This window comes from Rousettus aegyptiacus, unplaced genomic scaffold (assembly GCF_014176215.1).
Source record: "Rousettus aegyptiacus isolate mRouAeg1 unplaced genomic scaffold, mRouAeg1.p scaffold_m13_p_7, whole genome shotgun sequence".
Taxonomy (NCBI): domain Eukaryota; kingdom Metazoa; phylum Chordata; class Mammalia; order Chiroptera; family Pteropodidae; genus Rousettus; species Rousettus aegyptiacus.
The window spans coordinates 111,899,923-112,034,500 of record NW_023416310.1 but is presented as its reverse complement, the minus strand read 5'-3'; the positions used below and the strand labels follow the sequence as shown (position 1 = coordinate 112,034,500).

General features: G+C 45.2%; 2 protein-coding genes across 4 annotated transcripts; both read right to left on the bottom strand.

The window, feature by feature from the left end:
* Positions 1 to 30,644: 30,644 nt before the first annotated feature.
* On the bottom strand, positions 30,645 to 65,748 carry ZNF496 (zinc finger protein 496). Of its 3 annotated transcripts, none has more exons than XM_036224494.1 (10): positions 65,567 to 65,748; positions 65,175 to 65,382; positions 63,762 to 63,877; positions 63,011 to 63,554; positions 62,459 to 62,639; positions 59,866 to 59,942; positions 38,986 to 39,118; positions 38,514 to 38,618; positions 37,471 to 37,584; positions 30,645 to 32,947 (listed from the first exon to the last, which is right to left on the bottom strand). In XM_036224494.1, the coding sequence occupies exons 4-10, from the start codon at positions 63,398 to 63,400 to the stop codon at positions 32,208 to 32,210; spliced, it is 1,740 nt and encodes a 579-aa protein (XP_036080387.1). In that variant the 5' UTR covers positions 63,401 to 63,554; positions 63,762 to 63,877; positions 65,175 to 65,382; positions 65,567 to 65,748; the 3' UTR covers positions 30,645 to 32,207. The 3 variants fall into 3 exon arrangements, with proteins under 3 accessions (XP_036080387.1, XP_036080386.1, XP_036080388.1); XM_036224493.1 differs by having other exon boundaries at positions 63,011 to 63,437; positions 65,567 to 65,747; XM_036224495.1 differs by having other exon boundaries at positions 63,011 to 63,437; positions 65,175 to 65,347; positions 65,567 to 65,747.
* Positions 63,491 to 102,991, bottom strand: LOC107500352 (40S ribosomal protein S12-like). The gene is given in 5 exon segments (XM_036225082.1): positions 63,491 to 63,554; positions 63,963 to 64,013; positions 65,175 to 65,347; positions 102,619 to 102,718; positions 102,720 to 102,991. Coding segments are annotated over 5 exon segments (660 nt in total).
* Positions 102,992 to 134,578: the final 31,587 nt, after the last annotated feature.

The following is a 134,578-nucleotide window of genomic DNA, read 5'->3' as shown; positions in this document are numbered from 1 at the left end:
TTTTCAGTAGTGGCCGCATAAGGAAAGAATACTTCTCTCTTGCTAATTCAAAAAGCATTGTCTCTCAAAACAAACAGAATTCTTTACCATCGTGAAACCTAGCCATTTTGGATTTCAAATAATATCTTTTCTAATCGTTTTCCACAAATAATATATAGGTATGCTATCAATGGGAAAGGTTTCTAAAAACACACACTTACAAAGAATAAGCAGTAAAATCCACTTCCTGTCCTATCTCACCAGCTCAGAGTTGTGTGTTCAGGGGTAGCTGCCACAGAGACAACATTACATTATATCAAGAGATGTATGACATCAGCATGAGTCGTTGGTCGTGGTGTTAACCTTCTCCACTTAAAGTAGTGTTATCCAGAATTTTCTTTGTTTTAAAGGTACATTTTTTTTCTTTACACACTACATTTTAAGAAGCAAATCTCTATATCCAGTATGTAGTCACTGGAGTAAGGGCTTAAGCTTCACTTTCGGAAAATGATTATCTACAGATTTATTAGTTGGAATTCTGTGAGAAAATTTTGTCCTTTTCCCCCATTTATTTATTAAACTATTTATCTTTATCAGTATGACTTCATGTATGTGGATTTTTAACTTGGTGTTATAATTCATCACCATGTTACTTATTCTCTGTATAAATACCTAGGAGTAGGGTTGCTGGTTTTTATGGCAAGTCTGTATTTTACTCCATAAGAAACTGTACAGTTGCCTTTGAAAGTGGCTATACCATTTCACATTCTCATCCTGGCCCACACTGGGTGCTGTCAGTTTCTTGTGTTTTAGCCATTTAACAGACTTGCAGTGCTCTGCTATGGGATTTAAACTGAATTGTGTTATTCAAACTACTAGTAGGTGTGATCTTTTCATTGCTTGTAGGCAGTTTCAGATCAAATCTTTTGTCTTACATATGTTCTAATTACTGACAATTCAGAGTTTTCTGTATATTTTGCACACTTTTTAATCAGCTATATGTTTTGCAAATATATTTTCACATTTTATGACTTGTAATTTTATCCTTTTAATCATGACCTTTTAAAAACGTAGAAGGACACTCCAGGTGAAAGTTCTGCAAACACCATTGTCCTCTGATTCTTGTGGCGCCAACCTCAACATCTTGCCTACATCTGACTTGTTTATGGCCCGCAGTTTGGTGTGTCTTTTTAATCCAAAAAAAAAAAAAAAAAAAAAAACCCGGAAATGAAACAGCTAGAGGAAACCTTCCCCAACACCAAAACCAATGGCGAATGGAAGAGAAACAAGCTTTACAAAGGTTGGGAAACAACATGAGATGATTGAATTGTGCATTCTGCTTGAGAGCGCGAAGGCTGGGGCAGCGACGGGAGAGGACCGGAAAGTGGAACTGTGACGGAAGAGCACGTACAGGGCGCCCGGCCCCAGGCGTTGGCCTCGCCCCGCTGACGCGGGCCTAGTCGGAGGAAGCCTGGGAGCGCTGCGGAGGCAAACGGATCGTCCTCAGTCATTTACCAGGGTCTTCCATCAAAGCACGTGCCCGCCTTATCCCAATTTTTACGGCGAAACCTATGATTATGGTAGCTTCACAGTGAGGCTTGATGGCCGCCATGGGCATCCCGTGGGGTGTCTACGCGGGGAGGAGGAGGTGTGGACAGAAGGCCCCATGACCTGACAGCATTGGATGCCTCTGGCTGGAAAAGGTTGCGATGGGGTGAGCCCTCGCGAGGAAAACCATCCCCTCAGCACCCCATACAAGGTGGCCTCCCAGGTGGCAGCTTTAGGAATCTTCCTGTTCCTCCACCGCCACCTGGAGGACACCCAACGGCCTGTGACAGAATAGGGACCGCCGGAGACCGTTATAATGGCATGGTCGATTACAGTACGGTGAAGCTCGGGACTCAGCAGTTGACACATGGAGCCCTTCGGAATGGCAGATGACTGTGAATTACAGAGTGGCTCCGATAGGATTGTCCCTATGCAGGCAGCCGTCGCTCATGTGGTCATCTTGTGGAGGTGCTATCACAAGTAACTACTCCCAAAGATTTAGCTGGACCTGTTTTGGGCAAAGGTGGTCAATGGATTGAACACATTCGTCCTAAGTCGGGAGCTTGCATCAAAATTCATGATCATCGGGTCGTTACAGTGACAGGAACACAGAACCAGATACAGAGCTCGCAGTGCTTGCTGCAGAACAGTGCGAAGCAGAATGCAGGTGTTGAAGGATGCTAAGACAAGCTACTTTTTCTTTTTTATAGAGTGAGGCAATATTCTGGAAAGTTTCTTTAAGACTAGGGAAGAATTGATGGAGTCCTGCACTTATTATTTTTTTTCTTCTGTTTAAACAGCTGACATTCTTCTGCTTCAAAGGTGTTCTGCGTTTGAGGTGTAGTGAAATCTACACCAGATGTGATTAGTTCCTTACAAAGGGGGTTGGGGTCCGTGTAAAAACAACCTTGAAATTGTGAAACAGCAGCAGAGTGAGTAAGCTTAAGTATTTGTTCGTTGGTGGTAGTTAAAAAGGAAAGTCTCCCTGTGTAATTACTGTGAACAGTCTGCTTTGTGGTCAGTGTTACATTTGGGGTGGAGAGGGACAGGGAGCAAAATAACAACAGTCCATACACCCCTGGTGCCTATTCAGAGTGGTGTGCAGAATGTAATGCTCTTTTGTAAGAAACGTTTTATAATTTTTAAAACAAATTTAGTGAACCTAAAAAATGTTTTAGAAATATAATTCAAATATCATAAAATTCACCTAATAACATGTACGATGCAATGGTTTTAGTGTATTCCAAGTTGTACAACCATCATCACAGTCTAACATTAGAACAGTTTGCTCGTGCAAAAAGAAACTGTATACCGAGTAATAGTCAAACTCTTCCCTTTTCTCCATCACTGATCCACTTTCTGTTTCTATATGTTTGCCAAATCCATAAAATTTATATAAATGAAATCCTACAATATGTGACCTTTTGTAACTTGCTTCTTTCACTTAACATCATGTTTTCAAGGTTCATGTATGTCGTAACATGAATCAGTACTTCATTATTTGTTATTGCTAAATGTTTCATTGTATAGATATACCACAGTTTGTTTACACATTTCTCATTATATGGGTACTTGGTTTTCTCTTTTTATCCTGTCTGTTATTTTATTATCTAATTTTTTTATTATTAAATTTATCAGGGTGACATTGGCTGTTAAAATTACGTTTCAAGTGTACAGTTCAATAATACATAATATGTATATTGCATTGGGTGTTCACTACCCAAAGTTTCCTTCCGTCACCACATATTTGACTCCCTTTACCCTTATCTACTTCCCCCGGCCCCTCTTCCCTCTGGTACCCACTAAACTGTAATCTGTGTGTATGAATCCCTGTCTTGTTCAATTATTGCTTTCAGTTTTATATCCTACATATGACTGAAATCATAGAGTTCTCAACTTTTTTTGTTTGACGTACTTTGCATAGCATGACAATCTCAAAGATCATCCATGTTGTTGCAAATGGCAGTATTTCATCTTTTCTTGTAGCTAAGTAATATTACATTGTATATATGTACCACCTTTTGTCTATTACAAATAATGTTGCTATGACAACCATGGGCAAGTTTTTGTATGGATATATATTTTTATTTATCTTGGATACATAAATAAAAGAGAAATTGCTGGATCAAAGAGTAACTCTATGTTTAACATTTGAGAGTGACACACAATTTTTCAAAGTGACCACACCATTTCACAGTCCCTTGTCAAAGATTAATTGACCTTATATGCATGGGTTTATTTCTGGGCTCTCAATCTGTACTATTGGACTGTGTGCCTATTTGTATTCCAATACCATGCTGTTTTGATCACTATATAGTTTGAAACAAAAAAGTGTGATGCTTCTAGCTTTGTTCTTTTTTGATCAAGGTTACTTTAGCTACTCATAGTTCTTTGTTATTTCAAAGTTTACTATAGTTTTTTCTTTTTATTTCTGTGAAAATAACATTGAAATTTTGATAGGAATTACATTGAATCTGTGGGTTGCTTTGGGTCACACGAACATTTTAACAATATTGATTCTTCCAGTTTAAAAACATGGGATACCTTTGCATTTATTACTGTCTACTTCAATTCCTTTCATAAATGTCTCATAGTTTCAGTGTACATATCTTTCAACTTCTTGTTTAAATTCATTCTTATGTGTTTTAATGTTTTGATGCAATTGTAAATGGAATTGCTTTCTTAATTTCTCTTTCAGAATGTTAATTGTCAATGTACAGAAATGCAACTAATTTTCGTAGATGGATTTTGTATCCTGTCACTATACTGAATTCATTTATTAGTTTCAACATTTTTTGGTGGAATCTTTAGGATTCTAATATACAAGATAATTTTATCTGCAAACAAAGACAAATTTACTTCTTCCTCTGGTTTGGATGACATTTTATTCTCATGGCTGATTGATCTGACTAGGTTGTTTAGTACTACGTTGAATAGGAGTAGTGAGAGTGATCACCCTTATCTTGTTTCTGATCCAAGAGGAAAAATTTTCAGCCTTCACTGTTGAGTATAAACATTAGCTATGGATTTGTCATATATGGCCTTCATTATGTTGAAATATATCCCTTCTTCATCCAATTTGTTGAGAGTTTTTATAATGAAAAAGTTTTAAATTTTATCAAATACTTTTTCTGCATCTACTGTGGTGATTATATGATGTTTATCCTTCTTTCCGTTAATGTGGTGTGCCACATCTTTTTTATATTTGTATTTTTTAATTATAGTTGGTACACAATATTGCATTAGTTTCAGCTATACAACATGGTGATTAGACATTTATTTAACTTATGAAGTGATCATACTGATAAATCCAGTACCCATCTGACACCGTACCTAGTTATTACAGTGCTACTGCTGTACTCTATATCCTCATGACTGGTATGTAACCACCAAATTCTATGTCTTCATTCCCCTCCCCCTTCACATATTCTCTACCCCTAAATATGACAACAATTAAAATGCTCTCTGTACCTATGAGCTTGTTTCTGTGGTTTGTTTGTTTATCCTATTCCCTAGATTTTACATATTCTCTTTCTGACTTACTCCACTCAGCATAATATCCTCTAAGTCCATCCATGTTTAAGCAGCTAAAAATATTTCATTCTTTTTAAAGCCTGAGTAATATTCCATTCTATGTATGTGCCACCTCTTTACCCAGTCATCCACTGATGGACACCCACGTTGCCTCCATAACTAGGCTAGAGTAAATAATGATGCAATTAACATATGAATTCACATGTCCCTTCAAAGTTGTATTTTGGGTTACTTTAGATGAATACCCAGAAGTTGGATTACTGGGTCCTTCTTTGTCTCTTGTTATAGCCTTCATTTTAAAGTCTATTTTGACTGGTATAGGTATTGCTGCTACTCCAGCTTTTTGTTTGTTTGTTTCCATTTTTGTGAAATGCCTTTTTCATCAATTTACTCTGTCTGTATGTATCTTTTGATCTGAAGTGAGTCTCTTGTAGGCAGCATATTTCAGAGTCTTGTTTTCTTTTCATTCAGCAACAATTTCTTTTGATTGGTGCTTTGAATCCATTTACAGTTAAAGTAATTGTTCATAGATATATAGTTATTACCATTTTATTATTCATTTTTTAATCTTTTTTTTTTCTGTTTCCTTCTTCTTAAAGATGTCCCTCTAACATTTCCTGTAATACTGGCTTAGTGGTGATAAACTCTAACTTTTCGGCTTCTGAAAAGCTCTTTATCTGCCCTTTAATTCTAAATGATAGCTTTGCTGGGTATAGTAATTCTGGTTGCAGGTCCTTGCTTTTCATTACTTTGAATGTTTTCTGGCAATCTCTTCTGGCCTGCAAAGTTTCTGTTGAGAAATCAGCTGACAGTCTTATGGGAGCTCCCTTGTAGATAACTAATTGCTATTCTCTTGCTGCTTTTAGGATTCGCTGTTTGTCTTTAACCTTTGATATTTTAATGATAGTGTGCCTTGGTGTGGGCCTCTTTGGATTCATCTTATATGAGACTCTGTGCTTTTTGGGCTTGTGTGTCTAGTTCCTTCACGAGATTAGGGAAGTTTTCAGTCGTTATTTCTTGAAATAGGTTTTCAATTTCTTGCTCTTTCTCCTCCTGGTATTCCTATGATGCAAATATTGGTGTGCTCGAAGTTGTCCCATAAGCCCATTAAACTATTCTCATTTTGGGGGAGATTCTTTTTCCTTGTTGCTGTTCTGATTGGGTGTTTTCTGCTACCTTATCTTCTAAATCGCTGATTCAATCCTCTGTTTCATAATCTACTGTTAATTCCTCCTAATGTGTTCTTCATTTCAGTTCTTGTATTCTTCATTTCCAATTGGTACTTTTTTTTTTATTGTTTTCTATTCCATTTTTAGGTTTTCTATCTCTTTGTTAAAGTTTTCACAGAGGTCCTCTACTCTTCCCCTAAGTTCATGGAACAGCCTCATAACTAGTGTGTTATAACTTCGTAACTTGCCTTCATTTTGTTGGGTTCTTTTTTTGGAGATTTGTTCTGTTCCTTCATTTGGGACATTGCTGAAGCCAGCCGGCTGAGATCGAACAATACCTGAAAGAGGGGAGTGAAGCCTAAGAAAAGAAAGAAGACACAAAAGAACTTTCGGAAGGGCATACAGTCACTGCTGCAGCCTCGAGTTTATTTAGCATAACCTTTATATATCTTTATGAATACCTTAGCAAAGCACAACATACATACTAAAATAATGCTTGACAATTACATATGATCATACACATCCTTGTCTCCATGGTTGTAAAACATTCTGTTACCTTAAAAGGTGAGTTTACAAGGCTCACCAAAGTAACTCAACTTCTTGTTTCCTAGAACCATTGTTTAAGAAAACTCAGTAGCCATGTTATGGCTTCTAGCTACGTGGCTTTTTCAGTGCCTCATAATGGCTTCCATCATGTCTCAAAATGGCTCCCGACAGGACATGTGTCTTTGTCTCCCCATTATGGCAGCCTTTCTGTGTTTGTTTCTGTGTATTAAGTAGAGCTACTATGTGTCCTGGTCTTGGTAGAGTGGTTTTATGTAGTGGGTGTCCTGTAGGGCCCAGTGGCATAATTTTCCCTGGTCACCTGAGCCGGGTGTTCCAGGTATGTTTCTTATTTGTGTTGTTGTGCCCTCCTGTTATAGTTGATCCTTGATTGCTGTTTGCCCATCAGTGGGAGGACTTGGCCCCCAGGCTAATTTGTTGTGATGACTGGCCGTGAGACTACAGTAGAGGAGCTGTTGTGCAGGGGCTGACCCTAGAGAGCAGGATTTACTTTAGTGGAGCCCTTGTCCTTGCCCTGTCTGCCCTTTGGGGGTGTCATTCTCAAACGTGCCCCTGGATGGTGCTCCAGCTCAGAACAAAGACGCCCACTGCAAGTGCAAGCCGGGGCCTTCTAGGAAGAGCCCTACCATAGGCTGAGTTTAGCTGCAGCCTGTGCTCTGCCTGGGGTCACCTGGCATGAGCCATCAAGCAATTTATAGATGGCTGCCACTCACATTGAGTTTTAAAGTGCCTCGAGAGGCCAATCTACAAACTGACTCTGGCCGCTACTTGTGGCCAGGTTGGGGGCTGCTTAGCCAGAGGTATGGGTCATGCTAAGGCCAGATACTGCTTGTTTAGGTTTTGCGAACCTTTGAGAGATATTAAGAAAATCTTCACCATGAGCCAAGATAGGCTGTTTGTATGGAAAATTCACTGTAAGCAGCTTGGATAGGTCTGCATGTTGGGAGGGGTGATTCTCAGAGAATCACCAGGGTGAGGCAACCAGTGTTAGCTTCATTAGTGGAGACTAAGATATAGTGCCTGCTGGATCTGCAAGCTGAGCACGAAGGGCTTAACAAGGGAATAATGGCCTCTGCCAGTACTTCTGTCTGGAAGAAAGCTGCCCCTCCAGCCTTTGCCCTGCATCCAGACAACATAGTTCCTCCCTGTGTGTCCCTGGCGTCTTCTAAGCAGCAGCCCCAGGGCTGGATCTCAGAGCAAGTGAGTCTATAAGTAAGTGAGTAGATACATGGGCCTTTAAGAGGAATGTCTGTGATTCAGACCTTCATCTCAGCGGCAATCTTTGCTGGTTTTCACAGCCAGAAGTTGTGAGGACTTCTCTTTCTGGCACTGGAGATACTGGTGTGGTGATGGAGATACTGATGTGATGCTGGTACCCCTCATTCCTCCAGGGGGAACTCCATAGACAAGATATCTCTCTGGTTCTCAACCACCACACTTTAGTATGACCAGCCTGTTCTGCTTCTCCATCCCTCCTACCAGTCTTGAGGTGATCTCTTCTGTGTGCTCCTAGTTGTAGGACTCTCTATCTAGACTTCAGGCAACTCTCAATGATGGCTGTTCTGTAGTTTAGCTGTAATTTAGATGTGGTTGTGAGAGGAGGCAAGCACAGCGTTGCCTACTTTGCCAGCTTGACGGAACCTGGTGCCACACCTCGACCTTGATGTTCACGTGTTTTAGCATTCTTGCGTTGGAGGGTTACACCCCACTTGACTATGGCACATGATCCATTTAATGTGTTGTTGAATTCAGTTTCTTAGTATATTGTTGTAGATTTGTGGATTTGTTTCTATCAAGAATATTGGTCTGTAATTTTATTTCCTGTAGCGTCTTTATCTGGTTTTGCAGCAGGATAATTATTGGCCTTGTGAAATTAGTCTTCAATTTTGTGGAAGAGTTTCAGGTGGACTGATATTAATTCTTCTTTAAATGTTTCATAAGTTCACTGGCAAAACCATGTAGTTATGGGTTTTTATTTGGTGTGAGGTTTTTGATTGCCGATTTGATTCCATGGTCACTATTGTTCTGTTTCTTCATGCCTGAGTCTTGGGAAGTTGTATGTCTCCAGGAATTTACCCTATACTTCTAGGGTATCTAGTTTGTTGGTGTATAGTTATTTATAGTAGTCCATAATGTGTCTGTCTATTTTTGTACTATAATTTGTAATATCTCCTTTTTTGTAATTTTATTTATTTGATTCATTTCTATTTTGTTCCTACTTAGTCTACCTTTTAGTTGTCAATATTGTTTATCGTTTCAAAAAAACCAACTCTTAGTTTGTTTATCCTTTCTATGTCTTTCTATTCCTTGTTTTATTCATTTCTGCTCTAATCTTTATTATTTTTTTATTCTAAACAGTAAAAAAGCTGTTTGTTCTTGCTATTTTGATTCCTTGAGGTGTAAAGTTACAGTGTTTACTTGATCATGGTGTATGATATTTTTAACATATTACGGAATTCGGTTTGCTAAAATTTTGTTGAGGATTTTTGCATCAATGTTCATCAGGGATATTAACCTATAGGTTTTTTTTGTGTTGCCTTTGTCTAGTTTTGGAATCAGGGTAATGATGTTCTCATACAACAAGTTAAGGAGACTTCCTTCTTCTTGAATTTTTTTGGAATAGTTTAAGTAGAATAGATGTTGATTCTTCTTTGAATGTTTGGTAAAATTCATCTCCAAAGCCATCCAATGCAGGCCTTTTGTTTTGGGGGAGTTTTTAATTACTGATTCAGTTTTGTTGGTTGTAAGCAGTCGGTTCAGATTTTCTGTTTCTTCTCAACACAGTCTTGGGAGATTATATGTTGTAGAAATGTATCTATTTCTTTTCAGATTGTCCAATTTGTTGGCATATAGTTGTTTGTAGTACTTTTTAATAATCCTTTGTATTTCTGTGGAGTCAGTTGTCACTTCTCTTCTTTCATTTCTCATTTTATTTACTTGGGTCCTCTCTACTTTTTTCTTGAGTCTGGTTGAAGGTTTATCAATTTAATTTACCCCTTCAAAGAATCAGCTTTTGGTTTCATTGATTTTTTTGTGTTTTTTTTTCTAGACTCTATTTCATTTATTTCCACTCTGATCTTTATTATTTCATTTCTTCTATTCGCTTCAGGCTTTGTTCGCTGTTCTTTTTCTAATTCTTTTAAGTGTAAAATTAAATTGTTTATTTGAGACTTTTCTTGTTTCTTGAGGTAGGCCTACTGGTATGAATCTCCCTCTTAGGACTGCTTTCACTGTGTCTCATAGGTTTTGAGTCATTGTGTTTTCATTTTCATTTATTTCAAGGTATTTTTTTTTATCTCTTCCTTAATCTCATTAATAACCCATTCACTGTTTAGTAGCATATTATTTAGCCTCCATGTGTTTGTGTATTTTCCAGGGTTTTTTTTTTTTTTTGTGGTTGACTTTTAGTTTCACACCATTGTGATCAGAGAAGACAGCTGATATGATTTCAATCTTAAATTTATGGAGACCTGTCTTGTGGCCTAACATGCGATCTATTCTGAAATATGTTCCATGTGCACTTGAGAAGAATGTATATGCTGCTGCTTTGGGGGGGAATACTCTGAAAATAACAATTAAATCCATTTGTCCATGAAAGTGAGACTATTCACTGAGAGCTTCTGAATCTTGGAGGGATCAGATAGGGAAAAAAGGTAAATATTTCCAGATAGCCCATTAAAGTATAATTTACAAAACTGCTTGTGAGTCATAGATAGCTTAAAGGAAAGGTTTCTTTATATCTTGGGGGGGGGCAGCAATATTTTAAATCAAAATTATAATAATTGTCAATTGATTAGTTCCACATAAATAATTTTTACTGATCTTGATCCTTTGTTAGAATTTTTAGAAAGCCACCAGTTTCTCCATTAGGTTCTACAAATTCTTCCCCCATTCAGTGATGTGATTTGAACTTATTAGAAACTTGTATTCTAGAGTGCTGGTTAGACTCTTTTCCATGAATTTCTCTGGAACATTAAAAGCATCAGGGTAAAACAATACCTGTCTATAAATAATAAAGGACTTAAAGTGGTCATTATTAAAGACCTGATGAAAGTATAACGGAACTGACAAGGAAATTTATTTATTTTTATAACGTGACATTTTAAGATAAAAACTGGGATCATGACTGATAACATTTACTAGGTCATATCAGTTTTTAAAGTATATATATAATCTACAGAACATTTATATTAATAATGTACTGATACAGTATAGCCTAAGAAAGTTTGTCATCATTTATTTGGCAACGCTTCCCATGTAATTTAACATACCAAATAAGCTTAATTAGTTTAATATCTTCTAACTCTTTTGAGGTATTCCAGGGGCCCTTTGAAAATCTCAATTGTTTTCAGGTCAAAAAGATTTAACTTAGAGGAAGTTTATCAAAAGTAACAGAGGTTTGGACATTTGACTACATAAGATCCTAGATTACTACAAAATAATATTTATTCATTTAACCAAAGTGACAGAAAAATTCCAAAGGCAAATATGAATAGTTACATAGCTCCCAAAAGCCTTGGTTCTTTTAATATCAAGAAAACTCAACTTTTCTGTGTAATCAAAGATCTGATAAAAACAAAACACAGAATCTTTGATTCTTAGGCAGATTAAAGGCAAAAGACTTTATCTTTTTAATGAAAAGGAAAACTGAATTCTAATTGCGCAACAGTGTACTTTTGACATTAAAACTCATTTTTAAATAAATCCAGTCAATCTTAGCAAGCTTGACCATGCATAAAATTCATTTCCAAAGATCTCTTTTTTATAAATATGCTCTAACTTCTTTCATTTGTTTCCGCTTTCTCATAACAAGTTTTTAGGACAAATGTACATTTTTGCCCTTAGTAAAATTATCTCCACATCTCACATACTTTTTACTCAAAATTGCATGCCACTTTCCCTGTAAATAGAGCTCTTATTATTTCTGTTAACTTTAACCATATATATTAATTAGAATTCCCAAACCAAAAAAATTTTCATTTCTAAGTAATTAAACCTGTATTTTACATTAGCATTTTGTGGATTGGCAGACATGTAAATACTTTTTATAATTTTTAGAAATGCGTATTTTCGTAGAAAATTTATTAGCATCACATAAACCATGTTTACTAATACTTTAGTTTTTCCTGGAATAAGAAATCAAAAGTAGACAGACCTATGTTTATTTTCTTATTTGGAAATGATCTAGATAGTCAATAAATTTTTATCATTTAATTTAACTTAGCAAAATTCTAATGTTTCAAGTTACTGAAAAAGATTTTGGAATCTATTTTTAAGTATGTATGCCATAAAACATCATCATTGCACCTAAAAACTTTTATTCCATTTACATCTATCAGAATGATTTGTTCTCAACAATTCTGTTTATATTATTCATAAAACTTTATTAAACATTAGACAAAGTCAATTATTATCCCAGGCTATTTTCTTGCTTAAAATTTTTGCAATAGAGAGAACATAAACTTATTTGACTAATAAGCCTAAGTAGAATTAAAGTTGTTTATCTGCTCCATAAACGTCTCCTCCTGGTAATCCACATTTAGAAAAAGAAAGGACTCTCCTCACTCTTACTTCTCATCAGACCTACAGACAGAGAGGCAGGAGGTTAGTGTGGTGAGGATGCTGACCTTGTGCTAGTCTTGTGGGATGCCCCGGGACCTCCCAGCTGCAGCAGTTTCCAGCCCCAGATTCTCCCTGCTGGCTTGCCAACACTGTGGGGAGGGAAGGATCTATCCCCTCACCCCTCTTGAGTTCTTGTGACGGGACTAATAATAACAGAATTGACACAAGACAGATGAACAGAAAAAAAGCAAATTTTTAATTGTGTGCACAGAGTTCCCGTAGAAATGGAACTTAAGAAGTGACCAAGGCAGACAGCTTTTTATGTTTTTAGACAAAGAAACAATATATGTGTGAGACTTTGAAAGAACAAAGAAACTTAGATTTGGGTGCTTGGTCAGTAAGGAATCCCAGCAGAAGTGGGCCTTGGGGTGCTAAGTTAGAGGGGTCCCAAGTTTTGTTGATGCAAGCCTTCAGTCCTGGGACCCTGTCTTGGATGTGAGGATGTCTCATTTCCTCCTGGTACAGGTAGGGTACCTCTCACTTGGGGGATTCACGCTCTCAATGAGACAGAAGTGGCTCAGAGTGCCCCTTTTGCACTGGCTGCTCTTCAAGTAACTGCCATTTAAAATAATCACTACAACGTCGTGGCACAGCCTGCCCTGAGTGCCGGCAGTAAGGGAGACTTTGTTCCAGGGGGCTAGCACAGTAAGGTTGGTGAGGAGGAGCTGCCACAGCGGGGTTCTGTAGTGGAAAAGAGACTGGCTCAACTCTGAATCCAACAAGGAGGAGGAGTTTACAGCCACAGAGCGGGCTGGGGTCAGCAGATGGAAAATCACCAAGTGGAAGCATCTGGATTCGGGGGTTCTGGCTAAACCAACCTCCCAAGGTTCTTGCTGGAGCAGGGCAGGGTGATCAGAGTTACCTGGAGGGCAGCAGGCATGAGAAACCAAATCGATAGTAGATGTGATCAAGCATCTCAAGAGGAGGGATTTGGTTAAAGTGGCTTATCTGGATTCTTGCTAAGATTGGACGATGCAGAGATGAGCATAGTCCAAAAAAGTGCTCAGAAGAACATAAGTAGAGTTTAATTGAGGAGAGAATATTTGTCATGAGGCAGGACAGTTAGATCAGTTAATTAGAGCTATTTATTAAACACCTACTCTATGCAGGTGCTGCAGGTGTTATAAAAGTAAGTGACAGAAACTTGGAGCTCTTAAGGAACAAAATTTAACTGAGAAATTTCTGAAGATCTTACGGGCCTTATTCAGCAATTCATGGATCAAGCAGCCTCCAACTAACCAGCTAGAAAGTAGCTGTACAACATGAAAGCCTCCTATAGACAGAAGGGAATGGGGACAGGGGAATCACACAGGCAGAGTGGGTAGGGTACTAAAAGTTGCTTTTCTTTAGGGAACAGTAGGGCGTTCTCGTACCTATGCCTCACTGGTGCCTGCCAGGCCATTCTGACTGTCTGGGTTAAGATTCCATTCCTGAGAGCTAAAACTGAAGTTACGTTCAGCCTTGGTTTGGTGCCTCCATTAGAGCCTGGTGTCCTGTCTTGAACAGACCCTACAACCATCCCAGCATGAAGGCAAACAGCGAGGATTCAAAATGGGTGTTCGACAATCACTCCCCAGACTCAGGCCTGTTTTGTTCTGTAGACACAGCACTTCTGATTCTTCGTTTATTCATGGAACACATTTGTAATACTGCCATTTCCAGTACCAAAATCTGGGCTTAGGTAGATGAGACTTTATTCAAAAGGATTATTACAAGAGGTAGGGCAGTGGACTGCAGCAATAAGACAAACACTCGGATAGGAGAACTGCCAGCAGCTCACCACAGGGAAGACTGAACAAAGTCCAGGAAGGATGGGTAGGCTGGGGAGGCAGGGGGACAGGGTGGCATAGTGGATAGCTGATCAGAGGTTACACTGAGCCAGCGAGGCTTCTGCTGGCTCAGGTGGAGGGTGTGTCCAAATTCCAGGCAAGAAAGAATTTTAAGCAAACCTCGATTCATAAGCATTTTGTTCTGCATGATCGTTAGGGACAAGCATCCCAGCTGACCGCTTATGGGACAAAGAATAGGGATGGGAAGGTACACATCTGGCCTCATCTTAGGTAATGTTAACCTAAAAATAAAAGGCCAGAGCAGAGGCGATGAGAATTTACTTGAGGCACCAACTCAGGCAGAAACCCACAGAAGTCAGGTTAGGAAACAAAGACATTTATGAGAAGGGACAGGGAATAGTTATGACAGCAGAAGACAGAGACTTCTGTAGGTTCAGAGAAGCTAACACAATGATACAAATTTAATCTTCAGTCGTCAGAATGTCTACCTTCTTGTTATCCCAGCAAACATTCGCAGGGACACAGGGTTGCTTTAGGCACTGCCCAAAGGTTATTTTGCCAAGTTTTAACATTCCAAAGTTTTGAGCAGTAAGATGCGCAATGCATTTCCTCTGAGATGGCAGCTCCAACTTCATTTTAAAGTGTCCCCGTTTATATCATTTTCCACAGTAAACAAAGGAGCAGCCATCGCTCTTCTCTAAGTCAATGAGGAAGCATTCTTCACCAGTAGCTCTTTCCAGAACATAGAGGGTGGCAGGATTCCTTTAACCCTTAATCACAGGCTGAGTGAAGATTCAAAGTGCTCTACTAGAACACCTAATATTTTTCTTTTTAAAAATTTGAATCAAGTTATTTAAAGAAAGCTTTGTATCACTAGTGCTAAAAGACAACTAGTATCATTTACCATAAAAAAAGAAGGCCTAAAAGAAAACAAAACAATATTATTAAATTTCAGATAATTTTTTCCATCTAAAACTGAGTTTGTTTTTATTAAATAATGTAATATTACAAAGTGTCATAGAAGTGATAAAGTTTTCTTGTAATTAAGGGAGGTTTTCTGTGTAACATAATCAGAAGGATTAATTTTTTTGAAAAGGAATAACTTCACTGTATAAGTCGATGGCTTTAATGCTATCTGCATTTGCCACCTGAAGGTGTCTTATCTGTCCACAGAGATATTCATTGCCTGCTTTGAAAATCCCAAATGATGTAGTGCTGGTGAAAATTTTTCATATTAATTTTTTTAGTAAAATTAATTTTTTAGAAGTTTTTAAAGTTAACATATGTTTAAATTATAGATAACATATAATATTTTTAGTTTCAGATGTAAATTAGAGTGATTAGATATGTATATACCTTATAATCACCCAGATAAGTCTACAACCCACCTGACACCATGCAGTTATTACTATATTTCTACATTGTACTTTATATCCCCATGACTGTTTTCTAACTGCCAATTTGTACTTCTTCTTCCCTTCACCTTTCTCACCTAGATTTCCAATGCCCCTTCCATTTGGCGACCATCAAAATGTTCTCCATATTTATGAATCTGTTTCTGTTTGGTTTCTTCATTTATATTGTTTTTCAGATTCCACATACAAGTGAAATTGTATAGTATTTGCCTTTCTCTGTCTGACTTAATTCACTTAGCATAATACCCTCTAGTTCCATCCATGTTGTCACAAATGACAAGATGTCATTTTCTATGGCTGAATAATATTCCATTGTATATATATATACCACCACTTCTTCATTCAATCACCTATTTATGGGCACTTAGGTTGCTTTCATAACTTGGCTATTGTAAATAATACTGCAGTGAAAAAAGGGATGTGCATATCTTTTCAAATTAGTGTTTTGGATTTTTTTGGATAAATGCCCAGAAGTGAAATTGCTGGGTCATAAAGTAATTTTATTTTTAATTTTTTCAGGAACCTCTAAACTGTTTCCATAGTGGTTGCACCAATTCACATTCCCACCAACAGTGTATAAGAATTCCCTTTTTTTCACATTCTCAGCAACACTTGTTGTTTGTCGATTTAATGATGATAGCCATTCTGACAGGTGTGATGTGATGTCTTATTGCAGTTTTAATTCGCATTTCTCTAATGATTAGTGACCTTGAGCATCTTTTCATATATCTGTTGGCCATCTATATGTCTTATTTGGAAAAAAATGTCCATTCAGGTCTTCTGCCCATTCTTTAATTGGGTAGTTTGTTTGTTTGTTTGGTGTTAAGTAGTATGAGTTTCTTAGTTTTTCAATATTAACTCCTTATCGGATGTGTCATTGGTGAATGTCTCCTCACATTCAAGAGGTTTCTTTTCATTTTGTTGATGGTTTTCTTTGCTATGCAAAAGCTTTTAGTTTCACAGAGTCCTAATTGTTATTTTTAATTTTGTTTCCCTTGCCCAAGGAGAAACATCCAAAAATATATTACTAAGAGCCGTGTCAGAGGGTTTACTGCCTATGTTTGTTTCTAGAAGTTTTATGATTTTGGATCTTACATTTAAGTCTTTAACCCACTTTGAGTTTATTCTTGTATATGATGTAAGAAGGTGGTCCAGTTTCATTTTGTTTGCATGTATCTGTCCAGTTTTCCCAACACCATTTGTTGAAGAGACTATCTTTATCCCATTGTATGTTCTTGCTTCCTTTGTCGTAAATTATTTCTGTTATCTCTGTTCTTCTCTATTCATCTATATATTTGTTTTTATGCCAGTACCATGCTGTTTTGATTACTATACCCTTGTAGTATAGTTTGATATCAGGTAGTATGATACCTCCAACTTTGTTCTTCTTTCTCATTGCTTTGGCTATTTGAGGTCTTTTGTGGTTTTATATAAATCTTAAAATTATTTCTTCTATTCTGTGGAAAACGCCATTGGTGTTTTGATGAGGATTACCTTCATTGTAGATTACTTTGGACATTGTAGATTACTTTGGACATTTTAGCAATGTTAATTCTTCCTCTCCAGGAACATGGTTTCTGTTTCCATTTATTTGTATCTTCTTCAATTTCTTTTTTCAATATCTTATAGTTTTCTAAGCACAGGTCTTTCACCTTCTTGGTTAAATTTATTCCCGGGTATTTTATTCTTTTTGATGTAATTGTAAGTGGGATTTTCTTAATTTGTTTTCCTGATAGTTTGTTACTGGTTATAAAAATGCAACCAATTAACCCGAATATTAATTTTGTATCCTGCTACTTTACTGAATTCACTTATTATTTCTAATAGTTTTTTGGTGGAATCTTCAGGGTCTTTTCTGTACATGATCATGTGGTCTGTAAATAATGACAGTGTACATCTTTCTTTCTCGTTTAGATAAATTTTATTCTTTTTCTTGTATGATTGCTGTGGCTAGGATCCCCAATACTATGTAAAGTAATAATAGTGAAAGTGGACAATCTTGTCTTGCTCCTGATCTAAAAAGAAACTTTCAGCTTTCTACAGTTGAGTATGACATTAGCTGTGGATTTGTCATACACATCCTTTGTTATATTGATGTATATTCCCTCTACCCTCACTTTTCTGAGAATTTTTATCATAAATGGATACAGAATTTTGTTAAGTGCTTTTCCTGCATCCATTGATGTGATTGTATGATTATTACCTTTCAGTTTGTTGATGTAGTAATCACATTAATTGATTTCCAGATATCGAACCAAACTTGCATCCCAGGAATTAATCCAACTTGGTCACGGTGTATTTTTAATGCATTCCTGAATTTGTTTTGCTAATATTTGGTGAGGATTTTTGCACCTGTGTTTGGCAGGAATATTGGCCTGTGATTTTTTTTCTTTCTTTCTTTCTTTTTTTTTTTCTGTGATGTCTTCGTCTGTTTTTGGTATCAGGGTAATGCCAGCCTCATAAAATAAGTTCAGGAGCCTTCCCTCTTCTTGAATATTTTGGAATAGTCTGAGAAGGTGGATATTAATTCTTTGAATGTTTAGTGGGATTCATCTAGAACAGTTTGAAATTTACAAAAAAAAATAATAAGCTAATATAGAGAACTCCCATTAAACCTGTCCACAGTTTCTCCTATTATTAACATCTTATGTTAATGTGACACATTTGTTAAAATTAATGAAACAATTTGGATACATTCTTATTAACTAAAGTCTACACTTTATTTAGATTGACTTAGTTTTTCCCCAAAGTCTTCTTTCAGTCCCACAACCCTACCTAGGACCCCACATGACACTTAGTCATCAGTGCGAGCTCGCTGTCTTTTAAATACAGATTTACCTAGGATTCTCCATCCAGGCGTGAACCTTGTGGAAGAATTTATCTACTGAGATGGACTCCCCATAGTCCACTGAGGGCCCAAATTTTATGAATAATCCAAGTCTAGTGGTCCGTTGTTGACAGGGCTCTTCATGTGTTCTGTGCACAGGAAGAACTTCAACCTGAGGTCTCAGCCTCCCAGACCTGAGCCAATCCCTGCTGGGGAGCCCTGGTTTCCTCTTCCACCAACAGGCTGAGACCTGCCCCTTCCAATCAGAACTGCTTATCTCGTTTACATAAAATGGACCTCACTGGGGACCTGTGAGGAAACTTTTGCTGTAAAAGGCAGCATCTCCTTTATCCAATGGACACAACTTAGGTCACTATCTGTGTCTCCTGGGCTGCAGCTCCTTTTGTTCAAATAAATGCTTTTTATTCTTCATTGTAGTCTAAAATTAATTTTGGCTTACACAGGCTCTGTTTATATGATTTTTCCCAGGGCTATCTCATCTACTTGCACTACCTTAATCACAGTGACAAGCATTGGCCCTGCAGCCTGAAGCTCTCTCTGTAGTCCAGCCATTCTTGCTCATGGCTCTTGTGATACTCAGCAAGTCCCACACTGAGCTCACAGTGAATTATTCTTTCCCCTACAAAATGTCACCCTCTCAAGTCAGAACCTGGGAAGTCTTTTCCAGATTCTTTTCCACATATTTCTTGAATTTCTCTACCACTCTGTACCTCTACTGCTGCCATGCAGATCCCAGCCAGTATCTCAGCTGTCCTAGCTTGACAGCCTTGGAACTCACCTTCCCCAAATCTCCAGCACAGCCCCTGGCTCCTGACCCCACTACTCCCTCCCTTGAACTCCACTGCCCTGACCTTAACTCCACTGCTCTCCTCTGAACCCCACTTTTCTCAAATGAACCCCATGGCCCTCCCCTAATCCCACTGCCCTCCCCTAAAACCCACTATCCTCCTTTGATCCCCACTATCCTTTCCTGAATCTCACTGTAGCAGAGGCATTTTTGAAAACACAAACCTGGTCACATCCCATTCTTGCCTAGGTGGGCTCTCAAGGTAAATTCTACGGTCTGGAACCCCTCTGACCTGCTCCCCTCTGTCCTTCCAGCTGTGGAAAGCCCTGTGTCTTCCCTTTATTCTGCTGCCTTTTGCCCCATCCCACGGTTACTTCTCATAGAAGCCTTTCCCGACACTACAGACTAAACACCTCCCTGGTGTGTGGGAGGGAGGGACTCCTGTCCCCCAAGGTCCTGTCAGCCAATCTAATAATCAAGTAGATGAGAGAGAGACAGACCAACAAGAGAAATGACCCAATTTAACACACACATATGGGAGCCCCACACACCTGTGAGCTGGAGGCCCCAGGTGCAGCACAAGGTCAGAGACTCACAGGGGACTTGTTGTCGTACTGGCATTCAAGCTGTGGGTGAGGTAGTGCCAAGGGCTTCAAAGGACACCTTTGGGATGAGAAGAGCAGGGGCTTAGTAACCAGAAGTCTTCCCTGCCCTGCAGACAGGCCAAAAGAGGCAACCTCTGCTTCTCTGTGGCTATAGGCCAGGCCCCTAACGCAAGTTCTTCCAGGGGCTTAACTGGCAGAGCTTCTCTAGAGCCTACAGGGTCTCAGTTGCCTCTAGCCCAAAACAACCCATGTGCCACACAGGCACATCGTGGGGTGACTTGTTCTGAACCCCCACACTGTTATACCCTCTCTGTGTTCCTGGTCCTTGGTGCTCATCACAGCAGTCATTTAAAAAGTGAGTGAGCAGCAGCTGTTCAGCACACTATGAAATGTCCAGATAACCTAGACAAGCTGCTTGACTTGGAATCTTGGGTCAACTGTGTGTCCTCAAGAAAATTCCTTAGCTACTTGGTATCTCATCTGCAAAATGAGGGTGACAATCATGTCCGCATTACAAAACCACCATGAGGTTAAACGAGCTGATGTATCACACGGCGGCAGTTGCCCTCAGATGCAATGCTTGAGTTTCGTCAAGGCCATGGGAAAGTTACCAGCCCCTTTTTCCTGCTCTGGGCTCACCTACCAAAGGGAGGGACATGGTGAGGTTTAGATAAACCCCTGAGGGAGGCACCTGACTTCCTAACATGTGACCTCTGACACAGAGCCGATCACCTCGGAGGCCCAGAGCAGTTGAGGTGACTCCCAGGAAACTGCTCAAGGGCCCGCAGACAGTGCTGACACCAGAATCCTCAGGTGCCTCCTGGGCATCTCCACAGCTTGGCTGGCCTTTCTGGAACACTGAGGGATGTAGGCTGGGGAAAGCGGGGGAGTGGAGAGCAGAGCACCTTCCAGCAATCTGCACCCAGTGCTCCCACGCTCCATCTCATTATCAAGACGAAAGGGGAACTGGGGTACACAGTGCCGAGAATGGGCTTCCTCCCGCCCGCCCCCACCCCACCCAGTACTGAGCTTCTGCTGCAGCCCCGTTGGAATCAACCAGACCCAAAAGCCATGCTTTCATCCCCAGAGAGAGCTGCCCTTCTGAGGACAGAAATTAATGTGCTCCTGTCAGCATGTGGCAGCAGAGCCAAGGAGTCCCAGCCTTGCTCAGGCCCTGACAGCCGTCAAGGTGGCCAAGGAGAGTGGTGAATGAGGACAGCAGCTCTTGAGTGTTTACAGATGAGCGAGTCTCTTTCCCACAGTCAGGCCAGTGTCTTCTTCTTAAAAGCAGTTTTGTCTGTCCTGGATTTGTCCTGACTCCACCCTTGCCAGTTGGAGCCTGACACTCATCCAGAGCTGCAGCCCTGACCTCGGAGAAGGGAGGACTTGAGAGTCCCCAGCACTCCACTCTCCCCAGTGCCCTCGCTGGGGCTCAGGTTCAGGAACTCAGTTGAGGGGTGGGGCACGGAGGCTGTCTGGCTTCAAACAAGGCTGTTTTAGATTTCTCCTTCCCATGTGGTCACAAAGACAGGAAGAAAAAGCAGTCTGCTTTCCTCTACCTCTTAAAATACAGCTCAAAAAATGTCACCTCCATCGAGAAAAACATAGCAAACAAAAATCCTATGTCCCACATTCTAGGATAGCCTTTCTGATGCGGAACCACTGCAACTGTTACATTTGTTCTTCCTCCTAGGGAAGCCAGGGGGAGGGGTGGGGGAAGGAGGGGCTTTGGTGACATGGTCTCCACTGCCACCCTAGCTCCTAGATAGACATAGCTCCTTAAGGCAGTCCACAGGAGAAGTGCTTTGCAGTCTGCTCCTGCAGAATACTGGAAACCCAACAAGCCATGCCTCAGTGTAGGCCCTGGGGGTTGAGACATGCCACCCTAAAACACGCTGCTGTGGCTAAGAACTGTTTCCAGCTAAAGGTATTGGGGTTCCTGAAATCCCTTATCTGCCTAAAAGCAGAGCGTCCCAAAATAATGCACTTGTCACAAGTCCCCTCCCCACTCAGAGTTTTATCAAGCAAGGATGTGGACTGCATCATAGGAAAGGGGATTGGGAGTGGGCACCACAAGGGGAATGACTTTGTCACAGGCTATCGTGCCTCCCATCTACCCTTCAGAGTGTCAGTGTGCTTCCCCTACAAGTCATTCTTCTCCCTGAATCACTCTTCTGCTCCTCCTCACCTCAATAACATGGTGTATTAAGACCCAGATTCTAAACAACAGCTAGAGTCACATTTTTCTGTGAATTTCTACACACAAATGAATAAAAATTTCTTTTTTCTTGCATATTCATCTTTTGTCAGTTTGAGTTGCCAGCCCCAATCACTGCACAGAAGAGGGCAGAGAAAACATTTTTCTCCCCAACAGTGCCTGAAGAGACCATGCACAGAACGAGGCGAAGGTGCAGCAGGAAATGTGGGACTGGGCAGACATGATGAGACAGATGGCCACGAACCTGGAGGCAGGTTCAAGCCCTGGGGGAGGCTGACTGAGCTTGTTGTGGGAAAGGGGACAGGGTCTCCCCTGCAAGCCAGAGAAGTGATCTTACTCTTAGGAAAGATGGTGAGTTTCTGCAAAGGGTTCCTTGTCCCTGTCCTTTTATTCCATTCTAGATGGGCGGTATTATGAAGAACCTTGAAACCAGGACTTATAAGTGAGAGGGTCTTCACTCCCCATGCTGAGTCTTGCTCAGCCCAGGGGAGGTGCACTCACACTCAAAGTGATTCGTCTCACGGCAACAGGTAAGGGGGTGGTGGGAAGCTGGAATCTAATCTCCCAGGTCAGCAGCACATGCGGTTGAGCCTGCAGCTAGCAGATAACCTTGATTCAGAACAGAGCAGGGTCCACGCAGTAGGAGCCAGGCCACTGGGGTGTCCTTCTCAGCTTGCCCCCAGCTTCTTCAGCAGGCAAGCCTGGAAAACTCCCATGCAGAGGGCGTGGGAGGTGAACAGAAGGCTTCAGGTGAGGAGTGGTAGTGGTGGGAACCGGTCTGGGGAAGAGGTGGAGGATAGGAGCTCCTGAGTGCCTACTCTGTGTCAGTCGCTCAAGCGATGAGTCACAGAAGCTGAGAGAGAAGAGGGCAGGTGTTCATTTCAGCTTCTGGGGGGACATGAGACATGGAATGGGGTGGGCGGTCAGGGCCACAGCCTTTGGAGCCTGGAGGCAGGATGCCCACAGAAGCTACCACATCCATCTGTCTACTTTAAGCTGATCAAATGCTGCCCAAAGCACACATGGGGCTATCAGGGGGCCTCCTGGGCTTGTCCAGAGCTCATCTTGGGAAACCAGGGAAGGTCCCACACTCTCTAAGGCACATGGGGCCCCTCTACCAGCCAGGGCGGGGAAACATCAGGGCAGCAGCATCTAGCACCTGGGAAAGCTCATCTCAGCTCTAAGGTCCATCTTCCTGGTCCCATATCTACCCTATCGAAGTTTGAGTGTTCACTGAAAAATTTCATCCTGAGAGCCTTCTATGCATACCACAGAGGTAATAAGGATGCTCCTCTCCCCCTTTTTCTTCCCCAGGCTGGCGGGAGCGGAGGGGAATGGCAGGACCTGGGTATGAGTGGGACTGGTGGTGGCCAGGAGGGTCATTTCCCCTTGGCCAGAGTAGTGTGAGGGCTGTGTGCAGCCCGACCCATGGCCTACACCCGTATGCCTGTGGCTGGCTCTGGTTGACCCTGTCACGATATCACCTAAGACACCCAAGGGACTCTGAGCAGGAGACACAGCAAGAGGCTTGAATTGAGTACTATCTTGACCAGACCCAAGTTTGCTTTCCTGATGAAGAGCCAGGTCTAGGCCTGCTCAGCCGTCAACGTGGCTTGTTTGGGACCCAAATCTTTAACTTACTGAGACTTCTGTTCACCGGATGCCTGAGAAAGTGGGCTTGGGCTTCTGTACACAGACCTGAGGAAACGGTATAACAGTTGATTTTCTGTGTCAATGTGGCTGGCCCATGGTGCCCAGATATTTGGTCAAAGAATTTTTGGATGTTTCTAGATAGGTGTTATTTTAGATAAGATTAATGTTTTTCTGTTTTGTTTTTAATTTAATTTTATTATTAGTTTCAAGTAAACATTACGTAGGTTAGAAATTTGTGTAGTTTATAAAATGATCAACCTGATTGCTTTTTCTCTCCTCTGGCTCTCTACCTAGCCATTACATTAATACTAACTGCATTCCCTATGCTATGCTCCCTATCCCCGTAACCATCTATCAACTACTGATTTGTACTTCTTTAACCCTTTACCCTATTCTCTCAGCCTCCCAACCTCCATCTCCTCTGTCCATCACCAAATTGTCCTCTATATTTATGAGTCTATTTTTGATTAGTTTGTTCTTTTTGTTCCTTAGCTTCTGCCTATAAGTGAAATCATATGGTATTTATCTTTCTCTGTCCAACTTATTTCACTCAGCATAATAACATATAGGTCCACTCATGTCATTACAAATGATAGGATTTTAGTTTTTTAGTGGTTGAGTAATATTCCATTGTATATATGAATCATAACTTCTTTATCCAATTGTCTGTCGATGGGCTCTTAGGATATTTTCATATCTTGGCTACCGGGAATAATGCTACTGTGAATATAAAGGTACAGATACCTTCAAATTGTGTTTTGGATTTCTTTGGATACTCAGAAGTGCTATTGCTAGGTCAAAATGTATATCCATTTTTTTTATTTTTTGAGGAAACTCCAGACTGTTTTCCATAGTAGCTGTACTAATTTGCAATCCCACCAACAGTGCACTAGGGTTCGCTTTTCTCCACATCCTTGCCAATACTTATCGTTCTTAGATTTATTGATAATAGCCATTCTGATAGGTGTCAGACGATATCTCATTGTGGTTTTAATTTGCATTTCTCTGATGATTAGGAACCTTGAGCATCTTCTCATATGTCTATTGGCCATCTGTATGTCCTCTTTGGGGAAATATCTATTCCAGTCTTCTTCCTATTTTTAAATAGGATTGTTTGTATTTTTGTTGTTCAGTCGTATGAGTTCTTTGTATAAGATGAATATTCAAATTAGCAGACTTTGAAGGAAGCAGATTGACCTCCATAAAGTGGGTGGGCCTCATCTAAGCAGTCGAAGCTGCTATGAACGGTTTATGTCCCTCAAAATGCACATGTTGGAACCTCATCCCTACGTGTTAGAGGGTGGGGTCTTTGAAAGGAGATTGGTGCCCTTATAATGGACAGTCCCTTGCTCGAATGGTAATACAACAAAAAGGTGGCTATCTATAAGCTAAAAGTGGGTTCTCCTGGACCTTGGATTTCCCAGCCTCGAGAACTGTAAGAAATACATGCTTCTTCTAAGAAACATTGTTTACTCACCCAGTTGGTGGTATTTTTGTTAGTACCCTAAACTGACCTAAGACAAAGGCTGCAATAAAATGAAGATTTACTTTCCCCTCAAAGAAGGAACCCTGACAGCAGATACCTTCATACTGGTGCTGCAGTGCCCTCCTGGGCTCCCCCAGCCAGTCCAGTCTGTAGATTTTAGACCAGTCAGCCCCCTCAGTCATGTCAGCAAATCCCTGCAATCTATCTCTTTCTGTGTCCAATCACATGCTACAGTGCCATTTCTCTGGAGAATCTTGCTAGGTGTGCCAAAGTTTCTGTCTCTCTTTCCAGTCCCCTGCCACTTTATGCTGCATGCCACGATGCTGAGCCACTGGTGGAACTCTGGCTTTTCCCCTCAGTCATCTATGATCCAGCCAAAATACTAACTGATCTGCCCTGCCTGCAAAGGAAGGCTTCAGGTAACTCACCGCAATCTCTCAGGTTTAACGCTGGATTCTTGACTAAAGAGAGTTATTTCCCGGAGGAGCATCACTCTACCTGGAAATCAGAATGCACAGGGTAGCTTCAATTTGCCAGCCATAGGACATCACCGATCACCTGGCTGGTTTTGATTTGATCCTTCCTTGAAAGAATCAGACTCTTGATAATCTCCATTATGAGTTAAATGCACAAAGACCTATTCTCTGGAGCCTGTGAATGTCAACTTATTTGGAGAAAGGTTCTTGGAGGATGTAATTAAGTTAAGGATTGAGATGTGATCATCAGGAATTGTCTGGGTTGGCCCTAATTCCAGTGATGGGTGTTTATAAAAGATATAAGGGAAGACGAGATGGCCATGTGAAGAAGACAGAGTTTGGAGTGATGCAGCCACAAGCCAAGGGTTGCCTGGTACTAGTAGAAGCTGGTGTAACAAATTGACACAAATTGGGTGACTTAAAACAACAAAAAGCTTTTCTCTCATAGTTCTGAAGGCCAGAGCGAGAAATCAAAGTGTTGAAGGCCCTAGGGACAGATGCTTTCCGCCTCTTCCAGTTTCTGCTGGCTCCAGCCAGCCCAATGCTTGTGGCCACATCACTCCAGTTCCTGCCTCTATCTTCACATGGCCTGCTCCCCTGTGTCTCCTCATCTGTCATATGTCTTCAGCTCATAAGGACACTTGTCATGGGATTTAGGGCTCAGCCAGGGGTCCGGGATGATCTACACAAGACTCTTAACTGGATCACATCAGAGAAGGCTTTTTCTCCAAGCAAGGCCACATTCTCAGGCTCTGGAGGTTAGTGCTTAGACACATCTCTGGGGGAACACAGCTCAACCCATTGTGTGTGACTCCTTCATTACCATCCAATTTCCCAGTGTCTTCTCTCACTATCCCTGGAGCTATATTTTAACCTCGTGTTACATGCAGGTTGTTACTATTAATATCACCTTGCTTATAATAGAAATTTCAAATGGACGTTCTCTCTCCTAAGATTATCTGCTGTAACTTCGGGTTTTCTCCTACAACCGAAGCCTATAAAGCTTTGCTGGGCATGAAGGGAAGGTTTTTATGGTTGCTCCAGGAGCAGGGTGTCCCACTAAGGGCACTCAGGGGCCTGTGGCCCTGGTCTGGGGGTAGTCCTACGTCAATCGGGACCAACACCAGGCAACCAGTCTGGCACAAGTTCACCTTCTGATACTTCCCAAGGGACCAAGAGGCAACCTGCCTTCCTAACCTCTCTCCTGTTCCTGTCATAATCTGCTGTTGGCTAGGAGCCATGCAGAAGGGCTCCTGTCTATCAGGGTTTTGTGGATAAACTGTATGGTGATTAGCAGTGCGGGGAAGCTAGGTCAAGGAGATACAGCTCAGCCTAAGTTATTTCATGTCTTATGAGCCTCTGCACCTGATTTGCTTCACAGTGGGAGGCCAGGAGAGGCTCTGGACTTGCCTCCTCATGGGGAAGGAGCCTGCCTTTCCCCTGACTGTGCTCCTTCGTGAAGAGCTATCTATGCTGCAGCATCGGGAAGATTTCACATGGGAGCAGCAGGGAGGGGGCTCATGGAAAATTGCCCCCATCGCAGCAAACCCCTGGTGAGCGTGGCCTAGTGGAATTTTCTTGCCATGTTTGGGCTTTTTGGAACTGTCATGGTGTCAGACAGGTGACGAGTACAGCCTTAACGGTAATGCTAATTTATTGTAATGATTGTATAATGAAGCAAGGTGACTCCTGGGTCACACCAGCTATCCTTCACAGGCCTATGTCGGGGACTTTTCCTCTCTCCTTTATTTTTCGCTTTAGCAGGAAGTTTTAAACTACAAAACTTCTTCACTACTTCGAAGCTATTGCTCAAGGCTGCTTTTCATTTTAGTGGCTCTGGGGGGAGGGATCCTGATGCCACTCCTACTCATCTCTTAAGTGAAGGCACCCTAGTGGGCTGCGGCCTGCCCTGGAGGGCCACAGCTTAGCTCTGGGGCCAAGTGTGGCAGACGCACAAGACCTCTCTGAAGGAGGCAGGCAAGACCCTAGGCTTGGTCTGGGTCCTGCCACAAAACTTCAAGAACGCTTGGAATTTCCCGAGTGTCAGGAGGGTCTTTGTCATGTTGAGGTGGTGGTTCGGGGGGGCAGTGGAGCCGGTCACCAGAAAGACCATGTGTGCGATGAGAACGTGGGACTTTACACCAGGCCAACCTCTGGGGGCTAGAGGAAAGAAGAGGGGGCTGCAGATGGGGATGAGCATGGGGTACCCTAACAAAGCCCTCATAAGAACTTGAGACAGCTCAGCTCAGCTCCGGTGGTTGCTGGTTGTAGGTGTGGTGGGGGACTGGGAGGGGATGGCTCTGCACAGACCCCCCAGACCTCGCCCAGTGCATCCCTTCCTTTCTGCTGTTCCTCAGTTGCATCCTTTGTCACAAAAGTGAATCATAAGGATAATACTTCCAGTGAGTTACTGGAAGTCATTCTAGTGTATAATCAAATCTGAGGGTCCTTCGAAGCCCCTATGTGGACCCAACCCGGTGGAGGTGTGACTGGTCTGAAGCAAGACCCCTGGTGTAGGCCTTTGCCCTTTACCTGGGGAACCAAATGCCAGCTCAGTTGTCAGTGTCAGGGTGGAGCTGAATGCTGGACATCCAGGTGGTGTCAGCATCAGTGTCAGGCTGTGCTCGGCACCCAGCCAAGCTCATTCCCAAGGCCCTGCTCCATTGGGAGTTGACCATCTCAGGAGGACAGAGGTAACATGGTATCTCATATGGCACACATCATGGTCCCACTGTGTATCAGACACTAAGCTGACCTCAGAGGAACACAGTGAGGTCTCGTCGCTAGTGACCAGCAGTGGAGAGGTGCTGAGACAGGTGCACCAGGCACCTCTACCAGAATAGGGATCTGTGCTCTCTCTCTTCCCTGAGCCCCAGACTGCCCACCTACCAAGCACTCTCTCACAGAACAGAGTGTGTACAAGCCAGACACCAGCAGCAGCTACATGAGACCCCCACACCAGGACCCAATATTGCCTTCTGGAGGCTGGGGCCAAGTACTCCCATCTTGTGTCATCCTTGCTGGAGCACTTGGTTCTACTTCTACAGATTTGGTAGCTGCACACCTGGGCAGTTTTGGCTTCTTGCTCACAGATAGTTAAAGGAAGTTGCTAGTGAAATTTCCGATCATCCAGAATATCCTGAGATCAGCCAAGCCAGAATAGAAAAATGGCCAAGTCTACAACCATGTTACCTTGAACAAGCCCAATCTCAGAAGCTAAACAGGGTTGGGCCTGGTTAGTACTTGGATGGGAGACCACCTAGGAAGACCAGGTGCTGTAGGCATAAAAAACTTTTTAAAATAAGAGGATTGTAAGCTGACAAGGTCCTTGCAATCTGTGGTCAACCAAGGGTTGCCTCGCCTTAAAAAAAAAAAAAAAAGAATGAAAAAGAAAAGAAAAAAAAAAAATGGCCAAAAGGGAGATGCAGATGAACTTGGCCCAGCACTCCCTGCACCCCACACCAAACCGAACAGGTCATCGTTTGCTGACAATGCAAAGTGCTGGTACAATTTCCACATGAGCTTATACTCTTTCCCACTCCAGATCTTCTTCTGGGAAAACTTCAAAATACCCAGAAATCTCACTCTTAATTTACTGTTGGTGGCCAGAGGCAGGCCCATCTCTTTAAAGAGCACACAGACACCTTCAAAGGGGCTCTGATTCAACTTGAGAGAGGTGGGTCGACTTACCGCAACTGCCAGTGGTGTCTGCTCTGGCCTTCAGCATGTTCATGGCAGGTTCCCAGGCCCTCCATATTTTGACAAAACGTAGCAATGGAAGCATCACGGCATCCCTCAGTTACACTGCAAGCAGAAGTGCTCGTGCCTCATCCAATTTTGCCTTTAGCAGAGAGGGGCAACCAATTCATGGGACAGGAGTGACATGACCCAATCTCCAGGCAGGTGTGAACTTGCACTTCTCTTTCATTTGTGCCAGTTGTGACTTAGAAATGGCAAGGGACCTTCCCACCACTGGTCATCTCATGCATTTGGGGAGAGAGGTTGGGGGACTGAGGATACATGGGTGAAGCAGCTGTGGTGTGACCAGGGGTACAACCCACCCCCCGTCCCAGTGTAGAGAAGTAGTGATTTCTTCTCCTCCAGATAGGGATCAGATCAGATCGGGTGACCAGAGCTACCTATCCGAGGCCTTAAGTGTCACAAGGCTGTCTGACACCCAGAGGCCATTTGCAGCATCTTGACACCTTAAGCTCTCGTCAGGACAACTGACCGTCTCTCAGCTGTGCCGCACACACTTTTCACCTAAAGTGGTGTCTAATGTGAACATTGATTCGGTGTGTTTTTGTGGATCTGAGTTTACCATGCTAGTGACTCAAGAACAGGGAGATTCTTCTCAGGTGTGCAGTCTCTCCCACCATGGCAAGGCAGAGACACGGCTCAGCTGCCTGCCCAGGCCCAGGGAGGGAGCAAGTGGTCAGCTGTCATGGTGTATGGAGCCCTCCCCAGGGCAGGTAACCCCACTGGTTGCATCTACACAGATGAACTGGGATTTGAGCTACATCACCCAGAAGGCCTTCCGAACAGAGGGGCCTTATGACCTGATTAGGTGGGTGGCTGGGTGTTTTGGGTCAGTGAACAGGGGGCTTCCCACTGTGTCTGGTAGAGACTCAAGATGCCTGGCCTCCTCCTGGATTTCAATTCCCTTCCATTCCCTTGTGTCTTATTTAGGATTTGACTTTACAGGTAAGACACATCAGGTAAGGAGAACAATGTTCTTCCTTTAGACAAATGTCTGAATGTGTGTTGGGTGGGGGTAGGGGGGTGCTTCCTGTCGCTGGACACTTAGGCGAGCACAGCGGGAGGCACAAATGTGAAACCTGCCTTCTGTTTGTAATTCTCCCCTCCCTTGGACTTGAAGATGTGTTTTTTCCCCTTTTCCTGGTGGATCAATACAAGAGGCAAACTATTTAAAAACAGAGCCCCACCATCTTTCTTGTTCAGGGTTTGACCAGTTTTATTGCATTTACTGCTCCTGAGTGTGTAGCTGCATCTACACAGGTACAGTAATCGGAATTATACAATCTTGTGGCTCTTCCACTGGGTTTGTAGCAGTGGTGTCTCAATGTGACAATGACATAAGTGATGAGGAACCCTGATGTCTGCCAACGTTGCCTGCCAGTGAGACCACAGCTCCCACTGCTGGAGGTTCCACTGCCAACAGTCACCCCCGGTCTGGAGGTCCAAGCCACAAGCTGCAACACTACCGTGGCGAGGACTCCTGGCCTGGAAGCGGCGGCTTGGGTGGGGTGAGGGCAGGCACCCTGTCTGTGTGGATGCATCTGCCAGCTGGGGAGAAAAGCCATGTCCCAAGGCTGCCTGTGGCTACGGGTAGAATGGTGTTCCCTCCCACCAGACCCATGTGCACCCTAATCCCAGGATGTCAGAACACACAGCTCTCCCTAGGTATTCATTCGGTCACTGTAGATGTGACTGGTTGGCTAAGCAGCAGGCTGGGGGCCTGACCCCATGTGGCTGGTATCCCTACAAAAAGGGAGAACTTAGGGACAGACACAACCACAAGGATATCACATGAAGATGAAGGTTGGGGGTGGGGGGGAGGTGACACCTCTACAAGGAAAATCATCAGGTGCCAGCAACCACCAAAAGCTGGGGCAAAGCGCAGACAGATAGCTCCTCTCCACAGGGAATCAATCTGCCCTCGACCATGGACTTTCAGCCTCAGTTCTCAAGGTGTTTTGTTGTTCTGAGCCACTATGTTTTGGGTACTTTTTTGAAGCAGCCCTGATGAATGGGCAGAACCACAGGCTAGGTTAACAGACACACACAGCTTGCCCTCACAGGAGGCTCACTCCCTGACAGAATTCCTCATCCCCAGGCTGAACTCTCAGACCCCACACAACTTAAGTGCCTTTCAAGTGATGACAACTGTGCTCCCAGCCCACATTTAGGTACTAACATCTGGGCAGGGGGTATAACATACTGTTTAAAATGTGGGTATCGCTCTGGGTGAGCTCAGGACCCCTAACAAGCAGCCACCATCACAACTAAAGGGTGTGATACACTTCCCTTCACATGGCTTGCCCATGAAGGTCCGCCTGGTAATTGCAGGTGCTCCTTGGGCCGGAGGGGGTGACAGGAACTGGGACCACCGATGACCACAGGCTTGTTGTGCTCCACCCTATCCCCACCTGCACTGCTGCCTCCCCACCCTGCTCTGCCCAGCACCCCAGCACAGCTCCTGGTCGTCAGAGGCAAGTGCAGTTATCCTGGAACCTCGGAATGGAGTGTGGTAAGTCCGGCAAGCAGCAGATGCCGAGGGGTCATCGCGACCCTCTGCCCGCTCAGGGGAGCCCTGGGCCGGGTTCTCTCCCACTGGAAACAGGGTATTAAAGCTGGTGGCGACAGCCCCTTCCTCTTTCCTGGGCAGAAGAGAGCTCGGTTGGCCACTATCTCATTTCTACCTGAGAGTGCAGGGTTAGGAGAACAAGGTCAGTCCTGGGTCTGTGCTTCTTGCGGGTGGGCCGAGACCTTTCAGTAGGAGTTCAGTGCCTGCTTGGAGCGGCGCTTCATGTGCAGGCGCTGGTGGCGCAGGAGGTCGGAGTTGTGTGAGAAGCTTTTGACGCAGTACCGGCAGCGGAAGGGCCGCCCCTCATCCTTCCTGTGAGCGGTGCTGCGATGCCGGGCCAGGTGTTCGGGCCGCTGGAACACCTTCCTGCAGTCACGGCACTGGACACTCAGACGCGTTCGGCCCTCCGCCAGCAACGCGTCGGGGTCCGGACCCCCACCCGCAGGCCCCGGAGGGCCCTGCTCGCTGTCCCCCAGCGGCAGGTGCACCCGCCTGTGGCAGAGCAGATGCGAATTGAGGCGGAAGCTCTTTCCGCAGGCGCCGCACTGGAAAGGTTTCTGGGCCTCATGGGCCTCCAAGTGCCCGTCCAGGTCCTCGCTGTCACTGAACAGCTCCCCACACACCGAGCACTCGTGCAGCTTCTGCTCCCTGCGGCTGCGCAGGTGGCGGACAAAGTTGACCCTCCAGCGGAAGGCCTTTCCGCAGTTCGGGCACACATAGGACTTCCCAGAGCTTTGCACTCCGCCCCCCACTGGAGCACTCTGTGGCGGGACGGAGAGGCCGTGCTGCGGCTCCACGGGGCTCCGCCGCTCGTCAGTGCAGTAGGGGCCCAGCTGGGAGTCCTCGTCCCCAGAGCTGGACAGGACGATCTCGATGGTCACCTCCTCATCCACGCGGTTAGTGGGGGACGGTGTGTTACCTCTGGCTGTAGGAAAGAAAGCGATATGTAAGTCAGCGGTGCCGCCCAGGCCACAACGCAGCCCCTAGAAACCCCAGGTGGGCTTGATGGACCCCAAATCCATGGTGTCAGAGGGCTACAGTAGGAGGTGGTGGGTCGCCAGGCTGCAAGGCCTGAGGTCCCAGCCTGAAGCCCAGCACACGTGGCACAGCTACCCTTGGGCCATCATTTCTTTAGTTTGAAGTGTGGGACTGGGCCTAAAACGTGGGGGGGCGGGGAAAGGGGGTAGCAACGGGGTTGTTCTGGACTTAATTTCTGCAGGAAAGACTGTTCTGGCAGGTCTGGGAACCTGAGGAGAGGCAGAGCTGGACAGGTAGCAGCAGGGCAGGAAGCCCCAGGAGCCAGAGTGCAGCAGACACAGGCAATGCCAGGGCCCATGGGGTTTCTATCAGAAGACAAGGGTGAGGGGACTGGGGAGCAGGTGAGACCTGAAGATCTGAGATTTTCTGTCTGGCCACACTACACAAAACGAGTATTCTCGAGAGAGCACCAAAGGTGTGGCTGACCACTACATCTGACCAGCATATCAGCAACCAGCAGTGGGGATGGGGTGACCAGGGACAGCCGCAGAGGACAGTCTTGTTGCATTGCCTGGTCCTGTCACCTCCATTGGAGGCTAGTTTTGTTTTAAAAAATCCTATGTGAGCAGAAATGCTGCCAGACTGGACTAAGGACAGATAGGACGTACTTAAGAACAGCGGTCAGATGTCTGGGGTTCCACAGAAGGCCCACAGTGCTTGCTGGCTGCAAACACACATTGTCCTGGGAGGAAAGGAAGGTGACCCTGAAGGCAGCTTAGAGGTGGGCAGCACTGAACCAGGAGGTCAGTATGAAGCCCTCAAGGCCTGTGTGCTTGGAGCTGCTGGGTGTCCGTTACTTACAGCAGGCAGTCCTTCTCCTTAGGGACCTGTTCCTTTTGGAAGGAATGTTGTCCTGTGCCCATCTGACTACTGTTTTGATGCTTGGGGGTCACAGATCCACAGCTGGAGAGGAATGTACCCACAGCTGACTACATTATTTAGCTGAGTTATGGACTTAGGGTTGAAGCTGAACTAGGCTGCAGCACTAGGAGCTATTGGGCAAGGATGAATGTATTCTGCATGTAAGAAAGACATGAATTTGGGGGAGCAGAGGGTGGTTTTAAGGGCTGAATTGCTTTCCCTAAAAATCCATATTATGTTTAAGTCTTAACCCCAAAAACCTCAGAATGTGACTATATTTGGAGTCAGGCTCTTCTAAGAGATAATTAGACTAAAATGAGATCTTTAGGGTGGGCCCTGATCCATCTGGCATCCTTACATAAACATGTAGAGATGGCCTGTGAGTACCGGAGGGGTGGGGTGGGAGTGGGGAGGACACGGCCTTCTATAGGCAAGTGCATCTGGAGGGAAAGCCCACCATGCTGACACCTTGAGCTCAGACTTTCAGCCTCCAGAACTGTGAGAAAATCACTGTAGTACGTATGGGGTAGCATCTCTCAATCAAATAGGCTGAAGCAACCAAAAACAGGTGCAGAGTTCCTGAAAAAGGGGGACTAGACAACCAACAGTGCTGTCATGAGCCAACCCTGCAACACCGAAGGTTGCCTAGTAGACCAGCTAGCTTGCAGCTGTGCCCAGAACATCAGAGGAGCAGGAAAGCCAGGGATTCTCAGTCAGCAGTGGTGAGTACAGAGGGGGTATGGGGTGGGATAGGTCCCACAGTTGGGGAATGGGGAATGGAGCTGTGGGTATGAGTGCTCTTGTGTACATTAAATCATGTAATCCTGCACAACCCCACAAAGCAGCTATGATTTCTGTCTGTTTTACAAGAAAAATAAATTAAAACAGAGAAAGTTGCCCAAGGCTTCAGGGGAACTGAGCCCCATCAGGGGAGTGGGTGCTACCTAGACTGGCAGCAAACTGTTCAGAAGGGCACCCTGTGGGCTGGAGGGGCCAAGCAGATAAGCAGGGAGACAGGAAGGCAGGTATGGAAAAATGGGATGACAAAGCATCGTAGAATGTATACTGATGTTAGGAGGAGGATTTCTTGCAAGACATAAAAGCAAAAAGGAGATGAATAAATGTATTTACATTGCAAAAACATGAAAGAGAAATTTATGTGCTGAAGGGTACAAAATTAAAAAAAAAAAAGATGGAGGAATTATGTGCAAACAAGAGGTCAGGGATTGAGACCTATAACTTTGATTTCATAGCACAGGTGCCCCAGCTGCAAGACAGAGACGCCACGGCACTCATCATGGGCTGACAGCCCATGTCCCCCTCGACAATGTGCATGCCCAAGGCCTCATCCCCAGTGCAGAGGCAGTAGGTAGGGCCTTTGGCAGGTGATCAGGGTAAGATGTGTCTTACAGGTGGGCCCCATGCTGGGAAGGGCATCCTTGAAGAGAAGAGACACCAGAGCCCTCCTAACCCATACAAACTGCCGAGTGCGTATGCAGCGAGAAGGCTACTGCCAGTAAGGGCCTCGCCATCAGACTCTGCCAGCACCCTGGCCTCACCATCCCCACACCTGAGAGGAATTGTCTCTGTCCTGGCTGCCCCACCCACGACTGCTGCTGTGTCGTCAGTGAGGCCGTCTGTCTTGGGAGGTGGTTATGATCACAGCACAGGTCAAATGAAGACCTTGCCCTGGCACTTGGGATAAGGACATATGTAGAGCTTATCCAGTGTGAAGGGGAAAAGGCAAAACCAGAAACAGGTCCAAGCAACAGAAACCACCCGAATCCCAGAGAAAACACAAATGAACACGAAGAGCATCCCTCTCAGTGCAGCGGTGCACACAGGCAGGCACTGATGGGATGGGTGGGGGCATCCTGTGTGAGTCCCCAGGGTAGGGACAGGGACCCCTGACACGCTGTCAGAGTGGGCAGGAACTACCCAAATAGCAAGGCTTGTTCTCCAAAACCCACACCCACTCTGTGTTTGGGCAGCCTGGTGTCCTGCCTTTTCAGAGCAGGTTGTGTCAGAGCCCAGGAGAGGGAGAACATGAGGCGTGTGGTGGAAGGCACAGACCAGAGGCCTGAGTGCACATGAGTGGTGGGCACCGTCACACCCGACAGAGACGGGCACCGAGCCTGGCCCCTCAGGCTTGGGAGAAGCCCTCCTCCTGGGTCTGCTGTTGGTTTATACGTACATGAAATCCCTTTTGTCTACACACGACATGCGGCAAACACAAACGATAGTAAGCCCTGCACGAACCTGGGTACAATTACAACACTACCAGGACACTCTTGCCTCCAAAATATTTGCATCTCAGGTAAAAGAGGTTGTGCATGAGTCAGTCTGCAGAGCTGTGGAAAATCTGTGACAGAGTGGGTTCAAGTAAGAACCAGATATACTATTGTATGCCAACTGGAATTGAAAAAAGAATTTCTTTAATAGAAAAAAAAAAAAAAGAGTGGAGTGGGGGAACTAGACCTGAGTTTGGTGTTTAGAAGAACACCAGAATCCACAGATGCTGAAGATGGCCACATTTTAGTCTTTGCCACTGGAGGTGGTGGCCTTCACCAACATGACTTGGAGTCCAAATGCCGGCTGCCCCATAGGGGCAGGTGGGGCCCTCTGCAGAGTCCCCTGGCTCCCGCATCCCACACCCCTGCTAGCTTCCAGATTTGGGCCAGGACCCTGGCCTCCCATGCTCAGGGAAGAAACATATTCCACATGACTAGCCACACTGGATAGCACCAGCTCCAACCCCCAATGGGGCAGCTAGGAGGGGAAGGTTTCGGACTGAGGCTCAGCTGAGAAAGACCTTGGGAAAGGGGACCAGCACAAGCAGCTGACAACCCATGGGAGCGATGGGTTCAGGAACCTCAGAGTTCAATTCCTCTCCCCACCAGCACACATGTATGAGCACCAGACACACTATCCACACACCACACACACACGTGATCCACCACGGCAGATACTACGTACACACTCACATGTACATGTACACATCACATGCACACATATACACCACACAATGCAACCTGCCACAATACACCCACATGCATGTGCGCACATGCACACATGTGATCTGCCACAGGAGACAGCACACACACATCACACTCACACGTGCAGATGCACATGCACATCACATGCACACACACATAGGATCTGCCACAGCACACACCACAAAGCACATACCCACACACACATGGCTGCACATGGACACTCCATATGCACGCATATACACACAGTCTGCCACAGAACACACTACACATAGCACATACCCACACACCACATGCACATACACACCAGATAGGTGATCTGCCACAGAAGGCACTACACACACACCACATGTACACATACCACACACATGATCACCACGGCAGGCATACTGCACACACATGGCACATATCCACGCCCATGTGCAATGTACACATACAGCACATGCACATGTGATCTGCAACAGCACACACTACACATATACAGCACATATCCACATACACGTGTGGACACGCACACACGACATGCACACCCGCACGCCCTGCAGATCTTCCTCACCTGGACAGGTGCTCTGAGCAAGCACTACCTGCTGACAGGCTTGGGATTCGGGCACCTGCAGCTCATCCCGTTTTCTTCTTTCTTCGACCTGGAATGGCTGGAGACTTGCAAAGTCTTCCCAGGGAAGAAAATGGAAAAGCCAGTTTGTCCTACAGCTGCAGTGCTACTGGGAGGCACCTTAACAGATGCCTGGCCAGGCCAAGGCAGCACCAGGATCCCTCAGGTGTTTGTGGAGCGAATGAATTTTGCAGGCCGCCTGGGCTTTGAAGCCAGTGGAATCCACATAGGTCCCAGCTGTGCCCTGTCAACTTGACTGAATATGTGACTGCCAGGACTATGATCATTTCCACTCCTGTGGGGGACCTCCAGAGGCCCCAGTGCACCTTACAGCGGCCACATACAACAGCCTGCACAGAGCCTGTTGCCCTGGGGGGCCCTGTGTGCTTGCTACAGGTGAGGACAGGGAGCCACAGCTGATGGCTCTGCGTCACCTCTAGGTCGGTCCCAGAGGGGCAGAGCAAAGGTGTGGGGCTGCTGCTGGCACCCTACAAAGCTTTCTCCATGAAGGAGCAGACGTCTCAAGGCATCATAGTGGTTAAAAACTCCAGTTATGGTAACATGGAGAGCCCAGGGAGGGCCAGAAAACGCTGCTGCTGGGCTGTTGGCCAGGCCCTGCAGCCATGCCTGTGTCCTCATACCTGCAGGATATGGTGGGAAGCCTGGATGGGGGGGTCAGCAGAGGGACCATGCCCAGTGCTCCTTCCCCACCTGACCTGTGGACACTATGTGACCTCACCTGTGGAGGCGCCACAGGGTAGTCAGCACAGACCAGGTGCTGCCAACAGCATAGGAGACTGCCACCTGCCATGGTCCCGGGTGAGGAAGTGCAATCCCCACACACAGAGGAGTGAAAACCCCACATCCTTTGTGTGACAAGTCGGGGAGAAGGCAAGCCCCATTCTACCAGGGTCCGCTGTGAGGGAAACTGGAGCCTCTGGAGGTCCCCCGCAGCGAGCCTGCCCTGCTCCCTGGCATCTACTCACCTGTGTAAGAGGCCTGAGCAGCACCCTTCTCCTGGGGGTCCTGCAGTTCTGGGACGCGTGGCTCATTCTCTTCCTGGGAGAGGTCCAGCTGGGCAGCTGGGACATCTGTTTGCAAAAAAGAACACACGGTCCTCACTGAGCTGGAAGGACACCTAACGGGAGATGGCAGTGATAACCATGGAAGGAAGGCGGGTGCCATGGGCTTGGGGCAGCTGTCAGGCCCTGAGGTTAGAGCCAGAAGTGAAGAGGCAACAGAGTTGGAATGACAGAGCTAAGCAGAGGTGGGAACAAGTGATACTTGGTTTTGTATGGGAAGCAACCAGTCAGCCTCAGTTACATGCACAGGGACAGAGGATGGTCCATCTGCTAAGTGTCCTCGGGGCCACTGTGTACAGGTGACTTCCCATCAAGGCTAGGGGTATACAGCAAGGTCAGACATGGGCACCTGGTCTCAGGATGAGGGGAGCCCTACCAGGCGGCAGTGAGACCCCGCAGTCCTCTCCAATGATGAACTCCCCGTAGAAACCAGTCTGGGCGGGGTCTAGAAGGGACCAGTCCTCCTCCGAGAAGCAGAAGATCATGTCTTTGAAAGGGGAAACCCGGTTCTGAAACCACACAACAGGGATACCTCAGTCTGCGAACAAGCTGGGGAAGGGACACTTGTCAACAAGGGGGAGCCAGTAAGGGCGAAGGGCAGAGGGCTGCACCTCAGCCTTCACCTGACAGCTCATTCCTGTCCCCTGTCCCACCTGCTTGTCCCTATCCAAACAGCGACGCCTACCGGGCGGCCGCACATGTGCAGAAATGTGCCTGCCAGCTCGACGTGGCCCCAGGAGGCGGAGGAGAGCGCGCACCGAGATGCCAGGCACTAGGCTTGCCCAGACCATTGATTTCCGGGGTCTGTTGTGCCCATGTGCAATATGAAGTCTGTACGAGCCCCTGCATGGCAGCACTGGTGATCCCAGAGGATGTTATCAACAGATACTGATCACAGATACCAGTTAACAACTGAAGACGAGCTCTGTGCCCACCAGCAGAGTGCTGATTACCTCCAGGGCCTCCTGCCCCGTGCCACCGCCCCTGCTGGAAGGGCCAGGGCTCCACACTGAGGAAGGAGCCCTCCGCAGGCCCCGTGAACGGCTCCTGAGCACAAGGCAGGCTGGGCCCCACACACAAGGTGTTGGAGGCTGGAATGCAGGCGGCTGCACAGCGAGGCCTAGGGACAGATGGTGCAGGGACTTCTCTTACACTTTGAGTCACAGACCATGGGGTATGTCAAGTTTAATTTAAAAAATGATAATATATCCATAAAAATACCAGGAGACCATAAAAACAGAGATGTCCTTTACAAAATGTTAAGTACAGATCTTTGCCAGTTGAAACATGAAGCCAGGGCCTCAAACTTCCTATAATTAACAGATTGACAGTAACAATGTCATTGAAAAATTTACTTTGTAATGATCTGGAACCTTGATTTGATAGAATATCTGGGAGAAGTGAAATATGGAACATAGAGACTAGTCAAGCTGACATTTCTGTTTGCACTTTCTAATCCCAGAACAGAAACACGCGCACATCTCTACTAAGCATGTCACTGCATATGCGTGTCACTGTACATGTATGGTTGTGGAAACTGCAGCATTCTCTAGATATTGGTTTAACAAGGCATATATTTTCTGAAAAGTGACTCAATCACAAAGCATTTAAAACAAAGTTCCACATAACTCATACAGACAACTAGAGAGGAATTCAAAATAAAATTTGGGGGTAAAGGAAACCTGTGTAATATTGTATAACATATGTGTTTAAAGAATATCCTAAACTCATGCCCTCACAGCTGCCTAACTCCCTGGAAGACTGTTGGTCACTTGTCTGAGTGCCCTGGGGGATGGGGACAGGAGTTGGGGGATAAGATTGGGAAAAGAGTTTTCAATGAATGCCCTTGGGTACCCTGGACTCTTCCTCTCCCACATACACACTTTTTAATTTTTCAAATAAAATCAAGAGATGAGAATTAACACGTATGAAAGGTATGGAGCCTTCCAACTGTGTAATTTGCCACGTTAACACTTTGCCCAATTGTCACATTTCTCCCTCACATGTATGGTGGCTGAGCATGTATCCTTATCACCAGACCACAGGGGAGTTGCAGACGCCATGATCTATCACCCCAACATGTGTCCATGTGAATCTTCGAAGAAGAAAGCTATTCTCCCACATCAGCACAACTTCCTACAGCACCATGATTCTCACCCAAGGAGAACTGATTTGGTGCACCCAGAGGACATGTTGCATTGCCTGGAGACATCTGTTTGTCACCACTGGAGATGGGTGCTGGGATACCCAGGCTAGAGGTCAGGAATGCTGCTCCACACCCCACAGTGCCCAGGGCAGTCCCATGGGACAAAGAACTATGCAGCCAAAATGTCACCAGCCAGAGGCTGCTTTACAACACCCAAAACACATACCATCGGCTCAGTAATCTCCTTTAGGGTCTTTTGAATTACGAAATAGTATTACTTTTTCAAGGAAAAAAATTATGAGCAGTTCCACGGGTGACTGTGACATGAAGCTGATTGGGAATTGCTAGGTTAAAGCTTTCTAAGGGGCCTCAGAAATCTTGCTGAATATATATTGTCTTTAAATGTCAATAGTCACATTTACAAAAGAAATTCAATACCCTATGTTTACATGACAACAGTCGTATGCTGGTAGACTCATTTTGTTTTGTTTGGCCTACACCATCTAATCAGGAAAGATAAGATTAAGTGTAAGCTCCCCATGGGTCCTTGGAGACATACGAAGAAAACAGGCCTGGGGAAATGCACATTTCTGGACAATTTGAGAAGAACATAACAGAATCATACCCTGTGACCCAGTAATGCCACTTCCAGGACACTTTCCTAAGGAGGCTGTCAGGGGTGCATGCAGGGTTGTGTAAAGGAATATAAGGCACACTGCTCAGTTGGTCAGTAGGACCCTGTGTGAGTTTCTTCCTGACACTGTTCTCTAGTGTCTGAAGACTTACCCTGTGTGTGAATCATTTGTTTTATTAAAAACTGAAACAAAATATGCTGCACCCACTCTAAGACATAAAAACTGTTACCAGGGCAGTGTTTGCCCAGGTTTTTCTGTGTAAGGGCACAGAAGGTGGGTCATAGGTTTGGCATGTGGTCTCCTCCAGGTTTAGTCCCACCTCTGGTCCTTCCTCCAGGAAGTCTGTAGGCTGGGTCTGGTGTTCACGCTCAGTGCTGGCCCTTTAAACTCCAAGGACATCCGAATGTGGCTTGACTCTCATCTCAGCACTGTTTTGTTTCCAACTGCTGGAAAAGCCTCACAGCCCCACCCACATGAGCAGATGGAGGTCTGGTTTGCCCACTCCAGTAAAGTGTTTCGGTTTTCCCAGCACAAATGCTCCTTGACCTGGATGGTGCTGCACTGTGACGAACCCATCGGAAGTTGAAAATATCCTAGGTCAAAAGGGTATTTGATACCAGCTGCAGGGGATTGGCATGTGGCCTGGGATCCCAGCAGACCGGAGCTGCGTTACCCTGCCCTGCCAGCCCAGCAGAGGGGGTGGTCCCCTGCACGTGGCTGGCCTGGGAGGATCCAAATTCAAAACTGGAAGTCCGGTTTCTATGGAATGTGTATCACTTTCCCACTGTCCTCAGGTGGAAAATCCTGTCACCTGAACCACTGCACATCAAGACCATCACCACTTTGCTGTCACAAGCTGCCCCAACCATGTCCCTGACACACGCAACAGGAGCCCAGGTAGATATGTAGAAGCAGAGCTACTGAGCCCCTGGGGACACATGCTCTCCGATGACGGGGGCACATCCTCACCACAGGGCACACAAACACTGCCCCATAGCAGCTCAAGCCTGACCCACACCGCCCCGCACAGCGGCCAATACCAGGTTCAGCCTGTGGGTCCAGCCCCCAGGGGAGTGGCAGTCACTGCTTTGGATTCTCAGCCATCGGGGTTTCTTCTTCTTGATTTTCTTTGTCCATTTTTCTATTTTCTAATGCATTGCTTTTCCTGTTTTTCAACCAACTTGTTTTAAAATTATAGATATACTTACTTCATTGTTTTAAAAGAAAGGATAACATTATTTTAATTTTAAAATTAAAAAGACTCTAAATATGTTACAATCACTTTACATTGGCATCAATCACCAGTGGTATGGGATAAACTGCAAGAAAATGTTTAACAAATTAGTACGGTTATAATTATGATAAAAGAGCTTCAAAGTCAGAAATGTGGTTTTGGGACAAAAATACATTGACACAAAAGAGAAGAAAAAGTCTAGAAACCAACATAAAAATCTAATCTATAAGAAAAAAACAACCCTAATCAATGGAGAAAGGGAAAGATAATTTTTATCTAATGTATCTGATGTAGTTGGCTGACTAGAAATAAAACTAGATTCTGATCTTTGATCATAACATAAAAGTAAAAACCTTAACGTACCAAAAGGAAAAAAACGGCTTTCAGAGACTAAAAATAAACACATGATATGAAGAATAATGGGCTGAGATTCACGTAAAAATTATAAATACCTCCAATAATGAAACAGCATGAATGCAATTAAAAGACTAATGACAAACTGGGAACAAATGTACACCATTATGAGCAGCAAAGAGAATTTAAAATACAGAGCCCTTATAACACAACTGGAAGAGCCTACCATGCCAATTAAATAAAAAAAGGAACCAAAAAAGTAAACGTTTTAAAACATATGAAAAACTTCATATTCGCCAGTACATTAAAATGCTATTATCGATTATTGTTTTGATGAAGATTCAAAAAGAAAGGTGATGAAATTCAACAATGATCATCTTGTCATCACATGTAAAAATGTGTTAGAAACATTTTAAATATCTTGGCCTAGAAACCAAAATTCCCACAACCCAATCAAAAACTCTGGAATCTTCAGAAAAGCTACCATACTAATTAGTAAAATCAATGAGGTTGTTGGATAGAAGGTTAGTGTGCCAAAATCAACTGCATTTCTGTAAACAAACAACAATTTGAAGCTGAAATACATGTGTATATGTGACCACTTACAACAGTGTCAAAAACCACGGGATTCTTAATGAAAATGTTTGCAAAATATGTGCCCCACTAGAACACTAAAGAACCAACAAAATGAAGGATTTAATATGTCAAGATGTCAATTCACCCCACACTGCTCTGCTGATTCAGTGCTATCCCAAACAAAAACTCCAGGAAGATTCTAAAATTCATATGGACATCCAAAACAGAGGTAGCGAAAAGTATTTTGAAAACTCAAAGACTCACACCACCCAGCTACTAACCTTACTATAAAGTCATAGCGGTACTGGCACAAGGGGTCAAAACACAGCTCAACTGCAGTTGAGCCCAGATGCTCAGACCTGTGTGGACAACTGATTTTTGACAAGGGTGGAATTCAAAGGGAAAAGGAAAATCTTTTCTATGAACCTGGAAAAACCCTACACCTCATACTAATATAAGGAGGAGGCAAGAGAACTAAGTATTAAAGCAAGCTGCATTCAGAAACTGCTCCAGGCTGACCAGCCTTGCAGCCAAGCCAGGAGGACACTTGCAGAAAAAAGATTTCTGCTGGAATTGCTGACAACCCATTCCCCACATCCTGAAAGGAAAACAGGAAAACAGAGTTTTTAAGTGGAGTCCTGTACAAATAAAATCACTCATTCCCTATGGCTAAAACTGGGGGGACTTATGTAGTAAAAGCTGGGAAATGCCAGCAGGCCTTTCACACTACATATTCTTACCTTTTTTCACTGTATGTCCAGGTCAAAGGAAAATGGGTAAATAAGGTCTTTAAAATGAATTGAAGACCTAAAAGTAAAACTACAGCTATAAAACTTTCAGAAGGAAATTCTTTATGACATTGGAATAGACAAAGATTTATTAGGCCACAAAAAGCAAAAATTATAAAAGAAAAAAATTGATAAGTTGTACCTCCCTAAAATTAAAGATGTCCAATCTTTAAAAGACATCATTAAAACAATGAAAAGGCAAGCTGTAGACTGGTAGGGAATATTCTCAATACACACAGCTGACAAAAGACTTCTATCGTTTTTTTTTCTTACGAACACAGTAAGACAAGCAACCCAATAAATAGGGAAAATATCTGGACACCTCACAAACAATGCACAAATGATCCACAGCAGATGAAAATATTCTCAACTTTATAATTTAACAGGAAAATACAAATTAAGATACCCATTCTAATCACTAAAAGATCCTTTTTTTTTTTTTTTTTTAAATGACAATACCAAGTGATGGTCAAGATGTGGAATAATTGGACTCACTGGGAGCAGAAGTGTAGTGGTAAATCACCACAGAAAATGGCCATTTCTCACATAATTGGTCATACATTTACCCTATGACTATCACAACCCTAGACAATTACCTTAGAGAAATGAAAGCATTCATCCACAAAAAGACAAGCATATGAATGTTCACAGATGCTTCATTCACAACAACCAAAAATGGAAGTGACCCGAATATGTACCAACAGGTCAATGGATAAACCAACTATGACACAGACGTACAGTAGAATACTACTACTACTTTGCAATGAATAGGAACAAACTGCTGAGACACAAAGCAGGAATGGTGCATAAATCACTGGGCTATGTAAGGATAGCTTGCCTACCACAAGAAACATGCTGTATGATTCCACTTATAACAACATTCTAGAAAAAGAAGGGTGAGTCTACTGAGACAGAAAGGAGGCTGGTATTGGCCTGGAAAATTTAATGGTGATCAAGATGTTCTGTATCTTGACTGAGGTGATGGTTACATGAATGTAGACACTTGTGAAAAAGTCTACACTTTATACTTAAAATAAGTGTACTATATGCAAATTATAGCTCAAAAATATATTCTAAAAAAATGTAAACACCATTTCAGTGATCATTCTAGCAAAGATTAAAGACAATGTTAATATTAAAAAAAAAGTAATTATAGAACAATTATTCCCAAAGTCTGTATGTCCTATTAAAACCACCTAAGGCCCTTTTGCATACTCAGTGCTGACACACTCCTGTGGGGCATCCCACTTCAATGCCAGTCTGGCAGGGATGTGCCCCAGCCTAGGGCTGTGGCCAAAACGTGTGACCTGAACCTCGCGGTGAGTTAACCTGAGTGCGGTCTAGTCTATGGTTGGCACCACCAGCAGTGATGGGCATGGGCACACCAGGAGCAAGGAGAGACAGACACACGACCCCAGGTGTGTTATTTCAGGCTAAAGTTCCAGAGTGTGATAAGCACACAGGAAATGCCCACTTACAGGCAATGATAGGTTCTTGGAAACTAGGATTTTATGGAAAACGAAATACAAGGAAAGCAATTTGATCAGGGGCTAATTGATAAACTAGACTTAAGTTCCTACAACAAATTTCTGGTCACAAAAACACCAAACTTCTGAATGAAGACCCAAAAACCTGTCACATTAAATACTGACGTAAAGGTGAGCTGTACACACATTTAAGGCTGAGTAAGAACAGACATGAAGTCTGTCTAGCTTGAAGCACAGGAGGGACCCGCTCTGGATTGGGCATCCCCCATTGCAGGGCCACCTGGCCACATGTCCTCATAGGGATGTGGTAGACACAAGCCCCTTCACTACACATCTCTGGGGCTAGGGAACCAGAGTCCCTGGAGAAAACCAGAAGATGTGGGGAGCACATGCGATCCTGCCAGCTGCCCTGGGGTACTGACTCCTTCTCTCTCATCAACATGATAATGAAGGGACATGCAAATACCTTGAGGCCCTGGTGCACTGTAGTTACTAAGCAAGGGTCCGAGCTTTTCGAAAACATGCTCCTAGGTGTGAACAAGAAGATAAAGGGGCTTGAAGGTCCTCCTTCCAGCATGAGGGAGGAAGAATCCCCATCACCAGACACAGGCTAGACTCAGGTCAGCCCGGGCCAGCACAGCAAACTGCTAATAAACTCACTTTCTGCTTGTGTGCACATGCGTCCACCTGCTCACAACTGACTGCCCTGAGGAGCTAGACCCTTTGCCTCTGTCTTGTCGTCTGTCCATGGAGTGGCATTAAATCTCCTGCTGCCCATGTCCCTTTGCCAGAGGTTACAACATCCCCACATGAAACCCACAGCTCTGCATCAAGCTTTGTCTCCTGTGACCCTGTCTCCTGTCAGGTTGGTGTGCAGGGCCCCGGATGCCAGGCCTGAGACTCAAGAGGTTCCTGGCTCTGACAGGCTCTTACTGAGGAAAAGGTGTGATGCCACTGGGGGAAGTGGGGAACTGCTCTGCAGATCCTGGGAAACTCATAGCTTTGCTGTCAAACAGGTATGGATTTTGTCCCTGAGCCTAGGGGCCGCCCGAATCTACCCAGAACTGGACACGGGACAAAGCACAGGGGCCAAAGTGCACAGGGGCATGGATGCAAGGCGGCCCCAAACGCGCGAGTGAGCAGGGTGACCAGTCACCCCTGTTGCTGGCACAGCCACTCGGCGTGACACCTGGGGAGATTTTATGTCACATGGAGAGACACTCACACTGGGGAGAAGCATAGAAACAGGGCCAGTAATCTCCAGCATGACCCCAGGAGGGCACGGCACACTGGCAGAGAACCCAGAAGGCTCCTCACAACATTCGTGGCCCTCTGACCTCACTGGGGATGTAGTGTGCCTTTATTCTCAAATCCTGCCAGTTTTACGAGAATGGATGGGGGAGGCAGACATGTCCATTTAAGTCCAGGTTTCGGAGGGCACATGGAGCCGACACCCCTCTGTGCTTCCTCCAGGAAGCCCACAACAGGACCCACTGAGCAGCGCGGGTGCGGACCCGGGTCATGTGAGCTGCGCTGCAGGGGCTGGGGATGCAGCACAGGTAAACCTAAGAGGGAGCCGCTACCTTGGCCACAGGCCCAGGGGACAGGCGACAAACTGGACAGATGACCACTATAGTACGGCTGGGTGCCCCAGGGCCATCGGGAACCAGCCCTCCACCTGCCGCCATATCAGGCCTGCACATGGGCACCTCTGGGGGCCGAGTGGCTAATGAGTCCCCTCCCCAACGTATGCACGCACGCACACGCGTGCGCACACACACACACACACACGCACACACACACGCATGCCCACAGTAACACCCCCACTCAGGAGCCCTCTTCAGGGACAATAGAGACCACTGTGGGTCTCGAACTGGATGAAAAGACCCACAGATGTCAGATGTAAGAATTGTGTGTGTGACAAACCAAGCAGTGACAAAAATGCTTTGATGAACAATGACAAACACACTGAAAACAAGCAAAGAAGCAGTCAGCCTCACAAAGAAACAGTCTCAGTAGAGAGTACAGAAGATGAGAGATTCCCCGAGCCGTGAGGGCCCAGGACCCCAGCATAGGCACACCTCGTCTCCTCAGGCGGGTGACTCTGCTTCTGCAGGCTGAAGGTTGTGGCAGCCCTGCCTCCAGCAAGCCCAGTGGCATTTGCTCAGTTGTGTCTGCCTCACATTTCGGTGAGTCTCTCAATATTTTAAACATTTTTATTATTATGTGTGCTATGGTGACCTGTGACCAGTAATCTGTTGTAATGGTTTTGGGGCACCACAAACCATGCCCATCAGACGGTGAACATAACCAACAAATACTGGGTGTGTTCTGACTGCTCCATGGACCAACCACCCCCCTTCCCCAACCGTGTCTTGCTCCCTTTCCTCAGACCTCCCTATTCCCTGAGACTCGACAATATTGAAATCAGGCCACTTAATAATCTCGTGATGGTCTCTCAAATGTCCAAGTGAAAGGAAGAATTACATGTCCACTTTAAAATTAAAGCTAGAAATAGTTAAGCTCAGTGAGAAAGGCACATCTGTGGAGAGCTGAAATAAGCCGATCTCTAGGCCTCCTGTAATAGTTAGCCAAGTCGTGAAAATAAAATGAGCATTCTTGAAGGGAATGAAAAGTGCTCCTCCAGGGAACATATGACTCACAGGAAGGTGGAGCAGCCTCTTTGCTGACATAGGAGTTTCAAGGGTCTGGACAGAAGGCAACACCGGACACCACACCCTCTCAAGTCAAAGCCCCATCCAGAGCAAGGCCCCAAATCTCTTCAGTTCTATGAAGACTGAGAGGTGAGGAAGCTGTAGAAGAGAAGTTTAAGGCTAGCAGAGGCTGGTCCCTGAGGTTTAAAGAGAGAAGCTGTCTCCACAACATGAAAGTGCTAGGTGAAGCAGCACATGCTGATAGAGAAGTTGCAGCATGTTATCCAGAAGGTCTAGCTGAGATAATGAATGAAGGTGGCTGCTCTAAACCAGACTATCAATGAAGACAACACAGCCTCTATTGGGAGAAGTTGCCATCTGGGCTCTCATAGCCAGAGAGGAGGAGTCAGTCCCTGGCTTCAAAGCTTCAAGGGACAGGTGGACTCTTGCTAGGGGCTATTGCAGCTGTGACTTTAAGTCAAAGCTAATGCTAATTCACCATTCCCAAAGTCCTAGGACCCATAAGAATTATGCTAAATATGCTCTGCCTGTCCTCTATAATGGAACAACGAAGCCTGGATGATAGCACATCTATTTACGACATGGTTTACCAAATTATTTTAAGCCCACTGTTGAGACCTATTGTGCAGATAAAAAAAATTCCTTTCAAAATATCGCTGCTCACTGACAAGGGACTTGGTCACCCAAGAGCTCTGGTGGAGACAGACAACAAGATGAATGTTGTTCTCATGCTTGCAAACACAACACCCAGAAGTAACTTCGACTTTCATGTCTCATTATTTAAGAAATACATTCTGCAAGGCTATAGTTGCCATAGACAATGATTCCTCTGATTGATCCAGGCAAAGTAAGCTGAGAAATTTCTGGAAAGGATTCCCTAGTCTACATGCCACTGGGAACATTTGTGATTCATGGGAAAAGGCCAAAATATCAACATTAACAAGAGTTTGTAAGAAGGTGATTCCAACCCTCATGGATGACTTTGAGGGGTTAAAGATCAGTGAAGGAAAGTGACTACAGATGTGAAAATAGCAAGAGAACCAGAATTTGAAGTGGAGCCTGAAGCTGTGATTGAACTGCTGCCATCTCATGATCAAACTCTGAAAGATGATGAGTTGCTTCTTACTGACGAGCATGGAAAATGGTTTCATGATATGGAATCAATTACTGGTGAAAATCCTATGAAGACTGTTGAAATGACAACAAAAGATTTCAAATACTACATGAACTATGTTGACAAAGAAATAGCAGGGTCTGGGAAGACTGACTCCAATTTTGAAAGAAGTTCCACTGTAGGTAAAATGCTAACAAACAGCATCACATCCTACAGAGAATCACTTGCAAATAGAAGAGTCAATAAATACAAGAAACCGCTGTTGTCTGATTTTAAAAATTTGTCACATTACATCACATCAAAAAGATTTTTCTGCACAGCAAAGGAAACTATCAACAAAACAAAAGAAACTCTACCAAGAACAAAAGAAACCCTACTGAGAAGATATTCACCAATGATACATCTTATATGGAGTTAATATCCAAAATTATAAAGAATCCAACTCTCCAACTCAACACCAAAAAGACAAACAATTGATTAAAAAATGGGCAGAAACTTGAATCGACATTTCTCCAAAGAGGCCAACAGACAAATGAAAAGATGCTCAAGGTCCCTAATCATCAGAGAAATGCAAATTAAAACCACAATGAGGTATCACCTCACACCTGTCAGAATGGCTATTATCAGTAAATCAACAAATGACAAGTGCTGGCAAGGATGTAGAGAAAAGGAAACCATCACGCACTGTTAGTTAATGGGACTGCGTATTGGAGCAGTCACAATGGAAAATAGTGTGTACGTTCCTTAAAAAATTAAAAATAGAACTATCTTAGGATCCAGCAATTTAACTCTGGGTATTTATCCAAAGAAATCCAAAACATGATTCGAAAAGATATCTGTACCCCTATGTTCACTGCGGCACTAGTTACAATAGCCAAGATATGGAAGCAACCTAAGTGTCCATCAATAGACAACTGGATATATATATATATACACACAAACATATCCATATGTACATGACAGAATATAACTCAGCCATAAAAAAGGATCATATTTGACATGAACCTAGAAGGTATTATGCTAAGTGAAATAAGTGAGACAGAGAAAGATAAATACCATATGACCTCGCTTATATGCAGAATCTAAAAAACAAAAAGACATGAATGAGTAAAACAAAAACAGACTCATAGATACAAAGAACAAACTGATAGTTGCCAGATTGGAGAGGGGAGGCCATGTTTAAAAAGGCAAAGGGGTTAAAAAGCGCAAATTGGTAGTTAAAAAATAGTCATGGGGGTGTGAAGTACTGCACAGGGAATATAGTCAATTAAATTGTAAAACTATGTATGGTGCCAGGTGGGTAATAATTGCAGAATCACTTCATAAATTATGTAAATGTCTAATCGCTATGCTGTACACCTGAAATTAATATAATATTAAATGTCAACTGTAATTGAAAGATAAAAATAAATTTTAAAAAAACTGCCACAGCCACCCCAACTTTTAGCAACCACTGACTTCAAGACCCTCCACCAGCAAAGATTACAATTTGCTGAAGGCTCATGATGGACAGCATTTTCTAGCAATGAGGTTATTTTTAAATTAAGGTAGGTACACATTTTTGACAATGCTATTGCACACTCAATAGACCTCGGGATGGTATCGACATAACTTTCATGTGTACTGGGAAACCAAACACTCTGTGTGCCTGGTTTCATGGTGGTGGTCTGGAACCAAACCCACAGGTCTCCGAAGTTTCCTGTGTTGAAATGAGGAGCCCAGGAGTGTGGTCCATGGCAGAATAGATGGGACAGAGAAAATGACCAGTCGACCTGGAAACAGGAAGAGAAACTGTCCAATGCGAACAAGAGGAAACAGACGAAAACATGCACAGAGTCTCAGGTTCGTGTGGAACTGTAATCAAAGAGTAAACTCTGTATCATCGGATCCTTGAAGGAAAGAGTGGGTGGTGCTGAAAATACCCCTGAAGGAACCATGGCTCAAAACTTCCCAGACTTGGGAAAGAGACATAAAACCACAGGTTCAAGATGCAGAGTAAATCCCAAATAGACAATTCAAAGAAATCCATGCCAAGATGCATCATAATAAATGTCTGCAAACTAAAGACAAAAGAAAAAAATCTTAAAAGCAGCCAGAGAAAAAACACTATCTTCCCTGTAGGAGAAAAGAATATTCAAAGACAGCCGACCTCAGACCCAAAGCCACAGAGGCAGGAAGCACTGTCAGTCCAATCCCACCTCTTGTAAAAACACCCTTCCGGAAGGAAGGGGATGAGACATTTGTGTGTGAATCCAAAACAGTGCCTTTGCCACCAGTAGACTTACCCTAAGGATCGGCTGAAGGAAGCACCCTACACAGAAAGTAATCAAAGGAACGATAGAAGATGGGCTGCTCCACAGGCACATACCCGGGCTGAGGAAAAGAGGCCTGCAGACTCACGGGACACTGGCCTCTCCCTTGAAGCATTTTAATTGGGGCCCTGTCCATCATCAGATTTATTAGCAGAAATGACTTTATAACCTCTTTGAAGGGCAGGCAAATTTCTAATTACTGGACACTGGCTCTTGTCCTCATCCTGCAGTGACCCACCCCCACCCCCGAGCCACAGGCTCCTGAACTCAGCCTTAGCTCTCGTCACACATGCCTCCTTGTGCCTCTCGGTATTGGGACCTCCCATGTGTGGGGTCCCAGATCATGTGTGTTAGGTCTGGTTATCTTCTCTTGTTAATCTGGCTCTTGTATATTTCATTATTAGATCAGCCGGAAAAACCTAGAACAATAGAGAGGAACTTCTCCCTGCCCTCACAGGAAAAGAAGGAACCGTGGACATAAGAAAGGAAGGAAGTGGTAAGCCAAAATGTGGGCAAATACTGCCAGCTCGCCTCCTCCTTCCAAGTTTTCTAGGGAACACTGGCTAGTTCAAGAAGAGACCATAACACTGTGATATGTGCAGGGAGAGGACTTACGCCAACTGTATCCAGAAAGGGAGTGTGTGAAGGTGCACATGTACAATGTGACACTACAATAATCTCTTAAAAAGCTACCAACAAAAATTCTTTGCTTGACCAAACAGTAGTCAGGCTCTATACCATGTTCTGGGCCCATCTGTGCGTTTCCTTGTAAAATCCAAGAACGCTGCTGAGTCAGTGTAGCTGAAGCCCTTGTGCATGATATCTGATCACGCTGGATATCAGATCAGGTTCCTCAACCAGTACCCCCAAGTGACATCTGATCACCCTGGCCTGTCCTCAAGCAGAATCCTGTTAGGTCGTTTTAGCCAGAGCTCACATATCTGGTCGTCCATCCTCCTGGCTGCACAACCCCCCACCCACCATCCAGCACAGAGTTCCTAAAACCCCTGGAATATCCTAAGTGATGAGAGTATTATGCTAATGAGGTAGCTTTGAGCCCCACCTGAGGACTGGTCAGTTGCCAGGAGAGCCAACCAGGTGATTAGAGGGTGGACAGGGGCTGGATGTTGAACAGGTCACCAATGACCAATGTTATAACTAATCACATGTGATAAGCCTTCCATAGAAACCCAAAAGGAGCCAAAAGGATGGGGTTCAGCGAACCTCAAGGTTGGGGAATGCATGGATGTGAAGGGGGTGGTGGGCTCAGAGGACAGGGAAGCCCCTCGCCCCTCCCACATACCTTGCCCTGTGCTTCACTTTCATCTGGCTGTTCCTGAGTCATACTCTCTATAATAAGCTAGTGATCTGCTGAGTAAACTGGCTGCCTGAGTTCTGTGAGCCACTCTAGCAAATAAATTAAATCCGAGGAGGGGTTTGTGGGAATGTGATCTATAGCCGGCCAATCAGAAAAACAGGTGACAAGCCTGGGCTTGTGACTGAGTCTGGATTGGGTAGGTAGGGGCACAGCCTTGCATGACTGAGCCCTCAGCCTGTGGGATCCAGGCTCTCTCTGGGTGGAGGGTGCCAGAACTGAGTTGACTTCTCAGATATCCTGCTGGTCTGAGGTTTTTGTGGGCAGAGGTCCCCCAATATTGGAAACTGGGTCTCAGAACACCCAAAGTTGCCCCTGATGCTTCCTCTTAGTAATTTTCCAGTTTTTCAGAAATTTTTCCAAAATTTGACCCCTACCCTGTCCCTTGGATACAAATTCCCACTTGCCCAGGCTATGTTTGGACTGAAGCCCAACCTTGTCCCCCACTGTACAATCCCACTATGGTGGCCCTGAAAAAAAGTCTGCATTACCATCTTTAAACAGGTGTCATTGAATATTTTTTCTTTAACAATATGAAGAAATATATTTGACCATACTCTAGGTAAATGAACATGAACTTTACAAAATGTTTAAGTAATCCTCAGGAAGGTAAAAACAAAACAAAACAAAACAGAGAAACAAAAAAACAGAAAGGGGGAAAAAGACAGACATAAGCCCTAATGTGTCGATAATTATGCTAAAATACAAATGACCTAAACACATCAACTGAAACACAGCAACTGGCAGAGTGGATTAAAACACATGATTCAACTACAGGCAGACCTCGACACACTGCAGGTTTGGTTCCAGACACTGCAAGGAAGAGACTATCGCAATAAGGTAAGTCACATGAATTTCTTGGTTTCCCAGTGCCTATAAAAGTCATGCTTTCACTGTGTTGTAGCCTATTAAATGTACAACAGCATTATATCTAAAAAATAAATGCACATGCCTTAATTAAAAAAAAGTTATTGCTGAAACATACAAACCATCATCTGAGCCCTCGGCAAGTTGTAATGTTTTTGCTGGTGGATGGTCTTGCCTCGATGATAAGAACACAACATTTGCAAAGCTCAGAAAAATGAGGTGTGCCATATGCATGTGCTATATAAAAGAAACTCACTCAAACACAACCATGTAGGCAAGTTGGAAGTAAAAAGATGGGGAATGTATATTACGCAGCCATTTATCAAAAGGAAAAGAAGTAGCTATACTAATACACTTCGGCAGAAAGGAAATTACTAGAGAGGGACAGTGATAACAATCAACAGCCAGTCCCCCAAAAAGGCAATCTGGAATGTGCATGGAAATATGCAAATACCAATTCTAACTACACATGAACCAAACAGAGCTGCAAAGTATGTGAGGCAAAAACAGGCAGAACTGAAAAGAGAAATCAACTACTACAGTTGTAGATGTCGGCATCCCTCTCTCAAAAACTGACAGAACAATCAATTAGAAAATAAACAAGGATACAGAACTCAATGGCGCCATCAACCAATAGGATCTAATCAGCATTTAGGGAATGCTTCACCCAATGACAACAGAATATATGTTCTTTTCAAACAAGGACAGAACACATCCCAAGACACCAGGCCATCAAGGTCCTGGAAAGAGAGGAGAAACCCCCAACAAATTAGAAAGAATTGAAAACAAACAGTAGATTCTCTGATCACAAAGGAATTAAACTAGAAATCAATACCAGAAAGATGACAAGAAAATCTGCAAGCCTTGGAAAGTAAATAACATACTTCTAAATAATCCTTGGGTCAAAGAAGGCTCTAAGGAAATGAAAAATAGACCAAAATGAACGAAAACAAAAATGCATCATATTACAGCTTGTGAGACATACCTAAAGCAGTGCTGAGAGGGAAATTTACAGTGCTGAAATGCTTGCATTAGAAATGCTTATACAAGAAGGAAAGTCCCAAGACAAAAATGTAAGCTTCCAACCCAAGAACCTATAAAAAATAATAAAATAAACCCAAAGTATGCTGGATGAAGAAAATAAGGAGGAGATGAGAAGAAAAATCAATGAAATTGAATACAAAAATAGCAAAAAATAAATGAAATAATGAGCTACATCTCCTTGAAAAGATTAATAAAATTGAAACCTCTAGCAAGACTTAACAAAGAAAGAGATCGAGAAGGAAACATTTCCAAAATCAGGAATGAAGCAGGGATACCACAGACCCTGTGACAATAGGGTGATGAAGGAATATCACAAATAACTCCACGCACATACATTTGTTTGGCAACTTAAGGTGAAAAGAACCAATCCCTTGAAAAACATGGACCACCACAGATCACCCACTATGAAGCAAATGATATGAACAGCCTCACAACCATGAAGTTGAATGTACAACAAAAATACCACTTCCTTTCCATCCCCGCAAGTCTCCAGGGTCACATGTCTTCACTAGAGAATTCTACCAAATGTTCAAAGAATTCACACCAATTCTACACAATCTCTATTAGAAAATAGGAGGGGACATTTCTCAACTCATCTTATGAACCTGGTATTACTCTGAAACCAAAGCCAAAGACGACAAAGAAAAAGAAAACCACAGACCAATATCCCTCTTGAACAAAATAACAGCAAACAAAATTTGGCAATACATAAAGAGATGTTTATGCCATGACAAGAAGGGGTTTACTCCAGGGGACGCCAAGGCTGGTTTGATATTAAAAAAATCAGTCTACATAACCTACCACATTAACAGCCTAAAGAAAACCCACAGGATCACTGTCAGCTGAAGCAGAAAGGCTTTGACAAAACCGAATATCCATACATAATACAACCTCTCAGAAAAATATGAATTGAGGAACTTCCTCAACTTGGTAAAAAGAATTCACAAAAACTAAGCGCTAACAACATGTTTAATGGGGACAGATGACTGATTTCTAAGCTCAGGAGCAAGGCGAGGATTTCTCCTCTCCCTACTGCTAGCACAGAAGCTGGAAAGACATAAAACTGTCCTAATTTGCTGATGACATGACTATCTACATAGAAAATCCACAGGGCTCTATTTAAAAACAAACACACGCATAAAAAATCCTTCTTAAATGAATAAATGAATCCAGCACAAAACAAACATACAAAAATCTTCTTTTCTTTATGCTAGAAATATGTTCTTATCAAAATAAAAAATACAATTCCGTTTGCAATTGCCCCCAAAATGAAGTACTTAGGTGTAAATCCAATAGAATATGTACAGAAACTGTGTGCTGAGAACCACAAAACAGCAGTGAAAGAAATCACGAAGTGAAGGGAGAGGCACATCACACTCACAGGCCAAAAGATTCAGGTCACAAAGAGGTCAACACCCCTCAAATTGACACACGGGCTTCCCAAAATTCCCACCAAATCTCAGTGGGGCTTTTTGAAGATATAGGCAAAATTATTCTGGATTGCATATAGAAAGGCAAAGGGAACTAAAACAGCTAAAATTATTTTGAAAAAGAAGAAAATGGGAGAATCAGTCTACCCAACTGCAAGACCAACACATAGCTTCAATAATCAAAACTGCACTATTAGTGGACAGAAGAGCAAAGACGTCGATTGAATGAAACAGAGAACCCAGGATGAGCCACAAACATGCTCACTGATTTCTGACAAAGGAGCAGAAGCTATTCATTCAATGGGACATGAGCTTCTCAGCCAATGGTGCTGAAACAACTGGACATCCACTGGCAAAACAAACAAACAAAAAACTGTGACCTAAGTCTTTGCCTTATATAAACATTAGAGAGCATGGACTTAAATGAAGACAGATCACAGATGGTAGACTTAAATGTATCCTGGACCTAAATGTAACATGTGAATATTTATATAATCTTTAGAAAAAAAAAAACACAGAAGAAAATCTTTAGGATCTAAAACCAGGCAAAGAGTCCTTAAACTTTACACCAAAAGCATAATCCATAAAAGGAAAAACTGACAAGGCAGACTTAATCTAAATTAAAAACTGTTTCTCTGCTAAAGACCCTATGAAAGGAACAGGATGTGAGGAAATATTTATAAAGCATATACCCGACAAGGGAAGAGTATGCAGAGTGTATAGATCTCAAAACTTGACAGTAAAATAAGCAAAATAGCCCAGTGAGAACATGGCCAAAAGTCATGAAGAGACATTTCACAAAGAGGATAGAGAGATGGCGGATAAGCAAGCAAAAAGATGTCTAACTTCATTAGTCATTAGAGAAATGTAAATTTAAACCATCAAGAGCTATCACTGCGTACCTATCAGAATGGCTAAAATAAAAAACTGTGACACCAAACACTGGCTAGGGTGTGGAGGATGAGTGGGATGTAAAACGGCACCATTACTCTGGAAAAAGATGCAGTAGCTTCTTATAAACTACGCACTTAGCAGACAACCCAACAAGTGCATACCTGGGCATCTGTCTGCAGAAAAGAGAAGACTGGTGTTCACATAAAAACCTGTGCACAAATGCTTGCAGCAGCATTATGCAAAGTGGCCCTAACTGGAAACAGCCCAGGCCTCCTGGGACAGGAGAGTGGTCAGCCGGCCGCGGCGTCTTCCACAGAAGAGACGGACCACTAATACACAAGAAGCCTGGGCAAAGCACAAAATTACAGCAGCTGAAAACAGTCCACTCCCAAAGGCAACACACTATATGGACTCATCTATAGAGCACTCTTGAGCTGGCAACAAGGAGAAGCAGGGTGGTGAGAGCAGCAGGCGTTGAGCAGGTATGGGTGAGAAGGCAGGTGAGATGTGAGCAGTGGGGACAAGCAGGTGGGTGAGAGCAACTACAAAAAGCAGCACGAAGGACTGTTCTGAAAGCAAGCGTTCTGCGTCCCATGTGTTTGGATGCCAACATGCTGGTGATGACAATATACTCTATTTCTATAAGATGGCACCATTTAGTGTAAAAGGGACAAAGGGGCCTGTTATTTCTTACAACTGCATGTGAATCTACAGCTACCTAAAAAAAGATTTTAAAAAATTGTGAGTGCACCCACGTTCACAGCAACCAGAAAGCAGAAGTAGCCCCAGGGTCCGCCAGGGAGTGATAGGCAAGCACAGTGACTGCGTGCCACCACGGAGGGTCGTTCAGCCTCAATGAGGCCAGAGATGAAAACATGCTGCAGCAAGGAGGAGCCATGAGGACACTGCAGAGGGAAACAAGCAGTCAGGGGAGGGCAGGTACTGTGGGGCCCCACCTGCGTGCACCTCTGAGGAGGTCAGGCAGATGGAGAAGGTGGCAGATGGTGGGGCAGCTATCCTGGCCGTGGGGAGCTTCGGTTTGGGAAGACGGAAGAGTTCTGGGGCTGGCCGCACGAGATGAATATACTTAGATCACGAAACACCTAAAAACACTACTGTGCATTAAAAATAGTTAGAATCATGTTATATGATGTGTGTCTTACAATTAAAAGTAAACATTTTTTAAAAACTCTAAAAAATAAGCCCTTCATGCTGATGACTTTCAGTGCACTGGGCACAAATGATCTTTGATGGAGTGACAAAACAGCATTGACTCATCAAATCTGTACCTTCTGCTCACTCCGGCACTTATAAGAATCAGGGGCTCTCAAGGCCAAACACCGAAGCTCAGCAGACATGGAGCCCACCACATCCCCTGTGGCTTGGACAGGTCAAAGGTATCAGTTCTTAGTAAGAAAGTTTTACCTCCTTAGGATAATTTTATCTACAGCTATTACAGTACACAACAGATGCTGGGGCACAGATGCTGTGTCCCACTGAATAGCCCAGAGGGTGGATGCCCCACCCTCGTGCTGGCCATCCCTGCCAGGTTAAGAGTCATGCTAAATGCACGGCTGAGAGCAAACTGCATGTCCACTGTGCTTCAGTCTTCCCCCTGCCAGGAACCAGCAGCCAAACAGGGGCCACACTTTCATGGCCCTCACACTCACAGGAAGAGACGACACTATGACAATTAAGCCTGCTGCCAGACAGTGGAAACTGCTTGGAAGAACAACTGTGGTGTCGGCAGAAAGCATGGCCCAAGGCTGAGACTAGGCAGGAAGGAGGTGAGTAAGGACACCTGCCATCCCATGACCAGCTCTCACCCTGTGAGAACGTGTGAGAAAGTAAGCCTGTGCAGAGACACGGAAGGGACAGTGCCAGAAAATCCCCTAAGAGCCCTGTGCACAGCTATGTGATGGTGCTGAGGTGGTCGATGTCTTTCCCTCCATTTCCCATTTCTGAAATACAATCACTGTCATTATTGTTAAATAAAAATAATCCGTAAAGCGAAAGAGTAGAGAGGTTTCTCTTTTTTCATAGGAGGGGACGCCAAGATGCCAAGAGGACAGATCGGTGTTTGTTTCCACCATTGCTGTCTGCACAAGGCTCCCGAGGAGGATGTCACAGCCAGCAGATCACAGCACGCAAGCAGCCAGGACTCTGAGGCAAGGGGCATGATGGGCGTCACATACACTAGTGGATGGACGTCCCCTTAGTTTTTCTGGGCTGGGGCTGAGACGCCACCACAAGCTGCCAGGCACCCTGCCGCAGCGTACAGAGGTGCAGAGTGGGGTCTCCAGGGCCCTTGTGGAGGTCACTCACCAGGGGTGGCTGGAGGGAGGTCATCTGCTGCGGGTCCCTGAAGCTGGCTTCCTGGAGCGGTGGTGCCTCCTGTGGGGCTGAAAGAGAGGAAAGGGTGTCTCACAGTGGTCACAGCCGTTCTCCTTGCCACAGGAGGCGGGCTGCAAGGTGGCAAGGTAATGCAGGTGGACAGCTGTTGGCCAATCACCAGAATCTGTTACTCTGCTTTCAGACACTACGAGGGGGACCTTAACAAGGGCTGTTGGGGTCCTGACGCCTTGCCACCAAGTGGCAACACAGCTTCCCACAGGTTCAGGGCCCTCATCCTCACGCTCTGAAATTATGTTCATAAAGATGAGGGATCCACAGGGTAGAGGTGCCAGCCATGAGGACTGTCAACCCGCCAGTATAGAAGGTGCAGTGCCCTCACTGCCAATGGATGCACATAGCGGGCAGTACTGGGCCACCGTCTCTCCTGCGGGGGTGGCCAGGGGAGGGGCAGGCAATACTGCAACAGGGCTTCCCTCCCAACCCTCCCTCCCTGCCCATGAGCCACATGCCAGACCAGGGCACAGTCATGTGCAAACAAGCTATTTCAAAGGTACTTCTTTCACAGAGAAGCATTGGGAAGTTGCACTCTCATCCTGACAGCTGACCCCAGGTCACGTGTTAAATCAGTGTCAAAGCTAACACGAGAAGCTAGTGTCCCTCCCCTTTCAGACCCAAGATGCAAAGCTTTCAGCAAACAGCAGGGACAGGAGTGGCTACTTAAAACAGACGGTCTGGAGCAGCAGGCCGCAGGGACGCGGGGTCCCGGTGGGAGGTGGCTCCCTTGTTCTGCTGCTAGAAACTAAGACTGGGTGGGCGTAGATGTGAGAGGTGACTCACCTCTGCTCTCTCATACCTGCTTCCTTCTAGAGGATGACCTACAGCCCCACCCACCATTCCCCAAGGTGCCTGGTGCCTGCAAATGACTTTGGAAAGCTTTCGGCCTCTAACAGACTTCACCTTTGGGGAAGATTTTCGAAGTTTGGAACTCATCCCAGTAACAAAGTGCCCGGGAGTTTAAGGTCTTCCCAGGAACTACCTCAGGGTGTCTGTGTAGTCCTTTTATGGATTGCTCAGTGAAAAGGGGGAGCTGCCCCTTCTGCCAAAGCCCATCAGTGGTAACTGGTTTATCTCTAACCTTCACCCGGAACTACCAGCTCAGGCTGCTGCAGCTCCTGTGGGCATCCCTGCCACTAAATACCCGCAGGCTGCCTACACACGCAATGCTGATTTGGGCTAGCAGCTGGTTCCCTTACACCTGTCATGTTCAGGCTGAATTGTGCCCCCACCAAATTCAGATGTTGAAGTTCCAAACTGCCAAGACCTCAGAAAGGGACTGTATTGGAAGACAGAATCTTTGAAGAGGTGATTAAGTTAACTAGAGATCTTTAGGATAGACCTTAATTCAATGACTGGGGGGTCCTCACAGGAACACAAGGAGATTGAGACACAATGGGATGCCCACGTCAGGACACAGGGAGATGACAGCCATCCACAGGCCATAGGAGAGCCAGATCAGCAGATACTGGGACCCTGGACTTCCAGCCTCCGGGACTGGGAGGCTACATGCTATGGTTTAAGCCTCCCTGTCTGTGGTACTTCATTCTGACACTCCCTGAAAACGAACACACCTATCTTGACTTTTACGCAAGGAGAGGCTGAAGCGTTTGATTTATACAGAAATCAACATAGTTTCACACATAAAGAAACTTAATATGATTTCTTTAAAACTGAAAAGCTTATTATAACACCAGGGACAATTTTTAGAATCTCAAGAATACAGTGCTGGCCTCCCAACATGCTCCTTTCCCACCTGTATTTATAGCACCATATGGTAAGTCCAGTCAAAATAACCCTCACTCCAAGAGGCCACTTATCCAACCTGAGAGCAGCACAGCTTCCCACAAGAAAGACTTCAACCGAAATCACATGGACCCAACACCCTGCTCTGCATTTCATGGGTATAACCCTTTCACCCACAAAAGCCCAGCAAGGGAGATGACAGTGCCTACTGGGCGGCCCAGGAACCTGAGGCGTGTAGGGTTTAGGAGCATAGCCCAGGTCACAGCTAGAGGATGCAAAGCCCCCTGCCCGTAGCCACCAACCCACTTCGTACAGATGTTCAGACATGTTGAGGTGACACTCAAGCCCCAAACCCCGAGACACCATGCTGTTTCCTCCGAGAGTATTTTTGTATTTCCTGGCAGCCTGGCAAAAAGCCTGAACGTGGGAAGTGTTAAGCCAGGGAAAGGGGCTTGGGCAGATAGAAGAACGTGGCCACACTTGACTCCTGACACAGGCCCTACTGGGACAGCAACAGTGCCTGACTGTTCCCAAAGATGACAAAGCCCAGAGATGCACACTCACAGAGAACAGAAGGTGCAGCCTCCAGACTCTGGACAGCTGGCAGGAGGTGCTGGCAGCAGAACAACAGACACCCCCAGGAGGTTCTGATTCAATAGCTCGGGGCAGGAACCCAGACCCTGAAAACGATACCTGGCCCCTCAGAGCAAGAGAGAACTGGGTGGGTTATGTAGGCCCCTCCCCCATACCCCAGGCTCCCTACCTGGGTCCCCGCTGAGCTGACCAGGTCTGCTTTGGAGTCCGAGGCCCTGCGGCAGGGCCGCAGGCACAGTGTCCTGGCTCTTTGCAAGGTGGCCCTGGGGCTCTGCTGGCAGCCACTGGGGCTCCTGGTCCGGAGGGCTGTCCCCATCTTCAATCACCACGGGGTCTTCACAGTGTTTGAGCTGCAGTCCCAGAGAGGGCTTTTCAGGCTTTGGTGGAGAGGTCCCTACCCAGGCCAGGGCGAGCGATTGTGCTGACTGAGCAAAGCCCTACCCTGGGCCTGCTAACCATCCACTCTCCAGCTGACTGCCTTGGACAGGGCTGTACAGGGGGACAACTTAACCACCCCCAAGTTGGAGCCATTAAGGAATATAACCTACTTTACTGGGAAATAGACTCTCATGTGGGCCAAAGCACAAGCTCTAGACAGGGTTCCTCAACCCCTGGCTGGGGCCATGTGGCCCCCAAATCACCTGGGCACAGACTGCCCTCCTCACCCTGCTCCCCCTTCACCCCCTATAGCCTCCCACAGCCCAGCCGGCCCTCTGCTCACCCACTGCCAAGGTCTGCCTGGCTCCCGCTCTAGCGCCTCCACGGCAGCCACAGCCTGCTCCCCGCTCTCGGGCTCCTGGGCACACACCCAGCCCTGGATCTCACGCGGCAGGATGGCCAAGAACTGCTCCAGCACCAGCAGCTCCAGGATCTGCTCCTTGCTGTGCCGCTCGGGCCGCAGCCAGCCCCGGCACAGGCCCCAGAGGCGCTGCAGGGCCTCACGAGGGCCTGCCGCCTCCTGATAGCGGAACCGGCGGAAGAGACGGCGGGAGGACTCAGGGCTGGGAGGCTCCGCCTGGGGACCAGGGCTCTCTCCTGGCGGGCTCCTCATTTTCCTGGGCTCCTCACTTTCCTTCGGAGCCAAGACTCGGGGGCACAGGGCTGTGGGCATGATGGGATTTGATGGGGGTCAGCAGCAGAAGACGACCCTATTTCCAAACAGAAATCACTGGCTTCAATGCTCTGGTCTCCTGTGGTGGGCTCAGGCGGTGGTGATGGGGAAGGTGACAAGGCCCAGACGCCAGCCCTGGGAGAAGCACTGGGACCTGCGAGAAGTGTCAGTGTGGCGGGTCCTTATACGAGGAAGAGAGAAAGGGTCCACCCCCAATGTTATCGTTACATGACCCCCTAACTGGGTAACCGGACAAACAAGGCAGGGAGTCCGTGAGAAAAGCGGTGGCTTTACAACGTGACTCTGGCATCCCGAACACCAGGGCTGCATGCAGGAGAGAGGAGTTGAGGCTCTGTGGTACCTTCGGTGGCCAGGTCCTCCCAGAGAGGACCCAAAAAGGATGAGCCAAGCAGGCTGCTATCTTGGGGCTTCTGAGACAAAGTCGCTGTCCTCAGTCTTGAGACCTTTACACATGCACTGGAAAGACAAAGACATACGAGCAGGAGGGCGCATTGAGAGCATATCCAGGTGGGAGTCTACCCTGCTGGAGGCCAGGACCGACCTTCCACGCTGGATCTGCAGGAAGAATGGAGCTGGCCCAGGGGAGTCAGCACTGGGAGACAGGGCTGAAGCACAGGACTGAGGAGATACCCACACAAAAAGTGGGACGTCAAAAGCAACAGCCACACCTAGAGTTTCCTGAGAAAAACACCACGCATTTGAAAACACCAGCACTGTCAGATCAGCCTCTCCCATTCACTAAAGAATGCATAGTGAGCTTACACTAAAGGTGCCTTGACCTCCACCTGCCTTCTCAACCCTTGTCATCGTCAAACCATGCTGACGGCACCCAGAAACACACCAAAGGGCCCTTCCTGGGGCAGGATACAGATAGCACAGCCCCCAGGAACACAGTGGGGCCCAGGGCTCCTCCCTCTCCCCAGTGGACACAGGGTGACATCACAGTGATGGCCACTACTCACAGACTTCAGGACCCAGAGAAAGCAAGGGAAAAATAGAATCGTACAGTTCCCTCGCCCCACTTAGGCCTGAGACCCCTGGACACTGTCGCTGGCCCTCCAACTCCTACTGTAGGAGGCGCCCCAGACCAGCCTGAACTTCCAACAGCTCAGTGGTCCCCAAGGGCCCAGTGTGGAATGCAGGCCTCACTATTTCACAGAAAGGCAAGCGAGGCTGGAGGAGCCACAAAGCTGCCGAAGGGCAGTCAGGAAAACCCATGTCCACCCACTCTTTCCCCATAAAACACACACTGGCAGGAAAGGTCTCGCAGTCTGGCTGGGCCCCACGGTGGGAGTTCTTTCCGTGTCTGCTCCAGCACCTGGAAACCAGTCTCAGCCCCTCTAATCCCTCCTGGCTCTACTGTCCCTGTGCGGAAGCCCACACCTGCAGGGCCTCTGGGTTCCTCAGGTCTACCCCAAGCTAGGGGACCCAGGGCCCATCCTCTGCACTCCGTGTCCGCAGCGGCCCTTCCTAACCAGGAGGCGGTGTTCCTCTTTGTCACCCAGGCACCTGGAGTGTAGGAGGCTCAGGAGGGCTGCCTGATGAATGGAAAACATAGGTGCCGGATTCCCGAAGGGCGGGCGGGGCGAGCTCAGCGCAGCTGGCGGAGGAGGGGCCGCGTGGGACCCGAGCATAGGAAAGGGGAGGGCGTTTCACGCCCCGGGAAGGGCAAGCTTTCCCTCGCTGCCCCCTCTCCTGCTTCTCTCCCGACCCGCGAGCGCGCGCCCAGTGTAACCAGCTCCCAGCTCCTCACCTCGCAGCCTGGGGCTCCTTCCCAGAGTCCAACTCAAACCCCTCCTGCGGCGGCGTTAGTCTCCGCGGCCGCGCCTCATCCTTATAGGCCGGCCTCCCGCTGTCCTCCCCTTGGCCGGGGCTCTCTGCAGGGCCCGACCCCGTCTCCTGCTCATCCAGAAAACCGGGGTTCCGCTTGGGAGGGAACGAACAGAATCAAATGGAGGCTCCTGAAAAACAACATTGCTGCTGCCTTATCCCCCTCCCGCACACCAGCGACGCTGGGTTGCGAGATGGGAGGCGCAGGGGGCTGAGTCTGAGGTCCGGGACAGAGGTAGCATGGAGCAAGAGCGCGCTGGGCGGGGGATACACGGGAGGGCGCCGCGCGAGTCGCAGGAGCCTGGCCAGACTTACCCCCGAGGCGCGTTCCCGTTGGCGGGCCGCGCAGGCCTGGCCGCCTCCGGAGCCCGCCGGACGCGGTGGAAAGGAAAGACCGGACCCTCCAGCTCCCTCCCCTGGGACACTTCCTGCTCCGCTCTAGGACCGCGGAGGTCTCCGCGTCTCAATGGTTCGTTCCCCGCCCCCCGGCCGAGGTGTGCGCGGGGGTGACATCCGACACCCCCCGGCCCGGCCCGCGCGCCGCCCCGCCCTGCATGAGTCCCGGCCTCGGCGCCGGCGGGCGTGTGGGCCCCGCCGCCAGGCCCGGCCTCCCCGCGGGTTCGCGCGGCGGACGCATGCCCGGGAGGCGTGGAGGGCGGTGATCGAGGACACAGTTGGCACGAGGTCGCACGGTGCGGGAAGGCGTCTCGGGGCTCCTCTCCTCTGTTCCTCCCATTCCCGCGCTCCTAAGGCTGTGGACGCCCGAAAGGGCCGATCCGGGAGCCGAGGCTGAAAGCTGGAATGGGAAAAGGGAGCTGCTCCATTTCGGAGTTCCCCCCCGCCCCTCCGGTGACCGCCCCCTGCCCGCGGCCGCTGGAGAGGCAAGAAGGGCGGGAGAGAAGACCCCTTGCCCATTTCATCCTCGGTACGACGTCCGAGGGGTCAGCACTCGCTTTCTTATGGAGAAGCCGCCTTGCAGAGTTTGAGCTTAAGGAAGGCAGCTGCTGCGTAGCTCTTCTGAGCACCAGGACAAGGCTCGGTGTACGCAACTGGCCGAGCTGGTCGGGGAGCCCTGCTCGCTATTTGCATGCACTAAGGAGGTTCAGGGAGAGATTAGGGCACTTTGGGTATCATGTGGCAGTGAGGACCTCCAGAACCCCGAGACAGGGCGACTTGCTGCCACCCTTTTTCTGGACATGTCCCCAGAGTCAGGAGGGGCTCCCGGGTCATCCCTAGTCTTGCAGATTCCGGAGCTCTGCGAACGCCGTCATGGCCCCCAGCAGGTCCGATTCCCTCCGGCCCGTCGTCCAGGGCTACCCAATGGCGGAAACCTCTGGTACCTATCAGACCGTCTCAATGGCAAGCAGAACAAATCCAGTTCCCCCAAAGAAAATGGAATGGCTAAGTGGGAGGGGAGGGAGTAGGTGGATGAAGCACAGAACCCTTGCCCTGTGGTTCTCAGTCCATGGCCTGGTGCCTCCTGCTTCTTCCTCTAAATGACCGGGGAGTTACTGGGAGCCGCCGTTTATCAAATGCCTGGACTCTGACTTCAACAGATGGACCAAAGCCAAGGAGTGAAGCTCTTTAGTGAACTGACTGTTCCCCCAAATGCCAGATGCTGGCAGCATCACCCAGAGATCTCACCTGGAGCCTGGGAAACACAGATGGGAGCTGGCCCCTTCCGACTTCACTGAAATCAGTGTTATGCCCCAACCCCAGGAGCAGCAGACAGCACCAAGGGGGGAGGAGAGGTTGTCCCAAGAAGGAACCAAGGACCAACAGGGCAGGCTGGGCTCAGGTGCTTTAGCTAGCAGCCCAGCCAGTGGCACTGCTCCGGAGGCCCAGATCCGCTCCGGAGGCCCAGATCCTCTCTGGAAGCGCCAAACCAGCCTTGTGACTGGCTGGGGAACCAGCTATTGAGTGTTGGGAACCTGTGCTCACTACTCTGCCAAGTGCAGCCCTAAAGCAGCTAAAATGCAGGACCAAGACTGCTAGCACGCAGCATCAGCTGGGTCCCCACTGCCCAGCTCTGCTCTTTCATAGAACCAACCTATAGCCTGTTAACCCACTCAGCTCTGAAGTTGTCCTTACTTTGCCTTTCTTCTGTAGTTACCTAACCACAGGGGTTGAGTCAGAGCACCTGGGTTAAATCCTGCCTCTGATTCCTCACCAGGTGATCTCAGGCCTACTTACCCTTTCTGTGCCTCGATTTATTCACCCAGAAAACAAAGATGATGCTATCTCCTTCATCAGGTGAATGAGTGGAATCATTCTTCATTCAACAAACATATATTGAGCACCTACTAGGTTCTTGTAGTGCTGGTGCCTTTCCAGATGCTCAGAGAAGCTCTGTGAACACAACCTCGTGGGAAGGGTGGGGTGGGGACAGCACCTGGCACAATCAACTCAGTGATCTGCTGCATGGTTTGTGCTGCAGAGTAAAGGCAAAGCAAAGCAGTGTCACCAGGTGACAGGGTGCTGGGTCATAGGGTAAGGACATCAGGGCAGGCTCAGCGTAACACAATGATGTCTGAAATGAGGGCGCTGACTAAGTGCCAGCCTGGGTGACAGACAGCACGAGGCCACTGTGACAGCAAAGACCCTGGACAGGGGCAGCACAGGGAGGTGGGCAGTGAGCCAGGAGAGTGGGTTGTTAGTGCTGGCAGGACACTGGGACCATAGGAAGGTGCTTTCCTCTGCACCAGGTAGGCTTGTTAGATGCCCACAGGTGAAGTACCAGATGTGGAACCCTTTCATAAACCCCGTGGGAGGACCACCAGCTGTCTAACAGCCAAGGTGAGTGCTTCCTTGGTTATCATGTCATTGCTGCTGATTAAGTATGTTTTTATGACATGCTTACTATGTCTCACTGACTGTTCCATCCTTGGGGAAACCGTGGTGGACAGAAGATCCTTGCTTCTGGAAGGGGAGTCAGATAGTAAGTAAATGACTGCAGTATAATACCGTCGATGATAGATACCATGAAAAATAAAATAAGGCGAGGAGGAATCTGCCGGGGTGGTCAGGTGAGCCCTCCGTGCGGTAATATTTGAGCACAGAGCAGGTGGAAGGCTAGCACAACAGAGGTGTGTGTGAAGAGTGTTCCAGCAGAGGGAATAGTGCTTGCAAAGGCTGTGAGGCAAGAGCTCACACCCCTTGGAGCAAGAACAGCGGGAACGCTGTGGCTGGAGCAGAGTGTACCACGTGGCCCTTTGGGCCCATCTTTCCACTGTGGTCACTGCAAATGGGTAAGCAGGGACTGCAGAGATGTTGGCAAGAGATGGTAGGTAGCTCTCTAGTGGGCTGGTGGAGGCAGATCCGGCAGGCACGGCTGATCCTCCCTTGCTGTGCTGCATGGCCTTAGAGTAATAAAGCTGTGCTTGGACCCAGCTGCATGACTAGGGGGTGGGGGAGTCTATCTAGTGTCTAGCAGACAGAGAAGCAGGTTTCTGGAAAGGTGCGGGATATGTGGACTTTGCTCTCACTGGTCTGAGGTATCCAAAAGACAAGCAGCGGTGACCTGGGAAAAAGCTGAGGCTGGAGCAGAAATCTGGAGTTGAAGGGCATGGCAGTTGAGCCCCCTGGATGGAAGAGGGCAGGTAGAGAAGCGGTGTGGCGGAGGGGAGGGACCGACCCGGGCAACACCAGCTTTGGAAACTGGGAAGGGGGGGATGAGAGGAGCAGCCACCCTAAGGTGTTGGCACCTCTGAGCCTCGGGAACCCAGACGGGAAGTGTGTTTCGAGACAGAGGGCTGGTCGGTGGTCCAAGGGTGGCTGTGGGTCCAAGGAGATGAGAAGCACATGCCCACAAGTATACTGGCCCTGGGCGGGGCTGAGGTGCTGGAGCTGCTGGGCTGGAGCACAGTTTGGAGACAGAAGCAAGTGACAGAATGGAGATGCTGGGTAGAGAAAAGTGGCTGTGGTTGAGGGGGCACAGGACACATCTTAAGGACAGCAGGAATCATAGTGTGACTTAAAGGATGAAGGGACTGGGCAGGTGCCAAGGCCCAGTGGGTAGGAGGGGTCTGGGGTTTAGGGGCCAAGGGCAGCAGGGAAAGCTGTGTGAGATGAGTCTGAGGTGGCCCTTGAATTCTCAGATCCTGTGGGAAAGTGAGAAGCAGGGTGTTAGGGCTCATTTTATGCCAACCGGGCCAGGCCACGGTGCCCAAGCCTTTGGTCACAACCAGTGACCTTTGGTCACAACTATATGTTGCTGTAAAGGTGTTTCTTAGATGACATTGACCTTTAAATCAGTAGACTTTGAGTGAAGCAGAGTTTCCTCCATATTGTGATGGGTCTCATCAAATCAGTTGAGGGCTTCAAGAAACAAGACTGAGGTCCCCAAGGAAAAGGGGATCCCGCCTGCAGTCTGCCTTCAGAGCAGGGGTGCAGCACCACCTCTTCCTTGTGTCTCCAGCCTGCTGACCTGCCCTGCAGATGTCACACTTGCCAACCTCACAGACACATGAGCCAATTCCTATGTCTCTAAGTCTGTCTGTCTGTCTGTCTGTTGTCTCTCTCTCTCTCTCTCTCTCTCTCTCTCTCTCTCTCTCTCTCTCTCTCTCTCACCCACACCCACCCACACACACACCCCATACTCATCTGTTTCCCTGGAGACTGCTACCCCATACACAGGGGCCTTAGCTGACAAGGAAAAGACATGTGACATGCTCATCTTGCAGAGCGGGCAGGGGAATGCGCTGTCATGAAGGAAAGAATGAACTGTGGATGGTGAAGCACAGTGTGTAGTTGTCCCAAACCCAGTGTCACACACAGAAGGGCACTGCTACCACTCTACCCGCAGGCGAGGGCAGTGCTCCACAGACATGCACACCTGCCTCCCCTGGGAGAAGGTTAGAAGCAGGACCCTTGGGCAACAGACCTGGCCTGCATACTTAACCAGGCACTGGAGACCTGAGAGTTGTGTTTTGCCATTGGAGATGCCGTGCTGTTCGGCATGGGGCCTGAGTGGGGTATACCCATACCCATACCATCAGGCTGAGCAGCGGCAGTGCCCAGCTTTACTGTGACTGTCCACAGGCTCCAGGAGGCTCAGACAGCAGGCACTGGTAGCCTTGTCCAGCAGAGGCTATGGCCCGGAGAGCCACTGGGTTAAGGAACTCAGCTTTACCAAGGTTCCCGTGATGCAGACCTCTCAGCTGTCACAGAAGGCAGTTGTGTGTTTCCATGTCTCCTTTCCTGTGGCTGAAGCAAAAAGGTGATACAGTTCTTAAGGGGAAATGGCAACATCCATATGTCAGGGGTGGAAGTGGGAATTACAGAGGGGAAAAAGTATTAAAATGGTGTAGATCAATACAGAACCAGGAAGAAACAGAAAATCTGAACCAGCCAATTACCACCAACGAAATTGAATCAGTAATCAAAAAACTCCCAAAAACAAAAGTCCTGGACCAGATGTGTTCATAGGTGGATTTTACCAAACATTCAAAAGGAAATAACACCTATTTTTCTCAAACTGTTCCAAAAAATTTCAAGAGGAGGGAAGTCTCCCTAGCTCTTTTTAATGAGACCACCATTACCCTGATTCCAAAACCAGCCAAAGACATTACAGAAAAAGAAAACTATAAGCCGATATCTCTTATGAAGATTGATGTAAAAATCCTCAACAAAATATTAGCAAACTGAATTCAGCCATACATTAAACAGATTATACATCAGGATCAAGTGGGATTTATTCCTGAGATGCAAGGTTGGTTCAGTATCTGAAAAGCAATTAATGTGATATGACACATAAACAAATATAAGGATAAAAATTACATAATTTTATCAATAGATGCAGAAAGAGCATCTGACAAAATTCGACATCCACTTATGATAAAAACTCTCAGCATAATGGGAATGTTGCACGATTCTTGAACAGAGATGGAACAATTGAGGCAGTGTATATTGATGCCGGCACCAGTTCAGAGGACTCTTATCCAAAGGCTGAGCCCCAATTGTAACATGGCGGGCAGTTTTATACCATCTGTACTTCCGCATTCCTACACAGCTATAGGTATTCCGTATAAGGAAGAAGAACATAAGGAGAACATTGATTGGCCGCCAAACTATAAGGAAACTGGCTTAATAGTTTACGCAGGTTTTCAGACTGCCACGTCAGTCAGAGAGTCCTGGGAAGAGGGGTATAGTCAGGAACTAACTCGTTCGATCAGGAAATGGCCAGGCAGGGTCATCCTGCCACAGGAAAAGAGGGAACATACCTCAACATATTAACAGCCATATATGAAAAACCCAGAGCTAATGTCATACTCAATGGGGAAAGGCTAAAACCTTTTTCTCTAAGATCAGGAAGAAGACAATGATGTGCTCTTCCACCACTTTTGTTCAACAGTAAGTATTGAAAGTCCTAGCCACAGCATTTAATCAAGAAAAATAAAATAAAAGACATCCAAATTAGAAAGGAAGAAGTAGAACTCTCATTATTTGAAAATTACTTGATACTATACAGAGAGAACTCTAAGAAGCAAAAAGCTATTAGAACTAATAAATGAAATCAGCAATGTTGCAGGATATGAAATTAAATCTGTTGTGTTTACATACACCAATAACAATCAGAAAGACAAATTAAGAAAACAATCCCATTTACAATTGCATAAAAAAGAATAAAATACCTATGAATAAATTTAACCGAAGAGGCAAAAGACCTGTACTCTGAAAACTACAAGTCACTGGTGAAAGAAATTGAAAAGGATGCGAATAAATGGAAGAATATTCCTCGCTCATGGGTTGGAAGCAATAATATTCATATAATGTCCATATTAGCCAAAGCAATCTGCAGCTTTTGTCATCCTTATCAAAATACCAATGTCATTTTTCACAGAACTAGAATAAATAATGCTAAAATTAAAATGGAACCACAAAAGATCCCAAATGGCCAATGCAATATTAAGAAAGAACAAAATTGGAGGTATCACACTACTTTATTTCAAACTATGTTAAAAGGCTATAGTAATCAAAACAGTACAGTACTAGCCAAAGGGAGCCCATAAATAAGCCCATGAAGGATGGAAGGAAAAGAAGAAAGAAGACCTCTTTCTTACACCATACACACAAACAAACTCAAAATAGATTAGAGACTTAATTGTAGCACCTGAAACCATAAAAGTTCTAGAAGAAAACAAAAGCAGTAACTCTTTGAGTTTGGTATTAGCAGCGCTTTTGAAGAAGTCTCCTAGGGCAAAGACAACAAAAGCAAAAATAAACAAATGAGACTACATCAAACTACACAACTTTTGCATCCCAAAGGAAGCCATGAACAAGACAAAAAGGCAATCTACTAAAATGAGAGAAGATATTTGCAAATAATATATCATGTAAAAAAAGTCATATAACCCAACATCAAAACAACGAAGAACCCAGAAGAACCCAATTTAAAAGTGGGAAGAAGACCTGAATAGACATTTCTCCAAAGAGGAAATACGGATGGTGAATAGACATATGAAAAGATGCTCAGCATCACTAATCATCAGAGAAATGCAAATTAAAACTACAATGAGATATCACCTCACACCTGTCAGAATGGCTTTCATCAGTAAACCAACAAACAACAAGTGTTGGCAAGGATGTGAAGAAAAGGGAACCCTCATGCACTGTTGGTGGGATTGCAAGTTGGTGCAGCCACTATGGAAAACAGTGTGGCGGTTTCTCAAAAAATTAAAAATAGACATTATGACTGAGCAATTCCACTTTTGGGTATTTATCTGAGGAAATTCAAAACACTAATTAGAAAAGAAATACGCATTCCTATTTTCATTGTAGCATTATTTATAAGAGCCGAGATATGGAAGCAACTTCAGTGTGCACTGGTAGACATATGGATAAAGAAGTGGTACCTATATGCAATGGAATATTATGCAGCCATAAAAAATAATGAAACAATACCCTCTATGACAACACGGATGGACCTAAACATTATTATGCTAAGTGAAATAAGTCAGACAGAGAAAGACAAATACCATATACATCCACTTATATGTGGAATCTTAACAAAAAAAATAAACAAAGAAAACAAAAAAGAAACAATCTCATAGATACTGAGAACAAATTGATGATTGACAGATAGAAGGGAAGTGGGGGGTTTGGCAAAAAATTGTGAAATGTGCTAAGAAGTGTTAACTGTTAGTTATAAAATTAGTCATGGATTGTAAGGTTCAGCACTGGGAATACTGTCGATAATATTGTAATAACTATGTACGGTATCAGATGGGTCCTAGAATTACCTGGGTGATCACTTTGTGGGTATGTAAGGTGTAATCACTATGTTGTACACCTGAAACTCATATATATAACACTGGATGCCAACTATAATTTAAAAATTAACTTAAAAATAATATAATAAAATGGTATATATCAATGCATGTGGTCTGCCCTCTGCATCACCAACTCCCAACTTCCATATTTATTGAAAAACTCCATATGTAAGTGGACCTGTGAAGTTCAAACACATGCTGTTCAAGGGTCAGCTTACTTTCACTAAATCTTTTAAACAGAGCATGATATCCTTCAGGATTTTCCTGACACTCTCTAGCTACTGGCCCTCATAATTTTTTAAGTCTCCCTTCAACTTGAGGTCCCCTGCCCCTACTCCAAGGTGGTGGTTTGGGTAGGGGGTGGAGGTGGCCTACACCAAGAAACAATTCTTGGGCATCAGCAAGGTGCCTGAGAATTCACCTCAATTCTGATACTATCTACCCGTAGATAGCATCAATTTCCAGAGGTCAGGAGTTCTGTCCCATAAAACTGACCCTGTATGCACACATGCACACACTTGCGTGCACATGTACACACACATGCACACACACTACACACACACGCCAGTCACAGCTCAGTACCTATGCATCTGACCTACCAGCTAGAGATTGGCAGTTCCAAGGATCCTGCCAACTCAGAATGCCAATCACACGTCCAAATAACTGATGGCTATAAATCAGAGGTTCCCCAGCCCCCTCCTTTGGGTATATTAATTTGCTCAAGCAGCTCACAGAACTCAAGCAACCTGTTAATTACTAGATCACCAGTTCATTATAAAGGATATGACTCAGGAACAACCAGATAGAAGAGATACACAGGGCAAGGTATGTGGGATGGGGCGAGGGGCTTCTGTGCCCCCCAAATCCACCAACCCCTGCACCTCTATGTGTTCAATCCAGAAGCTCTCCAAACCCTGCCTCTTGGGTGTTTGTGGAGGTTATATCACACAAGCACAATTGATTAAATGGCTAGCCACTAGTGATTGAACTTCACCTCCAGCCTTTCTTCCTCCCCCAGAGGTCAGGGAGTGGGACTGAAATTTCCAGCCCTCTCATCATTGGTTGGTTCCCTTAAATCAGGCCCCACACTTGGATGCTGAATAGAACAACTTCATTAACATAACAAAAGACACCACGATCAGTCTGAACACTCAGGAAATTCTAGAAGTTATATGAAATATGAGCCAGGAATTGCGGATGGAGACCAGCTATGTACAGGAGTGACATATTTTGGTCATCTGGATACCAAATATGTTTCTTATATTACAGCCCTGCATCCCTGCTACCTCCAACTCAGTTTACTTTGTGGGCAGATACAAGTGGGAGTGAGGGACCTGTAATGAACAGAGCTGTGTCCCCAGCATGGCATGTGTAAGCCCCAATCTCTCACTGTGAGTGTGAGCTTGTTTGGAAGTAGAGTGTCTGAAGGTGTGAGTTAAGACAGGTCCTGATGAATCAGTGAAATGAAAATCCAGTAGTGGGTGTTCTGGTGTGTCAACCACATGATTGTGGACACAGGGTGGAGGCCATATGGCCATGGGGGTGGGGACTGCAGTGAAGTGGCTACAGGACAGGATCACCTGAGGTCACTGGTCATCAGAAGTGGCCTCGAGGCAAAAAAGGCCTGGTGTAGAGCCTTCACCGAAAGTGCGCTCCTGCCAAGTCTCGACCTCTGACCCTGTCCTCCAGAATGGCCAGAGAACAAATTCCTGCTGCTTCAGGTTGTGGTTGGCCTAAAGGCATTAGGTAACTCACTGTGCTGTGGCACAATGAGTGTCTGTGCCTTGTTCTTAGTCTTTTCTGGGTAAATCTGACACTTTGACAAAACTTAAAACTTGAAACGAAACTGCCTTTTATCTGACATACCTAACCGGTTAAAACAAGTGTGCTCATCTGTCTTGTGTGTATTCTGGTTGAATTCATTGGGTCATCCTGATATAGGAAATGTAAAGAAATCTAAGATGGCTACCCTGTCCTGGAGAAATTTTAACAACCTCCTCTCCCTAGAATCCTACCTTTCCCGTGCACACAAAATAAAAGACTGCCAAGTATGCGGAGATAATCAATGTATAAATCTACCTGCCTGCCTTTGGTCTGGGCTCAGACTCTCAAGAGTGACTCCTCTGAGCCCGCCGGCATAAATAAACGTCCCTTGATTCTTAGTTCACTGAATGCCGCTTGGTTCTTCTCGGTTCTTCTACGGGCCAAAATCCACAACATTTTGGTTCCCGGACCGGGAAACCCAAATTTGCTGGCCCTTTGAAGCCACCAGTTTGGGCACAACGCTGAGATGCTGGTTGGCTGACGAGGCAACTGGGAAACTAGAAGGTGCAGCCCGCCCCAGTTGGGTGGTCTTGGGCCCGGATGCGCTCAGCTGGCCCTGCTCTATTGTTTCCCCTGGACTCTGAGTAGCGAGAACAAGGAGATTTGGTGGATCTACATCGGACATGGTAAGGCCGGCGCCCCACGGACCCAGACAGGCCCAGGTTAAGGGTGGAAGGGAGAAACTGACCACCTCCTAGGAGCAAGCACCCCTCAGACAGGGACCACCAGGGAGGGCATGTTTTAACCTCTGAGGGGGTGTGTTCATGTGTGTGGATCTCAGAGACCTGTCACCGAGTTTCCAGTCTGTGGCCCCATGGTGAAAAACTATGGGGTCTGAGAGGGCCCCAACCTGCGGTTCTGTAGTGACATCATAAGGCATAACAGTGATTCATCCCTCTGGGGAACCACCAGGCTCAGGGTTTATTCGAGCACACCTTAGCCAAGATACACTGAAAGTCTTGAGAGAGACCTGACTGGGTGGGCACCTGAGTGGTCTCTGAAAAGGGACACCCCACCCTTTGTCTTTGCTGTACTGATGCAGTAGGAAATATGGGGTCAGGTCAGTAAGACAATGGTCCTTGAGACTATGTCAAAGAATTCCAAGAAGGTATTTGCCTCAAAGGTGGTTATTACTGAATGGATGAAAAAAGGTAAACTAAAAGAATAGAGAAAGTGTGAAAGAAGGTTTATGGAAGTAGTAGAAGGTCTGTGAAGGGAAATCTTGAGAGGAAATCTTGTGAGGGGAAGTTGTAGGAAAAGGTTCGTGAAGAAATTCTGAGGGGAAATTTTATGTAATAGAGTGAAACAAGGTTGGAAATTTAAATGCTGAGAGCAAGCGGATGCACAAACAAACAAACAAACAAACAAATCTCCACAAACCTGAAATTGTTTTTAATGTTCTTTAGACTATTGGTCTGATGCAAATGTTATGAAAGGTTTTCTGGGAAGAAAACTAGGATTCTGTATTTCCTCAAGATAATTTTAGTGTTTTGCATTGCTTTAGCTAGATTTCTAGGACTTTAGAGACTATATTAACACTGGCCTTTGTGCCTACTTCTCAAGAAAAGCTCCCTGCAAATATAGGGGCGGGGGGCATTCCACTAAGCCAACTGTCTTAGATTGTATGTTGGAAAATTTTAAGGAGGGTTTCTCTGAGGAGTATAGGGTCATGATGACCTCAGAAAGACTTTGTATTCTTTGTGAGCTCAAATGGCCCGCTTTAGCAGTGGGTTGGCCCTCAGAAGGGATCTTAGACCTCCCCACAGTGAGAGCAGTGTATTGGGTAGTCACAGGGACCCCAGGATATCTAGATCAAGTTCCGTACATAGACACATGGCTGTAGACCGCTACTATAGTGCTCCCTGGGGTCTAGTTCGGCACAAATTGGCAGGGACAGAATAGGGCATTTGTGGCCCACCTGGCTAGGTGAAAGGACAAGGAGGCACCAACAAAATTAGTTCACCCAGGAGCCCTAAGGAAGATTCTATCTAATGACCGCTGTACATCCCAGTAGCTCCTTCAGTCCCCACAAGGCCACTTTACTGTCAATTGCCAGACAGGCCTCTACCACCACTGCATTTGCCACCCCTTACCACCCCAGATCCCCAGCCCAACACCATGCCTCCCATCCTGTTCAAGTTCGACACGAGAATAGGAAAGCCCAAAGAATAGTGGTGGAGTGCCCGGAAACAAGACGGCCAGGTTAGAATGATTCCTGTCCCTTTTGTTAGAAAGCTCGTGAGACCCTCACTACAGGGAAAACATCGTGAAAAGTCTAAATGAGAGGTAAAGGTTTGGGCTAGGAAGTCAACATATGTGTCAAAAACAGTAGAGATATACCAGGAGGTAACTGAAAAACAGGGAAAGCAGAAGGTGTCCCTGTTGGCAGCTACATTATGGAACCCAGGTCTAGTGCAACTAACGGCTGCTCCCACATGGTAGAAAGAAACCAAAGGAAATTACGCCATAACCAATGTACCTTCTGTAGAGAGATCGGCCATTGGAAGAATGAGTGCCCTCATCATAGGGAAACTGGGAGTCCAAAAGGGCCAGAGAATTTAAGACATCGACCTGAGCCAGTCGTCAAAGAAGACTGGGCCGAAGGACAATCAGACTAGGAACAGTCGCAAGAGAAGTAGGGGGGTCAATCAATGATTTGTGTAGTGGACCCTCAACACAGTAGCCATGGCCAAACATCAAAAAGGAGTCAGTAAATTTTGAGGGGCAGCTGAATTCTGTCAGTCTGAGTGCTAGGTTTAAATGTAAAGGTTCCCCATATCGTAATTCCATTAATGAATAGTCAAGAACGTAAGCAGCTGACCAACGCCAGAATAACTTAATATCAGGGACTGCTGTGCAAAACCACGAGTCCGTCTCAAAACTCTAAGTACATTAAACCCTGCAGACTGCCTTGGTGCCAGAGGTCTTTAAGGTGCCCAATAATTAAGACTGGGCAGAGAAGGAAGCAAAGTACAAAAGGGCATCAGTTTTAGCTGCCATAATAAAGGGACCATCTCGAGGTGACCTTAGGCAGTAAAAACCTTGCAGATCTGGAGGGCCTCAATCTTGGTTAGCCACAAGTGGCATGTCGGGACTGAGACATAATCAATGCGCAGACTTGCAAAAGGAAGGGCACTAGAAGTATGAGTGTCCATTCAGCCCTGGGAAGCTGGGGAAGGCTGGACCTCATAAGTTTCTCACCCCGCATAGCAAGCCTCTTACAAAGGGGTTGCTCTCTCCTCCAACAATGGAGGCCCAAGCACTTGCAAGCTTCAGTCCTAGAAAAATCTGCCAGGATCACAACAGTAGAACCTCAGGTCACGCTCAACATGGCAAAAAGGAAAAACTGAATTTTTACTAGATACTAGAGCTGCCTACTCTGTCCTGACCCTTCCCATGGGCTTCTCTCTCTCCAATGCTAACTGCACAGTGACAGGAATAGTCAGCCTAACGTGAATTTCCTTTCCCATTGAGAGACCAGGATTAGCAATGAAGTTCTCTGCCACACATCAGGACCAGAGTCCAGTGCGGAAGGCGCCTTGTCTGGGAAACTAAGACACAGCCAGAAAGGGGGGCAGCCCCCTTGCCCACCACACAATGCACCTTTGCAGGGAATCTAAGTCTAAACCATTGTAGACAACCCGCCTTTTGTCAGGGTTTCCTACTAGTAGGCCAACTACCTTCCAGCAATCTGTTAAAAGTCAGCCCCTGAGGCAAACAGAAAGGGCCCCACCTGAAACTCAGGAAGGATAAGGCTATGCTTTCTTTAAAAGTGTCCTATAACACCAGCCGAAAATGTGTAACTAATGTTTTAACATCTCAGGTAATATGACATTGAACTACAGCTCCATTACTTCTGTAAAGTATGCAAATTACTCACTAGATAGTTTCTTCTTAATGGAAGAACTATTCTTATGTTAAAACCAAACCAAGGGAAAAATTTTCTTACAGCAACAAAGCAATCAACTTCATCTTAAGCTAGTCTCAGATATGAGATCTATCAAAAAAGGGAGGAAATGAAAAGGGAAATCTCTTTCAGAGTTAATCTTTTTAGTAAACCCAGTTAAGTTTCCTTCTCTCCTCTCTTTAGGAAAAAAGGTCCTCTCCCTCAAACCCTGATAATTGCCCCAAACTGGTAACTCAGATCCTCTGGCTATTGATAAGGGTCATTGGCCCATTGTTGAGCAGAAATGGTGTTAAGACAGGCACAGCCCTTAAAGTCTGAGCGGGAGGGGACTTTAGACCAAAGGTCTTTTTACCCTTTAAGAAATATATTAACCAAGTCTGTTTTCCTTTACTCGCTTAATAGGCAAATTAATAGATATATGATTTAAATAATCAGTTTGAATCTTTTTCCTTGTCTAGGGACTAAGGCTGCACCTCAGCAGGAAACCCAAGACTCCACCCTGACTAAGGCAGAAAGAGAAAGAGTTCCATGAAACCCCAGTAGGCAGGGACTATGACCCTTCTCAGCAGGAAGCAGATATAGAAGAAGAGACCTCCTGTCTCTCAACATCCATACTAATAATAAGGGGGTTCGAGGCTCTTAGAAAAGATTAAGGCAGGAAAATTAGTTAAGGCGTTTCTAGGTCTGCTTGCAAAGACACTGCGGTCATTGTTAAGGGTGGAAAATTTTCCAGTAAGCTGGTATTAAGGATTTACTTCTGATTCTGTTAACCAGGGTGTGGTAATCTGTTTACTTGTTAACCAGGGTGTGGCTTTGTAAATTGCCTCTTCTGGGAGCTCAGGGCTGATCTCTTCTAACCCTGCATGGTAGAGAGTCAGTCGCCAGCTGGCTAATAAAGACTCACAATTCATCTCAATTGGCTCCATGGGTCTTAGATTTGATCGCACCACAACATTTGGAGGCCCCAGCGAGATTTCTCCAAAGTGGGAGATCTCCTAAGACCCATGACCCCGGCCACCTTGGGTGAGGACCTGCCCTGTCTAGGGGATGGCCACTGAGAGACGTTCCTCAGCCCCGGACGCCAGGCAGACTCGCCCAGGAGGACAGGCGGACAAAGGGTACAATTCTGTAACAATTGGGCATGAGCCATCTGAAGCAGCTTCACCGGTGAGTCAGACTGCAGTACAGGCATCCAGGTTTCTGGGTATCTGTCGGGGAACTGGTGGAAGGCTGGACGCAGCAATACTTCCCTAGTTTGGTCAAGGCCTCAGATGTCAGACTTGATTTCAGGTTTTTGGGTGCGCTAGCGTTTTGTGTTACCTGTAGTTTGTCTTGTGTCTGTCTGTCTGGACTGGTTTACCTTAGTCTGTTACTGTTTTGTGTTCTGTATTGTGTCTGTCTGTCCGGACTGGTTCTTGTCTGTCTATATTGTGTCCGTCTGGACTGGTCACCGGACCGGTCGAATGTACTGTTCTGTATTGTGTCTGTATGTCCAGACTGGTCAAAATGTACTGTTACCTTCTTATTGCTTTAGTTTTCATAAGCTTACTCCATATATCAATGTGTGGTATTTTAATTCTTTCCTTAGATCTGGCCTCCTGTGGCCCTGTCTGATTGGATGCTAGGTCAGAGGCTGACCCTAGCCCTGGCGTATTTGGCTTTTGTGGGGATCTTGCCTGTTATATTAACATGAGGCAAGCTTCTTCCTTGAATCGTCCTACCCCACTTCAGTGCCTCCTTAAACATTTTAAGGATTTCAGGAGACAAGCCCAAGCCTACGCAGCAAGTGTCACTCCCTTTGACCTTCAGAGGTTCTGCCAGTTAGATTGGCCCACATTTGGAACAGGGTGGCCATCAGAGGGGTCAACTCAACCTGCAAACAGCCTTGCAGCTGACCTGGGACAACTGTGAGCTACTCCTCCAGGTCCTGTTTACCTCAGAGGAGTGGGAATGGATCCTGAGGGAGGCTGCAAAAGCGGTCTTAGAGCCCTATGGACAGCCTTCCAACATGTCTGGCCCACGTCCAACATGTTCTCCCGAACACCCGTCCGCCTTGGGACCCCAACACCGACCAAGGTAAGGGGGCTCTCCAACAGTATCGCCAGCTTCTGCTCCAGGGCCTCCAGTCTGCCACCCAATGACCCACTAACTATCCAAGGTAAGCAAGGTCATCCAAACTAAGGATAAGTCACTGCCGGTGTTCCTGGGATGACTATTAGAGTCGTGCTGGTTATATACCCCTATTGACCCGGAGGACCCTAATAATAGGAGGGCTATGAGTTTAGCCTTTGTCAGTCAGTCGGCCCCAGATGTTAGAAAAAAACTGCAGAAGATGGAAGGATTTGAAGGAAAGAACCTATCTGAGCTGGTCGAGATGGCACAACAAGTATCCAACAATGGAGACGAGGTAGACATAGCACATATTAAGAAGATGACCAAGATCCTGCTTGCAACCATGCAAGGAGCCCAGCCAAAGTGATTCCCAAGAAAAGGCAGAGGCCGAAAACAGGCACCCAGGACGAACAATGGATCCAGGAGAGTCAGGTTAGAGAAGGACCAATGCGCATATTACAAGAAAAAGGGACATTGGAAGAATGAGTGTCCTGAAAAAGGACGAGACCCCAAAAAGAAGGGCCCCCTCATCCTATTCAAGAATGCAGAATGAAGAGTTCCTGAAAACTGTCGCATTCAACCCAGCTTCGCTACTGCCCGACGATGACCCTCGACAAACCCTGCATGACTGCCTGAGGTCCTAGAGAATGTCATCTGCACCAGACTGGACCTGACAGACAGCCCTTGGCTGAATCTGGACACTACTCTATTTACGGATGAGAGTAACTTCGTCTCAGAAGGAGTCAGGTATGCCGGGGCTGCAGTGGTTACCACTGAGACTGTCATCTGGGCACAAGCCCTAAGCCATGGCACTTCAGCTCAGTGGGCTGAACTAGTAGCAGTGGCTCAAGCTTTGCGGTGGGTAAAAACAAGACTGTTAACATCTCCACGGACAGCAGGTATGCCTTGGCCACGGCACACATACATGGGGTGTTATATAAGGAAAGGGGGCTACTGACCTCAGGAGGAAAAGAAATTAAGAATAAAGAGGAAATACTGGCCCTCCTTGAGGTAATTTGGCTGCCAAAGAAAGTGGCAATCATCCATTGCCCAGGGCACCAGAACTCGGGCTCTGAGGTAGCACAGGGCAATTCCTTCGCTGATCAGACAGCAAAGGAGGCTGCCCCAAAACCAGTGGGGCCAATTGACATTCTGCCGACCCTACTGCCCAGTGTACTAACGGACACCCCTACCTACACTCCAGGGGAAGTTGAACTATGCAACAAGCAGGGTAGGTTAGGCTCCCGGACGGCCGCATTGTTGTACCTGAGGCCTTGAGCCGAGACCTTATAACCCACGTTCACCAGAGCACTCACTCGGGAGGACCAAGTTAACTAAACTGTTAAAAAGAGACTATTATATTCCAGGGCTGCAGCAATGGCCAAGCAGGTATCAGCCTGGTGCCACATCGGCACACAAGAGAATCCAGGGCCTTTCAAGGAAATACAACAAAGGACAAGACTTCGTGGACAAGCACTAGGAGAACATTTGGAGTTGGATTTCACTGAGGTCAGCCCAGGAACTTTTGGATTCAAGTACTTGCTTGTATTTGTTGACATTTTTTTAGGATGGACTGAAGCCTTCCCCACCAAGTGGGAGACTGCTCAGGTAGTAGCAAAGAAATTAGTCTCAGAAATAGTGCCTCAATTTGGCCTGCCCATAACACTGGGGTCCGACAATGGCCCGGTGTTCATCGCCCAGATCAGCCAATCTCTAGCAAAGGTGTTAGGGATCAATTGGAAATTGTATTGCATTTATAGGCCTCAGCGTTCAGGGCAAGTAGAAAGAATGAATAGAACATTGAAAGAAACCTTAACTAAGTTCAAGCTGGAAACTGGCAAAAACCGGGTGAGTCTCCTCCCCACAGTGCACACCTTATTGTAAGGGCATAAATGATGTTTGGAAGACCCTTGCCTCTCCTCTCCAAGTTAGCAGGAGAAAAGCTAACAGAAGTTAAGTCTTTGCAGGCCGTCCATCTTGCATGGCAGGAGACCCACCAATTGGTCTGCCACCAGAACAACCACTCAGCATCCAGTCCAGCCACACAACCATGCTCCAGGCGATAGGATCTGGGTGAAAAAGATACAGTCTGCTTCTCTTGAGCCCCGGTGGGATGGACCTTTCTCTGTCATCCTCACAACACCCACCACGGTCAAGGTAGCTGGACGCCGTCATTGGATTCACCGTACCAGGATCAAGGCTGCACATCCACCACAGACATCAGAACAATGGACCCTGCATCGAACAGAGTACCCACTAAAAATAAAACTATTAAGGGTCCAGTTTGGACTATCTTAATTCCCTCCATCCTAAAGTAAGTGGGTCTTTGTATGGATTTAGGTGAAACCTTACAGAATAGGAGAGGATTAGACCTACTGTTAACTACGTATGTCAAAAAAGGGTGCAGGCAGTGAAACTCATGGTTCTCAGAACTCACTACCCACTGCTCCAGGTTGATGAATCAATAATTTGAATTCCCCTAGAAAACCACTGAGGAATGCAAATGGTGGAAAATTATCAAATGAGCCAACTTCTACTTCTGTAATCTGCTTGCTTGTTTGATGTTAACCAGGGTGTGGTTCTAAGCTTTATAAACTGCCTCTTTTGGGAGCTCAGGGCTGATCTCCTCTAGCCCTGCATGGTAGAGAGTCAGTTGCCAGCTGGCTAATAAAGGCTCATAATTCATCTCAATTGGCTCTGTGGGTCTTAGATTTGATCGCACCACAACAATAATTGGCTTATTTTCCTAACTATTGTAATATTGAGAGGAGAGGAGGCATTTGAAATTAAAAATAGATGCAAAGGAAAGGGCCTGAAGAAATAACCAATTCATCTGGTTAAAACTGCTCTCTCTTACCCCATTCTATCCTATGTACATGTTTTCCACAGCTACGTCCTCCACCTCAAGGATTCTCCAGCCCCTTTCCTATCTCTGTAGCTGTATAGGAATGTCAAGACTGTGGAACTGTTTGCTGTGTTACAGCCTTTGGATTAGGAACCCCCTGAGTGGGCACAGTGAATGCTGCTCCCTGCCTGTAAGCCTAGGAGTGGTCTTTTTGTTAAAGAATCTGATAAAGGTGCTGATAATTCAGCAACCCTCCCACCCAAAGCTGCTCTTCCTCTGCAGCCCTCCCCTGTTCCTCCCCTGCCTCTTCTCTGCAGCCCCCCCCCGCACCCCCCCCACCCCCCGCAAAGCTGCTCCTCCCCACTCTGCGTAAGGAGGGACATGTACAACCTCAAGACAAAGTACTCACGAGGCCCTTGCATGGACACTGGGAGGGTGTATAAGCTGTAAGAAATCTAACCAAGGGAAGATCGTGCTTTGGGTCTTTGAATGCCCCATGCTCTCTGCTGGCATTAAATTCTCCTTCATCTAAAAAAGTTGTATGAGCGTCTAAATTCCTCCATTGGGTTTTGCTTCCTGAAACAATATAATTCTCATTTAAAAGATAAATTAAACTTTAGAAAGAGCCCCCATCCTTCTAGGGAATTAGGTCCTCCCCTTTTAGTCAAGAGAAGAAGTATAGGTTATGGATTAGAAAAAGGAGCCATTCCAGCCAAACTAAACAGGCTCTCACATTGTTATATTAGCAACTCTCACTGCCATTAAAGTTAACAGGTATTACTCCATGAATCCACCACACCTGAGTAAAGAAAGCACCATCTCCAGAGAACTGGGAAACTTAGACTGCGGAGCATTTTCTCTACCAGCCTCTCCAGATCGTGTTCCGGAGACAGCAGAAAATCCACCTGAGATCGTCAGCCCTGTTCTGGCTGGTCAATCTATGCACGGCAGAAGCTTGAGGAGTTTCATTGTGAGACTCCTTATAAATTGGACTTTATGGAGGAAATTGGTGCAAAGAACTATGAGCTATATATCCATATTACCAAAAGAGGTCAGAGAATGTCCACTATCTCAGTTTTCTATAGCTACCGTGAATGGCAATGCTTTTCAGAAATATTTTCCAGAGCTGTGCTGGACATGGCAGGATTTAACCACTTGCTGGACATGAGAACTGGCCCCTGAATAGGGACCTGAGTATGGGAAAACGTGTAAATGAGGTAAGGTGAATAGATTCCCTTGGGAAAATCGTACGCAAAAGAGTAGGAGGGAGAAAATACAGATCACAGCCTGGTAGAATTCAAAACAGCACGCATGTTAATTAAATATAAGGAATAGGCTGTCATAAACAGGAGTAAAACATAGGACAACAAGGGTCAAAGGACTGCAATGTTTCTGTACAGAGCTTAAAGCTACACTTTGGGCTATGGAATATGGTGTGCACACTTACCAGATTCAGCAATTTTAGATCTTATATAGGAAACTTGTCCCTGGTTCCCAGAGGAAGGAACTATAAATAGTTAAAGCTGGAAGAAAAAGATCGGGAAGCTACTGAATTGATTCCCACCCAGGCAATGTCCGAAACTGAGTGGCCCCACATAGGCTTTACTAGATTTGTAGAAACAAGGCCTACAATCGCCTCCCCAAAATTTGGAAGGAAGCTGTATAATTGACATGATAAATTATACACTGAGAGCAAGGGAATTGCTTGGTCACCCGGTCCAAAAAGCCCTTGCAGGGCGTGGTGGCATGCACCTGTAGTCCCAGCTACTCGGGAGGCTGAGGCAGGAGGATTGCTTGAGCCCAGGAGTTCTGGGCTGTAGTGCGCTATGCCGATCAGGTGTCCACACTAAGTTTGTCATCAATATGGCGACCTCCTGGGAGCGGGGGACCACAAGGTTGCCTAAGGAGGGGAAAACCAGCCCAGGTCAGAAATGGAGCAGGTCAAAACTCCCATGCTGATCAGTAGTAAGAGGATCACGCCTATAAATAGTCACTGTACTCCTGGCCTGGGCAAAATAGCAAGATCCAATCTCTACTACAGCAGGTAAAAAGAGAACTTCAAATAGGGGACTGGAAGGATGAGTGGCCCCCAGAACACATAATCCAATAGTATATGCCAGCTCCTTGGGAAAAAGAGATTTTGGAGATACTACACCCCCATTTACATGTTAAATTGAATTATCCAACTTCACACAGTTACTAATAAAAGTAGGAGAGCCCTGACCATCCTGGCACATCAAGAAACTCAAAGGAGAAATGACATCCACCAGAACAGGTTGGCATTAGATTATCTATTAGCAGCAGAAGGAGGTATATTTGGGAAATTCAATCTCATCAACTGTTGCATGCAAAGAGAAGACCAGGGCCGGGCAGTTGAAGATTTTGTCAGATGGCGGGACTGGCACATGTGCCCGTACAAACATGGCATAGATGGGACCCCAATAACCTCTTTAGACATTGGTTCTCCACTTTCAGAGGCTTTAAAACCTTAGTTAGAATAGTACTCCTCCTCCCTGATACCTGTCTACTTCTGCCTTGCCTGTTGCCTCTTGTTTGGACAATTATCTCCTTTATAGAAGCTACAGTGGAGAGAAAGACTACAGCAAAGATCCTTATGCAATAGAATTATTGATCCCTGGCCCAGAGAGACCAAGAGGGAAATCAGAAAAATAGTCAAAAAGGTGATGCCCTATAAAGAATTTAGACGGGCATCAAAAGGGAATAATGATATGGGAAATGTAAGGAAATCTAAGATGGCTACCCTGTCCCGAAGGAATTTTTCCAACCTCCTCTCCCTGGAACTCTACGTTTCCTGAGTGCACAAAACAAAAGACCTCCAAGTATGAGGAGGTAATCAATGTATAAATCTACCTGCCTGCCTTTGTTCGGGACTCAGACTCTGGAGAGTGATTCCTTGGAGCCCGCCAGTGTAAACAAACCTCCTTTGATTTTTAGTTTGCTGAGTGCCGCTTGGTTCTTCTGGGTTCACAGGCCAAAATCTGCAACAGTCTCCCAGAGTATCAAGATACTTTCCAACAGATCTGCAGTCTTCATCTCTCCTTTCCTAGTTAACTCAGTTTAGCATTCATTGGATGTCGACTCAGAGCAGACTGGTTAAAAGCAAGCAAGTGGGGCTTATTCTAGATGACCTGAGAGCCTCATAGGCACAGCAAGAAGATGAGATAATTGAGCACGTGGTCCTTTTGCAAAGAGGGAGGCACAGCCTTTGGGAAGAGGAACATATGACCCTTTGGGAAGTCCCCTGGAGGATTGGTGTGCAGAGGCTCACAGGGCTAAGAAGTTCACAGCTGGGAGAGAGGCTTCAGGTAAGGAAGTATCAGTGGTGTTTTGAAGGAAACAGGGCAGTTGTGGGCAGGCAGAGCCCCCATGAGCTTTGGGCTCTCTGCACTTTCTGCTTGGAGTGGTTCCAGGGTGACGTTGCTTATTGGTCATGTCTGGTTCAGGTTTATCGGGCTTCACCAGCACAAATGCAGGAGAGAAAGGCTTCAAGCAGCCTCTTGAAAACACCTGCTATTTGGGGGAAGCTGTGTGGAAAAGTATGAATTTTACCCTGCAGCCCAGAGGAAAGTACCATATTCTGACACTGTGATATTTTCTGCTTTATTCTGTTCTGCTAGGAAAAGGCTGGGTTGTGTTGGCAAAAAAGAGATTCTATGAAAAGTGACCTCACCGGGGGTCCGATCGTAAATCCCTACATGGGCAGGTGGTGGCAGGGAGGTCACGCCCCAGGCACACAGTGTCTTTAACAAAAGGCTCGTATTTGCCTCAGGCTAGCTCTGTGTCCTGTCCAGGGTCATAGGCTTTTGCTTTCAGAGTCTCCTTCTAAAGGTGACCACCTCAGTAGGGCACAGAGCCTGGTTACACTCCTGCAATTGAATTTCTCACCTCCATGGAACCTTCCCTACTTCCCTCCTTAATTCTAAATGCACGAAGGAAACTGCAAAGCCATCATTCTCCAGAGTGTTTGAGATTATGTTTCCAGACAATTGTCAGTTTTAGCTCAAATATACTCATAAAATCTCTCCGTGGGTATGGACATTCCTTAAGTGACAATTCTCTCCTCAGCCAAACTCAATTTGGGCTCCCCTGAGTGTTTCTTCAAGTAGAACTGTTTTGGGGCTTCCATTCTCATCTCTGCATTGTCCAGTTTTAGCGGGTGTCCTGTCAGTTTAACCAAACCCGCAGCCTAGAGACATCAGATTGCCCGGAATGTCTGCTCAGGGTCATTACCCTACTGTTCCTCAGCTGAGCCTTCAGCAAGGATGCCCCAGGTCAGTCGGTTTGGCCAGAACGCTCCTTGCCCATCATGTTTCCTCTCAGTAATTTTCTGTCCACTGACCCCCACCCCCACAGTTCCTTGCCTATAAATCCCTACTTTTCCTTGTACACAGAGTTGAGGCCAATCTCTGTTCTGCACAGTCCGCCCCCCCCCCACCCCCGGCCCCCCGGACTTTCCAACTGACCTGCTTAAATGATTAAGCCGATTTCCTTTCAATTTGGCAGCCAATCAATGTTCTTTGTATGTTCTCCTTCCTTATATGGAATATCTATAGCTGTGTAGGAATGCGGAAGTACAAGATTGTATAAAACTGCCAGCCATGTTACAACGGGGCTCAGCCTTTGGATAAGAATCCCCTGAGCCGGTGCTGGCATCAATAAACACTGCTTCCTGCTTATAGCCTCGGTGTTCTGTCTCTCTGTTTGAGAATCCTGCAACATTTCCATACCTAGCCCACTGGTCCCCAGAATGAGTCTGTCTCACCATGTTCATCAAGTGTCACGAATTGCTTATTTTTTTAATGCTTTCACAAGCTGCTATGGGGGTTCAGAACCAGTCACCCCACTACATGCCTGTGTGGCACATGGGTTATTTTGGGCTAGAGGCAACTGAGATCCCGTAGGCTCTAGAGAAGCTCTGCCAATTAAACTCCTGAAAGAACTTGCATTAGGGGCCTGGCCCATAGCCACAGAGAAGCAGAGTCACCTCTTTTCGTCTGTAGTGTAGGGAAGACTTCAGGTTACCAAGCACCTACTCTTCTCATCCACAGGTGTCCTCTGAAGCCCCCGGCCTCACCCCCAGCTCGAATGCCTGGAACACCAGGTCCCCTGTGCATCTCTGACCCTGTGCTGCATGTCAGGCCTCCGGCTCTCAGGTGTGCGGGGCTCCCATACGTGCGTGTGTTAAATCAGGTCGTTTCTCTTGTTGGTCTGGGTCCATTCATACAGTGGAGTTGATGGGTTTCTCACCAGGCTACAGGATGCCAGAGTTCAGTTAGCATTTTGGGGAGCCCAGGAGGAGTGTGGGCCACTGACTCACTGGCATGACAAGAAAATAGATGATTGTTAATATGGACACAAGGGGCCTGATGAGCTCAGGGGAAGCCAGCATGGCGGGCCCTACAAACTCAAGAGACTGAATGTGACTACACACGGTGCTCCGAACGTAAAAATTCCTAACTAAATAAAGCTGGTCATGGTAGGCAGTCACATCCCAGGTCTGTAGCTTCCTTGACAAAGGTCAAGCTGTACCTTAAGTAATCCTGTCTATTGTCTTTGTGCATCTAAGGTCACATACCTTTGAAATGTCAGAGTGATCTCCTTTTCCAGACCGCTCAGGGCACAACCTCAGTGCATTCATGAGACCACAGAACCCCTCACTGTTATCTTGTCCCCTGCATATCATCTGTTTGAGCTGTCACTGTTAATTATTAACTCTGTACCCACCCATGTAAAGGAAGTATGTATCTCCCCCTTTCACTTTTATCCAATCCCAGAAATTTCTTGATTTAGCTTTTTCCCACTGCTAATCTACAACCCATGAATTTCATATAATCCTCCTTATTTCTCCTCCTGTGATTCTAATTCTCTGGAGCGTTTTGATCTGTTGAGATTTTGCTTTCTGGCAATTGCCATCAGTTTGGCTCAAGTGAACTAATGAAAGTTTTCTACAGGTTTGGATGTTCCTTCCATGACATTAATACAAGAGTTGAAAATAGCAAGATACAGTCTCACACTATGATAGAACCCAGGAGTCCTTGAAAGGGCCCTTGCACACCTCAGCCACCACCAGGTTGTGGAAAGACCCCATCAAGAAAAAATTCTTCCCAAGATCCATGGAATGTTGGGACTCAGACTCTCAGCTTGCAGTAGTTTGCAGGCGTGGATGGAAAGGGTGATATAACAAGTTGTAAATTCCTACCCAGCAGGTCCTGGTGGGGAGTGGCACCCCGGGCCTACCACTTCTTCAGTGAAAAGTTTTAAGCCAGCCCTATCCATTGCTTTACTGCATTCAGGTTAATGCACCTTTGAAATGCCAGAAAACCCCTTGAAGGCATAACTGCCCTCCAGAGAGCACAGGGTCTTAACTAGCCTACAATCCCTGCCCCACTCACCACACCCCTCACCTCCCTTACTCTCCTTCTCATCTGCATCATCTTCCTCATGTTCCCCCCTAAATTTCAAATCATAAACGAAACCACAAAGCTGTCACTCTCCAAAGCTTTTGAGATCTTGTTCCCAGGCATGTCATCAGTTTGGCTCAAATAAACGCTTATATAAATTCTCTACAGGTGTGGATGTCGTCACACTGACACAAACAGCATCGAAGCGTGTGTCATGGGCTTTGCCAATAACCCAGGCCTAGCTCCTAAGCATCACCCCAAACAGTAAAAGCTAGAATTCTGCACCGATGTGGAGGGCCCTGGGTGTGGCTTGAGCTGGTGGACAGAGGCTACCTTGATGTAACAACTGCCTTCCTGTGTGGCCTCCTTGACCTAGGTATTGATATAAGCAGTGATCACACCTGTAGAGAATTTTTATGAGTTTATTTGAGTCAAACTGATCACTTGCCTGGGAGCAAGATCTCAAATACTTCGGAGAGCGACACCTTTGTAGTTTCTTTTGTGCATTTGAATTAAGAAGAGAACAAAAGAAGACGACATGGAGTGGGCAAGGATGTGGCGCACTGGGTCACAGGGTAGTCGAGGCTCTGCGCTCTCCTGAGGGCTGTCACCTTTAGAAGGAGGCTCTGAAAGAGTGCATTTCAAAGGCCTGTGACCCAGGTGCACAGGAATAGGGAACAGGGCTAGCTTGGAACAAAGATGAGCCTTTCACTAAGGAAGCTATGTGCCTGGGGCATGAACTCCCATCACTGCCTGCCCAGGTAGGGATTTACGATCAGAATTTTGGTCCATACAGGTTTCCCACTATAGGAAAAGAGGGTTTAACATGGATGTTCTCATTTCTTCCTTGATGTTACTTATTCTTACTTGGAAGGTTACAATTTATGTATATCCTTATTGTCACTTAAAAAAGTCTCATGATCAGTTATTATTTACCCTCACTACTACTTGGTAAAATTTCTTAAAAAAAATTTTTTTTAATTTGTCAATTCTACTAACACAGAGTTAATACCCTGATAAATACTCAGAAATTATCCAGTATCAAACTCCTTAACTGAGTCTAAATCAAGGCTCAGAAAAATGAAGGGTCCACACACAGGGCATTAGAGGAATCTCTGGGGACACAACACATGCACCTGGCCCCTATTTCCAGGCTCTTTCACAGGGACCGCTTCTTGGACTCTTCAGTTCCAGAGCCCTCCCCTCCGCTACGGACATTCATGCCCTTCAGCCTTTCTCTTCCGGCGCTGACCACTGGACCCTCTCACTTCTCCAGTTCCTCCTCCCCTATCCCAGCACTGCTGTGGCTTCACCTGGGCTCCCAGAATTCCAGGGAACCAGTCCCTCTGGCATGGGGGACGGCTTTACAGACCTTTGTGGTCCCTTGGGGAGGGAGGGGTGTGCTGGCTGCAGAGAAGAGGGATACCTAGGAGGACAGCCAGGGCTCACAGAGGTCTGGGAAAGCAAGGGTAGGGGTGGGGTGGGCATGTCCCACTAAGTCCGTGGGCCCCCAGGCCAGAATTTGTGATGGTGGGATCTTGGACAGGCTCCCTGGGGCCCCAGACCCCAGAGCCACCCACTGTCAATTACCACCAGCCAGTCACCACCTTTGGTGCCAGGTACTCGTTGATTAGAAGGGCTCTAGAGGGCCCTGGCACACTGGAAGTTAGAGGGATGGGAGTGGAAAGGGGTCTCAGGTAGCTCCTCCCTTCTGGGAAAAGGAACAGGAGGTGGTAAGGGTGGAGAATTTTCCAGTAAATTAGTCACTAGGGCAAGACAGGGAGTAGCGATATCCTCAGGCTAGTCTCCCAGAAACAACGTTTTTGCACCAGACAATAACAGCCAACTTCTTCTGCTTCTATAATCTGCTTCTGTAAACCAGGGAGTGGTAATCTGCTCAAAAATGTGCTAACAGCCAACTTCTGTTTCTGTAATCTGCTTGCTTGATTGATGTTAACCAGATCTGCTAACGGTCATCTTCTGCTTCTGTAATCTGCTTACTTGTTCTAGGCTTTGTAAACTGCCTCTTTTGGGAACTCGGGGCTGATTCTCTAGCGGGGAGAGTCAGTCACTGGCCGGCTAATAAAGGCTCACAATTCATCTCGATTGGCTCCGTGGGTCTTAAATTTGATCGCACCACAACGGAGGGACCTCCCTGCGTGCATTTATTTCTAAATTACCACATGGATGTCTGAAATAACAATTCACCAGAATTTCTGCCTCCCATTTTTTGAGCAGAAGGTTTAAATAAATCTTAAAAATCTCATAGTTTTCGTAGGTAATCTGCTTTAAAAAAGCAAGTTATGGCAAGGCATATAAATGTTCAATCTCTGGACGAAAAAAAAAAAATGAATGCTGTGATAGATTATCACTTCCTACCTGGGCAGGCAGTAATGGGAGGTCATGCCCCAGGCACATACTTTCCTTAGTGAAAGGCTCATCTTTGCCTCAAACCAGCCCTGTTCCCTGTTCCTTAGCATCCAGGGTCCCATGCCTTTGAGCTACCTTTCAGACTCTCCTTCATTCCTCGAATCTTTTGAGATCTTGCTCCTGGACATTCCAGTTGCTTTGGGTCAAATAAACACATAAAAGTTCTCCACAGGTTTGGGCGTTTCTTCCATCCACATATCACTATGTTACCCTGTGTATACCTATGGATGGTTCCGATGTGATTGTTTTTGAGAGTCATTAAAGGAAAAAGCTAGAGCTGAGGGCGGGTGACACCTCTCTTTGGTAATGACAAAGGGCTCTCACAGCAGAGTGGCCCTTGCCAGAGGGGAAGCAGGGCTTTTAGGTCTGAGCTCCCGCCTCCTTGGATTGTATCTCCTCACGTGGGGGGCGGGGGGGGGGGTGGGTGGGAGTAGTGTCTTGGGAATTCGGGAACAGTATGGCCTTTCCTCTCATGTGTGCGCTTCCAGGACTGTTGCCAATCCCCAGTGCGCCACCCTGAGGCCTTTTGTGCTCATTTATACTGGGGCTTACACAGGCTCCGTGAGTGCAGTTTCTCTGGAGTGCTGGCGGCCCAGTACCATGGGAAAGATAACTAGGACCCCTTCTTTAAACCCGGAGTCTTGCAACAAACCCTTTTTCCCTGCAGGTCGGCAACTTGAGCAAGGCCAATTAGCTCGTGGGCAACGCGCGGGGTTGCTGGTGTTTAAGGGAAGAGGATCGAGATTGGAGGGAGGCGCGTATTGCCATAGTTGGAGCACTGAGCCCATGGACTCCAGGGGTTCTGACGCAGGATCTCAGTGTCCTCAGGGTCAGCAGGACTGGGGTGCGGGAAGCATCCGACAGCAGAGCCACCGCCCCCCTTCCCCCGTCACGCACACACGTACTTTATCTAGTCCACAGCGTGAAAAAGAAGGAGTCCCCTCTAGAAGTGGTTTGGAGATCAGCCTGGACGAGGGAGAGTTCCCAGAAGTGAATACACAATTATGTTTTGAAAAGTTACTCAGGTATATGGCTTGAAATGCACCCTAAATCACTAAGTTAGGTGGAGAGTGCATTTGAAAAACATTCGAACAGACTTTAAAAGGGCGTCAGAGGACTGCAGACTTAATTCAAAACAGAGAGAAGTATGATCTAGAGGCAAGAAAATGAAAGGAATTTCTTATCCTTGGGTTTTTATCTTTTGGTGCCATGAAGAGTTCTGATTTTAGAGGGACCCTCACCACACTGTGCCAGGGTGAGGATCAGTCCCCGAAATATCATAAATACATATGTACTAGATATGGTAGGAAATGCATTTCTTTCTTTGGTTTTCAATGTAAAATGTGTGCAAGACCTGACAATGTCAGACCATGAGTTCCTGAAGAGTATCTGTGTTGTAACGAGAAAGCATATGGCTGCCAGCCTCTGCACATCCTCCTAAAGGGGAGGCCTGGGCGAGAGCCCTGCAATCTGCATTGTCACATCATCACTGGTCAGCAAGTCCCCACATGCAAGGGGCACTGTGGGCATCACAAAGCCTTGGGTTTCTGTAGCTTGAGGCTCCCCAGTCCTGGAACTGCAGGCAGCAGAGTGGAGAAAGGCTTCCTTTTCACCAGTTCCCTAGGTAACTCTTAATAAACACAAAAGTTGGAGGGCCACTGCTTTAGGTGATTTTGGTATGTACTAAAAGTTTGCAGTTGTTATTCCATGGACACCACTTTTAATTCCATGGACACCTTTTTTAAATGGAGACGTAATTGACACATAATATTGTATTAGTTTTAGGTGTATGACATAATGATTTCATATATATACAGTCATCACTCGTGGGACCCACATGGGACTCCAAAGTCAGTGGACGCTCTAGTCCTTTATGTAAATGGTGGAATTTTTGCATAGAACTGACACACACCTTCCTTATAGTTTAAATAATCTCTAGAGTACCTATAATACCTAACGAACATAAATACCACATAAATAGCTGTTATACTGTATGGGTTAGGGAATAATGACAAGGAGAAAGTTCAGTATAGGCGTAACCATCTGACTGCATAATGCACATCAGCAATAATGTAACTTTTTTCTAATATTGTCCATCAATTAGTTGAATCCTAATCCTAGGATGCAGAACCCTGGGATGCAGAGGGCCACCATGTCTGTTGTTGTGGATTTTGGCCTGTGAACCCAGAAGAATCAAGTGGCACTCAGGGAACTAAGAATCAAAGGTTTATTTACGCCAGTGGGCTCAGAGAAGTCACTCTCCAGAGTCTGAGCCCCAAACAAAGGCAGGCAGGTAGATTTATACATTGATTACCTCTGCGTACTTGGTGGTCTTTTGTTTTGTGTGTGCGGGAAAGGTAGGATTCCAGGGAGAGGAGGTTGGAAAAATTGCTTCAGGACAGGGTAGGCATCTTAGATTTCTTTACATTTCCCATATCATTGTAAGGTAAGTTAACACAGGAAGTTTAGTTACCATCTATCACCACACGGTTGCATTTCTTTTCTTGTGATGAGAGCATTTATGATCTACTGTCTTGTGAACTTTAAAACATATAATGCGGCAGTGTAATCTACAGTCACCACACTGTACATTACATCCGGGGACTTACTATCTCATAATCTTTGACTCTCTCCACTCATTCTCGCCCCCATACCATCCTTGAATTTTCACATGGCCCCAAAGAAAAGGCCCCCTGTCCCCGCCCCCAAAGAGAGGCTATAAAGCCTGAACCATCAGTGTCTGCCCAAATGCAAGCTGTGGATTTCAGGCATTCTAGGGTAATGGGAAGTCAAAGGCGCACCTGCACCCCGGAGTGGAATGCATTGTTTTCAGCTGAGCTTCCTGCACAATGTCCCCCTCTTATTGCTTAATTGCAGTCGTGTACTCTTCTAAAATTAATCGGCTGGCTGACTCAAAGGCTGAAAATATTTTCTAAAGTAGTTAGTGACCACCAGCAGCCTCCTTGCCTCAAATCCTGGAGAGCCACCCTCTCCACGCCCTCCTTGGCCTGGGGTGCAGGAGTGACTGCTGTGCCTTCCTCAGGTTCTCCAGAGCAGTTGAGGGCATTAGGCCTGGAACCTGCCAGGAACCCGCATCCAGAGTCCCAGGAAACGAGAAGGAACGCGGGTGGCCAAGGCACGATCCACCATGCAGAGGGGCTCAAGCTGTGCAGGTGCTTCGGGGACGTTGCATGCACAATTGGGTCAGTTGGACATGCACGTTCAGTAAAATGGTGACTGTAGAGTACCACCGGCTCTGGATGTGTTTAATACAAATCGCGAGGTCATGTGTTTTCTGCCCGGAGGAGTCATAAATCCACTCCTTGCACTCTGCATTTTGCGGGCGAACTTTCCCTTCAGCTTTATTTCACTGTGACCTCCAGCGGGTGGAAGATGCTTAGGGCGGCTGTGAGCACTCAGCTTAGAAATCTTCCCAAGTCCAGCCCCTGGCTAGATAATGATTTGGGGAGTGCTGCACCATGAGGCCGCCCCTGGGGGGAGTCGCCGCCCTGCAATCTGTGCTGCAGCCCCAGGAGGGCCTCGTGCGTGTCCCCGTGCTCTGCCTGGATGTGTTCCGCGGGCTTTTCATTCCTTCTGTCATCTTTTGACTTTTAAGGTCCAGGATCAATTCCGGCCCAACAGGTCTAAGGCTTCTCTAGCGCACCATCTTTGGGGACACATGGTGGCCCTGCCATACAGCCATGTGGGAGAAAGCCGCCTGCAGCAAAGGAAAGAAAAGGAACACATAGTCTTTGTTTAGAGTTGGTTGTGACAACATCATTAGAAGGAAATAAACCATGAAACTTTAATAAGTACATAATTGGCGTTTTACATATAATACACATATAAATGTGAATATCCCCTGTAATACCATTAGTCTCCTCTATAATTGAGGATGTATCTTTCTAGATATATCTTTTCATCTTTTTTTCAGATATTTTGAGGCGTATTTTTTATCCAGGATGGCTCTCTGTACAGTTCTGAGGGTTGAGCTGTGAACGGGGCAAACACACTTTTTAGTACTCTTGCAGTTGACATGTGTGTATTACCTGCACAAAAGAGTTTTTTGAAAATTATTTTACTCAAGTTGGATCACAAGATGCATGTATTTGGTGTAGTCTTCCTCACTTAGCAACACATTCTGTGTGCTTGTGGGTAGACTATGAAGTGGTGCCAGACTGTTTTCATTCTCTTCCTACAGCAGCCAAACATATTCTCTGGAAGGCAAACTATGTGACCATGAGTCAGAATTTCTTCTGGAGAGATGCCTAAGAGAGTTACTGCATCAGAGGTGACCTCAGAGGTGACCTCAAATTGTCCTTTCAATGTACACTTCCAGGACAAGGTGTAAGCACACTGTTTGCCAACATAGTGGTCAGAGACAGACACTCTCAAACTTAAACTTTTGGCTAACCTGACAAGTGAGAAGCGTCTCTTTTTTTGATTGCTATAATTTGCATTTCCTAATCACAGGGGAGACAAATATCTTTCTATATAAAACTAACTCTTTTTACGTCAATGACAGCTAGCACCCCAGATGGCCCCCGACAATTCCACCCTCCTGCTCCTCACAGCTGTGTCCCTTCCCATGTGTCCACCAACAGCATATGATAGAAGGGTGGCACATCCCCTCCAGGATCAGGTTATAAAGAACTGTGGCTCTCATCTCATCAACACCCTGCCCTGTTGTTCCCTCTCTCTGTGTCTCATCTTATGCTCTGGGGAAGCCAACGTCCATATCCTGACCAGGCCTATGATGAGAGCCCTGTGGCCAGAAAGCAAGCTCCCTCCCAGCTGCCTAGCACCAGCTTTGAGGTGGGTACTCTGGACACCCAGCACCACCTGAGAGACCTGGAGCCAGGACCACCCACCCAGCCGCCTCCATCCGGACCCACAGACACCCACCCACATGCTGTACGTGTGGCAGCAGGTGACTAATATGATGTCCTACTTGCTTGTTTATTTTTAGGAGCTCTTTACACACACATTTTGAGTATTAATAATTTTTTTTATATAAAATGAAGATCTTTTAACAAATATATCCTTCATCGTTTGTCTTTTTAACTTTATTTATGGCATCTTTGGTCAAATACAAGATTTAGAATCTAAGAGATGTAAAGCTGATATTTCCAAAAATGAATGGGGGAATAAACATTTTCAGCTGGAGTAGGGAGAGAATATTGTGAAATTGAAGACTCTTTGAAGACCTCTGAGACAGATCTGCACTCAGGCCTGGCACTCAGGCAGGCACTGTGGAGATGTGGCTTCATGGGGGAGGTGTTTCAGGGGGTTGATGAGAACACAGAATTCAGGGCTGCATGGCCTCAGGCCAGCAGTTCAGTTGCCTCTTTCCGCTGAGTGTGGCCTTGTGCACATATTTACATCCACTGTAGTGCAGTTTCCTCACTTGTCAAATAATAGTTCTCAGCAACAAGGTTACCATAGGAATAAAACATGGAGTAGATGTGCCATCTAATGCAATACCATGCACTGATGTATGATCCTTCTTGATCACAGAATCATGCGCAGCACATGTATGATTCTATAGTTTCTGTAGTAGAGCTTAGGGTGTGGTCTGCTACACACACAGAACCATCACTCACATGTAACAGGCACCGCAGTGTGGGCTGAGCTCATCATGTAAATTTCAGTTCCCTCACCTATAAAATGTGGATGTGGATAAGAGTGCACACCAGACAGATTGGTTCCAAGGCTTTGTGATATATAAGAAATATATATTCATTCTTTGTCACGGGATCATGACACAGAATTTCTAAAACCCTTGGAATTTACTGAGTGATATGTGTGAGAGAAGCATCTTTTTTTCCTCACAATAAATCTCTTTCAACTATACCTGAGTTTCTGCTAATGAGGTGACTCAAGGTGGGGCCCCTGGATAGCTTTGAGATGGGGACTGGTTGTCAGAAGAAGCAGCCATATGATGAGAAGGTCAGGACTTTCAACCTCACCCTGACCTCTGAAGAGGAGAGAGGGGCTGGAGGTTGAGTTCAATCACCAATGGACTAGTGATTTAGTCAATCATGCCTAATTAATGGAACCTCCACAAACCCCTAAGTGATGGGGTTCGAAGAGCTTCCAGATTGGTTAACACGTGGAAGAACTGGGAGACCCAGCAAGGAGGCTCCATGCTCCCCAACCCCAATCCAACCTGTGTTATTTGTCTCCTCCACTTGGCTGTTACTGAGCTGTGTCCTTTATAATAAAGTAGTGAAGTGCTTCCCTGAGTTCTGTGAGCCATCCTGGAACACTGTCAAACCTGAAGAGGGGAGCGGTCATGGAAGCCCTTGAATTCATAGCCAGTCAGAAAAACCTGTCACAGCCTGGATTTGTGATTAGCATTCAGAGTGGGGGCAGTCTTGTGAGATTGAGCTCTTCACCTGTGAGATTTAATACTAACTTCAGCTGGTGTCCAGAGCATCAAAAAATCAGCTGTCGGGTGGAGAACAGACCCACATTTGGTGTCAGAAGTGTGAGTGAAAATAATTCAGAGGGTTAAGTAGGGTGATGCCAGCAAGGTGTTTTGCATTGTCCCGGCACATGGTTTTTCATGATGTTACCATGAAATTACTGAGGAAAAAGAATCGAGTGCTTTTGAACTGATGCATAAGGTCTAACAGGCTACAATTGTGCTGATGCTTTCCAAAGCCTGGTGCTTGCCCCTGGGACAGGTGGGCAGGGAGGTGACTGTGAGGTAGATGGTGACTCTGCCTGAGTGGTTAGGAATAGATGGACATGGAGACACAGTGGCAGGAGGTGGGGTTGGCTGGTCTGCCCTGCCCATCACAGCTCCCTGCCCTTTCTCCTCACTTCCTCTGGATTACCTTAGAAGTAGGTGTCTGAGGTCAGCCCATCTGAGTGTTGCCACCAAGACTGTATTTGTAAGGGAGGTGAGAATCGAGGAGTGCCAGGGGGAGGATCTGGGGAACGGTGGAGCCCTGGCTTCCCCAGGCCAGGCAGGCAAAGCCCAGTGTTGGCGAGTGTGAGCTGCTGTAACAAGGCTGCAGGCCCTGGTCTCTTCAACAATGGGAGTGATGCCTCCTCATCCTGGAGGCTGCACAACATGGGTTCATTCTGAGGCCTCTTCTCTTGACTTGTAGGTGGCAGCATCTCGTGACAGTCACATAGCCTCTCCTTTGTGCTGTGGAGAGATCTCTCTCTCTGGTGCTCTTCGTCCTAAGCCCAACACAAGGGCAGAACCCTCAGGTCCTCACAGCATGGACCACCTCCCCACGGCCCTGCTTCCTCATGCCATCCTGCTGGGCTTAGGGATCCACATGTGAATGTGGGGGGCATAACATCCAACCACAGCTTATCTAAGTCATGACAGACCACCACATGCCCCACTGGAACAAGGGACCATGGTAGCCTGTGGAGAGCTGCTTTGTGGTGGTCCCCCACTCAGGTCCTCGTCTCCCTGGGAGGCAGCCATGTGTTTTCTCAGGACTTCTGAGGTTCTACTGAGGTGTGGGGCCTTCTTCCCACCCTGGTAGGAGCAGCATTGCAGAACACAAAGCCACTTAGCTGCAGTCTGGGACAGGCCCCTCCACTTGGGCAGCCCACAACTTGCCCCTTTCGTTAGAGAATTTTGCATTTGGTGTGCGAGATGATGGCCACAGGGAGCTGGCACTTTTGACTGCTCTTCCTTTTGCTATGTAAGCAATCAAGTGTCTGGACCTGTGAGTGGCTCCTTATGTCTTTACCAGCCGAATCAGTCAAGCCTGTTTTCACACCATACACATTCAAAAGAGAACTGCTATATGCTGTGCAGTGTGGGTGGGTATATTACTGAGGGACATGATGAGCATTTAGTAGGTAGGACCAGGGCCTGTCTCAAAAATCATTCCTCTTAGAATGCACATGCTACGTCAGGAATACTGGGTGGAGAAGGAAAACGGCATGGTGGGGGCAGGCAAAGCTAATTTGCTAGGGCTGCCATAACAAAGTACCTCAGCCTGGGTGGCTGAAACAACACAAGTTGTTTGTTTGCAGTCCTAGAGGCTGGAAGTCTGAAGTCAAGGTATTGGCAGGGCTGCTTTCTCCTGAGGACTGTGGACAGGCTGCTTCCACCCTATGTCCTCAAACTGTCATCCTTGTGTTTGTGTTCTAATCTTGTCTCCTTACAAGGACACCAGCCACACTGGACCAGGCTACCCTAGTGACTTCATCTTCCTCTAATCACCTCTTAAAGGCCTTATCTCCTTATACAGCCACAGTCTGTGGTCCTGAGGATTAGGACTTCAACATGTGGATTTTGGGGGGACATAGTTCAGTCCATAACACAGGAGGAGGTGTTGCTAAAAAATTATATGGTCAAAAAGTTAGGTGGGACACAGAGCTACTACAGTTCATTCTTTTGTTTTACCCCAAAGCACTGGGGCCACCTGCCCCAGGGCTGATAAAAACTATGCTGCTGTGTGTGAGCTCAGAGCTAGATACAGTCCCTGTTACCACAGCTCCACCCTGTCCCACTGCCCCGGGCCCCTACTGATCTCAGAAGCTGCTGGACAGGTCTGTATCAGCTGTCTATGTTAGTGATCCCTTGGCCTTCCACTAATAGCATTTTAACAGGCACACACAGGAGTGTGTAGACTTCTGCAAATCATGATGAGTTTGTGGGTGCTGGGAATTCCCAGGAAGGCAGGGAGGCTGGTCTGTCATGGATGGGGCCTGACACTGCCAAAGTACCTCAGTTGGGAGGAATGCTTGGCAGCCAATGCTTGGCAGTGAGGGTGGTATGGAAGCAGAGTGAGGCAGTGCGGGAGCAGACAGGGATAGCAAATTCCCGTAAGCCAGTGGGTCTCCTGGAATGTGAACAGAGAACTGCCTCCCCCTTGCTCCCCTCCCCCACCACTGGCCCTGATTTCTCTGCTTTCTGAAGTTTGGGGGTATGATGGAGAGAACACCTGGAACTTTAGAGCGAGGGCACTCTTTCTGTAAGAGTATGCTGACACCGGAGGCTGCAGTCAGGCCTGGAGCCCTGACAACCCTCCTCTGGCACGTGGGGCCTGGTCCTGAAGCAGAGGAGGAGGAGCTCATTGGATCACTCACCAAACCTCCTCTGCGGGGTCAACACTCCTGAGCACTTGAGCATGTGAGCCATGAATAAGTCCTGGGACCAATGGCATTAGTGTCTACATGGAAAGAGACATAAACCAGGACAGGCTCACGCACGCCCAGGGCAGGTGCGCATACCCATAGCAGGTGCACAGATGTGGGGACACGGAGGAGAGCCCTCTCTTCAACTGCGTCTCTAAAATATTTTAATATCTGAATAGACTGACTTTCTCTCTTTACTCTTTTAAGAAATTTCTGGCTTTTCTCACATAATTCTGTTCCCTTCCTCTCTTCTGCCCCTCCATAAACCTCTAAAAGCATGAATTATGTGTATTAACTGGAAAAGAGTGACAGGTTCAGGACACCGAGTCTCGTCACCCAAGGACATGTTTCATGTTGTCTTTGGTGTCCCCTAAATACCTCTTATAATTATTATTATGCTTTTGAAAAACCAAAGCCAAGTTTGTTTGTTTATTTCTTACATTGAAGTACTCCTTGATGACATCCTTGGCCTGAGATTCTTTGCCATAGTCCTCAACCACCACACAACTGCAACCAACCACTTTCCAGGGTTTTCCCTCTGTCAGTTTTACAGAGGCCGACCCGTTTCTCTAGTTTCTTGTTGTCATCAACCTTAATTAGGTTGATTTGGTGTTCAGCACAAAGGGCCTCCACCAACTCGACATCACAGTTGGGTGCAAACACATACAGATGGACCTGGTACTTGTCTAAGGCTTTGGCAGCTTCACGTATTCCACATGCTAGGCCATCGTGGATGAGGGAGGTCTTCAGCATCTCTTTTAAGGCAGTATTAATGTCTATTACACCTCCAGCAGCGATGCCTTCCTTGGCCATGGTGGTGGGTTACGAGTGGAGCTGAATCCTGAAAACACCCAAGCCTCACCTTGGCACTACTCCACGGCAGTAGGGAAAGAGACCCCATCAAGTACCTCTTTAAAAAAGTCTCTTCATGTTGTTCTTGCACATTTTTTGTTTAGTTAAATCTATTTGGTATTCATTTTTCTCGCTGTTGTAAATATATATATATATTTTTACTTTTAATTTCTGTTTATTTACAAAATGTATTGATTTCTGCATATCCATTTTGTGTTGTGTTCAGCCACCATTTTTAAACATTTCTGAATTAATTCTCTTGTAAGGAGATTAGATTTCCAAAGTAAACAATCACATGATTTGGAAAGAATGACAGACAATCTCATATCCTTGTTTCAGTTTTCTTCTCATTTCTGTCTCTTACCTGATCGTGTGGGTTGCTACCTCTGGAACAGACTAAATAATAATCCTGGACAGACTTATTTCCACCTTTAATCGAGACACCTTCAGTATTTTTTCATTCAGCATGATGCTGACTTTTGGGCGTTGTATTAGTTTCCTAGGGGTGCCATGTCAAACTGCCACAAACTGGGTGGCTTAAAACAATTGAAATTCATTGTCTTACTTTTCTGGAGGCGAGGTGATATAAATCCATGTGTCAACCAGGCCATGCTCTCCCAAACCTATAGGGGAGAATCCTTTCTTGTCTCTTCTAGCCTCTGTGTTTGCTGGCAACACTTGGGATTCCTTCATCTACAGGTGCCTTACTACGGTCTCTGCCTTAGCCAGTGGCCCCATAGCTATCTATGTATGTCAGTGTCGTTACATTGCCTTCTCTCTTTTTGTAAGCAGAGTCATCAGTCACATTGGATTAAGGGTCCACCCTATTCAAGCATGACTTCATTTTAGCCAATTACATCTGCAATGACCCTGTTTCCAAAGTCATATGCTGAGGACTTGGGGGTGAGGACCCCAGCACATCAGTCCCACCCAGGATAGGCATCTTTATCATAACATTATGCAAGTGAGCATGTGACTATTACTGTAAAGACTATTTACAAATCAACAATAGATAAATATTTTGAAAAAGTCAATAAGGATGTTGAATTAAGTGTATCATTAGTCTTTTTGGAAGTGATTGTTTTTATGCTTTCATCCTATTAATGTAGCGAATGATAGTAACCTATTTCTTTCCCCCAGTGTCATTGGAATATAATTGCCACACAGCACTCTATAAGTTTAAGGTAAACAGCATATATTGTGAAATGATCGCCACAATAAGATTACTTAACATCCATACCTCATATACGTACAAAAAAGAAAAAAACTGTTTTTTCTTCATGATGAGAACTTTTAGGGTTTACTCTCTTAGCAGCTTTCAAATACACTACAGAGCAGTGTCGACTGCAGCCACTGTGTTGCACACCACGTCCCCAAAGCTTACTTATCTCACGACTGGAGATGTGATCACCTTCCTGCTGTCCCCTCCACACCCTGGCAACCATAAATTTAATCTCTTTTTTATAATGAGTCTTAAAAAATTCCGCATATAAGTGAGATCATACAGTATTTGTCTTTTTCTGACTGACTTATCTCACTTAGTATAATGCCCTTAAGTTCCATCCATGTTTTCACAAATACCAGGATTTCCTGTTTTTTTCATGGTTGAGAAATATTTCATTATATGTACGTACCACATCTTTATCCACTCATCCATCAATGGGCACTTAGGCTGTTTCCATGTCTTGGCTACCGCAATAATGCTGCAGTGAACATGTGAGTACAGAATCTCTTTGAAATAGTTTGTTTCCTCTGGGTATATTCCCAGAAGTGGAATTCCTAGATCACACAGTAGTTTTATTTTTAATTTTTTGAGGAAGCTCCATAATGTTTTCCATCGTGGCTGCACCAGTTTACCATCCCATCAGCAGTGCACAAGTGTAAGCAATCTCTTAACACTGGAACACCTCCACAGACTGGAGTTAGCTGGCGTCTCACCCACTCACTTCGCCCCCAACCTTAGTCTTTTTATGTTACACAGGTCTGGGTGTTTGTGTGTGTTTAGCAGTTTGCATCTATACTCAGTGCATCTGGATTAAACCTAGAGCAAAGAGTCCCTTCCTGTGTCATGGGGTGGAGGGTGCAGATGAGGGACTGTGGAGCCCAAAGGTGCTGAGCACTGGGGAGAGACAGCAGGAGGCTAGTCAGAGACTGGCTCTGTGGATCTGTAACTGTCTGAGGACAAATCAATCAACCAGCGCATGCCAACTGTAACAGTGCAGATATAAAAGTAAAATTGCCCCTGAGCTTGGGGCTCAGATCTTCAGAGTGCAGACCCCGAGGCCAGAGAGCCGGGATTCCTAGACTCTTGGGTCCGTCTTCCAAGAAGAGGGGGGCTGGCTGCCACACCCACAGCCGCCAGCCAGAGCAGCTTCACCCCAGTGCCTGTGGGAGTGGGGACAGGGCTCACATTCCTTCTGGAAACATGAAGACCCCTAGGAAAGGGAGTTGGGCCCCAGACTCGCGGGAGTCAGATTTCAGGGTAGACTGCTCTTGCCACCAAATGACTTTTTTCTTCACAAAAGTTCAAAATATGAAAGACTCACTCCCACCCGGACCCCCGCCCAGCCTTGCCCCATTTTTCCCACGCCCCCTGCGAGATCTCCATCAGCGGTCACCCAGAAAACGTCAACATTCTCCAGGCCCCCGTCCTTAGCCTCTCTACTGCGACACCAAAGCCTGGGGCCTCCCTTCGGTGACCCCGGTCCTCCATCCTTGCGCCTGTCTGCGCTCTCCTCCCCTGCTTTTCTTCCTCTCCAGGCAGCTTCTGCGGGCCAGAACAGGAGCTGGTCGCCATTAACATGCACGACCAGCAGAGGGCGGAGGAGAGCAGCGGAGTCAAGTGACCACCCCTACCTAGGCTTTCGAGGGGCGACGCGGTCAGCTTTGGCCACACACCAAGGAGCGGGCGGGGCCAGGTAGCCTCGTTGCTAGGAGCTCGGGCGGAGTGCAGAAAGAGGCCAGATGCAGGTGCGGAGATCCCCACCTCCATATGCAGCTGGAGCCCGGTTTCTGGAAAGGAGAAGTGCCCAGAGTGTAGACAGGAAAAGTGTTGTGACAGCAGTTCCAGGTCACTTCCATTTTTTTCCTTTCCGTTTTCTTTTGGTTTGAGAATCCCAGTACATTAAAAAAAAAAAAAATGACAAGCAGGATTACAAAACTGTGGTATGTTTTAAATATTTGCTTTGAATAAACCTCCGTTTACAGAAAACTCAAAGTCCAGTGCAATGAATTTATTTCAATGTACACACACACACACACACACACACACACAAGACAGTGATGGAGATATCCAAATAGATGCAAAATTGAAAATTTTTGCTTCCTCCCCCTCCCCCTTTTATTTATTTCTTTATTTTTCAGGACAGTGACCTCACTCAGGGACTCAGCTGAAGGTATGATACCACAGGGAGACTGAGCAAGACTGAGACAGTGCAAGGCGGCCCTGGCACAGGACTGCTGCAGTGGAGGCCGTGCGGCCAGGGAGCGAGGTCCTTCAAGCCCAGCGCAGTGAAGACATCAATTTGCAGCTCATAAGGAGAATGGGGGAATCGCGGAGCTGGCTGGTTCTTGGGAGCAGACCTCTATCTTTAGTGAGCCAAACAGACAGCCTTCGGGGTCCACATGTTTCCTGCCTGCTGGCCAGGCGGACCCACAGCGTGCCCTCTGGGCTGGAGGGACGGGAATGCCAGGGTGGTGTCCCTCTCGGTGAGCAGCCCTCAGCCCCCAGCCCCACTGAGAGAGGGGGCAGAGCAGGAGAAGCGCTGGTGGTGGCGGAGGGTTCGCACCTTTCCTGCGCCGATTGAGTAAATGTATTTTCGTTTGCTTCTACCTTTAGGACAGGTTCCAGAAATTTTAAATGGTTGTTATTTTTACCAGTTGTGGTAAAAATAATGCGAGGTAATGGTTCCGTCGTCTCCCCCCTCCTCGCCCCTCAGAAGTGGAACTCTTACGTAAGAGCTTTCTAGAAAAAGAGGCTGACTTGGTGACTTCCGCGCTGGGGGTGAACTACTTGGTTAGATACCCGCCCCTCCCCAGGAATACGGGAAACGAAGTCCAAACAAGCACTTTGCCATCTCGCTGGTCTCCTATGTGGTTTTTAGAATCCTGTGCGTAAATTAACTTTGAAAAAAGTTAATTTTTAAAATGTGAAAACAAATTCAGGGCCCCACGTCGTTTGACAATATCGCCTCTTCATTACGAGATAGAATTAAGTTGGTACTCTCGCAAGTTTTCTTTTTCTCTTCCAAAAAGCAGGCACAATATTTTTCCTTATCTGTTTAGAAATGTTCTTTTTGTCCATCTGCCGGAGTGGGTGTTGGAGCGCACATGACTCCGAAGACGCGCTTCAGGGTTTGGATGGAGCGATGCTGAGATTTTGCTCGAAAGTCTGCGGGCACCTGTATCGCTAGTCCTCATAAGCACCTTGTCCGCTTATGGTTGGCCATCGCGTTACGTTTCCGTCTTTGAAAGCTGTGCCCGGGATTGCTCCTCGGAGTGAGTTTCCCGGGAGCTGAGTGAGCCTTTCCAATGGGTACGTCCAGACGTTCCTTATTCTAAGAGGTTCACTCTGTCCTTTTCCCTTTTCCCTACAGTGCTTCCTTTCGTCTCCAGGAACGCAGACAACATGGGGTTGAATCTCGTCTTCTGCTTTCTTCCCTTGACTTTAAAATTCTCTTAAACGTTTGTCCTTCACTCTTTCTTTTTCTCAGTTTTTCTGGCTCCCTGAAGAGGTTACATTCCATGACAAATGATTTAGCAGATTCTACTTTTTGTTTTTCTTTTTGCTGCTCTTCATTCTTGAGGCTTTCTCTTTTTGTTTGACCGGAGTCTGTCAGCGCCTCGTTTCATCTCCTTTCTTCCGCATCGCCCTCACTGTCGAGCCCTTTATGCCCCTTCCAGACTCTTATTTGTGATAAATTCCACTTTCTGAAAGTTGTTTGACTTCACGGAGAATGACTGGATCTTAATCACATTGGTTTTCTATGGCTACCATAACAAATTGCCACAAATTTATTGGCTTTAGAAAAAAAAGGGGAGGAGGATTGATTATCTCATAGGTCCGCAGATCTGAAGTGGAATTCTGGACAGGCAAGAATAAACTCGTCCTGTCCTGTGGATAGGCGTGTTCCTTCCTGCAGCCTGCAGGGGGTGATCTGCTTCCTCTCCTTTCTTAGCCTCCAGAGACCTCCTTCATTGTCCTTGTTATGTCCAAGCACTTGGAACTCTTCTTCCACTTAGGAGAGTCCCTGAGGTTCCATTAGTCCCATCTGGGTGGTCCAGGCTCCTCTTTCTATTTTACAGTCGACTGAAAAGCAAATTTTTTCCACCTGCTGTCTGAATTCCCTAGGTCACAATGTAACCTAGTGTATTCAGGGTCTGGGGATCCATGTGTGGACATGCTGGGGACCAGCTGTATGGGCACACTAAATGCCACCTGCTGTGCAGCCTGCTACGTAGTCCAGGGCTCTTCTCTTTGTTTGCCAGGTGCCTTTTCTCCTTTTATTTTTCCTTTCTGCATTGTTTTTACATACTTTTCAAGTTTTTTTTTTTTTTTTTTTTTTTAAAAAAAAACAGATCACTTTTCTTTGCAACAGCGGAGCTCTTCCTGGAGTAGTCCCCAGGGTCCTGTAGATACAGTTCAGGGGCTTGGTGAACCTGAATGGGAGAAATCTTAACCTTGATTTTCTCTAATGAATGCAGCCAGGCCAGCCCAGCAGCATCTCTAGATCCTATACATTTGTCACTAGTAGAAATTAGAGATATGTCCGTGGCACTTCATGGCTGTCAAAGACATGCTGAAATATCAGTTACCCTCATCACTAGTTCCAAATTATAACTGTCATTAGGCCCACTGCTAGATCTCATTAATCGATGCATAAATATCACAAACTTTAAAAATATTTTGATAGTTGCATTAAAATACAAGGCTGACTTTTTTAGCTCATGTGTTTTAATTTTTGCATTTGAAAACATTGTTCTAAGAAGGGGTCCATCCATGACCTCAGGACCCCACATGGGTCCAGTCTTCCCACTTTCTGTCTGGTTCTCACTTCTCCTCTCTGCTGGGTGTGGTCTCTTCTCCAATAACAGGAAGTCCCCTTGACTCCTATCAAAACTGCGCCTGTCTCAGGTTTCGGTGGTTAGCTAGGACTGTCCTGGCTGATCAGCCTCAGCATGGGTCTGACGCAGCACAGGGTAGATTTCCCCCAGTCAAGGGAGATCAAGCCCTACACTGAGAAAAGAGAGTCCTTTGGCAGAGAGTAGAAAAAGAATTCAACACACACACACCAAAGTTAGAGTCCAAAGGAATGTTTATTGGAGAAGGGGTAACACCCCCTCACAGAGCATGGTCTCCTCTCAGAGGCAGAAGGTATTCAGGGAATTCAGTTTATATGTCATTCCTTAGTTCCCATTTCCTTTGATATGGACAAACAGTGAGGAATGGGAAGAGTATGTAGCCTGAAAGTTCTGCTGGCATTTCCCAGCCTTCGATCCATAGGTTTTAGCCACATGGAATGAATGATTTTATTTGTGTAGTGCTCCACTTTGTAACAGTGTAAAAGTGCATTTCAATAACATCTTCCTTGTTCACATCTCCCCTTTTTACTCTGGCTGTTACTACTTTAGAAAATATGTTGTTATGGTTATTAGTATCAATTCCTCAGTAAGCCAGCCCCAAGGACAGGGCAGAGAGTGATATCTCCAGGCACCAGCTGCCTAGGAGAAAAGAGCTCCCAGGGCTCCCAAGAACAATAAAACAATATTGCTGCCAGAGTATAGGTAACAAAACTAAAACCGCCAATATCTGCTTCTGTACACCTGCTTGCTTGCTGGCGGGGGGTTTGGGGGCTTTTCAAGCTATCCCCTCTGGAAGCCCTGGGGCTGATTCTCTAGTGGGGAGAGTCAGTCACCGGCCGGCTAATAAAGGCTCATAATTAATCTCAGTTGGCTCCGTGGGTCTCAGATTTAAACACACCACAACAACTTGAAGACTGTTTTCTGGTTTCTCCTTCACAGGTGTGGGAAATTGGTTGTCAGCAATCCCAACAGCAATCTTTCTTTGTTCTTCAGGTGTCCTGCTGGCCTGGCTGGAGGGGGCTGATCAGCATATTGCAGTCTCTGAATGTAGCTTGATTAACATTTTAATTCTCTTGCCTCCTCCCTACATTATTTCCTCCTCAGAGATTTAATCCCTTATTCCTAAAGGGATGTTGAGGGATAAAATTCTGTCTTCCATAACTTCTTCAGAGATATGGCTGCCGTCCCTGCCTACAGGGAATAAAAATCTCTGGAAGCCCGTTCTAAGGGCCTTGGAGGTGGAGAACGTGAGGTCTGTCCAGCACATAGAAATGATAGGAAGCCTTGCAGCCTAGAAGATATAAATTTAGCAAAAAGATTGAAAATACAAAAGTCAAAATTAATAGTAAAAGTAATCGACAATAAAGTTACTTTTCATGGCAGGTTGTTAATTCAAGGTAAAGATATCTAGCGAAAGGAAACTGAATCGTTTTGAAGAGAGTAATGGCATAGATACTGGACTAAAAGAATAAATATTTAGAAAAGTTCTGATTTTCTGAACACATGGACTTGTCTAGTTTCCTGAACAAGATCTTAAGATCTACCATGGGTTCACAGGAATAGGTTGCATTTCCTGTTTCATTTTCTGGTTTAACCTGTGAGGACTCATGGGAAACTGGTTTAATTAGAGATAAATGTACCCAGCAGTTTATTCCTTGTAATTGGACAGCAATTGGGGAACTTAAAACCCAGTAGTGCCCTTTCTGTTTGCCTGGAAGGCTGACTTTCAATAGATCTCAGGGAGGGAGCTGCTCTGCTTGTAGGAAACCCTGACACGGAAGCGGGTCATCTATGAATGGTTTAGCCTTAGGTTCCCCACGAATGTGCTTTGTGTGATGGGCAAGGGGGCTGCCTTCTTTTTGGTTACACCCTAGTTTCCTGGAATGAAGTGCTCTCCTTACCGAACCCTGGTGCTGATGTGTGGCAGAGAACTTCATTGCTAGTCCCAGTCTCACAATGGGAAAAGTAAATTATCTTATGTTAGGCTGGCTATTTATTCCCGTCACTGGGTAGTTAGCATTGAAGTAAGGCCCATGGGATGGGTCAGGACAGAGTAGGTAGCTCTAGTATCTAGTAAAAATTCATTGATGCAGGACAGGGCAAATTTCCCTAAGTGACAGGGAGACCAAGACCTGCACTAAGAGAAGAGCATCCTTTGGCGGAGAGAGTGTGGAAAGAATTCAACACACATTCCAAAGTTAGAGTAAAAGGGGAGTTTATTAGAAAAGGAGTGACCCTCCACAGACAGAGTATGGTCTCTTCTCAGAGGCACAGAGAGTGAGAGAGACAGTAAAGGCCCTGAGAGGGACCCTAAGTGTTCAGGGAATTCAGTTTATATACCATTCTTTAGTTCCTATGAGTTATAGTTTAAAATACTTTGTTAACCCATTTCCTTTGATATGGACATACAGTGAGGAAGGGGAAGGGTATTTAGCATGAAAAGGTAAGAATATGTAGAGTGAAAGGTCTGCTGGTAGTTCCCAGCCTTTAATCCTTAGGTTCCTCATGGTTTTAGCCATAGGGAATCACTCTTGGTTCCTGTTTCCCCTTCATAGGTGTGGAGAATGGCTTGTTTGCAGTCCCAGCAGGAATCTTCCTTTGTTCTGCAAGTGTCCTCCTGGCCTGGCTGGGGGGCTGATCAGCATATTGCAGTCTCTGAATGTAGCTTGATTATCATTTTAATTCTCTTGCCTCCTCCCCACATTACCATGTCGAGGGTGACCTGAGTCTCTGCTGACCTGGCACCAAGTGTTATGGGTGGACAATTTTCCAGTAAGCCAGCATTAAGTATTTACTTCTGATACGGTTAACCAGGGTGTGGTAATCTGATCAAGGAGATGCTGTTAACCAGGGTAATCTGATCAAGGGTATGCTAACAGCCAACTGTTAACCAGGGTGTGGTGATCTGCTCAGGGATGTGCTGGTGGCTGATCTCTTCTAACCCTGCGTGGTAGAGAGTCAGTCGCTGGTAGACTAATGGGAGCTCGGGGCTGATTCTCTAGTGGGGAGAGTCAGTCGCCAGCCGGCTAATAAAGGCTCACAATTCATCTCAATTGGCTCCGTGGGTCTTGGATTTGATCGCACCACAACACAAGAACTTGTGCCTCCTTTTTTGGAGGACTGAGCAGGCCTCTCATGAGAGGTTTGCTATGTGGGGCGAGGGCTTATGATGTCCACCCTTCCCTGGCTCCCGAGGACTGGATGGAGACTCGCCCTTCCAGTGCCCTTCCTTCTGTAGTTTGCACATCGATTATGCCCCAGTCCGGACGAAGCCAACCATGGCCTATCAAGGTCAGAGCTCTCTAGGCCCAAAAGGTTTTTATTGCCTTAGGGTCACCTTGAGATGGTCCCTTTATAAAGGCAGCTAAAATTTATGCCTTTTTGTACTCTGCTTCCTTCTCTGCCTGGTTCCAGTTATTGGACATCTTAAAGACCTTAGGCACCAAGGCAGCCTGCCTTGGCCCAGGCCTCAACTTTTGCAGCTTCCTTTTGAATATTGGGCACAGCCCGAGTTATGACATGCATAGCCAGGCATGTCTGGCCCTCAGACTCGAGGCCAATGTTAGTATATTCTCTGAGAGGCTCAGAAAACTGGTTAAGATAACATAAAACACAGAAAATTATTTTAATGAAGCACGGAATTCTTTTTTTTTTTGAATTTTGTTTTATTATTCTTTTCACTATGCTATTAACCTATTTCCAACTGAAGAGAAAAAGACTATTATCATCCAACTTGTTTAATGTTACCTACAGAATATGTATGTAGCTGTATTTTACATTCGAAAACACAATTCCCAGTATTCACATAACAACTGTTCCATGCAGGAATCACAGCAGTTAACATTAAAGTACAACATTATTTTCAGATCAACCATGCACTGTTATGGGTGGAAAGTTTAACAGTAAACCATCATAAAGGATTTACTCTGTTTCTGTAATCTGCTTACTTGTTTGATGTTAACCAGGGTGTGGTAATCTGCTCAAAGATATGCTAACGGCCAACTTCTGTTTCTGTAATTTGCTTGCTTGATTGATGTTAACCAAATCTGCTAAAGGTCAACTTCTGCTTCTATAATCTGCTTACTTATTCTAGGCTATATAAACTGCCTCTAATTGAAGGTCGGGGCTGATCTCCTCTAATCCTGCGTGGTAGAGAGTCCCTCGCGAGCCTGCTAATAAAGGCTCACAATTCATCTCAATTGGGTCTTGGATTTGATCGCACCACAACAGTACCTTTAAGTTAGAGCATTCATGGAACATTGCCTCTTAATCCTTAAATTTGCAGTTAAAGATGTTTTCAGAAATAAGTATTATGAAACTTCTAAGAGGCTAAAATTAGTTCATAAGGTAAATAGCTATGAACCTGGACAGAAGCCTCCTTAGTTTCTTGTCTTCTAGAAACAGCTTCACAAATCACTTGGAAAATCAGCCTAGAGGCACACATAATAAACTGCATTTCCCATCTATTCTTGAAGTCAATCTTTCTCAAGAAATGATCAAACAGCACCTGTCGTTGAAGACAGCAAGGTGACCCTGCCTGACCATTTCCTGCTCGAATGAGTTAGTTCCTGACGGCACCTTCTCCCAATCCCAGAACTCTCTGGCTGATGCAGCAGTATAAAAGCATGCTTAAACAATTAGGCTGGTTTCCTTACAATTTGGCAGCCAATCAATGTTCTCCTTCCTTATATGGAACATCTATAGCTGTGTAGGAATGCGGAAGTGCAAGATTGTATAAAACTGTCCGCCATGTTACAATCAGAGCTCAGCCTTTGGATAAGAATCCGCTGAGCCAGTACCGCCATCAATAAATGGCGCTTCCTGCTTACATGCCTCGGTATTCCATCTCTCTGTTTGAGAATCCTGCAACGTGGGTAGAATACAGATAGAAACCAATGGGAATCCCACAGGAACCAGAGAATAAAAGGTTGCACATGCTGCCTCTTAGTGAACCTTCAATGCCAGCTAGGAAGGGAGCTTCCAAAACAACGTTATTTGTGACTCTAGAGAAGACTACGGCCCAAGGGACTGCACTGGTTTCAGGTGAGGTGCAATGAGTCAGTGAGCGTGGTGTAGCAGTTCCACATTGGAACCTGGTGCCCCTCTCGGGAGGGGTCTGCCATCACCAAAGGTCCCCAAGATGGCTTGCCTGATAGCGGCATCCCCGCTGAGCAGTGGGCGATGACCCCTTCACCACTTGTATGTCCTACTCCATTGAAGTCATAAAAGAAGCTTCATGAGTCGTCTTAGTGCCATCGCAGAAGTGACCCTCATGAAGCTTTACATAGCTGCAGAAACATTGCCACGGCCAAGCAGCCCTCCTTGTTTTTCCACTCTTTTTAGCAACATCAGTAACTGACCAGTAGTCTAAGAAACATTAAAATACAACTCTAATTTTGTATTAGCTTACTTTTTTAAATGTTCGGTCTTGTTTAGCTTAATTACATAACATTTCCTTTCAGGATTTCTCTTCACAAACTTTCTACAACTTTCCTGATTCCCTCAGTTTGCCTCTTCTCATTCAGACATAACAAACTTTAGGACAAAAATCTTTCCTTCAATTTCCTTCAAAATATGTCTTCATACTTGATATCTTCAGTTACCAAAAATATACATATTCTTTTCCATCATAATTAGAATTCTTAACTTAACCACCATATTACATATAACACTGACAAATACAGATCAGAGGTCATGCACATACACATATTTCTCCATCATCAGTATTTGTAACTTCCCTGAGGGTGCATATCTAGTTTCCTCAGGAAGCAATGAAATAGATGGGGTCCCTGGAGAACTTGGTCCCCCCTCAGCTTGTGAGGGTGAAGGGGGAGGAGAAAATTCCTTTGTTTGAGATCTCCAAGAAGGCATTTCTATCATTGGGCCATCTAATAAATCTAGGTCTTGGTAAAGGAGCACGGAAACTTGTAGTAGGAGACTTCTTCCCACTTTTCTTGATTCTTGCAAAGATCTAGTTTAGCAAAACATTTATGGGTCAAACTTCTTGGTCCCCAGGCTTCATTGTGGCCAGATGGAATTGCAGAAAAATATAAGTTTTTTCCTTTAGAGATTGTCTAATACGAATTGGTTTCAGTTATTTAAGATCCATCCCAATGGAGAGTACTTTGGGCTGCTTGGTCCCCTCCCTTCATTAGTGTAGAGAGGAGGCAGGGACCCTACAGGTCCTGCTGGGAGGAATTTCTGCTGCATATTTCACTGACAGCTGGGCCTTTGGGCTATGGTTCCTGCCTTCCCCTCTGGGGCAAGGTGGAACGTACCCCTACCACTGGGGAGGAAGGAGGAAAAATATTCTTCCCTTATTGGGAATTGAACCTGGGTATCTTGGGTAAAAAGCAATAAAACTGAATCCCTAATATACCAGGGAACACAAATCCTAGCTGTACCTGAATCTGAAAGCGTGTTACTCACCTCAAGAGGGAAGTATGTGCACTTGGTGGCGTGGCACTACCTAAAAAGTGAAAGGGATGGGGACAGCAGTACGGGTCTGGGCCTGTCACCGTCAAAAGGGATGAATGAAGTAGGGGTATGGGCCCACTACTGCTACAAGCATGCACAGTATTTCACCCGTGGCTCTAACAAGGGAAATGCAGGCGGGGGTCCTGTCGTCTCCCCTGCCCCTCCCTGCTAGAGTGGGATGGCTGTGCGGGTCTGCGCCTGCTGCATCCCCGACTGTGCATAGGGATTTACCTGCAACTCCAAGGGAGAGTGAGACACACAGAAATTCAGGGATAGCAACAAAAGTTTAGCTTTGGGGGGGAAAAAGACCTGGGAGTCCCACACAATAGGGGATGCAGGCCAGGAAGCCCAATGCAATGTGGGCTGCCCGGCCTGGTGCTCAGCTCTGAGCTATTTGGGGTCACTCTGAGATTGCTCTGCTCTGGCATCCCGGAGCCAATTCAGAAATAAGGACAGGATAGGGGACAAGTTAATAGAGTTCAAAGGAGCTGCTACCATGACCCCGCCTCTTCTCCACTAGAGTTCCTGCTGGAGGGGAGAGGGAATGAAGGAAAGGCTAAGGGCCAGGGTCGGGGAGTAAGCCTGGGCAAGCTTTCGCAGCCCACTGCTTCCCCAGCTGCGAGCCCCCAACGAAAATGAAAGCAAGGGGCCAAGAGGAAAGAACAGAGAATTCTCATGGGGGCTAACTCATCCTGTTGTCGCCAAAAGGTACTGTGCAGTCTTTTAATTTGGAGTTCTGGCGGGGGTTCCTCAGTAGGTATTCTCTGCAATTTTGATGGTGAAACCGAGTCAAGGAAGTTAGAGGAAGAAAAGTAGGAAAAGTAGACAGGACTGGTGGACTCCTGCTCTATTAGAGAACAAGGCCAACTGATATGCACAGCACAGGGAAATGAATCCCAGCCACTCTCAAATGAGAGGGGCCATTGTGAACTTAGGTGGGGTGAGTTTATGTCCTTTGATCCCTTTGTGGTCTCCAGAAAAGATGATACAGGACAGGGCAAATTTCCCCGAGTTGGGAGAGACCAAGCACTGTACTGAGAGAAGAATAGAGTTCTTTGGCAGAGAATGTGGAAAGAATTCAAAACACATGCCAAAGTTGGAGTCAAAAAAAAAGTTTATTGGAGAAAGGGTAACACCCCACAGACAGAGTATGGTCCCCTCTCAGAAGAAGAGGGTGAGAGGGACTAAGAGAGAAAAACACTGAGGACAGTGAGAGTAAGAGGGATGTAGAGAAAGATAATGAGCACGAGTGTCATTCTTTAGTTCCTGTGAGTTACAACTTAAAACACTTTGTTTACCCATTTCCTCTGATATGGACATATAGTGAGGAAAGCTAAGAATACATAGCATAAAAGGCCTGCTGCCAGTTCCCGGCCTGCAATCCATAGGTTCCCCATGGTTTTAGCCATAAGGAATGAATGATTTTGTGTAGTGCTCCACTTAAAGACTGTTTTCCTGTTTCCCTTTCAAGGTGTGGGGAATGGGTTGTCAGCAATTCCAGTAGAAATCTTCCTTTGTTCTGTAGGTGGCCTGGCTGCAGGGCTGGTCAGCATGTTGCAGGCTACGAATGTAGTTGACTAAACATTTAGTTCTCTTGTCCCCTCCTTCATTAGGTCTGTTCCAGTCTCTTCCAAACTAGTGACAAATACCACTCTTGAAAACGTTTGTCCGTCATTCATCTGAATGTGCTGCCTTGACTGGGGTCCCCAAGGAGCAAAGATGTTTGGCGGTTTTCCCATATACAGGACCTTGTGGGGTCAAGGCAGCAAGGCTCAGCAGCTGATTCCTGTGTATGTCCCCTGCTCTATAAATCCCTGGCTTTCTTATCTCCTTCAGAGGCTGTCCCTCAGTATGTCCCTCATTGCCCAGGTCCCGGTCAGAAGACCTTGGGACCCTCTCATAACTGGTGACTTTATAGACTTTTCTCTGTTTCTCTTTCTTGTTTTCTTTGTTGATTTCAGATATGACACTGGTGGGAATTTCTCCTTGTCCTCTTCAACGAATTTCTTTGTAGATTTTTTCATAACTTTGTAACAGTTGCTGAAATTCTTTACAACAAAGAGACAACAGAATCCACACAAAGCAGAATAGCCTTTTTTCTCCACACTGTAACCTCTTTTAGGGGTGATCTCAGAGACAAAAATGGGGCATATGTCTCTTTTCCAGTCTTTTATTTGAGCTTATATAAAGTATTCAATCCATTGCTATTTAAACAGGTGCACCTATTAAAGTGAACATCATTTACGAGTGTTAGAAGTGTCATTGATGCCATAGCTCTTCTTTGCTAAGCTATCCTGGGCTAAATGGGAGATAGAAAATGAGGGGTAGAAATCTATAAAATAACTGATTTTCATTTTTTTATTGTGGTAAATACATGTCACGTGAAATGCACCATTGTAGCACTTCTGAGTGTGTGCAGCTCAGCCATGTGGTCCTGCACCTCTAGGACACTCATCTTGCAAAACCGATATCTGTCTCCATGAGATAGCACCCTCCACCCCCCATCACTGTCCCAGTTCTGTGTTTCACTCCTACAGAAGCCTCCAGGTCTAGGATCACATAGCACTTGTCCTTCTGTGATTGGCTTACTTCACTTAGTGTGAGGTCCTCGTGCTTTATGTTGTAACGTGTGAGAATTTCCCTCCTTTTTAAGGCTGGGTGATATTCCATGCTATTCAGGTCATTTTGGGGACGCGTGCATTGCTCCTACCTTCTGGCTATTGAAAAAAATGCTTCTACAGACACGGGGATATTAAATGAATTGTTTTGTTGTTTCTATATATAATCAAATTTTACCAAATATTCCTTCCTTGAAATGTTTCTTTATTAAAAGATGGGCTTCTGGTACAGCATGAGTAAGTTCTGAGTACTGTGCAGGACGGAGACTGTAGTTAACACCGCATCGCACATTTAGAGTTCATTCAGAGTCATCATAAATGTTCTTGCCACACACACACACTATTGGTGAATGTAGCAGATGATCACATGGTGCACCTTAAATTACACAATGTTATTTGCCAATTATATCTCAGTAAACCTGGAGGGGAAATAATAGGACTGGGAGTCAGGTGTTGGGAGTTGAAAATTTTACGGTTTCTGGCAGGCAGTATAAATGAGAGATGTGGACTGTCCCTAGAGGCGCAGGGAGTGGCCAGGACACAGAAGTTGACCAGTCTGCTCTACTCAGCTGGCCAAGGTCCATGTTGCTAGCAGGAACCATGGTTGAAATGGTTCTAGAATTCTGAGTTTTTAACAGAAATCTGAAATCTATTATATGGAAAATCTCTGATTCTATTTGTTGACAACTATTTTAAAAATGTAAGTATACAGTGAGGCCACGATTTTCCTGTAGCCCTCACAACTAAGAATTTGCTTTTTTTTTTTTTTTTTGGTAAGGAAGACTTGATTATCAATTTATGTTAAAGGAATTAATTATATATTTATGTTAAATAGAAAAAAGTACTGAAAATTATTTGAACAGAAAAAATTCTAGGGGGGATTGAATTTACCATCTCCTGTGTAAAAGTGTTTAATGGTTCATCAATAAAATAAAATATAAACGACTTAGTCACTAGTTTTCAGTCAGCTGGGGCCAGGCTCACAAGTCCCCACCACGTTCCTGCCACTTCTGACATGTAGCTCATCTGCCTTTCTCAAAGTGCTCGTTTGTTCTCCTTCTAGTGCCAAGTTTGCATTAAATCTCCTAGGTTTCCTTTAGATTGGAATATGCCTTCCAGAAATATTGGGAACATGAGGGGGCATTACTTAAAGGCGGCAAGCCACAGCTGGGTCCCCACGATGAGGGTTTCTGAGTCTGATGCCCATTCTAGAGAGTGATTCTGGAGAAAATCTAGGTCGGAAAAAACGCAACCCCAAATCGGGTGCATGGATGTTTGTGGGGAGGACTTGTCTCTCACAGAGGAGAGATTGACAGCTTTTTTTTTTCACTCCCAGCAGTCAAATCATCTTCAGTGCATGTCTCAGGAGGCGCAGGGGACTCTGCAGCACTTGGACTCAGGAAACCATGGCAACCCATTTCACCTGGGACAAGGCCCCAAGCCAAGGTGAGAACAGCCCTGCAGCCTGGCTAGGCAGCACCACCCATGGAGATGGAAAAGCAGGGATGCCTTGAGACCTGTGTACCAGCTCCTTCCCAGCTGCCTCTGGCACCACACCCTCCTCCAAGTCTCAAGCCCCTTGGGATTTCTGATTGTCCCAGAATGTGTGTTGTTTCTTGGTACCGGGCCATGCTGGGTTTTGTGAGTAGGTCTTGACCTGCCCACCTGGGCTCACCAGCACCATTTCCTCCTTGTTTTAGAAGAAAGATTTCTTTGAGAAGTGAGTACTCTGCTAAAGACAAACTGGAACTTAAAGCAACCACCATCAGGACTTATGGACATCCTTGTGCTCTGTGCGATCACAAGAACTCTGTGGAAAGACTCCATGTTTAGAGGAAAGCTCGATGGTTCCAACATCCTCTTTCCTTTTCTTCTTTTTCTCGTCTGTAAGTACTCCCATCTTGGTGTGCTGGCCAGAATGTGACGGGGCTTGCCATGTTTGCATGCTCTGCATTGTAACCCTTTCTTTTTCTCAAATAAACTTTTTTTGGTGATGAAACACCTAGTCAATATCTCTCAGGGCTCCACCTAGGATAGCGACACATGTTTCCATCTACTCTCACACTATCCTAAAAATGAAAGGTCTTTCAAAGTGAGTGGAAAAAGAGCATTTCTTAAAAATCAATAAGAAGAGCTATACGGGAAGCACTGACCATACAGAAGCCCAAACAGTGTTCTGATGAGGAGGCAAAGGCACTGGATGTCTGTGGGAAGCGGGTAGTGACATCCACAGAAGGAAGGTATTGCTACTGGTGCAGGAGACCTGACATAGTGACGCCGATTCTAAATAATTAAAAAATGTTCAGCCTGTTGATCTTGTTATCTTTGTTAGCAGTTTTATGAATCCAGTTTTTCCTTAGAGTTCTGTAAATCTTCATCATGCTCTGTGTTATTCTGGTGGTGGCTGGAGAGTACTCCTGTCCCCCAGGATCCTGTCAGCCAGTCTAATAATCAAGTAGCTGAGAGACAGATCAACAAGAGAAATGACCTGATTTAACATATACGTGAATGGGAATCCCACACACCTGAGAGCTGGAGGGCCCATGTGCAGCACGAGGTCAGATGTACAGGGAAGTAGGCATCTGGGGGTGAAGTGGTGCCAGGGGCTTCAGGGGGCACCTGTGAGAGGAGAAGAACAGGCACTTGGTAAACAAAGTCTGTCTTGCCCTGCAGACTGGCCAAAAGAGGTGACCTCTGAGTCTCTGTGGCTATGGGCCAGGCCCCTAATGCAAGTTCTTCCAGGGGCTTAAGTGGCAGAGCTTCTCTTTTTTAATGCATGCACATGTGCGCACGTGCACACACACACACATGCACACACACACACACACACACATATATATATATATATAATATCATATCAGTGTCAGGTGTACAGCACAATGATTAGACACTTATATACTTATGAAGTGATCCCCCTGCCACCAATCACTCTATCACCCATCTGGCACCACACGCAGCCATTACAATAATATTGACTACATTCCCTATGCTGTACTCTATGTCTCCATGACTGTTTTGTAACTGCTAATTTCTATACCCAGTCCCCCCAAGTCCTTCCCCTCTGGCCGTCTCCAGATTGTCCTCTGTATCCCTAAGTCTGTTTTTGTTTACTTTGTTCCTTTTGTTCCTTAGATTCCACATATAAGTGAGATCATATGTATTTGTCTTTCTTTGTCTAACTTACTTCACTCAGCATAATAACCTCTAGGTCCATCCATGTCATTGTAAATGGTAGGATTTCACTTTTATGGCTGAGTAATATTCCATTGTATTTATGTACTACCTCTTCTTTATCAAATTGTCTATTAATGGGCACTTAGATTGCTTCCATATCTTGGCTACTTCAGTGAATAGTGCTGCTACGAACATAAGGGTGCATATTCTTTACTAACTAGTGTTTTCGTTTTCTTTGATAAATTCCCAGAAGTGCAATTGCTGTGTCAAATAGTAGTTCTACTTTTAATTTTTTGAGGAACCTCCAAACTGTTTTCCATAGTGACTGCATCAATTTGCAATCATACCAGCAATGCAGGAGAGTTCCCTTTTCGCCACATCTTTGCCGACACTTATTCTCTTGAGTCTGTGGCTAAAGTTCACTTTAGCTCAAAGTCATCTACATATGACAGAGGCACATCTTGGAGTGGCTCATTGTTAATTTAGGTTTTTTTTTTTTTAATGAATCTCTTTGCAGATGAAACACATTTGTAGAAACATTTTTTTTACAAAGCAACAGTAAAATAATAACTGTCTAAAATAAAATAAAAGATTTAAAAAGGCCATGGCTAAGGATCCGGTGACAGTTCATACATATACATACATGTAAGCAATGTAAGTGACCTGGCTATTTATTCCAATCCTAGCTTGACCATATATAACATTCTTTTCCCAACATCCCTCCTCCATGAACCTTCTGCAACTTACGTATAACTTTCAGCTTTTGTCCTATCTTTTCCATTTTTATTTTGAAACAATCATTGTACTTTAGGACAGAATTACTTTCTTTTTCTTTTTTTACCAGGGGGGAAAAAAAAAACCAAAAAAAACCAACACCCAAATAAAAAAATCCACATCCTTAATATCCTTCCTTATCCGAAGGACATATTTAATTTTCCTTTCCTGCAACAAAATGCACCTCCATGCTTTGTGCCTTCTTCTACTGAAACATACATCCTATTTTTTTAATATATAGCCATTTGTTTTATCTTTATTATTTTCTGGCTTTTGTAAAAACCACAGCTCTTTTATAAATCAGTTTTGGCAAGGGAACTTATATAGAAGACTGCATCTTAAAAAGGTTTTTTTTCCCTCTTCGTCTTCATGGCAACGTTTTGGTTATTAGTTCCTGGGTATTTATATTTTATTATTATTGTTTTAAAATTTTAAAAATCATTATTTTATTAAATTTATTGGGGTGAATTGGCTAACAAAATTATATAGGTTTCAAGTGTATGATTCAATAATATGTCACATGTATATTGCATTATGTATTTACCATCCAAAGTCAAGTCTCTTTATGTCACCATGCACTTGACCCCCTTTACCTTTATCTACCTCTTCTCCCCACCTTCCCTTTGGTAACCACTAAACCGTTGTCTGTATCCATGAGTCTGTTTATGTATCTTGTTTGTTTGTTGCTTTCAGTTTTATACCCCAGGTATGAGTAAAATCTTATGGTTCTCAACTTTTTCTGTCTGACTTATTTTGCGTAGCATGATAAGACATGATAAGAGACACAACTTTCAGAAAGAGGGAAAGACTAAGTTTTTTTTTTTTTAGCATTATACATGTATATGTCAGAGTATTAGAAATTTTATATGCTTTTTAGAATATTTATTTTGATAGCATATCTACATAAAAATAACCAAAGGTTTAGCATCATTTATTTGACAATGCTTCCTGTATAATTTAGCGCCAAATAAGACTGATTCGTTTAATTTCCCCCTTTTATAAAAAGAGATATTTTCTTCACAAAGTTCTGAAAAATCTGAAAGGTCAAGAAAATAAGTCTTTTTGCTTTTGAATTTTTAGAAGTTTGTCAAACAGATCAATAGTTTTAAAACATTTGGTCAAATAAAATCATAGGTCATTGTGAAACAATAATTAAGCTATTCATTTCCACCATCACAATTAAAGACACTTAAAGGCAAATGTCGAAAGTTAAACAGTTGTAAGCAAAATTTAGTTCTTTTAGTATTAAAAAGCCTGAATGTACTCAAGTAATTAAAGACCCGATGATAAAAGAGCATAGGGAATCATTTAAGTAAAACAAAAGCTCTACTTCCTCTTTATAATCTCTTATTAAGAACATAAGAACAGTGCAGGAAAATTTTGTTATTTTAGCAGAGAAAACATTCAGTTTTAGCCATACATGAGCACACCATTGATATTAAAGCTTAATTAATTTTTAAAATTCTTAACATTTCAACTTTAGCCAGCTTAATTAAAAGAGGTAAAATTCCAAAATAACAAGGACAAATTATTTCTATTTTTCTTAATAGAAACATATCTTCATATCTTATGTCATCTTTTATTGAAAACATATATTGATTCTTTCCAGATTGATTAAAATTCTTAAAATTGTCACTAGAAACCTTAATTTCTAGTGACAACTAAAAATAAGCAATTAGCATTCTTTAGAATGGCAAATTTATGAATATATTTTATAACTTATAATTTTTAGAAACATGTACTTCCTTAACAAAGCACAACACATTCATTAACAAATTCAAATGTATTTTTTAGTTCCTCTGTAATAAGAAGCCAAAAGTCGGTAAACGTAGACTGACTTAGCAATTAATGTTTTAGTATTTTATATTGTTTAGAAATAATCTAGATTATTTAATAATTTCTATTATTTAATTTAACTTAGTGAAACTCGAGGTTTCAAGTCACCACAGGATTATGGGAAACTTTTTAACTATATATACCACAGTGCACTTATTATTGAAGAGTTTCACTATAAAGCCTATTATTTTATTTATATCTATTTAATTCATCAATTCTTAACAATTATGTTTAGGTTACCCACTAAAAGTTTATGAGATGTTAGACCAAGTCGGCCATCATTTTAAGTTATTCTTTTTTGTTGACCAATTTGTAAGCCTAAGTAGAATAAAAGTATTATACTTAAGACTGGTAACTTTAATAACATGTCTGTTTTAATTAAAGCAATAAACTTAAACCGATTTTAATATTAAATATTTTCCCAGGTTGCATGATCCTAATAAGTATCTGGATTCACTTCTGTTATATTTTTAAATTTATATAAGTGCTTAATTTTTTTTAAAGCCATAAACAGAGCTCTTCTTTTTTTTTTTTTACTATGTTGTAATCATTTTAATTGTGTATAGTGAAAAAAACCCTTAAAGATTTAGACCTATATGTATAAGCCAAACAACTTATTTGGGTCATATTTTTTTGACATTCAATATTAAATGAGTTTCACGTGTACAGCAAGTGATTTGACATTTATATGACTTACAAAGTGACACCCCCCCCCCCACTCTCAATGAGTCTAGTCCCCACCTGGCACTTTTCACAGTTATTACAATATTATTGATGATATTTCCCATGCTGCACTTCTCAATAAACTGTGATTATTTAATAACTACCAATTTGTACTTCTTTATCCCTCCACCCTTTTCACCTAGCCCCCTCCTATCTGGCAATTATCAGTTCTTTCTCTGTATCTGTTTCCTTTTTGTTAGTCATTTTACTTTCTTCTTTAAATTCCACATATAAGTGAAACCATATGGTATTTGGTTTTCTCTGACTTATTTCACTTAGCATAATATATTCCAGGTCCATCCACATTGTCACAAATGGTTAAGATTTAATTTTTTTATATTCCATTGTATATATGTACCAATATCTTCTTTATCCTATTGTCTAGTAACGGGCACTTAGGTTGCTTCCATATCTTAGCTATTGTAAATACCATTTCAGTAAACATAGGGTGTATATATCTTTTTGATTTTTTGTTCTTGTTTTCTTAAATATGCAGAAGTGGAATTTTTGGGTCATAGTAGTTTTATTTTGAAATTTTTGAGGAACCTCGAAACTGTTTCCATAGCAGCTATACCAATTTGCAGTCCCACCAACAGCACAGGAATATTCTCTTTCTCCACATCCTCAGGAACACTTATTGTTTGTTGATTTATTGATCATGTCATTCTGACAGGTGTGAGGTGATATCTCATTTTGGTTTTAATTTGCATTTCTCTGATAGTGATGTTGCACATCTTTTCATATGTTTGTTGGCCATCTGTATTTCCTCTTTGGAAAAATGTCTGTTCAAGTCCTTTGCCCATTTTTTAATCAGATTTTTTTTTTGGTGTTGAATTGTATGAGTTCTTGATAAATTTTGGATACTAACCCCTTGTCAGATGTATCATAGGTAAATGTCTTCTCCTATTCAGTAGGTTGTCTTTTTGTTTTGTTGATGGTTTTCTTTTTTGTACAAACCTTTTTAGTTTGATATAGTCCCATTTGTTTAATTTTTCTTTTGTTTTCCTTGCTCAAGGAGACATATTTAAAAATATTACTAATAGCAATATCAGAGAATTTATTGCCTTATTTTCTTCTAGGAATTTTATGGTTTCAGGTCTTACATTTAAGTCTTTAATCCCTTTTAAGTTTATTCCTATATATCACATAAAAAATGGTCTAGTTTCAATTTTTTTTATTTATCCATCCAGTTTTCCTAACACATTTATTGAAGAGACTAATTTTATCCCATTGTATATTTTTGCCTCCTTTGTCGTAGATTAAATATAGATGTGTGTTTATTTCTAGGCTCTCTGCTCTATTTCATTGATCCATGTGTAACAGGGCTCTTTTTATATAAACCAATTCTGTTAATTGTCTCCAGAAGTAGACATACACACACATACATAGAAAGATAAAACCATAGATGTGATAGTTTTTTAAAAACTCAACCACGAAACAGGTACAATAAGGCAAAATCTTATTAATTTATAACAGTTGAAATAAGTTAAGTTTATTCATTCAGATGGTAAAGGCTTTAAGATTTTATTTGTCTCTGATAAACAATTTTAAAGAAGACTGATGGGTGCCACTGAGGTAAGGGAACCTCTTCAGCCTCTTGTGTTTTTTTTACTTTTAAATAAAACGTTCTTTTCCCATTTTTTTCCCCCCTTTGGTTTGTTTCATCTCAGGCAGCTGCAGGCTATGTTTACATTTCTGGTTATCAGTATGAAGACCTGGGATGTTACTGAGGAGACTTAAAAAATCCTAATAGACTTCTAATTTTGTCAAATTTATGATCATAGAGTTATTACATTCCTTGAAATATCTTTTCGGGTTTCAGGAAGGACAAATAGTAAAAAAATTTAAAGCACCTGATCAAATGGCCAAAGTTTATGATTTGGGGTTCTTTTAAAAGTTATTTTATCCTTTAGAAGCAGAAACTCCTGCTTATCAGTTAAGGAATGTGTTCCTTTGTTCTGGAGAGGTTTGAGTTTCTCTCCTTACGCAATCTCTTATGACAATGTAACAGAGACAAAGAGACAGAGAGAGCACAACTCAGTGAGTACAGATCCATGTGAGCTAGTTCACTCCCTCCCCCTGCCCGACACCGCCTCCCCCTCCCCCTCCCCCCGCCAGAGATGCTAACCTAAAAATAAAAGATCTTTTGAAGTAAGAAGAACATGCATTTACTTGAGATCAAAGAAAAGTTATTTAGGAAGCACCAATTCGGGCAGAAGCCCAATAATGTTCTGTTTGGGAGACAAAGGCAATGTGTGTTTATGAAAAAGGGAAGGGAATGATGACATCCATAAAAAAAAAAAAGGCATTTCTATGGGTGCAGAAAAAGTAACATAGTGACACTAATTCTAAATAGTATTTTAACTGTCGATCTGGTGGTCATTAGTCTGGTAGTCCTGTCTGCTTTTTTGTTATCCCTGCAAATGGTTCTTTGGGACATGGGGTTGCTTTAGGCCTCGTCCAAGAGTTATTTTCCCTGTCCAAGGGTTATTTGCTCCCATTTTAACATCACAGAGGTTTGAAGAGTAAGATGCCACAAAGCTGTCCTTGGGGGCAGCAGCTCTGTGTTAAAGTGGCTTCATTTGTATTATTTTTCACACTCAGATCCCCATACCCACGGTGGGTTCGGGGACTCTTCACCCTGGGGCTTGGGCTGTGGGTGTGGGATCGAGCTGTGGGTCCTTACTCAGGGTTCCCAGAGCAATGGGCCAATAGGATACACACACATTTACAGATGAATATCAATATACGTCATAGCCTGAATATGCCTGACCCCCCACCCCCACCCCATTCATCTGTTGAAACTGCTCTCCAGTGTGATGCTTTTGGAGGCAGGGCCTTTGGCATGTGATAGGGCCATTGGGTGAAATATTTATTAATTTAATCAGTGCTCTTACAAAGGTCCCAAAGGGGCCCTCACTCCTGCTGCCCTGCAAGGACAAAGGAAAATGATGGCCTTCTGTGAAGCGGCAAGAAGGCCCTCATCAGACACTCAGTCTACCTGTGACTTGACTTTGGACTTCCAGCTTTGAGAAACGTGAGAAATAAATGTTTGCTGCCACCCACTTGATGGTGTGATATTTTTGTTATAGCAGCTTGAACAGACTGAGACCATACAGATGTACATGTTGCATACATACACATGTTATATGCCTATATCTATGTCTATATCTGTCAAATCTCTGTATAGAGAGAGATGCTTTGAATAGTTGGCACGTGCAGTTGTGGGGCTGGTAAGCCTGAGCACACAGGGCAGGCTGGAGACCCAGAGAAGTGGTACTGCACCCTGATTCTGAAGGCAGACTGCAGGCAGGATCACCTCCTCCCTGGAGACTTCAATCTTGGCTCTTAAAGCCTTCAACTGATTGGATGAGGCCCACCACATTATGGAGGACAGTCTGCTTCACTCAAAGTCTACTGATTTAAAGGTCAATGACGTCTAAAAAACAACTTCATAGCAACATCTAGACCAGTTGTGACCAAAGGCCTAAGCACCGTGGCCTGTCCAAGTTGATGCATAAAGTTCACCACCACAGTGACTCCCGAGTACCTACTCTCCACATCTCTGATTCAGTCTCCAGCGGAAACTTTCGTGTTCTTTAAAACCATTTTTATATCATTTTACCATCTTCCCTGCACTACAGTTTATGAGATAAAAATTACTTTGAGTTCTTGAATGTTCATGTTGTGGAGTTCCAACTATTTGGAGCTCCACAAAGCTTTTTTTTCTCAGAGTCCACGTTGTCATTTAAAGCTCTTTATTCAAGGCCATTGTTCTAACTTGAAATTCAGAGTTGGCTATTATTTTGTAGCTATGTGCTACAAGGGGCTATTATTTTGTAGCCATGTGCTACAAGGAAAACTGTGATAGGCGAAAGTTGAGAACTGGTACTGACTTACTGAAGGGGTCATTTCAGAAACACTTAACAATCTTTAGGGCACAATTCTCACCCATTGGCAGGAGCACAAGCCATCAGCCAAGGTGCACCTGCAGTAGTGAGTACTGGCACAGTGTCTGCCCCTGGGGAAATGGTAACTCACAGAGAACAGTCAGATGATCATGCCTCAAAAAGGCACCTACAGTGTAAGTCACCTTTGGATCTAAGCAACAGGAAAGCCATGTTAAATTGCCTAAACCAGGCACTTCATTGTTGGGAAGGGGCACATACTTTCAGGAAATTGGGATGCTTTTAGCAAGAAAGAAGGGGGCCAGTGGGGTCTGGTCTGACTACCTGTGGGATCTGCTCCACTCCTGTGAAATTCTGTGCTCATCATAGGATAGGGTAAATGCCTAGCATCTTGCAGTTTGTGACTGGAAATAGAAGTCATAGGAGAGAGGCTTGCACCTATTGAGGGAGAAGAAAAATTAGGGAGTCTTGTTAGAAAAAAGACTGATGTACTGATGGAGACCAGAAATAGAGGTGCCCAACTCTCAGGAGCATCCTACTTCAAGGCCACCAAACCCCACCGAATTGATGCCTGGTCTAGGGAATATGCCTCCCCCCCCCCCCCGCCTTATTTTAATTACAAAGTTATATGTGCTTGTTGGAAAAATATTATCAATAGAAAAAGTTAGATGTAGAATATAAAAATCCTTTGTATGTTCTCATTTCATGTTTCTAGTTTTAAATATAGTTCTTTTAGATTTGTCTACACAGCACTAATAGGTACATGTGCATATATTAAAAAAGTCATACTATATATACCTTCAACAACTTGCCTAATATCTGATAGAATAATACTCTACAGGAAGTTTTTTCAGGTTTTCAAGCATGAGGAATTAAGGTCCAGGGAGACTTTCCAGGTGACAGAAGGGGTTAGATCAGGGCTGACCGACAAAACTCAGCAGTGATGTAGTGTCATATTTTGTGCAGATGTCTCCACATGTGGCCACTGAGCCCTTAAAATGCCGCTAATGCAGTTAGCACTGAATTGCTTATTTTGATTAATTTTCATTTGAATTTCAGTAGCCACATGTGGCTAGTAGCCACTGTGTTGCTTGGGTGTAGGGTTGACAAATGGAAAGTGGCAGCAATGGCAGCAGCCTAAGAGCTAGGAAAGCAATATGCCTTCTCATGCGCATAGGAGAAGTGAAACTACATCTTCCAGCCCAGAGGGGTGATCACTACCCGGTGTGGGGTTGAAGGAAGATGGAGCTGGGTAAAGATTCGGAGGCATTTCAGGCCCAGAGATGCATGAAGGATTTAGGGTTTCCAGCTCTGTTATTACTATTTTGCTTTGGGCTTTCCAGTAGAATTGTGACTTTAAATGTTTTGGATCTTTGTCCCCACACCCAGCTTTTCATGTCTAGTGTCTGGATTTTTGGATTTAGAAAACCCCTATAGTGACTGTTTCCTCACTCTGTCCACATCCGGAGAACCAGGGCTTGCTCATCGCGTGGACTTGGAGGTGGGTAGGGGAGCACTCTGTCCCGGCCTTTTTCTTTCCCTCTCAGCTTGTGGCAGACTCTTGTCCCTAATGCTTGCATCAGTTACTGACTTCCCAGTGTGGATTTTGTTTTTTTGTTTGTTTTCTTGTAGTTTATTTAATTAAAAAAGAATCTGCAGTAAATTTGGCTTTGGAACCCAGTGCCTGAGTTTTAGTCAATTTTGCTTTATAAAAGTGAGTGTCAAGCATTTAAGGGTGTAATTATTTTTTTCAGGACACAATATTATGCTATTCTCCACTTTTTTGAGGAGTGGGAGTGTGGCGGGAATGACATGCGAAAGGTAATCGTTATGTTCTACTTCTGTGACCTTTTTTCTTTATTTATGTTGATTCTGATATTCCCATATTTGAAACAGTTTTTTCAGAATGAGGAATATCACGTAAAGTATGGTAATCTTTTTCTTGACTAGTTTTCATACATGATTAAATATCTTCTCAACATTCTGGAAAGACATTTGGACACTGTTTTCTACTTTGCATTTCCCTCTTAGGCATTTTTATTTGAGCCTCACAGCAAAGGGGACAGACCAGTGAGGGAGTCACTTGCAGCTGTGCGTTGGGCAGGGATGTCTGGGAATCATCTCTGTACCCCCAAGCCTACCAGTGACTAATGTCCTTAAATAATTGCAGCCAGCTTAACTGCGTGCATTTTTGGAAAATATTTCTTAGTTAAATTCCTTACTTCACTACAAAATGTCAGTTGAAGGTCATCACTGACAATTCAATGTCAACGGGGGTCCTCAGTTTGGGGTGTGGTGGGGGGAGACTTTACTCAGTGCCAACAACTCAATAGCGACGTGGTACTGTGACACAGCATGTCTCTAAAACAGCTCCAGCAAGGTTGCCCTCACATCACAGCTCTGGTGAGACAGATTTGCTCTAGTGGGACAGCTCTGTCTCTGGCTCTGGTGACACAGATCCAGCAGAAGTAACATCTCTGATGGAAACTCCAACAGAGAAAAGGGCACTCCAGTGAGGCTGGGTCAAGTTGCTTATACAGAGAATAGTGCCTGTCCTGGTCCCTGATCAGTCCATTCTCACGCAAATGAGAACTCCAAATCCACACAGTTTGATTGGTCCAGAAAGTACTCTCCTGATTGGTTGGAGTGGAGCTGCTTTGATTGGTCAGTGAAGATGCAAATCAGGACATATAGTTGTGCAGCTCTGATTGGTTGGGGAAAGTCTCAGTCCTATTGGTTGAAATAGTATCCTAGGAGCTTTCTTAAAAGAGTCAAAACCACCAGCAGGAGCCCAGTGCAGGAGGCAGGCAGCTCAGTGCAGCTTTTCCCTGAAGCGTAGAGAGCACAAGGGGCCACTATTTAGCAAGGACTGCTGGACTGTCTGTAAATTTGAGCCCAATCAGCCACCAGGAGTCCTTCTCAACAGGCACATTCGCTCTCAGAGTCAATAACACCTATTAGAATGACTTAAGTAAAAAACAACCAGTTCTACCAAGTGCTGGGAAGGAGGCAGAGGGACTGGGATGGGACTGGGACCTTCACCCACTCCTGGTAGGGTGCAGAGTGGCACTGCTGCTTCAGGAAACAGTTTGGTGGCTGCTTATGAAGCTAGTATACTCTTCCCATGTGATCCAGCTATTCCGCTCTTGGTATTTACCCAAGAGAAATGAAAACCAACATTCACATGAATGTCTGTTGCAAGTGTTTGACAGTCACCACAACTGGCAGCCATGAAAATGTGCTTTGTGTAGGGAATGGGCATCCATGCCATGTGAGATGTCCCAGCAACAGCCAGGAGTGAAGTAGAGACAGATGAGACCGCAGTGGTGAGCCTCACAGGTGCTGTGACGAGTGAGGGGCCTGGCACAGAAAACTGCACGGCACAGCAGTCTGTTAATGACACTCTGGAAGAGGTGCAGGTTTAGCTGCTGCACTCAGGCCCACGGGTGCCAGGCCGTGCATGGGGACAGAGGTTGATTATGAAGTGGCTCGAGGAGAAATCTGAGGGTGTTAGAAGTGTTCTGTCTCTCAGCCGCGGTGGTGGTTGTGTGACCACATGTGCTTGTGAGAACTCATAAACACTTACATGAAAAAGGCACAGATTTTTACTGTATGTCTAGTAACCTGATTTACTCAAGTCACCCAAATAAAAAGAAACAAAAATCCTCAGTCAAAAGATCTTAAGGATAAACTACAATCCAATAGAGCCCAACCAATTGCTATATTAGAATATATATATGTGATTAAGAAAGAATGAAAAACACATTTCACAATTTGTTGTTTTGATCATTCAAAAATGAAAAACTAAATATTTTCTTGGAAGTCAGAACTTTTAAGTTCAAGTATCAATCCTACCACCAATTGCTTGGGTGAATCCTAAAAGCAAGGCCTAAGTCCAACCAATTCTTGTTTCTTCATCTGTGAGGCTTCATTAACACTGCCTATCTCCTTCACAGGCAGGTTCTGATAATCATTTAAAAGGGAGGATTTCTTTCAGGGAGTAATCTGAAGAACCATTGTTAGTTAATCTAACTTATCATTCGGTTTGTTTCTCTACTCATATGAGTAACGCATGTTTATGGCAACAAAATAAAGATTCAAATGGTACAGGAAGGTATAAAGGAGAAAGGAAACCCCTCACCTTTAAAGAAAAACCCTGGTCTTGGCTGGTTTGGCCAAGAGTTCTTTTCCCTGTTGCACTTGGTGGCTCTGCTATCTTTGGAGCTTGGCATTGGTAGTCCTTGCTGCTTCTGAGGTGCCCTGGCCCCGACAACATACTGGGCTTGGGCCTGGGGCCTGCTTCCCTGCCCTGGCCGTGTAGGAGTGGAGGCCTTGTCTCTGGGCATGCCACACACTATTTGATGACAATGGTACCAGCAGAAGCTGAGCCCTGATGCCAGCTCATCTGAAGCTTTGTTCCCAAGGACACGCGTTCATCCATGTGCTCGATCTTTACAACAGCTACTGTTGTCGCAGTTTACAGATGAGGAAACAGAGGCCCAGCAAGGCATAGTCACTGCCAGGGTCCCTGCACCCGACTAGGGTACTGAGTGCCTCTATCCATGCTCTGCTGAACCCATGCTGTCATCATACTGTGCTCCTGCAGCTACTGCAAAAGCCGGGACAGCAGGTCTCTTCTTTCTCTCTCCTGCAGCTCCCTTGGGGAAAGGCGGGTGCCTCTGAGCTCTATGTTTAGGCCTGGAACACACCAGGCACTCCATAGGTGTCAGTCAAACCAGCAAATCAGTGCCTCAGGCAGTAGAGGTTGTGTCTAATATGTGCCCACCATGTTCGTCAGAGTATGTTCACAGTAGCAAGAGGTGGAAAAACCTGCGTGTCCACTGATGGAACAATGAGTAAGGACAGGTGGTACATGCATGCAGTGGAGCAGTATTTATCACCGAGAAAGAAAATCCTACCATTTACAATGGCATGAATGGACCTGGAGGGCATTACATTGAGTTAGGTAAGTCCGTCAAAGACAAATACTGTATGATCTCACTTATATGTGGGATCTAAAAGAGTCAAATTCATAGAATGAGAGTAGAGCAGCAGTTACCAAGGGCTGGCTAGGACAAAAGGGGGCTATTAGTCAAAGGCACAGTTTCTATTATAAAGGTGGCTAAGTCCCAGAGATCTACCACACAGCAGAGAGCCTATAGCCAATAATACTGTATTGTGTATTTAATACTTGCTGAAAGGGTGAGGTTTATGTTCAGTGTCTTTAATATACACATACAAGATAAAATGATAAAAATAATTAATAATGAAGATGACGTTGGAGTGAGGCAGGGAAGGGACAAGAGAACTAAATGTTAAATTAAGCTACATTCAGAGACTGCAACATGCTGATTAGCCCTGCAGCCAGGCCAGGAGGACATCTGCAGAACAAAGGAAGGTTTCTGTTGGGATTGCTAACAACCCATTCTCTACAGCTGTGAAGGGGAAACAGGAACCAAGAGTGATTCCCTATGGCTAAAATCACAGGTACCCTCATAGGCTTGGAACTGCCAGAAGGCCTTTCATGCTTCATATTCTTACCTTTTCATGCTACATACTCTTCCCCTTCCTCACTGTATGTCCATATCAAAGGAAATGGGTTAACAAAGTCTTTGAGCTGTAACTCACAGGAACTAAAGAATGACACATAAACGGCATTCCCTGAACTCGTGCTCACTGTCTTTCTCTACGTCCCTCTTAGTTTCTTACTTTCACTGTCCTTCTCAGTGTCTTTCTCTCTCGGTCCCTCTCACTCTCTGCCTCTGAGAGGAGACCACATGCTGTCTGTGGGGTGTTACCCCTTCTTTAATAAACTTTCCTTTTGACTCTAGCTTTGGCCTGTGTGTTGATTCTTTCTACACTCTTCGCCAAAAGATCCTCTTCTTCTCTCAGTGTAGGATTTGGTCTCCCCCCAAATCCAGGAAATTTGTTCGGTCCTGCATCAGGAAGAAACTTTG

What these genes read in the sequence shown, in the direction of transcription:
- ZNF496 (XM_036224494.1), bottom strand. Translation starts at nt 63,400, where the DNA reads ATGCCCACAGCCCTGTGCCCCCGAGTCTTGGCTCCGAAGGAAAGTGAG. An exon ending in CCTCCCTCCAGCCACCCCTG is followed by an intron (nt 39,119 to 59,865) that starts GTGAGTGACCTC and finishes GTGTGGTTTCAG; the next exon opens with AACCGGGTTTCCCCTTTCAA. An exon ending in CGGGGTCTCACTGCCGCCTG is followed by an intron (nt 38,619 to 38,985) that starts GTAGGGCTCCCC and finishes TTTTGCAAACAG; the next exon opens with ATGTCCCAGCTGCCCAGCTG.